Consider the following 142,902-nt stretch of genomic DNA (forward strand, 5'->3'; position numbering starts at 1 on the left):
CACATTCCCATAAGACAAGCCTCCATTCTGTCCTCCTCCCCTTCTGATATTCTTCATAGCATCACATGGTTAGATACATTGACATATGAAGACAAGCCTGACCTCTCCCTGGAGAAGAGAGAGGAAAATGCAACTGCCAACAGTATTATCCAAAAGAAGACATTCTAATCACATCTCACATAAGCACTATGTAAATAAAACATCTTATTTATCAATGTTACCTAACTAATTCTGATTCTGCTACGACACAGCCTATTGTGTCGCACTCGCAAATGATTCACAATGTATCTCTTTGTAAGCTATAGCCTTGAAATAGTATCGCCTAAATAATTCATTTTTGGCTCCCTTAGTTGCGGGTTGGCAAAACCTCTGCTCATATGCCCTGGTATGGGAGGATGCAGAGCGCTTAAAATCTCCTAAATTTTAAATGTACTTCGACTTGACCTCTAACACAAACAGGAAATGGCATCACCAAAACTAGTTTTTATGCTAGCAAGCTACATCTGTTTACATCATACCCAGCGTAGCAGCGTGAGCATCTAGTGATAGCAATCCAGTGAACAACTATCCCAGAATGAAAATATTTAACACGAATAACAAGTAACACAAATCAATTCAGTACCTGTTAATGAATCAAGCTGACACTGACCAGAATAATTTTACATAGGGTCCTCTCGCATATTGCTTGGTCTGCTGCTACGTCGGTGTATAAGGGCACAAGGCGAGACCCAGATACAGACATAGGAGGCAGATGGTTAGAATCCAAGATGTTTATTAACAATCCAAAAGGGGTAGGCAAGAGAATGGTCGTGGACAGGCAAAAGGTCAAAACCAGTTCAGAGTCCCAGAGGTACAGAATGGCAGGCAGGCTCGAGGTCATGGCAGGCAGAATGGTCAGGCAGGCGGGAATGGAGTCCAGAAAACAGGCAAAGGTCAAAACCGGAAGGAATAGAAAAGCAGGAGCATGGGAAAAACCACACTGGTTGACTTGAACATACATTGGGGCAAAAAGGTATTTAGTCAGCCACTAATTGTGCAAGTTCTCCCACTTAAAAATATGAGAGAAGAATGTTATTTTCATCATAGGTACACAATTCCAGAAAATCACATTGTAGGATTTTTTTATGAATTTATTTGCAAATTATGTTGGAAAATTTGTATTTGGTCAATAACAAAAGTTTATCTCAATACTTTGTTATATACCCTTTGTTGGCAACGACAGAGGTCAAACGTTTTCTGTAAGTCTTCACAAGGTTTTCACACACTGTTGCTGGTATTTTGGCCCATTCCTCCATGCAGATCTCCTCTAGAGCAGTGATATTTTGGGGCTGTTGCTGGGCAACATGGACTTTCAACTCCCTCTAAAGATTTTCTATGGGGTTGAGATCTGGAGACTGGCTAGGCCACTCCAGGACCTTGAAATGCCACTCCTTCGTTGCCCGGGCGGTGTGTTTGGGATCATTGTCATGCTGAAAGACCCAGCCACGTTTCATCTTCAATGCCCTTGCTGATGGAAGGAGGTTTTCACTCAAAATCTCACGATACATGGCCCCATTCATTCTTTCCTTTACACGGATCAGTCGTCCTGGTCCCTTTGCAGAAAAACAGCCCCAAAGCATGATGTTTCCACCCCCATGCTTCACAGTAGGTATGGTGTTCTTTGGATGCAACTCAGCATTCTTAGTCCTCCAAACACGACGAGTTGAGTTTTTACCAAAAAGTTATATTTTGGTTTCATCTGACCATATGACATTCTCTCAATCTTCTTCTGGATCATCCAAATGCTCTCTAGCAAACTTCAGACGGGCCTGGACATGTACTGGCTTAAGCAGGGGGACACGTCTGGCACTGCAGGATTTGAGTCCCTGGCGGCGTAGTGTGTTACTGATGGTAGGCTTTGTTACTTTGGTCCCAGCTCTCTGCAGGTCATTCACTAGGTCCCCCCATGTGGTTCTGGGATTTTTGCTCACCGTTCTTGTGATCATTTCGATCCCACAAGGTGAGATCTTGCGTGGAGCCCCAGATCGAGGGAGATTATCAGTGGTCTTGTATGTCTTCCATTTCCTAATAATTGCTCCCACAGTTGATTTCTTCAAACCAAGCTGCTTACCTATTGCAGATTGTCTTCCCAGCCTGGTGCAGGTCTACAATTTTGTTTCTGGTGTCCTTTGACAGCTCTTTGGTCTTGGCCATTGTGGAGTTTGGAGCGTGACTGTTTGAGGTTGTGGACAGGTGTCTTTTATACTGATAACAAGTTCAAACAGGTGCCATTAATACAGGTAACGAGTGGAGGACAGAGGAGCCTATTAAAGAAGAAGTTACAGGTCTGTGAGAGCCAGAAATCTTGCTTGTTTGTAGGTGACCAAATACTTATTTTCCACCATAATTTGCTAATAAATTCATTAAACATCCTACAATGTGATTTTCTGGATTTTTTTCTCATTTTGTATGTCATAGTTGAAGTGTACTTATGATGAAAATTAAAGGCCTCTTTTTTGCCCCACTGTACAAGACAAACTGGCACAGAGAGACAGGGATAAATACACCAGGGGAAATAAGTGACACCTGGAGGTTGTGGAAACAATCACATGGACAGGTGAAACAGATCAGGGTGTGACAGTTGTGGACGTTTCACGGGTAAGCTAAACAACCATTTTTGAGTTTAAGAACGACAAATAGCCAGAATAGTGGTGTTTCACTGTGAAGCTAATATTGTATTGCATTAGGACTGCTGGTGTGTTATTTCAATGAGCAGGCTTGCATTGTGATAAATAACACCCATGCTCTTACACCCATGCATATTATTAAATGACACTGATGTTAAAGACAGATTTTATATTCACCTTATGCATTGATAACTAATTGGTAAGTGATATGATGCATTACTAGATTAGAAAGCCTAGACTATTTCATCCTAATGTAACCTAAATGCATTGAATACAAAATAAACACTGGCATATTATAAAGGAGAACATGTCTAATTTCATATTATGCATGCATATCAAACAGGAATATATATTAAATTAAATGAATACACCATTGAAATATTATTACTGCTTTTCACTCCTTGCAGGGGATTAGACAAATGAAATGCAGTCCCCAGATGCCTAAGCCTCAAAACCGTGGGGAGACAACACTTGTCATTTAAAAACAATATGGACCCTTTAATTGGTTTTCCTGTATCTGTGTATGAATTCTTACAACACAGTCCAGTGTACAAAAGAAGTCAAATTTCAAGTTTCATTAGTCCTATGTACAGGATACACATGGTCCAATGAAATGCTTACTTGCAGGTTCCTTCGACTATAAAACAACAATAAATAATAAAAGATAATACGAACATAAAGTAAATGGCTCAGTAGAATAGAATAAACCTTTTAGCATCCCCAAGTGAGGCACATCAAGGAGATTAACATTCAAAAGCTTGTTCAGTACACGAGGGCACATTTTGTCATAAAAGCCACAGGTTTTTTATACACAGGACAGGAGTTTACAGGTTTTTGTTCCAGCCTTTCACAAACACCCCATTCAACTTACTGTGGTCTAAATTGTAGACAATAAATAATTTAACATGATTGCTGGGCAGGAATAAAAATGCACACACGGTGCAGTACCCTGGGGCAGAAATCACTCGTCTGTATTTTAGAATGAGCTTCATGTTACAATGAGCTGACAATTCTGCATGATAGAGAATAACGTGTGGATCTACTTTTAACATGGTGAGGTTTCAAGTTCGGGAAAGAGGTTTGCAAGTTCTTTACATCTGTCTGGCTGATGGGGTGGGATGTGCTTACACCTGAGGAGAACAGAGCAGGAACATAATGCCAAAGGAGGAGAAATTAACCTTGCTGCTCAAATTTCAGTGCTGGTTCCAGTTGCTGAAAACCACAACTCCCTTGTCAATGTGCAATGATTTTGTAAACAGTTTTACATATTCATAGGCTTGATCAAGTTGTCATTAATTTACTTTTACTTTATCATTTAAAACATTTTCTTTATATGCAATGGTTAAATGCGAGGGGAGGGGAAAGTAACAAGAAAGTTAGCGAACGTCAGGTGAACAGACTGCATGCATGTATTGACTGATCATGTATGAATGCACAAATAACTTGGCTGGCTAGCAAGCCTAGATTGAACAGGACACAGCTAGCTGCATTTCCTATGTTTTTAATCAAATGTTGTTAAAATGTCTTGCCTCCAAACCAGTCGGGCACAAATATTTTGTCCTGCCATGGAGTGAAATGAACGCATCAGTTGCCATCTGTCCCTGAAAACAAAACAAAAACAACAAAAAACGATTTGCCTCATGTTTAATTAGCTGGCTTGCAAGTTCACGAATTCAGGATTTTAAAAAATGTCCGGGTCTTCAGAATTGACACTGATCATTTTATAATTAGCTTGTTTAGCTAATAATCAGGACGAGATCTCCTGCTAGCTAGCCATCGCGTCCTACGAGCTAACTTAGCTTGGCTAGCGGGCTGCTAAACAGCGGTGACTTAACATCTGAATTCAAAATTCATATGAAATTATTTGAAGAAAGAAAAATGGATTGGTAAATAAACATAATACTTACATTGAACAAAGTTATTTATTCCTTACATTTTTTTTTTTTTTTGCTGTGTCGCAAAGTGTTATGTGATAGCTTCCCCGGCAAAGGGATCGAAAAAGTATGCTCCCATGTGTGCTTCGTTTTCCAGACCTCCCAAGTATGCTACTAGAACTTCCGGTATACTTATGTTGTGGAAATTCTTAAACAGGGACACTCGAAGTCAATCTTAAATCAGTCATTGTTTATTGTCAGCGCAATGGTGAGGTTGCAACCAACTCAATGCACCATAGTACACATGTCAATCAGGAGTTCTCCTTGGGCCACCTCAGTAAACAATGGACCTGATCGGACAGCTCAGAGCTTCTACTCTTTTCTGTCCATAAAAAAACAAATGGATTGGTGGAAGAGGCAGGGCAGACCAGGAGCAAGGAAGGAGGGTGTGGTCAAGCAAGGCATCCCCTGAGGCTAAATTCCCTAAGGTTTTTATCAGAACAGACGTAGATTAGTTTCACCTTTTTCTTTTCCCGACATGAGTTTGTGGTGTTTAAAAAAGGAAAAAGAAAGAAGTATATGGCTATACAAAGTTATATTTGCATGATTTAGCATAATTAATTAATCATTACCGTTTTGTTTCATTCATGTGATTGACCAATAACGGTTCATAACATGTGACAGACCAATACCTCACGAGGCTTCTTCTCTCTAAGCTGAGACCTTGAAATTGAGATATATTTCGTTCTCAAAACAAGGTCTGGGTGTACTGCCAAATTGCAGCTACTGATAGTGAGGATTCGTACAGTCAGTCACTTGCATGAACACAGAAAATGGTTATTAGAACAGCACATGAATAGATCACAAAAATGAGTTATAAGAAAAGCACATGTATAAAATATCTATCACACTTTTTTTTTTAAATATATATTTTTTATTGAATATCCGAAACATACAATATACTTGCAGTGAAGCCGCTCAACAACTACATCATACCAGTCATCCAACAGATTCCCATTCAGAGCGACACACAGAAGCATCCAGGGTCAGTGCCCTGCTCAAGGGCACGTTGACAGATCTACCACCAGGCCAAAAAACGTGAACCCGAACCTTCCAAGATCCCCTCTCAGTTCACAAAAGCTGTCCCTCAACCAACTACTGAGAAAGGAAAAGACAGAAGAAAACAGCAAAACAACAATGCAATTTTTTTTAAATAATAATAATAATACATTTAAAACAAAGGATATCAAGGACAACTAAAATCATAACAGCAATGCCAACTGTATATGTTTGTGTGCCTGTCTGGCACAATTACCCTGTATGTGTGTGTTCTTGTATGTGTTTTGAATGAGAGTGTGTGTATATGCATGTGTACAAACACCTGCACGGCATCAGCCTCAGGCAAGCCGGCATTGGTTGTAAAAACACTGCCCCTCAGTGTCATTCAAATGTACTTTTTATGATGTTTTATTTTGACTTTTTATGTTTTTATTAAAAACTTTTATCTTTGACCATCATTCACTCCCACACAGCAACTCCACTCCCACTTGTCTCCAATTCTGTCACACTTAGTACTTGCCTTTTCGCGTTCTTATGTTTGGAATCGCCCTTGAAAAATGACAGTTTACTTCCGGACTCGCTAAACGCTCTAGTCTAGATAGAACACAAGTATGCATTTTGGAACACACCCCTAGTGTGTTCCAGCTAGTTTGAGCTGGCTTTAGGGGACACACAGTAGCTTCTAAAGAGCCCTGTGGTCTCATTAAGCCCAGCTCTACCCCCACCCACCCTCGGCTTTGAAGCTTGAAGGGAAAAATCTCACTATTGATCTGAAAATCAGACTACTCTCAAAACAGCTGACCACTGAGAAAGTACTAGAGCTCAAAGAACACCTAAATGCAAGAGTCAGGAGGATTAGATCATTCAGTTCCGCTGTATATGATGAAGGGCCAAGAAGAGAAGTATCATAACTTATTATTAAACCCTCAAATTATTGTTGACGTCATTTCTCCAATAGCTTGCCTCTTTCACACAGTCACTTGAACTTTTTGGCAATTACCTGATTCTGTAGGAAGACCAGGAACCAAATACATAAACAGGAGTGCGTTATGAAAAACTTTATCAGGCTCGTCACTCACACTGCCCCTCTCTACCATAGTACCCCCCCTACCCTGCCTCCCCATACACCCCAGCACCTTAACTGTCCTGATGGGCAGCTCTCCAAGAACCGTCCCTTATAGGCTTGTGGACAATCCACAGCATTAGGATATCTTAATGCATCTTGGAAATATAGACCTGTAAACACAGAGATACAAAAGCAAACACTGCATTCAAAACTGTTCTCTTTCCAAAATGTTTTTTTTTTTTGCATCAAAATGACACACACGTATCATATGAATACATCTGTCTACCAACCAACAACACACTGATGTGCTCAACACAAAACACTACTATGAATATCCCATAAGTAGGTTACTGCCTTTTGCATTTTCAGTGTTACACTGTAGCCGTGTTACACTGTAGCCATATTTTTAACACTTGTGTTTTGTATGTAACACTTTCCATACCCAACAGGAGAAAACCAGGAAAAACATTCAGTTAATAAAGACAGAGACTTCATGGAACTTCCACATATCAGGAGGCCATTCAACAGCCAAAATGCCATCTGACCAAAAGTATGTGGAGACCTGAGGTCAGGATTCTGTGCTTCAAGGATTCTCAAGTCCTTCCAACCCGATCTCAACAAACCATTTCTGTATGGACCTCGCTTTGTGCACGGGGGCATTGTTATGCTGTTGCCACACAGTTGGAAGCACAGAATCGTCTAGAATGTCATTGTATGATTTAGTGTTAAAATTTCCCTTCACTTAAACTAAGGGGCCTAACCCGAACCATGAAATATGGCCCTAGACCATTATTCCTCCTCCACCAAATTTTACAGTTGGTACTATGCATTCGGACAGGTAGCATTTTCCTGGCGTCCTCCAAACCCAGATTCATCCGTCGGATAGCCAGATGGTGAAGCGTGATTCATCACTGCAGAGAATATGTTTCTACTACTAGTCAAATGGCGGCGAGCTTTACACCACTCCAGCCGATGCTTGTCATCGCACATGGTGATCTTATGCTTGTGCAGCTGCTCGGCCATGGAAACCCATTTCAGCTCCCGACGAACAGTTCTTGTGCTGACGTTGCTTCCAGAGGCAGTTTGGAACTCGGTAGTGTGTGTTGGAACTGAGGACAGACTATTTTTTACGCACTACGTGCTTCAGCACTCGGCAGTCCCATTCTGTGTGTGGCCTACCACTTTGCGGCTAACTAGTAATTTAACTACATTTTGCAGTAGCTTCATTGTAGTTGAACTTAATTCAAATCTAGGTATTGTTTTCTGTACATCATTACTATTTTGCTATGTAGTTACCTACTGGAACTACAGTACTCTTTTTTTGCCTTGTCACTTGTCACTTATTCTACATCTGATTATCAGGCTGGTCACTCAGTCCCTCCCCTACCCAGCACTCCCTTACTCCACTTACTTCACTTCTGAAATATTGAGACCTGAAGATCTTTCAAATACTTTGACCGTTTTCTCACGCCAGCCTGGAGTGCCAGGGTTCAGTTTTAACACTATTCTATTGGTTCCATTGTGCAAGGCAAGCTCAAATAGTATTTGAACCCAGGTCTGGTACTGTTTATCCAGCAGTTTTCTTCCGATGGGTCAGTCAGTTGGCTGTTGGGTGGAGGGAGGGAGGATGAGGATCAATAGAAGGGCTGCATTATCCGGCCTCATCAGAGACGCAGGACGCTAATGAGCCGGGAGAAAGAACAGCTGACTACTCACTTTTGTCCCTTACACACCCCTGGTCTTCTCCAGAGAATCATGCACATCTACTGGCCAAACATCAAACACCAACCTCCTTAGACAAACAAAGCAGGAAGCCATGGATGCCATACTCAAGAGACCCTGCTGGATTGGACAGGTCCTGAGAAAGAGTGCAGACTCCATCCCAAGAATAGCTGTCCATTGGACTCCAGAAGGCATACGTACAAATTAAATCAAATTAAATCGAATACTTCAGAAAGTATTCATACCCTTGATTTATTCCATATTTTGTTGAATTCAAAATGGATTACATGTCTTTTTTTTCTCAACCATCTAAACACAATACTCCATAATGACCAAGTGAAAACATGTTTTTAGAAAGTTTTGCAAATTGCTTGAAAATGAAATATAGAAATATATAATTTACATAAGTATTCACACACCTGAGACACCAATACATGTTAGAATCACCTTTGGCAGCAATTACAGCTTAGTCTTTCTGGGTAAATATCTAAGAGCTTTACACACCTGGATTACACAATATTTGCATATTATTCTTTTTTTTACATTATTCAAGCTCTGTCAAGTCGGTTGTTGATCATTGCTGGACAGCCATTTTCAAGTCTTGCTATAGATTCTCAAGACGATTTAAGTCGAAACTGTGTCTAGGCCAATCAGGAACATTCAATGTCATCTTGGTAAGCAATTTGTGTATATTTTAGGTTAATGTCCTGCTGAAGGTGAATTTGTCTCCCAGTGTCTGTTGGAAAGCAGACTGAACCAGGTTTTCCTCTAGGATTTGCCTGTGCTTAGCTCTATTCCGTTTATTTGTATCCTAAAAAACTCCCTAGTCCTTGCCGATGACGAGCATACCCATAACATGATGCAGCCACCACTATGCTTAAAAATATGAAGAGCCGTACAGTGATGCATTGGATTTGCACCAAACATAACACATTGTATTCAGTTAGTTCATAAAGTTAATTTCTTGCCCACATTTTATTCTGTTTTAATTTAGTGCCTTATTGCAAACAGGATGCATGTTTTGAAATATTTTTATTCTGTGCAGGCTTCCTCCTTTACTCTGTCAATTAGGTTTGTGTTGTGGAGTAACTACAATGTTGTTGATTCATCCTCAGTTGTCTCCTACCAAAGCCATTAAACTCTGTAACTGTTTTAAAGTCACCATTTGCCTCATGTTGAAATCCCTGAGCGGCTTCCTTCCTCGCTGGCAAATTAGTTAGGAAGGACGCATGTATGTTTGTAGTTACTGGGTGTATTGATACACCATCGAAAGTGTAATTAATAACTTCACCATGCTAAAAGGGATATTCAATGTGTGTGTTTTGTTTTTTTTACCCATCTACCTATAGGCACCCTTCTTTGCGAGTCATTGGAAAACCTCCCTGGTCTTTGTGGTTGACTCTGTGGTTGAAATTCACTGCTCAAATGAGTGACCTTACAGATCATTGTATGTAGGGGTACAGAGATGAGGTAGTCATTCAGAAATCATGTTAAACACTATTATTAGACCTACGTGACTTAATCCCATTTTTACTCCTGAACTTATTTAGGCTTGCCATAACGATGGCGTTGAATACTTTTTGACTCAAGACATTTTAGCTTTTAATTTAAAAAAAAGTCTAAAAACATGGTCAACTTTGACATTATAGGGTATTGTAAATTAATCCATGTTAAATTCAGGCTATAACACAACAACATGTGGATAAAGTAAATGGGTGCAAATACTTTTTGAAGGCACTAAGAGGTGGAAGCCCAAGACAATGTGGTGGAGAACAATCAAGACCGAGGTCCAACAACATCAGCAGAGCTGGGGAACGGTGGAGAAGATGGGCAGAAACAGACAAAAATGGAATGCCTTTATTGCTGCCCAATGCACAAGCCGGCGTGAAGGGGATGAGTGGGCAATGGAGGAGAAACAAAGTTAGAGTTATATTAAAGGAGTCTTGTTTAGATATATTGTATTACATACATGGCAACACAGTATATGGTTTCAACAAGAACAACTCAGAGCAAAGGGTTAGGGGAAACATCTGCCTGGCTACAGCGATTCAGGAGGAGATCTTGGGGACACAGCTGGACCTCACTATCCACTAGCAGGCCTACTAAACAACCTTGATCCTTGCACTGACCCCAAATCAAAAGTAAATATTCTATACAGTTAAAAGATAACGAACAACATTGCAATTGATTATGTGGACGCCTGTGTGGCACAGCAAACCAGTTCCTGGTTTGATTCCAGGCTGTATCACATCCGGCCGTGATTGGTAGTCCCATAGGGCGGTGCACAATTGGTCTAGGTAGGCCGTCATTGTAAATAAGAATTTGTTCTGAGCAGACTTGCCTAGTTAAATGTTACTTTTTTTTTAAATAACCAAAAGATTCTAGCATTCAGTTTGTCCACGTGTACTCAATGGCTGCATTTACACAGAGAGCACAATTCTGATCTTTCCCAGTTATTGGCATGAGCCGAACCTATTGTTCCAAAGATCAATTAGTGGAAAGAAATCTGAATTGCGCTACCTGTGTAAACGCAGCCAGTGAGTCAGCAACAGAAAATCACTGAGGCCCTACTGACACCAAGTGGACTTCACAAGTACTGTGTCTCTGGTATAACTAGAACGAAGGACTGGACGGCACAAAACATCTATAAAATCTAAACGTCTCAACTTTCTGGGAATTTACATTTGAGACATTGTTAATGCCTTTTGCATTCAGTGTGATTTGTACAGTTGAACTACATTTGTATGCAGTCACACTACCCAATAACCTTGCATTAATACTTCCATTTATATGCCAGTTATGAAGAGGGTGGTCAGTCATCTACAAACTTAAATTGTCCATCTGTACATTTAGTACTGGACTCATTCAAATCGCTTTATCTAATATAACTAGCAATAGCATTTGAGAAACACATTGCTCTTTGCCTGCACCATGTTCAAATAGGACTACCTTCCATCAAGTCACTTGGCAGACAGCGGTATGAAGCCTGGAACTATGGCAATGAATGACATTACAGATTGAATGTCTGTCTGGAACACCATCATCCATATATCAATGTAAAAATAAAGTCCTAGTCGGTCAGAGGGTCTATCCATGAATTCTATGAAACATGTTTCATCAGTTTTCGTCTAAAAACGTCCTAAAGCGACACTCCGAAATACATGGAGTGAGGAGTTCAGCATCCTAATTTGCATGTGGCATTTAATGAAACAGGCTGTACAAAAATACCTTGGAGCACTGACATGGAACCATTTCAGACAAGTCAGTCAAGTAATCATGTTTTTTTTTATTCAATATGCTTAGGTTTCATTTGGACAAAAAAAATATTAACATCACTTTCCAAAACAAGTGTCTTCAACAATGCATAGCTAGACATTGTGCATGGTCAGACTGGCTTTATATGGATCAAAAAGCTGTCGGTTACAAGTGTTCAACATTATACAACTGAAAATGCACAATTACTACCAACACTGGATTCAGAGAATACACCCAGTATACAACCCACCCTATTCTCATTGCTCCTATGCTTTAGAACAAGTAAAGACATTTATGGGAGAGAAAATGTAAACTTGATGCATCAATTACAGTAAAAGCAGACAATAGAAAAGTCTAATAAAATAAAAATCGAGGTAAAAGAAGTCCAGAAACCAGAGCAGCAAGACCATGTCAAAACTGACTGGTGACTAGAGAAAAAGCTTGATGATTAAAAACCCACATTATTCGAAAAAAATACACTGAGGCAGTTTAGCTTCCCTCTTCTGGTGAATTGCATTTAAGGAAATCCACAACCTTTCAGTTACAAAAATGTATTTATCAAAAGTAGAAACAAAACTAAGCATGACATGACAGCAGAACTCACTCAACTTTAACGCCTCTTTTCCTTCCTATCCGACTTGCGATCCCTGTCGCCGCGAGAGGACCTCTTCCCTGACCGGCTGCCTTCAGAGGTGGTCCTCTTCCTGTCAGACTTGGAGCTCTTATCTTTGGAACCTTTGGATTCACGACCACTGCCCTTGGATGACTTGTGGCTCCTCTCAACTACTGCCTTCTTCCTCTCCCTGTCCCTCTCAGATGGCCTCCTCCTACGTTTCTTGTCCTTCCTCCCTCGGCTGCGGCTCCTGCTAGAAGAGCTGGAGGAGCTGCCACTGGAGGAGCTGCTCCTGCTGGAGGAGCCACTAGAGGAGGAGCCAGAGCTCCCACTGGACGAGGAGCCGGAGGAGCTGCTAGATGAGCTACTGCTGCTTCTGCCACCACCTCCCTTCTTGTCCTTTGACTTCTTACGTCCCCTGCTGGCTTCCTTGCTCGGGAGCACCAGCTCCTTGGGAGCCGCAGCATCATCCTGGGCCTGGGCAGGCTGGGCATTAGTGGTCTGCTTTATGGCACCTTGATCAGCCTCATGGCTCTGCTCGGTTGTGAGCGGCTCTGGATCCGTTCCAGTCTCCAGTAGGGGGATCTGAACCTCAGGAGCCATAGATGTTACATCAGAGACTTCCACACGAGGGTTGCACTCTGAGAGCAGGGGTGTGGCCACTTCTATACGTGGCTCTTCATCTTCGTTTGGTTGCATTTCAATGCTCTTCTCCTGGCCGTCTGACACAGCTGTGAGGTCCTGACCGTGAAGGGGCTCCTTTTCTGCCTTAACCGGTTGCTGCTCTTCTACTCCTTTCTCATTACCTACCTTCACTGGACTATCCTCCATCTTCTGATCCCCGTCCCTGGCCTGCCCTTCAGCCTCCCTCACTAGTGCAGTACCCTCCATCTGCTCTACCACATCTCTAAACTCCACTATTCTAGTGTCTTGACTGTCTTCCTCAACCTCCTCCATCTCATCTGCTTTAGTCCCCCCCTTCTTAGACTCCTGCTCCCCGACTTTCTCTACTGGCTTTTTCTTTCTGTCCTCCTTACGTTTTACACCCTCACCCCCCTGTTCCTCCTCTATTGTTGCCTCATCTTCCTCCTCCATCTCCACATCAAACCTGTTACCTGTCACTTTGACTACCTGACCCGTGGGCTTACCCTCCTCTCGATCTTCTTTCTTCAGGTCCTTACCCAGAGCGGTGTCCCTCTGAGACTGGCGCCGAGGGCGAGCCTCCATCTTATTCAGATGTTCAGCAAATGCCTCGCGTCTCTCCTCAAACATAACTGAAAACAGGGATTTTTTATTTATTTTTAAAACAGATTCAGTGACACCACAATCCACACCAAGGATAGGGAGTGTATTATGGCTACTTGTTGGAGGGCAGAATAACTTGGCTAATTGCACAATTGCTTACCATTCATTTTTTTCTGAGACTCATCTAAGAGCTTCTGAGTGGCTGAGCACATCCTCCCAGGCAGAAAGAAGATGGGTGGCTTGGTCTTTGTGCGGATGTACTTGACAATTTTTGTGTTGTGCACATTCCACTCCTCTTGCTAGAATACAAAAAGGTTAATGAGCATTCAACCATCCCACCTACATATGGGGAAATCTGTCACACACACAAAGGTTTCATTTCACCTTAATGTAATGTTATTACAGATTAAAAAAAATTATTTTTTGGCACCAGCACAACCAATGAGGTTGAATATTGCTTTCAAGCTTCAAGAAAAGTCTTTACCAACTGAGCAAGCTCCACTTTCTGCTCCAACAGTCTCAGCTCTGTCTGCTTGGCACGCCTCTCCTCAAAGAGCTCTCGTCTTTCTCCCTCTACTTTTTTGCGCTCTTGTTCAGCTTGAACTTCCAATTTTTGTTCAATCTCAATGCGTTTCTTTTGCTGAGAAGAGATAGATCAAAATTATATATAAATTCACACATACAATTTCCCCATTGGCAAATATTCCAAACTATATCCTAACAGCTGGAATAATTTTCACCAAGCTAGCTTGAAGGCTAATTCTGAAGGTCACTTTCATGCATTTACTGTATTAGAGTACTAGCTCACCAGTGTTAAGAGTAAACAAAATTCCTACCCTATCCGTTGCCACATTAGATTCCTGCTTGAATTTCTGTAATGTTCCCATCAACAGGCCAAACATGCGTCGATTCCTATAGGGAAAAAGGACAAAACAAAGAACATTTACATGATTTCTTGGAGATACACAAACTAAAGACCATTATTTCCCTAAGCATGTACAATGACGTTACCTTTGTTTTCCCCTCTCATCCATGGTCTGATCCTGGATCAGGTCTCGACGTGTACGCTCCTTGGAGGTAGCTACTACTGATGACTGCAACACTGGCTGTGTTTGGACAAAGGCAAGTGGAGAGTTGGACTTTTAAAACATAAAAGTAAAAGAGTCAGACAGTGAGTGTATAATGATAGTCTACCTTTTTGACATCGTCATCATCTTCAGCGTCGCTGTCATGGCGTGAATCTCTCCTCCCTCTCTGGTCACCGGCCAGCCTATACAACAAAGACACGAGCAACACAAATGTGTGATTAACAGGCCACATCAAATAGAAACCACCAGGTGTAGGGCAATACCTTTTTAGGAGTGCCCACTGCCGATTAATTGACACCATATGGAAGTGACTGCAATAATCATGCAACAAGGAATGACAGCCTACTAAGTGAAAGTTGGGTTCTTGCACAAGATAAGTCTCCCTCTGGCTATCTGCCTTGTCAATATCCTCAGTGTCTATTAGCTTCACTTGTCTGTGCATCCATCCTGTGTACGGTAACTAGCGGATTTGCACTGGTTTTAGAATCTTTTTGTTAACTACTCAACCAGGCATTAGAAAATGAGGGAAGCTAAAATGACTTAATCTTCAAAGTTCTTAATCTCTTTAGAGGACATGTATGAGATCTGTAAATTTTATTTTGCTGGATTAATCCCTAAAACATCCTAACACACTGCGAGCCAGTACCAGTTGATCAATTGTTGCAACCGAGAGAGCAAGCTCAAGACAGAGTGGACAGGCAGAGTAAGGAGATTATGCAATTGAAAGACAACTTGAACCAACCTCCCTGCATACCCAGTGTGATTTATAGAGGATATTTACTTTTAATAATAACATGTACTGACAACGCAATGTTTTAAAGTTGTCTAATTTATAAAACATTTTCCCACGCGCTGCAGATGGCTGTATCGATCCACTAATACAGCAGTAGTAAAGGCCCAGCGCACTAACATTACATTTGTCAAAGAAAAATCCCTGAGCTGCAGACTGCTATATCAGTCAGTTATTATTAATAATAACAATAACTACTTTTTAAATGTAACCTTTATTTAACTAGGCAAGTCAGTAATAAGAACAAATTCTTATTAAGAATGACGGCCTATAAATGCCAAAACCGGACAATGCTGGGTCAATTGTGCGCCGCTCTATGGGACTCCCTACAGCCTGGACCCCTAATACAAGAAGGCCCATTGAGAATTGTTTTTAATATACATTTTTATTACGATTTTTTTTTATTACGATCTACAGATTACTCTTACCTCAGGAGGGCCCCTTCAATATCCCTCTGTTTCACTGGGGGTCCTCCTGGTCCACCGCTGATGTCGGAGAGTCCACGCCTGCAGACAAATACAACATAAAGCTCAATGAAATAATCACACATACTTTTGGAGATAAAGCCTAAATATGAAATATGTTTTACCTCAACAAGTTGATTCCTCGCCCCCTACCTCCTCCAACACCTGGGATGGTTGGCCTTCTAACTTGGCCGGGTCTGTAAGGAAAGCAGAGAAATTACATAACGTTACATTTAACATAAATGACCAGAGCTAGCTGTAAATATCATTGTTTTTAGAAAAACGTAGCCAACGCTACATAGGGGGCAGGGTTGGGGGGGGAGCAGGGTTGGGGGTATAGAATAAAACAGAAATGGACTAACTACTGGACTAACTACTGTTACTTCAAGTAACGTTAGTTACTCTGACTAGTCTGGAAATTAAACTGAATCGAAACTAGCCAGCCAAAGGACACTAGCGAGCAACAACCGAGTAGCTAGCCAACTGGCTAACTTTACCAGTTGAACAATATTTTATTTTATTTTACCTTTATTTTACTAGGCAAGTCAGTTAAGAACAAATTCTTATTTTCAATGACGGCCTAGGAACAGTGGGTTAACTGCCTGTTCAGGGGCAGAACGACAGATTTTGTACCTTGTCAGCTCGGGGATTTTGAACTTGCAACCTTTCGGTTATTAGTCCAATGCTCTAACCACTAGGCTACACTGCCTAGTGTGGACATAATGTTAGCGAAGTAAAAAAAAAACAGTAACGCTAGTTACCTAACTATAGTAATTGCATAAGTATTTGTACTTGTAGCTAGCTAGCCAATTAGCACACGGCCGATTCCATTCGACAGCACAGACACGCAACCAAGCGGCTAGCTGGTTATGCACGAGAATGGGAGATGCCATTTTTGTCGTGGGATTGGCATTTGTTGCTAGCTATTCAGCATAGTTAGCTAGAGGACGAACGAATGCTGAAAAGGTTATTACAATTTAAGTTTTCAAATGCATTTTTGTCATACCTCAATTCATTAGGATCCCGACCAGTTAATTTACGAATATTATCGTCTACATTTTTCAAACTCTCTTTCGCTTTCTCAAGCTGGGCTTGCAAAGATCCCACTGCCACCGCCATCTTAGCTACAGTAACTGCCTTTCCTCGCGGGCACGCCAGCGAAGTGTTGGTCGCTCGTCGCAAAGCATCACTGGGTGATAAGCGCGTTTCACTAGCTTGATTGACAACTCAAAAGCCCAATCGGCAACTTCGTAATCTAAACGCACACGGCCATAAATTGTAATCTTTCTCCAGTCAACAACGTCCATTAGTTTGTTGATCAATGAATGATTTTGATAATGACAAATAATTTGTAATTTGGTTGTTTTGGTCCTAGAGATACACCACAGAACAGTGGAGCCTAAAACATCTGGTAACAGTCACTCATTCAGAATAAAAGGATGTCCAATGTCTTTATGGCATTCAGTTTTTCTTGATGGTACAGCGCAGTGGTGGGCTTGTAGAGATGCAAGTGTAACCGGTGTGAAATGGCTAGCGAGTTAGTGGTGGTGCGCGCTAATAGCGTTTTAATCGGTGACGTCACTCACTCTGAGACCTTGAAGTAGCGGTTCCCCTTGCTCTGCAAGAGCCCCGTTAGTGACTGTAGTTGATGTGTGCAGAGGGTCCCTGGTTTGAGCCCAGATTGGGGCGAGGAGAGGGACGGAAGCTACACTGGTGCTGTTGACCCAAATCACTGGTTGCTGTGGAAAAGGGGGGTGAGTGTAACCAATGTGAAATGGCTAGCTAGTTAGCGGTGGTGCGTGCTACTAGTGTTTCAATCAGTGACATCACTCTCTTTGAGACCTTGAAGTAGTGGTTCCCCTTGCAGTGGAGCACTAGGTAACAATGTTTCGAGGGTGACTGTTGATGTGTGCAGAGGGTCCCTGGTTCAAGCCCAGATTGGGGTGAGGAAAGGGAAGGAAGCTGTACTGTTACACAAGCCACAACAATGGTGAAAGCAAACATTTTATTTAACTCCAGCAATAGCAGAAAGTGAACACAGACTGTAATAGAAAAAAATAAACTGTCTAATTGCACCAGTTAGCCTAGCAATTAAGAGCATTGGACCAGTAACCAAAAGTCACTGGTTTGAATGCTGAGCAGACTAAGTTAAAAATATGCTGATGTGCCCTTAAGTAAGGTACTTACCCTAATTGCTTCTGTAAGTCACTCTGGATAAGAGTGTTTGCTAAATGCCAAATCTATTGGGTCAAATGTTCTCCATAAGACTTAATATTTGCTTTATCTAAAGGCTTCAAATTGCCACAGATCCTAAATCGGAGCATGGTGATGGGTTCATAGAGCTACAGCTCATGGGGTGATGAGTTCCAGCCTGGTCGTGGATTCCATCAACCCGTTTAGTCCTCCTTATCGGCCAAGTCGTTTTGATCAAAGTACCTATGTAAAAAATAAATAAAAAACATAAGCAATCAAATGACACTATTTCCTGGCTATGAGTTTGTGAAGTCAAATAAACTTACCTAGCAACAAGGCAGATCATCAAGTTGAGAGGAGACAACCTTTCATCTTCTTGGTGTTCCTGTAATGGGAAAGAAAGAAACAAAATAATTACTATAATATACTCTGTTCATCATTATCAAATATTATCATGCAAACATTTGAGCATCTAACATTAATGTAGTTACATTTTAATTCTCCATAAGGAAGTTGGTTTGCAACATTTCATCTCAACATTAATACAAGGCACTATATCACCCTACCAGATTGGTCCGCACTTCAGAGCTCCGTCTGGCCAGCTGTCTTATTAGAGAATGTGCTTCAGGGAGGAGAGGTTTCTCAAGGCAAGCCAGCAGTGCATACTGCCATCGTCCCTAGAGAAGTTGAGCACATATTAGCCACGAAAGCATTAAAAAAGGCACAAACTCTGTATTGATAATATTAAAGAAACTGAACTCACTAACTGTGGGACAAACTCTCTCTCTTCAAACCAGTTTATCAAGTACTCCAAAACTGCAGAGACTGTGGCCTAGAAGGGAATAATAATTTAGAGAGTGTCAAACACAAGTATTGTCATTTAGGTAATGAAAAAAGGCATCAATTGATGAGAAATTAGTGTAGTAAGTATCGTATCATGCCATGCTGCGAAAACATTCACCTGATTTAACCTGCTTACTATGCTAAGGAAAGGTGGAAAACCAACCTGGTGAAACAGGTGGGTAAATGTCAAACATGATTCATGTCCATTTTTACACAGAAATCTTGCAAGATGCATCACTTAAATATTTCCTCTGTGGTCTATATACAGTTACCTTCACATAATCAAGGCCTGGATCTTCAGTAACATGGTCAGTTGGAGGAGAGTTCAGATAAACATTTTCACCCAGGCAGAACTTTTTCCATTGTTCCTCTGCATCCTGTTTTGGCTAGATACAGAACACGTACTGTAAGGTTGCTGTATTTTACAATTCACTTTTCCAACAACAACAAAAATCATCCTCATACTTACCATTAACACATTGTCATCTAAAGCTTGACCACTCCAGTGTAGTCTGTGCTTACTGATACTCTGCAAGTAGTAAAACATTATCAGAATAAGTCACTTCAAAACAAAGCGACACAACTCTGAAGGGTAGTCAAATCTATAGTTACCCGTCTTATTTCTGAGAAGTTGCTGACTTGCTGTCGCTGCCATTTTAAACTCGGTGAAAATCCTTGTGGGGCAGCTTGGCAACCCATGAGCTACCAAATAGAAGATTTGACAGGAAATTATACAGACAGACTCTCTCGCTCTCTCTCCCCTCTCTCCCACATTTTTTTATTTATTTATTTTATTGGGCAAGTCAGATAAGAACATTCTTATTTACAATGATGTCCTACACCGGCTAAACCTGAACGATGCTGGGCCAATTGTGCACCTCCCTATGGGACACAGCCTGGATTCGAATCAGGGTGTCTGTAGTGACGGCTCTAGCACTGAGATGCAGTGCCTTAGACCGCAGTGCCCCTCGGGAGCCCAAAAAATATCTGCATTGGCTGGGAAAAATCATGACCGTAGGCTACATTTAATTTGTGTCAGTGTGGTGAAACTTACCGACACATTCACTGTCTGTTTCTTTCTCAATTTCTTTGGATCAATCTTAGCCACCACAACATCTGGACAGAGAGACGCCTCTAATCTGAAAATGAGAAAGGCAGTGTTGTTTTTACTTACGTGAATACGTGTTTCCTGATCATATGCGTGAAAAAATATCAAAAGACAGAGCTGAGGGACTTACTGAACCTGCCTCAGATATTCCTGGGGATTTCTTGGAGGCTCGTTAAGATTGACGTCTTCCCCCGTTTCAATGCCGCATGTTTCCACAGGCAGAAGCCTTGGCATCAGTTCCTCCGCGTCAGATTTCATGATGATGCTGCAAACTATATGGTCAGTGTCAGACTGATACAATGTTAAATTAACCAATGACCTTTGCACTTACTATTGTACTTCTTAAAATATCACTTTATAAAGGTTGTTATGTTGGATAACGACACAAGTCTCACGTCAAAACAAACCTTGTCGCCATCTTGTTCGACTTCCGAATCAATCATGACGCATACAGAACGCGCCCGTTGCCATGGTGATTTAAAGAAGATGCTGCGCGTGTATTTTGCATTCTAAGTTCCACCGGTCAAAGTCGAAAATAGAATGTTCCACATATTTTTTTCTAACAAAATCTACTACGCCATAATGACTATACAAATAGTTTAAATCACTTGAAGGGAGATAGTTATACAATCATTGGTTGTTTGTGTTTCTTAATGATCAGCTCTTAATACAATTAAATTGGAATCTTGTTACAAATTAATCATTACCCCTCGGTTACATTGTATCTTGAATCCCTCATTTAGCTATTGAAACGTCCATACATACTTGTTGAGATGTGACATCAACAGCTTGAAGGCACTGTCAATTTGACACTATGGAATTCAATGCAACCTGACTGTTCATCTCAAGGACTGCTTTAGTCAGGTTTTACATTACTGGACTTTCCAACATCAATATGGCTATTTCAACGATATACATTTGGACATTTACTATTTGCATTTTTCCAACTCTAACTTGGGGATTATGAAAGTAAGTGCAGCCGTGGCCAAAAGTTTTGAGAATGACACAATATACATTTTCTCAAAGTTTGCTGCTTCAGTGTCTTTATATATTTTTGTCAGATGTTACTATGGAATACTGAAGTATAATTTCAAGCATTTCATAAGTGTCAAAGGCTTTCATTGACAATTACATGACGTTGATGCAAAGAGTCAATATTTGCAGTGTTGATCCTTCTTTTTCAAGACTTCTGCAATCCGACCCGGCATGCTGTCAATTAACTTCTGGGCCACATCCTGACTGATGGCAGCCCATTCTTGCATAATCAATGCTTGGAGTTTGTCAGAATTTGTGGGTTTCTGTTTGTCCACCTGCCTCTTGACCACAAGATCTCAATGGGATTAAGGTCTGGGGAGTTTCCTGGCCATGGACACAAAATATCAATGTTTTGTTCCCCGAGTGACTTTGCTATCACTTTTACCTTATGGCAAGGTGCTCCATCATTCAGGAAAAGGCATTGTTCGTCAACAAACTGTTCCTGGATGGTTGGGAGAAGTTGCTCTTGGAGGATGTGTTGGTACCAATCTTTATTCATGTCTATTTTCTTAGGCAAGATTGTGAGTGAGCCCACTCCCTTGGCTGAGAAGCAACGCCACACATGAATGGTCTCAGGATGCTTTACTGTTTGGCAGGACACAGGACTGATTGTAGCTCTCACCTTGTCTTGTCTTGTCACCTTGTCACCTCACCTCTCACCTTCTACGGACAAGCTTTTTTCTGGATGCCCCAAACAATCGGAAAGGGGATATATCAGAGAAAATGACTTTACCCCAGTCCTCAGCAGTCCAATCTCTGTACCTTTCTGTACTGGTGCTTCCCCGATCCCGCAGCTGAATCAACTTTAGGAGACGGTCCTGGCGCTTGCTGGACTTTCTTGGGCACTCTGAAGCTTTCTTCACAACAATTGAACCGCTCTCCTTGAAGTTCTTGATGATCTGATAAATGGTTGATTTAGGTGCAATCTTACTGGCAGCAATATCCTTGCCTGTGAAGCCCTTTTTGTGTAAAGCAATGATGACGGCACGTGATTCCTTGCAGGTAACCATGGTTGCCAAAGGAATAACAATGATTCCAAGCACCACTCTCCTTTTGAATCTTCCAGTCTGTTATTCAAACTCAATCTGCATGACAGAGTGATCTTCAGCCTTGTCCTCGTCAACACTCACACCTGTGTTAACGAGAGAATCACTGACATGATGTCAGCTGGTCCTTTTGTGGCAGGGCTGAAATGCAGTGGAAATGTTTTTGGGGGATTCAGTTCATTTGCATGGCAAAGACGGACTTTGCAATTAATTGCAATTCATCTGATCACTCTTCATAACATTCTGGAGTATATGCAAATTGCCATCATACAAACGGAGGCAGCAGACTTTGTGAAAATTAATATTTGTGTCATTCTCAAAACTTTTGGCCACGACTATACACAACAAGAGAAGAAAGAAATATGTATCTCATATAACAAATACATTTTTTCTATCCCTTCCTGTAAAGTAAAAATTCCTATGATTTTGTATTTATTTATTTTTATTTAACCTTTATTTAACCAGGTAGGTTAGTTGAGAACAAGTTCTCATTTGCAACTGCGACCTGGCCAAGATAAAGCATAGCAATTCGACACATACATCAACACAGAGTTACACATGGAATAAACAAAACAGTCAATAATACAGTAGAACAAAAGAAAACAAAAAGTCAATATACAGTGAGGGCAAATGAGGTAAGATAAGGGAGTTAAGGCAAGAAATAGGCCATGGTGGAGAAGTAATTACAACTAAAATTACGATCAATTACATATATTTTGTTGAATGTGAAATATGCAATGTTTGTACGCTAAACTGTATTTCAGATTGATAGACGATATTGGTATTTTGTAAAACATGCTGTGAAAATTTAGGAAATGTATGCAAATCACAGAGAAAGAAGTAGCCACACAGGTCATCTTTGCAGTGCTCTATGCATTTCTGTTTTGGGCCTGTATATGTGTACTGAAAGTATGTAAATTAAAGGGTGAATAATCGGTGCTTTAAACCTTTCTATTAAAGACATTCTGTTAAAGCTCTTCTGTTCCTTCCAGAAACATGACTTCTTCTGCATTGATGAGTATGGCACATTCATTGATAATGACCCCAGTGAGTGGGACAATGAAGTTTATATCGGTTCAGAATTTCAAGAGACCACCAATAATGCTCCAGAATCTAAAACTTCCAAAGATGTCTTTGTGTCCAAACATTCGTCACAGATTAGTGATGAAACAAGAACAAAGATGCCATTCAGGTCAGAATGGAAGACTGACTAGTCTTGGACTGACTAGATGGACTGACTAGTGTCTTCGGTTTTGATGAAAAAGCTCCAGAGGAAAGGAAATGGAAGAGCAACCCCCAACTTCTAACTCCTGGTTGAATATTGGCAATAGAGATGTCTTATATTTTGTCAGTCTTATCAGGATAGAGTTGAAGAGAGAGTACCAGCAGCAGGCAGAGAGGAAAACATTGATCCAGATTAAATGATATAACAGACCCACAGGACCTTGACTAAAGTCAGTCTCATCATGATGCTACAGTGGAGCAAATTAAATAAACAGAGCACCACAGAGATGATGACACTGGTAAGGAGACAGAGAGAACAGACACAAACCCCTCAAAACCTGTTGGGGATTATGACGACGGTCAAGAAGACCGTCAGGAAGAAATGGTGGTGAATTTAGAAAAGAGGAAGATGCAGGGTGGTATGGCAGAATCTATAATAATATTGCAGGCCTTTATGGGGAACAGGATAATGAAGAGGAGGAGGATATAGTTATAGACATGGATAAAGAGTATAAAGATATCAGCCTTCAGTCAGAAGTCTCAGTCTGTGTTCTCATCCATGTTTGACACTCTGGCATCACTGTTTCAGGCAGATACCAATTATAAAAATGCTCAAATTGATGAGGTAACAGATATAAAACCGACAGCCGCAGATGCCAATAGAGAGATCTCCGCTACTCCTCAGATGGCTATCCAAAAATGATGGTAATGACAGCAATGAGGCTCCACATCCCCCTCCATTAGATATACAGTGGGGAGAACAAGTATTTGATACACTGCCGATTTTGCAGATTTTCCTACTTACAAAGCATGTAGAGGTCTGTAATTTTCATCATAGGTACGTACACTTCAACTCGAGACGGAATCTAAAACAAAAATCCAGAAAATCATATTGTATGATTTTTAAGTAATTAATTAGCATTTTATTGCATGACATAAGTATTTGATCACCTACCAACCAGTAAGAATTCCGGCTCTCACAGACCTGTTAGTTTTTCTTTAAGAAGCCTTCCTTGTTCTCCACTCATTACCTGTATTAACTGCACCTGTTTGAACTTGTTACCTGTATAAAAGACACCTGTCCACACACTCAATCAAACAGACTCCAACCTCTCCACAATGACCAAGACCAGAGAGCTGTGTAAGGACATAAGGGATAAAATTGTAGACCTGCACAAGGCTGGGATGGGCTAAAGGACAATAGGCAAGCAGCTTGGTGAGAAGGCAACAACTGTTGGCGCAATTATTGGAAAATGGAAGAAGTTCAAGATGACGGTCAATCACCCTCAGTCTGGGGCTCCATGCAAGATCTCACCTCATGGGGCATCAATGATCATGAGGAAGGTGAGCGATCAGCCCAGAACTACACGGCAGGACCTGGTCAATGACCTGAAGAGAGCTGGGACCACAGTCTCAAAGAAGACCATTAGTAACACACTACGCCGCCATGTATTAAAATCCTGCAGCACACGCAAGGTCCCCCTGCTCAAGCCAGCGCATGTCCAGGCCCATCTGAAGTTTGCCAATGGCCATCTGGATGATCCAGAGGAGGAATGGGAGAAGGTCATGTGGTGTGATGAGACAAAAATAGAGCTTTTTTGTCTAAACTCCACTCGCTGTGTTTGGAGGAAGAAGAAGGATGAGTACAACCCCAAGAACACCATCCCAACCGTGAAGCATGTAGGTGGAAACATCATTCTTTGGGGATGCTTTTCTGCAAAGGGGACAGGACGACTGCACCGTATTGCGGGGAGGATGGATGGGGCCATGTATCACGAGATCTTGGCCAACAACCTTCTTCCCTCAGTAAGAGCATTGAAGTTGGGTCGTGGCTGGGTCTTCCAGCATGACAACGACCCGAAACACACAGTCAGGGCAACTAAGGAGTGGCTCCGTAAGAAGCATATCAAGGTCCTGGAGTGGCCTAGCCAGTCTCCAGACCTGAACCCAATAGAAAATATTTGGAGGGAGCTGAAAGTCCATATTGCCAAGCGACAGCCCCGAAACCTGAAGGATCTGGAGAAGGTCAGTATGGAGGAGTGGGCCAAAATCCCTGCTGCAGTGTGTGCAAACTTGGTCAAGAACTACAGGAAACGTATGATCTCTGTAATTGCAAACAAAGGTTTCTGTACCAAATATTAAGTTCAGCTTTTCTGATGTATCAAATACTTATGTCATGCAATAAAATGCAAATTAATTACTTAATCATACAATGTGATTTTCTGGATTTTTGTTTTAGATTCTGTCTCTCACAGTTGAAGTGTACCTATGATACAAAATTACAGACCTCTACATGCTTTGTAAGTAGGAAAACCTGCAAAATCGACAGTGCATCAAATACTTGTTCTCTCCACTGTAGGTAAGGTTCAGAGTGCTAATGAAATACAGGAGGCATTCAAAAAGCTCTTGACACTAGCAAGAATATGTAATTGTCCCATGACCCTCAATTAAAGAACACAACTGGCATACTGAATCTTGAAGTTGATACAGCTATCGCTGAGATCAGTGAAAATGATGAGCATAACTCTGCAGGTAGATTAGAGTTAGATGATGTTACCACCACTAATGAACCTTTCAGTTCTCGTGGAGATGTAGAGCCAAACCAATTTGTGTTGGACAATGAGGATGTGCGAAAATCAACTGTGCTCCTCAATGGGCTTATGCATTCAAGTGATGAAGATGTCTCTAATCACCATCAAGAGAGTCCTGCTGCTGACCTCTGAAAATAGCCTGGATGATGGTGAGCCTGATCATTCAGTTGGTCGGAACGTTTTAGAAGGCTCAGGGACTTCAAATCTATCTGATTTTACTCTTATTCAGACAAAATCAGAAATATTAACAGAGGAGCTACCTGATGTATCAAAGGACACGTCTGTAATGCATGCTGACGTGGAGGACATTGACACTACAGGCATTAAAGTGGTCTCATCCAATCAGACCGGAGAGGATAGTATTCTAGTGTCTCAGTGCCCGGCAGAAGAGGACAGTGATAATCAGACAAACACGCCAGCTACTGATGATGCTTCAGTGCTGGAGGAAATCGCACAGACACCTGACCCCTATCTGCATAATGCTGATATAGCTGAATCTATTCTGAATCTATCCCTAGCTGAACCTGTCACTGAAAATGTCTCAGGACAGGAAGGACATCATTTGATTACCTCAAGTGAGGAGGTGGATAAGTAAGGACTAGAATGAGAATACATTCAAGGCACCAGATAAGAATGTTCATGTTGAAAAAATCGACAAAGATTCAGTTTCTCTGAAAGACTCGTTCTCTTCTAAACTATGAGGGAAGTAATTCCAATGTAATGTAAGTTGTTGATCAAGAAGAATTTCTCTCCTCTGATCATTCCAAGGAGTGGCACGAGGCTGATCCCATAGTTAAAGTAGGGTTGATAAACATAACCCATGACCCAACGTTAGACTCAACTATTCTAAATGATGACACTACAAGTAACAAACTTTTATCTGATAAAGCCAATGATGGTAGGGAAAGTAATATAGTGGGCAAAGCATCTGAGATAGTTGGAAGAGTGTTCACATATTGAAGTTACTGAGACAGAGTGGATAGAACCAGGGAAAATAGTTGAAGTTGAGCGAGACAATGTCTTTGAGAATGATGAAACACAGCCGTTCCAGATATGATACTAAAATCAAAAGTTATCCTGATAGCTCAGAGCTAGTTCCCCCTGAGACAGTAACAGGAAATTAAGAAAGACAGACAGCAATCCTTGAGGAGGCAGATACAGAAAACTTGTCAATGGAAGATTTCATGCATGACCACGGGAAGTCAATGAATCTAAAAAAAGACAGTGACGAGGAAAACATCCGGAAGGATAGATCCAGGATGATGAATGACCAGACGACAGCAATTGAGGACAAAAATCTGCCACAAGAAAACAGGAATCAGATGGATGACAGTAATCACATCTAAGAGTCAGTAGCAAGGAAATACTTTCAAAAAGGACCAAAGGATTGCATAATAAGATCAGTCTTGAGAAGGAGAGAGCACAGGAATTAGGCCAACAGGATAGCGAAACCGATGATGGGCGAATTAGCTTATGATAATTTACGTGCAGTCAATCAGCTTTCCCCCACTGATGAAGCTAATGATGTCATTACTCTGTCAGAGAGAACAGTAGACCATGATACATTGTATTCAGGTGAGAATTTCCTTTCAGATAGTTGTTCTAATTATCAAGAATTATCAGAACTAAAGGGATGAGAAGAAGAATAACAAGAACCCCTACCTGTTATTCCTGACTTGGACCTCCATGAACCAGAACCATAGTCTCAGTCACCTTCAGTAGAGGACTCTGACAGAGCGACAACATTTTTGAAAGAATACAAGAATATCCAAAAGTACCTAAGTGCAGGTGAGAACTACTTTGTTGGACTTGTTTGGGAAGCACTTACTAATGTGGCTTGACTACAACGTAAGACGCTCAGAGACTTTGAATGAGGGCCAAGATGGTGATAAGGACCTTGCTATAATATCAGGCTTTGAGAGGCTCCTGCAGTATTACATGGATTGGACAAAAACTCCATCTGGTGGATTTCTGGAGGATGAAGACAAATCCACAAAACGTGTGTCACTACAAAACTAGAAATACTCCTGTCAAACATAACAAAAAGATTCCTACCAGTGTTTACATGTCTCTTGCATATCAATATTGGAAAGGTTAGCATATTTTGTCAAAGTTTTTGCAATTCGGTCATTGTTAGAAATGTTCTAAATCTGACCACCATTTATTGACAATGTCTTCATGTTTTAAGAATGAATTGGTGTCATAATACAACATGTTCTCCTGCAGATACAGACAAGACAAACTGCATCAATGATGATTGTTTTACTCGTAAGGAAAACGAAGACATAACCAACCTGAAAAGAAAATATATCTACTGAGGGGGGCATTCAGACTGGCAGATGGATGGGCAAACCAGGGAGGGAGTTAAAGATAAGCAGGGGTGGAATATCTTTCGACTTCTGCACGTCAAGTCACTGGTGATACTATTGCTCATATGCTGATGGTTAAGGTGCTTCTGAAATGGCTCACTGTACAAGTAAGAATGCTTAAATGACTGTTTTAAATATACCCCTGTGTCATCTATTGAGATGTAATGAGATCTAATTTAAAAGGATCTGACTGCACAATGCATGTGTCAATATGAATGTCCCCTCTTCGTCATCATTATAATAGAATAGCTTAATTCTTCCAAGAGGGAACTTTGGTTGTGGCATTTGAATTAGACATAACAGCCCAATACACTATTAATTGACCCGATAGCCGAAGAAGCTGGTCCTTTAAAACCTTTGGTATGTTTCTCTGGTATGCAATAAATCATCCATCACAGTCATCATCCAACACTTTGAGGAGTTGGCTTTGGTGACTAGGCTATTCACTGCACTGTGGTAGTGCAATAACATGAGCATTTTAAATAGAGAATAGAGATGGAGGTTCAGGATGTTGACCAGGTGAGTGAGAGGTAGTGTTTTGGACATGCACTGAGAAGTTAGCTGAAAGGTAAACACCCAACCAACAACAACGTCTGGGCCTACTCTGAAAGGACAGGGCAGGTGACAGCAGAGGGACTTTAGTAACAGTTGGTCTCAGCTGGAGGGAAAGGTCACTTATTCCATGTTTATAGATTATTTGAGAATGGGTATAGATGTTGAATATGTGCTGTTTTCAAAACATTTTGTAGAGTACTACAATTTGCATTTGTTTCATCCAGGTTTCATCAGTTTGAGTGTAGGCAAGGATTGTCTATTATATTGACAAGATTGTAAAGTGACCCGCTCTAACAATGGAAAAACATGTCCTCAAAGATAGAAGTGGGCGAGATCAGGTGGGACCATTTTAGCCAATGATAAGGTAGATATGCATGTGAACAAAAGTCTATAGAGATAGAGGACTCATCTTTTATCTGTGCCACTATAGCATCTGTGACAGCATGGGCAGGCTCCATTTGAAAGTATTCAATGTTCTTCTTCTTCATTGGCTAATTGCTCCCAATTCATAGGAATCCCCATTCAGTTGACTACTTTAAAATGATGGAACCCTCAATGGGAGCATTGGGCCAGTAACCGAAAGGTTGCTAGATCGAATCCCCGAGCTGACAAGGTAAAAATCTGACATTCTGCCCTTGAGCAAGGCAGTTAACACACAGTACCCCGGGTGATGATGTGGATGTATATCAAGGCAGCCCCGGCACCTCTCTGATTCAGAGGTTGGGTTAAATGCAGAATTGTATAACTGACGAGGTATCCCCCTTTCCCCAATCTAAAAGGGGTTATGTCTATGCTAAAACTGATTTCATCCAGCACCTACAATAACATCTGCAAAATGTGTATGACCAATAACATTTTATATGACGGGTCCTCTATCTCTATGACAACACCGACAACTCTGATAGTCTTTTTTTTCCAAAGATGCCGAAATGCCACGTGCCTTCAATTATAACAGTGCATTCACGTATAACAGTGCATTTGTAACAAACTAACCATTACGAAATTTATAGTCAATCAAATAAGACTCACATAGCAAATTAGCAATTCGATTTTGTTATTCACCAAATTAGACACTGATTGACCTCCATACAATAATTCCTCACTTCGTGGACAGATTTTGGGCTATTTGGAATCCTTTGGACGTCCCTAAACGAAATATTAACCCGAACCTTAACCTCTACTCTAACCCAACTCTAATTTTAAGCATTTTAAATGGCAACGTCGTGGGTTAGGGGTGTCCCAATGAAGCAAGATAGCGTGGATAGTTCTACAATTGGTGACGTTGAGAATATACCAACTCAACATTAAAGCAGGAAGTGGGGGCGCTGAAACACTTACCAATACTCCTTTTGGATGAAAAGTCAAATTAACACATTATTGTGTAGGGTTAGAATTATACAAATCAACCAATATTCGTTTTAGGAAAATATAAACGAAAATGAGTCGTTTGAGCGAGTTCTGGGTGCATAAAATAGCATCAACCTGCGCATGTTTGAGCGTCATACGTGTCCCAACTCTCTAGTTTCATGTTGCCAACGATACTTCAAGATGACAGCTGGGCATTTGTTTTTTCAATGTTAATATAATCATGGAAATAATATTTCAATGAAATATTCGACAAATGGAAGATCAAACAAGTGGTGAGGCAGTTGCTACCCAATTGGCTGATTTTAAAATGACAGCAAGGACCTATTACACTCTAGCCGTGGAGAAAGTGAGAGATGTGAGTGTCAAATCCAGTTAGCATGCTAGATGGCTAGCTTGGACTAGTAAATGCGAAAAACATCAAATGGTGTAGCTAGCGTTACCCAACTTTGTAATTTCTGTGAATTCAATGATTCATTGTGTAGGACTGTCAAATGTGGCTTATCTACATTGTTTAGTTAACTAGCTAGCTAGTGTCTTGTCTTGTTGTCCACGAGAACACGGTTTCCTGGTAAGATATCGTAACGTAAACGAATGACATGTTAGCTCATTTAGCCAGCTAACTAACGTTAGCTATCTGTTGCATCCTAATGTAAGTGTGTTCAGACTTGACTTTGTCCCTTTCAGTCAATTTGTGTGAACTCATTGCGGTTCGCTTAATTATTTAAGCGAAGAGCCCCCGAAGCGAACCGATATCCTCTCGAGAGGTACGGTTCGCTTGAATTCAGAGGTACGGTTCCCTTTTTAGGGTATTGTGAACACAAAACTCCCCAGGTTCGCTTGTAATTATTCCTGTACCACACACACTAGACTACTGCAACACCTGTCCCCCTACCATAAACCCTCACATTGGTGCAACAAAAGAGAGAAGATGATGTGCAGATTCGCAGGGGAAAAGCGTGCTGTTTTTAGATATTGATTAAGGATTTTCAAGGATGCGAGGAAATTCAAAAATAGTGTGTGTGGTGCGGGTATACTGACAAGCGAACCTGGGAAGCTTTCTGTTCACATTGCCCTAAAAAAAAGTGAACCGGAGCGCAGAATTCATGCAAACCGATCTCAAAACTAAAAAATAATCCAACCGCACTGAGTTCACAAAAATTTACTGAAATTGACCAAGTGTTAAAACACCCTAAGTAGCTAGATTGCTGCCTAGTTAGTTTCACGTTTGAAGTTTAATGTCACATAAACAAGTATAATGAAAAATAGTTCTTGCAAACTCAAAATCCAACAATGCAATAATCAATAACAATGTAATATAAAAATATGTATTACAAATAAACACCCAATAAATATGACCAACACAATAAGTAAGTAAGCATACTATGTACAGGGTCAGTTACAATACCGTATTTACAATGTGCAGAGATACTGGAGTGATGGTAGATATGTATATGGGAAAGGTGTCTAGGCATCAGGATATAAGATAAACAGAGTAGTAGCTATTTATCAGTCTTACTTTTTGGGGATAGAAGCTGTTCAAGAGGCTGTTGGTGCCAGACTTAATGCACCAGTATCACTTGCTGTGCAGAAGCAGAGTGAATAGTCTATGGCTAGAGAGGTTGGAGTCTTCAACGATTGTCCGGGCCTTCCTACCACACTGCCTGATATAAATGTCCTGGATGCCAGGGAGCTCTGGCCCAGTGAAGTACTGGGCTGTCCACACCACCGTCTTTATCGCCATGTGATTGAGGGCAGTACTTTTGCCATACCAGGCAGTGATGCAGCCAGTCAAAATACTCTCAATGGTACAGCTGTAGAACTTTTTGAGGGCCCATGCTATCGCAGCTTCTTCATGACTGTGTGCGTGTGTTTGGACCATATTAAGTCTTTCGTGATTTGGACCCCAAGGAACTTGAAGCTCTTGAACTGCTCCACTGCGTCCCCATCGATGTGGATGGGGGCATGCTCACTCCTCCTGTTTCCTGTAGTCCACGATCGGCTCCTTGGTCTTACTGACGTTGAGGGATGGGTTGTTGTTCTGGCGCCACACTGCCAGGTCACTGATCGCCTCCCTGTAGGGTGACTCATTGTTGCCGGGGATCCGGCCTACCATCGTTGTGTTGTCAGCAAACTTGATGATTGTGTTGGAGTTGTGCGTGGCCACTCATTTGTGGTTGAACAGCGAGTACAGGAGGGGACTAAGCACACAACCCTGTGTTGAGGGTCAGCGTGACCGAGGTAATGTTGCCTACCCTCACCACCTGGGGTCGGCCCGTCGTGAAGTCCAGGATCCAGTTGCAGAGGGATGTGTTCAGACCCAGAGTCCTAAGCTTGGTGACGCACTTGGAGTAGACAATGGTGTTCAATGCGAGCTTGTTGTGGCTCCTTTTTGCAATCACTTTACTTTTCAATCACTCACAACAACTAGCTGTGTGTCTGTGTTTAGAGGAAGTTGGACATCTGCATTTTGGCTTATGTACCCACAATCCAGGGCCTGAAACCTGAATAAAAATACTATAGCAAGTCTGTTGATTGTAAGCAATTTGTCTGATTTTCTACCCAGGTTGTGTCATCCCTTCCTGATGACGTAAGGCCAGGTCCTGACCTGTATGGACTTCCATGGGAAGCTGTCATAATCACTATGTTACTGGGGTTGGGCACCCTCCTATTGTTCACCTGCAGGTTCTACCAATGTGTAAGTTGACTGTCTGATATTTATACCAGCATGCAAGTATAGAGATGAACAACAGCATTCTTTCTTTTGATCGGGGAGTGACCAAGTTCACAAAATTGTTCTTGTTTCCAGATAAAGAGCAGACTATATTCTGGCAAAGAGAGGCGGATGGGCCTGAAGGTGGCTCAACTATTAGATGAAAAGTGCAAAGTACTTAAGACTTTGAGTGAGGTTCAACAAAAAGTGAGTCCTATGTCAAAGAATGCAGTGTGTGTGTGTTTCTGACTGACTGGATTCGCAAACTATTCAATGCAATGCCCTCGGAAATTACATGTTTTGTATAGACCTGTGTGTTATGAATGCCTTTGCTACTGTTTGTTTATGTTTATTTATGTACCTTTTTTAGTATGAAAAACTGGAATCTGCCCTGCGGAATAGTGGCGTTTTGGCTCACGCCGCAGAGAGGGAGAATCTGGAGGTAAGACACAGAAATTACACAGTATAATTGTTCTCAATACTGAATAAAGATTCTCATATTTCACCTCTAAATACACTGGCAAATGGTATAAAAGGACTTGGTATGCGTGTGACTTTCAAGTCCGAGGAAACCTATAATGGTCTCCTCTTCAGGTGATGTTCCAGAGGCTGAAACAGTCAAATACACAGCTTGGAGATGATATAGAAAGGTTAAAGGAGGACCTACATATCCAGAGAGCGAGGAGGTTGCAGCAGGAGAAGACGGTGAGTTTGACTTCGGACTGGACATTTTTCACCTTTTCCTGTGTTTTGATGTTTATGCGTTACATCTTTTATTTTTTCAGTTTCACTATTTGCTCTCATATTTCACAGTTCGTTTATTTTTGAGATGTGGTGATTTGTGTGATTTTACAGATTGCAGATATGCAGGAAACCTTGAAGACTGTAGAAGAAGAAACCAGGGACCTCAAGTCCCAGACAGAACAGGTAAAGTTTTACACTGACACTGGTCCACATTACAGTGTTATATATCATGAACAACACGTTAATGGTAATTCCTTCCTGTTCGGCATGTTAATCATGACGGGGCGGCAGGTAGCCTAGTGGTTAGAGCCTAGTGTTGGACTAGTACGAAAGGTTGCAAGATAGAATCCCCGAGCTGACCAGGTAAAAATCTGTCGTTCTGCACCTGAACAAGACGGTTAACCCACTGTTCCTAGGCCGTCATTGAAAATAAGAATTTGTTCTTAACTGACTTGCCTAGTTAAATAAAGGTAAAATTTTAAAAAATGTCCACACACTTAGAGCCAGGATAGATGTAACACATTTTGCTCTTTTCAGGCACAGACAACCCTAAAAATATATGACATGAACAGTGAGAGGAATCAGAATAATCTGGAGGCAGCAAAAGAAGAGAAGGCCTTGCTCCAGGAGAAAAATGCACAGGTATGTAACCTGACATATAAGATGTCCATTTACAGCGCCCATGAATCAGAGCCATTGATATCTGTATGTATGGCTCTGTCACTTATTGTGTTTTATACTCCAGTTCCATATCAGGCCTGGTTGCCGTTTATACAAAGAACCTGCATGGGTTGTACTGAAGAGAAAGCAGAAAGCGTCCTATATTCTGGTGGGGTCCTCACCCTCTCCCCCTCTTCCCACAGCTGGTCCAGGAAGCAGAGGACTGGGGGGAGCGGATGAGTGAACTGGAGGAGGAGATGAGGATGTGTGAGAGCTCCTACACTGGAATGGTGCAGGATGCTGCCACCAAAGACGAGAGCATCAAGGTTTGCATTCATATTACTGCACTGGCAAAAACCACATGCAGCTAAATGTGTGCCTATAACAAACATTTGCATATTCTTCCCTGTACTGGGAAAAAGCAATCACCACACACTTTGAATATTACTGAGGGTGTCAACTAGGACTGTTGCGGTGACCGTATTACCGCCACATCGGCAGTCAAATTCCAGATGACTGTTTAGTCATGGTAATTAAGCTTCTCCAAGGGCTGCTGCTGGTCATTAGTAGCCTACCAAACTTGTTTACTACCTGGTACTCAGTTCTCTGTTATCCCTCTAATCACTCTGACATCAATGTAAACACTTCATAGGAGCTCATGTTGCGCAACATTTCTATAGGCAATTGCGGGAGAAAACCGAGTGATGGCCGCTAATAAAAAGAGGAGGATCCCATCAGCTTTTTATAGTTATTTCTCAACTTTCCTAATATTAAGCACATTGCTTATATTTACAACAGGAGTAGAGCCTACCTGGCTGGCATGAAAATAAACCACAGGGAAAAGCATCCTCTGTTTGCAGGTGCATGATAATGGTCCATTCGAAATCAAAACAAATGTCACACATATAGTATTTAGTATATGTAAAGACCAGATGAAATCAAAGAATAGTCTGATCAGTGACAATATTAGCCTATCACTTGTGAATTATATATTATCATTTGTGAATGATGCCCATCATAAGAAACGATGCCTTTTCTTTTTGCGACTTGTTCGAATCATAGTCGTACACCTTATGTAGCCTAGCCCATAGGTCTATATGGTTTGTATCACAACTAAAGTGGCAAAATAACTTCTTAAAATTTAAGCACATTGATCAGCTTTACAAGGGGTGTAGACCCGAACTGGCATATATAAGCAGCGAGTGAGTTTCAAGATTGGGGAAGTTCATTTTCATCATAAAATGCACCTTTATAATAAAAGCATTACATGCATAATTGCATTTACGGTCATTTTTGATAATGGTGTTTTGAAACATTCGGGCCTATAGCATTTAACCATGTGCGCATTGCTGTGCTTATAATGTGAAGAAATAGCCTAATAGTTTATCAACATTTTTAAGCTAAATGTTCTGATCTGTTGCGTCAGCCACATTGCATAAAAAACGTTTGCATCATTTGGGATCTATCACATCCCACAACTGTCCCAGATTGTTTGGAATATTTATTTCTCGCAGAGTAGACTAGATCGACTTTTGCAATGTGGGGGATAGTAGATTGACATAGGCTAGTGCTTTTGTTGTTTGCTAGGCCACCACATCTTGACTGACAATATCTTCAATATGCACCTCTGAATTGGATAAGGGCGCAGTTGCGTCTGATGTTTCTGTCTTAACTTGTTGCCTGTGAGGAAGACCGATCTCAAAACAATAAAAAGATCATGTGATGGAAAGCAGTGTGAGTGAGAGACACTTCGGATTGCACAGCACACACCGGGAGAAGGGCTCAATGCAGCACTCTGGCCGCAAAAGGCATGGATTTTTTAGGGGGCGCGTTATGGCCGCAAAGTGGTTGCCGCCATGAAATTTGAGGAATTATCAAGTGCTTGTCAAATTTGTGAATGAGACTATTTGTGTGTACAGCCTTGCGCAAAACAAACAGACTTCATTCAAATCATCATTCATCTCATCATGCAGCATTACAATGTTTTATAAATCAAAACATATAGCCCAACATTTGTAGAACTTAAGTTACATTTATAACTCTAAATTAAGCATATAGGAGTACCTATTTCTTTGTTAACCGCTCAACACAGAATAGCCTCGTGTGCACTCACGCAAATTATTTGGAGAAAATATTTATATTTGCTCAGCATTGTTCATTTGTATTCTTCGTACTATAACATAAAATAAGGCCAGGGAATTATAAGCAAATCTTGTCTGCTAAATTAACTAGTGTAGCCCACAGCCATTTGGCACAGCCACATCAGGACCTAAAATAAGGACATCTGAGTTCTATTCTTTTCTTCTGAAATAGACTACATGTTCTTCATATCATGCTTCTTTAGACCTGTCTAAAATAATGGATTTATTGTGAAGGTGTAGGCTATATTACATGGATTTATTAGACTTTTTAAAATGGCTTTTAGGCGGCAGGTAGCCTATTGTTTAGAGTGTTGGATGAGTAACCGAAAGGTTGCTAGATCGAATCTCACGCTTTCTCTCGCTCTCTCTCTCTCCATTAGTCCCTGACAGACTGCCTGTTGAAGATAAAGGACTGGGACTCAGTGCTGGAGGACGGAGCCAACGGAGAGGAGAGAAATGGGACACGAGGGCTGGAAAATAGAGAGGGGCCAGGTGAGGTTCCGGTAGATAAGACTATAACCGGCAGTAGGTAAGATCAACTGGCTTTCGCTCACCATCTCTTCGTATTATTATGCAAGATCATCGGATGGGATTAAAAAAACAAACATTTGTGTCAGGATATTGAGGAAGTGGGATATCTGTGTCTTCCCAGATTTAACTTTTTTTGTTTTTTTTTTATACACAGATAACCATCAACGACAAAGAATACAGAAACTCATTCATGCAGCCAAGGTACGTCTTCACTTAAATAAAATTCTGTTTTACAAACAAAACTCTTGTCAGCAATAGATGGGAAATGAGACTTGTTCTTTATTTTTTCAGATGAATGCAGACTTGAAGTCGGTGGATGAAGACAAGGACAGGGTGTTTGCCAAGCTAGCAGATGAAGTCAAGGCCATGGAGGATCTCCAAGGTAAGCAGAGTATTATGCTGTTCAGTAGTAACTTTTCACTGCGGTGAACAAAACAAGAATATAACAAAGTTAATTTTATAATGTACATAAAATGACTGTCGGTTTATATTGAAATGAGCTTCAGTTGTTCATGATACAACAGACACAATGGGTTGGTTTCCCAGACGCATATTAAGCCTTGTCCTCCTGGACTATAAAGGACATGCGTCAGTGTCCGGGAAACCGGTCTAAACTGCTGTAGACTTCTGACCTTTAACGAAAAACCATGTCTAGTTTTTAACACCAGGTTGACTCTTGGGTTGCAGAGGGGATTAAGAAACTTGAGAATGAGAAGGACTCTCTGCAGACCGAGAGTGAGAAGTACACGGGCCAGGTGCAGAAACTACAACAGAAACTGCAGATCATGACAGAGATGTACCAGGAGAATGAGCTCAAACTACACAGGTACTGTACAGGAGCCACTCTAAGGCTGACCCAAATGCACAGCTTCATCCATGAACATTATGTAATTTTATACAGGCTGATCATAACAAACAAAATAACATTTATGAAGGATTTATAAGCATTTATAATGGCTGTCTTATGAAAGTTTGGTTACACTTCATAATAACTATATTCAATAAGTGGGACTATTGAACTGCTGCATGCCTGGTAATATAATACTATATGTAATTTAGCAGACACTTATGCAAAGCAACTTAGTTCATGCGTGCATACCTTTTTTATGTAAGGGTGTCCCCAATGGGCATCGAACCCACTATCTGTGGCATTGCAAGCGCCATGCTCTAACAACTGAGATGCACTGGACCACACAAGGCCTGGTAATGTTTGTCTGATCATGGCTGTTCCACTCTGTGGTATGCATATAATGGGTGTTCTCCCTGGTGTCAGGATGCTGACGGTGGAGGAGAGGGAGCGTCTGCAGAAGGAGGAAAAGCTGACCAAGGCTGACAGGAGTATCAGCCTGGCCGTGGAGGAGCTCAGCAGCTACAGGTCGGCTACTGGACATACACACACACAAACCATCCCTGACTCCAGATATCACCTGTCTCCAAACCTACCCTGCAAATCTCTTGTTTACTGTGTTTTCATACAGGCCTGAAATTTAAAGGGTTACTTCCAGTACACTTGCTGTCAATCGAATACATCCAATTCATTTTGTGAAACATAGAGTTGCACATGTCCAAAATTTTTCGCAGGGCGTTTTGTATTGCGAGTGCTTGCATCAAGGTGCTGTTTTGTTTCCACACAAAGGCAAAGAGCACAAGACCTGGAAGATGAGCTGGAGAAGACCAACCAGGCCTACAAGATCCAGGTGGGAGATCTGACAGTCTGTCATAAGAGGCGGGAAAACATAAACCACATGCAATTATCTGATGTATGGCCAATAACAAATGTCATTCTCCCTACATTTTTCAGATAACCTCCCAGGAAAAGAAGGCACACAATAACTGGGTAAGTACATAGTAGTAACATACATACACACACTATGGCGCACACCTCAGCTCATAGTCATGTTAAAGAGCAACTGAATGCATTTCTGGTTGAAAACAGCCTATGTGGCATCGATATTAGAAATGTTTATTCCAGTGCCAAAATTGACTAAAGTGTAAGTAGGATCATTTTGGTCATACGGTCAGTATATTCCTAAACTGAGTTTTGTAAGATTTGTGTAACTGAGGTCATCACAATTTACATAAGGGCTGGGTTTGGATTGCAACCATGCCCACTAACACGAGACGGTAACGCCAAAAATCTGCTCTGATTGCGCTCTATCCAATCGCAGAACCTCCAGGCAGTGAGACAAACTTGCCCAAACACTGCACGACAGATGCAAACTCTGGTAATGGATTGTAAAAAAATAAAAAATAATCTGCACCGAAGCGCGCACGTCGCCACTCGCCAGTGACTTGATAAGCTGATTAGCTAACATGGCCTGCCTGCTAGCTACTACTACTACATGGAACTTAGCTAGCTAGTGATGTTTGGGCACTGGTAAACAGAGTGAAGCTTTTGCTTTATTTTAGATTTTTTTGACAGCTTGCTGATGATGTTGTAGACATGTTCCCCTGAAATCAGTCATGAGTGCAGCCAGCAGCAGCTGACTCAGTACACTTGAGAGATACCGCACCAAACACCTTAGCTAGATGTAAAATTGTGTGACTAAGACCTTAGATCAATTCTGACCATTTTTAGAAAGTGATAGTGGCTATGTTGTTGCCATGGTGTCTCAAGAGGGACAAACAACAGTAACTTGCCAGGGTACAATATATACGAACATAACACACCCACATACATGTCTTTTTTTTACTTGAGAAATACTGCACCAAACACCTTAGTCACACAATTTTACATCTAGCTAAGACTTTAGATAAATTCTGACTATTTTGAGGAAGTGATAATGGCTATGTTGCCACAGTGTCTCAAGAGGGACAAACAACAGTAACTACCATGGTACGATTTACAAACATGACACACCCACATCAAGCCACACCCCCAAGACCCACATCAAATTGTTCTTGATGAGCAGCAGAAAGACACATGTGGGATCTGTGCTTATGTAGGATTTCCTCAGCTTGGCGACTCATCTGTAATCTCTATTGTCTGCATTGTAGCTAGCAGCACGAGCTGCTGACCGTGACCTGGCTGACATTAAAAGAGAGAATGCACACCTCAGGCAAAAGTAAGTACTAAAGAAAACAGTCAGTTTCACCAGACACCAGTGTTGTCACGTGTTGCTACAAAATAGTATTTCCCTGCAGTGTGGAAAGTATTCTCCAGCTTGTGGTGTGTCTCCATGCAGATTGACTGATACTCAGTTCAAGCTAGATCTGGTGGAGAAAGACCCCTATGCTCTGGACAACATGGGCAGACCTCCATTCAGAGGTGAGTCTACAATAACCCTCCTATCACCCTAACTATAATCATATCCTCCGCTGAATCCTAACTCGCCCCCTAGCTCCTATTCCCTACATTGAGACGATTAGATAGGTGAAAGCAATATGGCGACAATCCGAAAGTCAAGATGAAGTTGTTATTATTAACAGAACTACTTACAGTATATCCATCCAATCCTCTCAGATCTACAGGAGTGACTATCGTGTAATAGGGACTAGGTGTTGAATAGGTCATTATTCTGAACTTTGTCTCTCCCTGACCTGCAGGTGAAAGGTCACCGTATGGCCCCTCCCCCCTGGGTCACCCTGCCTCCGAGAACAGAACCTTCCTGTCTCCGCCCACCCTGATGGATGGCCCGCCACACCTCTCTCCAAACTTCCCTCCCATGGCACCGGGAGGCAGAGGTGACTTCTCCAGTCCAAACCCCCTCTTCAGTGCAACATGTGGTACTGCACCGCAGCCAAATGTACATGGCTTGAGGCGTGTGTACTTGAAGCATTGCAGAGTATCATGTTCTAATCGTTGGCATGTCATGAGTTTTTATAATTAGGATTCTATTTACGTTTTCTATTTAGTACCAACTGATGTGCCATGACATGGTGAAAATGCCATTAAGAAAGCAGGATAAATAGATTATTTAATTCAGTTTTGATTATTATTTAATCCCTGTCAATTAAATTGAGTAAAGCAATGCTGAAGTCTGTTCTTAATCACCTGATACAAATACATGCTGAATCTTAATTTGCTTGAAAGTTGATGCATCTGTTACAGAGATGCTTATTTTTATAGTCTAAATTGCCTTGGTGGTAAGCATGCACCAGCAAAATGGGGAATGATATGCAGCTGTATAACCTACATAGGGAGCATTGTCTTTGCACATGATGTATTATTCTGGTCTTGTCATCCTTGCTTCATGAACTCATTGACATTATGCTGTCTCTCTCTTTCTTGCTCACCTACCACTCCCACATGTCTCGCTCTCTCATAACCAGTATCCCGAGGCCTAGTAGATCCCACCGGTGGGGTGGACTCTGATCGGAGTGGTGGTCCTCACTCTGACAGTGGCTCGCTATCTCCCACCTGGGAGAGGGATCGCAGGGGCCCACCTATACCCCCTCCAGGTACAGTGATGACCACCCGCTGTCGCCCCCCCCTTATGATCTCAGTAGCCCCTCAAATCACTACAGACAGAAGTTATTCTAATCTTCTAGCCTACTATATTGTGTGTGAAAAATACTCATTCAGTATCAGCCCTAAAGGGTGTGTGTTCGTTATTTATTTATGTCAGTATGATTTACCATCTTTTGCTATGTAAAGATGTCCGTACTTTCTTTTGGGTTGTAGAGAAATATAATTAGTTATAGTGTGAGAGTGAGTTATATTTGTTAATCGACTGTCAGATTATTTCACAGCTAAACAATTCCCCTCAGTTGGTTACTGTTGTGGTCAGCCGGCCCTGTGAGAGGTTTGAGATACTCTTTATTGGTTCAAATCACTGTTGTTATCAGTCTGTGAGGTGCAGACCTAGTCGTGGTCAGTGAGTGTATGACTACTCTATATATACAAAAGTATGTGGACACCCCTTCAAATTAGTGGATTCAGCTATTTCAGCCACACCCTTTGCTGACAGGTGTATAAAATTAAGCACACAGCCTTACTCAGGAGCTCAATGACTTTCAATGTGGCCGCCTTTCCAACAAGTTTGTCAACCATGGGTCAGCCGTGAAGTGGTAGGCCACACAAGCTCACAAAATGGGACCGCCAAGTGCTGTAGTGCATAAAAACTGTCTGTCCTCTGTTGCAACACTCTACCTATTTCCAAACAGCCTCTGGAAGCAACTTCAGCACAATAACTGTTTGTCGGGAGCTTCATGAAATGTTTTTTTTTTTACAACGCTACCTACCCGACTGCGTAGTGCCAACTGTAAAGTTTGGTGGAGGAGGAATAATGGTCTGAGACGGTTTTTCATGGTTTGGGCTAGGCCCCTTAGTTCAAGTGAAGGGTAATCTTAACGCTACAGCATACAATGACATTTTAGACGATTCTGTGCTTCCAACTTTGTGGCAACAGTTTGGGAAAGGCCCTTTCCTGTTTCAGCATGACAATGCCCCTGTGCACAAAGCGAGATCCTTACAGAAATGGTTTGTCGAGATCGGTGTGGAAATTGACTGGCTTGCACAGAGCCCTGACCTCAACCCCATCGAACACCTTCGGGATGAATTGGAACGCCAACTGCGAGCAAGGCCTAATCGCCCAACCTCACTAATGTATTGAGGAGTCAGAGCCTGAGCCGCCACTGGTTTGTGTCGACTCGAACCAGGATCTCTAGTGGCACAGCTAGCGCTGCGATGCAGCGTCTTAGACCACTGCGCCACTCAGGAGGCCCTGGAGCTAGGAACTTTTTAACCATTTAGTTCAGTTATCATGGGGGAGCGATTAGCATGTGGCATCACTGTATTTTGATTAGTCAACGACAATTCCATCATACCCATTCTACTACTGTCACTGTTCTGTGTACTAAGTAAATGCATCATGATTTTATGCTTGTTTGTTTTTGTTTGTTTTTTTGACCTGCAAAGAGGCTTCTGCTTTTGGCTCCAGTCCCCTTTGGACAGCACACTGGTTGTTTTGATTTGGACATTTCTGCTCTGATCCCCATCCTCAGTGCAGCTGGTCTGAATAAGGCTGCTGAAACAGTGCGCTCTCTCTCTCTGCTCATAAAGGGTATATGTATCCAGACCCAGGCCTTCTCTACAGGAGACCCCTGCCTGGAGCCTTTCCCCTTGGGCCTATGGGCCCCCCCCCACCCAGAGGCCCCGGTCCTGTTGAGCCCCACAACTTTGGGCCCCACCCTGGAGATCAATCTGGTGAGAACCCTCCTTTTTGACCTTTTCTCTCTCTGTATTACAGCACCGTATAATTCGTTTTAGTGATTGATACTGTATCTCTGCACCATAGCCACTCTGTCAAATAAACTTCAAAAGGATGTTTAGTGCTTGGAGTATGTAACTGAAGTGATGAAATACATTTCAGGACAGTATCCTTTTAATGCTGACGTGATTCAGACCAAGCTCCTTTGTCAGCAGCACACTGAATTAGGAGGAGTGTACATGATTAGTATACCTCTGAAGAATAATATAATGTTAGCTAGAGAATGAGCAGGATATTTTGCCCAGTGTTGGGTAACTCATTACGTAATCAGATTACTTTTATGAGTAACGGAGTACATTTTAAAAATTGGTTGATATTATAACATACTTTGTCAACTAACGTGTGCGTTACTTTCAGATTCATATCCCTACTGGACGCGTTTCCATGATCCGATCTCGACTTGTTTCCTCATTTGATTCTTGAGCGAGCCATTGATCGCTTCTTTGATAGCAAAAGCCCGTAAAGGGCTTTCCCATCTAGTGGCAAGTGTGCCCTCTATACATCTCTAGGGTCCGTATTACGTGCAATCTATAACCAGAACTGGCGGCTCGAGAGAGATTTTGAATGAAAAGATGGCCAGATATCTGTACAGATTTTCTTAGTGTACAGTTTATTTGGAAAGTATTCAGACCTGTTTTTGCACATTTTACATTACAGCATTATTGTAAAATGTATTAAATTTAAAAAAAAAATCCTCATCAATCTACACACAATACCCCATGACGACAAATGTTTGCTAATTAAAAAAAAAAAAAAAAAACAGAACTGAGATTCTAAATTGAGCTCAGGTGCATCCTGTTTACATTGATCATCCTTGATGTTTCTACAATTTGATTGGAGTCCACCTGTGGTAAATTAAATTGATTGGACATGATTTGGAAAGGCACACACCTGTCTATATAAGGTCCCACAGTTGACAGTGCATGTCAGAGCAGAAACAAATCCATGAGGTCCTTAGGAAGAGAGCTCAAGAACGGTTGTGTCGAGTAACAGATCTGGGGAAGGGTACCAAAAAATGTCTGCAGCATTGAAGTTCCCCAAGAACACAGTGGCATCATTCTTAAATAGAATAAGTTTGGAACCAACAAGACTCTTCCTAGAACTGGTCGCCCGGCTAAACTGCGCAATCGAGGGAGAAGGGCCCTGCTTAGAGGACAACGACCCTACGCACACAGCCAAGACAATGCAGGAGTGGCTTCAGTACAAGTCTCTAAACATCCTTGAGCCATAGCCCAGACTTGAACCCGATCAAACATCTCTGGAGAGACCTGAACATAGCTGTGTAGCAACACTCCCCATTCAACCTGACAGAGCTTGAGAGGATCTGCAGAGAAGGGGAGAAACTCTAAATATAGGTTTGCCAAGCTTGTAGCATCATACCCAAGAAGACTGGAGGCTGTAATCGCTGCGGAAGGTGCCTCAACAAAGTACTGAGTAAAGGGTCTGAAAAATACTAAATATCACATTTCCACAAGTTATTTATTTTTGACAAGCATTTCTAAAAACCTGTTTTTGCTTTATTGTGTGTAGATAAGGGGATAAATATATATTTTTTAGAATAATACTAAGGTAACAATGTGGAAAAAGTCAAGGGGTCTGAATACTTTCTGAATGCAGTGTGTGTAAGCAGCCCATATGATAGTCTACAAAAGCTGTGCTATCACAGGAAAGCAGTGCCATAGATGAAAGGAGAAACTTGTGATCAAACTTGAGTTAGTTAGTAGCCTATCTTTGGTAGAGCATGCGCGGCTCCCTCTGACAGTCAAACAAACTGAGTTTGAGATTTTTTTTCTTTCATGAAAGTAACTCAAAGTAATAACACGTTACTTTCCACACAAAGTAATCCATAAAATGTCATGTATTACTTTTTCAAGCAATACATATTAATCAGAACACTGTTCCCAATGTGGAAACTCCCTTGTTTTGACAGAGTTGAGCTGATAGCATTAAAGAGCATGAATGAACCCTCTTTTCATCAAGTTCTTAAGGCTGGAATGAAATAAACCCACCAAAGACTGAAGTGGATATAGCTAGGTTCTTACTGTGTTTTTTTCTCTTGTGTTCTTGCAGACTCAACATTAATGGAAAACCGCATGGGCCCTGGTGAAAATGAAAGGGATGTAAGTATTCTAACCCTTATATTAACAATACATTGGCTCATTCATGTACTTTCTCTCTGTCCATAGGTGCATATTTAGCTGTCAAACCAATTTCCCATTGGGGATCATAAAATGTTCTACTACAGGGATGGTTAACTTTGACAGGGGTGTGGGATGACAAAAAATCTGAGTTTGCCATCATGGCCGCAGTGGCTCATGGGTCTACGTACCCACATTCAAACCCACACATTCAGTCAGAGCTGGCCCTAGCCTTTTGGGGGCCCCGGATGAAAAATCCCCCCCCCCCCCCAAAAAGAGAAAAACAGCGCTTTGCTGCTATTCTACTTATTTGCCATGGAGTGGAGAGAAATGAGCAGTTTCACAGATTTTCTGCAATTCTACACATTCTACCACATTTTGAAATTGCCCTTTTATTTGACTATTCAGACCCTGACTAACTAAAATGATTAGTATATTTTTTTTTACCCTGAATTTTTTCCTGCAAAAGGGGGATCAAATTAAGATCCTACATCTATATTTAAAATGTTTCCGCAGTCCCACATGTCAGCACCTGGAGATCTGAGGATGGGTCCTCCTCCCTTAGGACCCCCTGGTATGGGTCCCCTCCCCCCATGGACCCTTACTTTGTACGCAGAGGCCCCCCAGGCCCTTACGGACCCCCAGACTTCTTCCCCCCACGAGGTCCAGCAGGGCCACCCATAGGCAGTAAGTATTATTCTCTGTATCCCTTACATATTAAAGGCTCATATGTGCTTTGTACTTAAAAACCTTCAGTTATAAATGCATTATATGTAATTTGGTTCTATTAACAAGCTATGGGTGGGAGATGAGGAATATAATTTTATACCACATTCACTACATCTTGCAGGTTAAATGACTCTGCGTGTATACTGTTAGACTGACTATACGTAAAGCTTTCCCCCTTGTTTTCCCCTGAAGTGCGAGGACCACCTCCCCCGGGAATGTTTGGGCGATTTCCACCTCTGCTGCATATGGGCTATGCTCCCATGAGGCCTCACCCAGACAGTTTTCCCCCTGGACCCCCTCCAAGGCCCTCCCCACCAGGCAGCGAACAGCCTCCTGACCAGTCACCTTCTCCACACGATGTCATCTGAGCCACCTCTCCCCCTCCCTATGAGGGAGAAACTCTCTCCCCGCCTGCTTCCTGTGTGGCACTTCGCTTCCTGTTGTGCTGTAGTGAGCGACTTAGGGTATGCTCAAGGACTGTTTCATGAAGTGTAACCAATTGTCATTTGACTGTCTTTCCCATTTTGAGTGGCTGACAGTGGAATTGTTTCCCCACTGTCTTGCACGCACACACATACACACAAATAGATGAGTGGCTTATTAGGACTGTTGAGAGAATACAATACCACCATGAACTGGAACTACTGAGTAATCAATGTTGCTATGTGTATTTCTGGTGTTGAATGCAGTGTCTTTTTGAAGAAGTTCCATAGTTATGTGAATCTGCTGATGGTGAACTGCCTGTGAGACTGCCTTTTTCTGAGTTGTGACTTGAGCAAATTTGAGAAGGTTGTGTTTTCTTGCAATGTCAAAGCCTTTTTAATTTTACTTTGAAATAAGTCCCTAATTTCTCCCTTGCATTCTTGCCATGTGTATATATTAACATATTGTCAATATTGTGAAAAGGGAAGTGTGTGTATACCACTCTGAGTCAATTGACTTGAAAGATGTTCATTACTTTTTAGCTGGGAGTTCTTGACCGTCCATAGTTTGATCATTAAATGTCAAGAAATTACAGTAGTTCGAGTTGAGGGAATATGAGATATTGTAAAAGTGTAATAAATTATGCTCAAGTGTTTAGTTGTCTTACATTTTCATAGATCAAATGAGTTAGAGGATAAGGATGGAATCACAAATTATAGAATAAATGAATGGCAGCTCACTTTTCTGCTCAAGTCGTCTTTACAAATGGCATGCCATATTGGTCTTCTTCAGGTAGAACTAACCTTTACATGACCTGAAAAGGACCGTATCAGCTGTGCCATGACACAACGTCTAGCTCTGACATGTAGTTGAAGTTTACATCCACCTTGGGCCAAATACATTTTAACTCAATTTTTCACAATTCCTGGTAAAGATTCCCTGTCTTAAGTCAATTAGGATCACCACTTTATTTTAAGAATGTGAAATGTCAGAATAGAGATTTATTTTGGCTTTTATTTCTTATCACATTCCCTGTGGGTCAGAAGTTTTACATACACTCAATTAGTATTTGGGAGCATTGCCTTTCAATTGTTTAACTTGGGTCAAATGTTTCAGGTAGCCTTCCACAAGCTTCCCACAATAAGTTGCGTGAATTTTGGCCCATTCCTCCTGACAGAGTTGGTGTAACTGAGTCAGGTTTGTAGGCCTCCTTGCTCGCACAAGCTTTTTCAGTTCTGCCCACAAATCTTCTATGGGATTGAGGTCAGGGCTTTGATGGCCATTCCAATACCTTGACTTTGTCCGTAAGCCATTTTGCCACAACTTTGAAAGTATGCTTGGGGTCATTGTCCATTTGAAGACCCATTTGCGACCAAGCTTCAACTTCCTGACTTTTTTCAATATATCCACAATTTTCCTTTCTCGTGAAGTGCACCAGTCCCTCCTGCAGCAAAACACCCCCACAACATGCTGCCACCCCCGTGCTTCACAGTTGGGATAGTTTTTTTTCGGGTTGCAAGCATCCCCCTTTTTCCTCAAAACATAATTATGGTCATTATGGCCAAACAGTTCTATTTTTGTTTCGTCAGACCAGAGAACATTTCTCCAAAAAGTACAATCTTTGTCCCCATGTGCGGTTGCAAACCATAGTCTGACTTTTTTATGGTGGTTTTGGAGCCGTGGCTTCTTCCTTGCTGAGCGGCCTTTCAGGTTATGTCGATATAGACACTTTTGTAGCTGTTTCCTCCAGTATCTTCACAAGGTCCTTTGCTGTTGTTCTGGGATTGATTTGCACTTTTCGCACCAAAGTACGTTCATCTCTAGGGGACAGAACACGTTTCCTCCCTGAGCAGTATGACAGCTGTGTGGTACCTTCAGGCGTTTAGAAATTGCTCCCAAGGATGAACCAGACTTGTGGAGATCTACAATCTTGGCTGATTTCTTTTGATGATCCCATGATGTCAAGCAGAGGCACTGAGTTTGAAGGTAGGCCCTGAACTACAGCCACAGCTACACCTCCAATTGACTCAGACCAATTGACATTTATCAGGAGCTTCTAAAGCCATTACAATTCTGAAAATTTCCAAGCTGTTTAAAGGCACAGTCAGCTTAGTGTATGTAAACTTCAGACCCACTAGAATTGTGATACAGTGAATTATAAGTGAAATAATGTCAAACAATATTTGGGAAAATTACTTGTGTCATGTAAAGTTGATGTCCTAACCGAATTGCCGAAACTATAGTTTGTTCATTTATGGAGTGGTTAAAAGAAATTTAGATAAGAGTTAACGACTCCAACCTACGTGTATGTAAACCTTCGAGTTCAACTGTACCTGTACACTGGGTTAATGGGAAGTAAAATTACACCAAAGGTAAAGCACTGCCATAAACTAGGATCAGCACAGGATTATTGTAATTCAAATTAAGCCACCATGAATAACAAAGACCATGTTTGTGTTTAATGCTTTTATTCACTGGTTTAAAAAGAACCATTCAACAGGTTTACACAATGTCACTTAGGCTATTTCCTTCTTTAATCTTGCATCACTTTTTCGAATCAAAATTCTCTACACTTGACATTTTCACACCTGCACCAGTGGAGTTCCCATTTGCAGATGTACCGTACATATCCAATGCTATGCGTTCACTTGAGACAAAGTTGACAGAAAACACCTGTCCAAATATTTCAACATTTAGCAAAAATGGTAAAACCATCTTAAAGCTTACAAATATTCATAAATGTGTTGCATAAGAGTATACATTATGTATTGATATACAAATACGCAGTTATTTTCTTCCCCGAAAGCTTATAAGGACACAGCCTTGGTGTTAGCACTGCTAGTGCCCCATGGTGGCCACTTGTAATGCATGACTTATTTTGCAATAAAATATCCTGATTTTAAACAAATGCACAACATTCATACCACTTAAAACTGGGGCCTGCTGGCCAGTCTCATAGAGACCATGTCTGTAACCCACGGTAGCCTTTGAAACAGAGTTTGGCTTCCAAAGAATCAAGATCTTAAAACAATCACATTGTTATTTCCATTTGTAAGTGACAGAAAAATAAAAGCCACTGGATTATATGCGTTTGACTTGGCTGTAATGCAAGCCAGCCATTAAGAGATGTGACATGTTTAAGTTCACCTCCCTCCTGACCCCCACAACAGTGAACTTGTAATATGATAGTGGTGCTGGTTTTTAATAATGGAATAAAACAAAACAGAATTCTCCTCACTCAGGTCTCTTGACGTCAAGCGTTTACGCTCTTAAGGCTGGTATGTCATTTAGCTGTAGCTTCTGCAGCACAATGAGGTTCTACAGGTAACAGTTAACTCTCAGATGGACCTGCCCTCAAGCAGCTCACTGTCGCTATATAGGTTCCTCCTTTTCAACAAGAGAGATGTGGATTGTGATGACATTTTTTATGCTAAGAAAAAAAAAGGGAACCAACTGATTTGTAAGCTGTAATAACCCAAATGGTATGTTTCTCCAGAGTATAAAAAGAAAAGACCTCCACTGCTAAGCCTTTTAACATGCAGAGTGAGACTGGCCTACACAACCACTTCTATAGGACTTCACACAGCAAACCATTTTTTCATCAAAGACCAATTGTGCATCATTTACTCTAATTTACTCCAATTACCCCTAAAAAAATATTTAAATGTATAAAAAAAAATGTTTTTTTAAATTCAGACATTTGCCCATTTTGTTGGTTTTTAACTCCCCAGTGGAATGTTCCTTACGTCTCATAGCAACATACAGGGCTGAAAGAATCAACCAAATTTGATTTTATCTATACTTAAATGACATTCACTTTTCACAATGAAACTGGTGAGCAAGAGCTCTGTTGTTGAAAACAGAGAGAGAGAGCTCTGTTGTTGATCAAGCCACAGCACAGCTGTGCACCACGTGGTCCATCTTCACCCCATATTCAGTAGGTATATTTCTAGTAGTATTTGTGGAGGAGCAGTCATAGTAGTACATTTTGGCTGATCAACTGTCGTTTCACACAGTTATCTTTGGCAGCCGATGCAGACACGCTGACAGACGTTTTGTTTATTCCAGTGACTTGTTGGAAAAAAGATTCTTCTTAATTTTCTTAATTTATTTTTTAGGCATGGAACACCTCTCCTCAACTGACAGTAACCATGAGAAAGGCTGTTTCCTGCTCACTGGTGAGAAAGGGGTACACCATGCTTTACTTCAAGCACACCATATGGATAATTCTTTGATGTATGCACTTCTGAAACTTTACACACACAAAAAAAAAAAGTGGAAATAAAATATGCTTTAACGGTAGTCAAATGCTGTACTAGACAATGAATGGTGAACTGGAAACGAACACACAAAAACAAAAAACTGAGCGAAAGCTACACTGGATTTAGGCACAGCATTAGGATGTTTTACACATTGTAACAATTGACTGGCATTTGTCATCCTCTAAAAAGGTCTTACACTACCCCTGTTCAGCACAAACAACTCCAAATATAGAATATTATCTACATCCTCTGGTGTGGTACTAAAAACAAAAAAACGTAAGAATCCCTCTGTTAACATGTATATTATTTCAATATTCCTTTATCACTTCTCATGCATCAACGGTCAATAGACTAAGTTTAACCCAAGTGGAACCTTGCATGCAGGCTCATATCTTACTGCCACAACTAAACAGGTTAGTAGTGGATCCCATAGGCTGATCGTTACATTGTTTGTATCATGGATCACACACACACACACACACACACACACACCTTGCCATCCGATGCCAGCTGTTTCTAGGCAAACTTATTTTTTCCTCAATATACAGAACTCTGCATACTGCATTTCTCTTCCTTGACTAAAATGGCTGGCTTTGGTAGTACCAACGAAAGTTATGGGCACGGAGGAACACAACAAATAGTAATAGCCGACCGACAGCTTCACAAATCACACAAGATCAAGAGAAACCTACACTCCTCTTTTCCGGAATGCTCCAACATCTCAGCAGCACAGAACAACCACAGGTCACCTATTCCAAGCCCCACACTACTGCGTTATCAGTCAAGACTGGCTCCCGAAGCTTTACAAGCAACAACAAAAAGATATGCGTATATAAGGGGAATTCTGGATAGCAGACAACTTTACACATTAAGGTTGTTAGCTTCATATTTACATTCTACCACTGAGCAATCAACCACAGATTCCCTCTACTACTGAGCTCTAAAACGACAGAAAACGCCATTAAAAGTATTTTCACAGACGCACATCGAGGATGTTAACCTTTTTAAAAGTTAAGAGGATACGAGAAGGCGCGTCTAGAAAAATAAAACCGCGTAGTGTTGGAAGAGCTCTTTCCACAGTATTAGTATACAGTATTCAGTCACACCACCATGCACACTGGCCCGCAGATCAACAGAAAGCTTTTTATTAAAAGAAAGCCTTCAAATGGACAAATTTACTGAAAGTGAAAAAATCCTGAGATTTGGAACAAGCAAGCAAATGCTTCCCTCCATCCAACGTTCAGCTGGTAAACACTGTGGCCCTGGAGTCAGCGAACATAGCTGTGAACAAGAGAAACATGTGCAAGGAGTAGCTTTTTGCCATTCTTTAAACACCTTAATCTTAAAACAAATGTACGACTAAGTTTGTTTACCCCATGGTAAAAAAGGGGCAGATTGGATGGCAAAAACTACTGATACTAGAAAACAAGGGGTTTTCCAAGGCAAATGTGAAGAAAAGAAAACTGCATTAGACTGAGAGACTAGCTGATTGTTTCATAGTATATACATCCTCATCATCACCATCTTCATAGAATCATGTTTTGCCCACCTGAGACAGAGGATTTTTCTGAGCGCAAACTGCAGCGTATGACTCGCAACGCTAACCCCTGACTTAAGTACTGCAGCAGAACGTAGGAAACTCAGTGTCAGTGTGGAAACCTATCATATCCCACCTCTGGGTTGAGAAGAACCAGCAGGATCTTAGTCCCGTAACATAGCAACAATATCATCTCCAAAACACAAAAGTAAAGAGCAGACAGGATCTTGCTGGGCTGAGGGGGGGGCCTAACCACACACTCCATCAGCACGGTCCCTCCTTCTGCCGGAAGACTACTAGACTAATCTCCCGTAAAAAAAATGTGCACGAACAAGAACACAGGATTCCATCATTGCAAAAAGCCAAGGTGGATTAACTGATAACTCCGCACTTGCTGACAGACAAAACACAAAGCAAAAAATAAAACTTATAATACAATACAACTAAGCTAGCTGTGTAGAAAAGCCCCCTTGCAACACCAACCTCTCATTTAGCTACTAAACAATTATTCGACTATACTCTCCTAATCATAAGCAGGATATATATAGATATATAGAGCTAATACTGATAAACACGGCACAAAGGATGCTAGAGAAGAAAATAAAATATATGTAAATGAGATGATCTAATCACCTTATAGGTCCCAAGACAAACACTGAGCATGTGCAGCAGGCAAGACCAGACCAGGGTTGTGTTCATTAGGTCATTCAATGGAAAACTTTTTGTAACAGAAAATTTGCATTGCTTATTGGTGAAGTGGGGTCCCTCTTGTTTAGGTCTGGTTTTATTTTGTTTGATGCCTAATGAACACGACCCAGATGGCTGCCCGGTCTGGCGGCTGCAGCACTAGCCTACATGCCCAAGCTGAAGCTCTGCATCTCCCTGTGGAAGTGCTGGGTGGGCTCGCTGAGGACCAGGTTGGAGTCCATAGAAGGGCGCCAGACGCGCCCCAGGCCCAGCGACACCTCCTTCACCAGGTTGTGGACGGGGTCACCCTCCATGAAGACCCTCTGGTCCGGGTCGAAGTCAATGCTCTCCTCGGACACAGCCAGGACCTTGAGGCTGGAGCCACGCAGACGGGAGATGGCCACCAGGTTGTGGGACCACACAGTGTAGCCTGTGGTGTTCAGACAGAGGAGAATCACATTGAATGCCACTGTAGAAAGAACATACTGGATACTGAATGTAAAACAATTCCATTTGATTTGTGCTATACATATCAACATGCTGCCAATATGACCTCTACAACACACACACACACACAAGACATTAGGGCTGTTCCCTAAAATGTATTAGTCGACCAAGATACTGTTCTTTCAACCAATCGATAGGTCAGTTTTAAAACATTAATTTTTCCATATACTGACACATCCTATGAGTTTTAATCAAATCAACTATATGCACTGAGCTTGTCGGATGCTTTAAGCAAACCATTTGTTGAAATAATTAAAAGACAAAAGGACTAGAGGGAGTTTGACCGCAATTGATTTGATTGTACCGGACCTGGCTCAGACATGCTGCACTGTGTATTAAAATTAAAAATAAAAAAATATATAAAAAAAAGACAGCGAGTGACTGACTGGCTCCCGTTGTCTCGCTCTCCTCACTGCTGAATCGACACCACAGAACATCAGTGTATCGCGCTGTCCATGTTGCAGAAGCTGCAACATAATTTCTCATTTCTGACTGAAAAATTGTGTTACCGAAATCCCTAATTTGTTTAGGAAAAATATTCCTTATTCCCTCCACCCTTGCTCTCTCTACGTAACCAATACCGCCTGACCTACACCATATCATAACATCAATAAATTGGTTAGAAACTCTGAACACCCTAACAGCAAATCGGATGCAGAGGACTGACAAGTAAACTCGAAATGGGATAATGAATAGTTGCTGCTTACTGGTAAAGGGGAATTTGGATGTGTGGAATAAATGACTACTTGTGGAAAATACTAAAGATCAAGAAAAATGAGGTAAGGAGCAAGTGCTGCGTGCATATTATGTGTGCCAAACAGGTGCTGTTAGATTACAATATAATTTCTCTGACCGTTTGGAACAATGTAAACTACACAAAATAAATTATAAGTGGACCAAAGACTTGATTGAAAATTCTTAACTTAAATGCTTGATTGCATTTCAAATCATGAATGACTGTGATGACATGAATTAATAAATGATTGATTCATGCAGTAGCCTATTTACAGTGCCCTTGACTTTATCCCCCGTTACGTTAGTCGTATTCTAAAACATATTAAATAAAAAAATTTGCTCGGGAATCTACTCACAATACCCCAAAAAGACAAAGCGAAAACAGGTTTTTTGAAATGTTTGCTGCCCCCCTCCCCAAAAACAAAACACCTTATTTACGTAAGTATTCAGACCCTTTGTCATACACCTGTTTATATAAAGGTCCCACAGTTGAAAGCGGAGCTCAATTTCAAGTCTAATTATGTAAATAAGCCATCTGTTTTTTATTTTTAATACATTTGCAAACACTTCTAAAAACCTGTTTTCACTTTTTCATTATGGGGTAGTGTGTAGCTTGATGAGGAAAATGTTATATTGAATCAATTTCAGAATAAGGCTGTAACGTAACAAAATGTGGAAAAAGTCAAGTGGTCTGAAAACTTTCCGAATGCACTGTAAGCACTGAAATATAGGCCCAAGTTATGGTATTTATATTAGACCTACATCTCAATGGTGGTTATACAAGGCTGCTATACTCAGCCGACTAATGAGAATTAAATTACTTATTACCATCATTATAATAATAACAATAAGAAGGAGATCAAGGAAAAAGGGCCAATTGTGCGCTCCCCTATGGGACTCCCGGTCTCAGCCGGTTGTGACACAGCCTGGGATCAAACCTGGGTCTGTAGTGACGCCTCAAGCACAGCAATGCAGTGCCTTAGACCACTGCACCAGTTGGGAGGCTTATGGATGATTCATAAAGTCAGGCACAATTTTCTTGGACACATAAGGCAAAGTCTGTTTTCTCATCTCTCCGAACTTCACTGCTTCCTCCACAGCATTGTTCAACACCATACTGGTTAACTATTACGCACTTAGCAACATGGTCTAGTAAAAGGTACCAATTCAACAGTGTACTGGTGCGTTTCAGAACTGAGGACAGTGACTACTATCCAAAGTGTGAGAGGGCGCAGTTGTTAAAAATGTTTGATTTGTATTGCACCATTGTTCTTACATAAAATAACCATATACATTTTCAGTAGCACATTCACAATGGATCAGTCCACTCAGACAGATGTCTTGTACACCATGATGTTTTTGTTGTTATTGCTACTTGGTCGACCAACAGCCTATCGCCCAAAACAATCAACCAGTCGACTAAATGGGGTCAGCCCTACTAGACAATTTATTTTACCTTTATTTAACTAGGCAAGTCAGTTAAGAACAAATTATTATTTTCAATGACAGCCTAGGAACAGTGGGTTAACTGCCTTGTTCAGGGGCAGAACAACACATTTTTACCTTGTCAGCTCGGGGAATCGATCTAGCAACCTTTCGGTTACTCTCTAACCACCTGCCGCCCCACATAAAACAGTACTCCCAGAAATAACCAGTAATAAATATTTCTATCAGAACATCTTGTAGAACCCATACCACTGGAAATCAATCATTGCCATTCAAATGTTAGGCTACACTAAAAGAGTGGTGAGCTATGTAATGCTAACATCTGGGCCAGGCTCACCGTGGATGACCAATACAGAGAGGTGTACGCAGCGCCAGGCCAGTAGGACCAGTGGGTCCTCGTTTCGGTTGATGCCAAGGTCAGGGAAGCCGGTGTCATCCCTCATCAGGATGAAGTGGCTCAGGGTCTTGTTGTACTGCTGGGCAATGAGCTCCAGGGTTCCATCTGTGACCAAGGTGGAGTAGCTGTCCAGGTGGATCCTCTCCAGGGGCAGGCTTGGTTTTAGCACCCTCAGCAGGTCCTGGCTGCACACATCCAGTGCCATCACGTAAACCCGCAGGTTAGCGCTGCGTTGGACCAGGGCCTTCCAGTCGTCCTCACTGGCGGTGCCATCGAGCGGCTTAGCCTCCAGAGCAGCGCCGTTGAGCATCAGGGAGAGGCGGTGTAGAGGAGCACGGTCTCCTCTAGCCAGTAGGTGGCTCAACTCAGAGGTGAAGTCACAGAAGTCGAGGGCCAGGGAACGCAGGTGGACCAGCCGCTCCAGCTCCACAGGTGAGACCAGGCAAGGCAGCTGGTTATCCAGCAAGCCGAGGTGCTCCAGGGAGCCTGCGCTGGGGTTGGACAGAGAGGCCAGGGAGCATGGGGTCACCACGCCCTGCATGAAGGCGGAGGACAGCCACTTTATCTTCCTGCTGTTAGACAGAACCTCTAGTAACAGCTGTTGGATCCTACCCCGGCCCAAAGGAAAACACAGAAAGTTTGAAAACTTTAGCCATTTTTTCCTCTGTTCCATTTCTGCAAATAAAGACCTACTCACTGACAATTAATAGATTTAAAAAAACTGTATGGGCAGAACAGAGATCCTATTAAATGACCTATTTGTGTTCTATGTAATTATATGAGGCAGAATTTCAACAGAGGACAGTTTGAGTGTATTTTATTTTTACAGGGACAGTGCATATTAATCAACGTTTCAGTAAAAGTGCCAGTTTAAGCCAGCCAGCTAATTTTCAACCGCAGTCCCTGGGCAGGTTATTAAAAACAATTACAATATAGACAATCATTGAGCAGTGAGCACACGCAGTACACCGTACAAGCAAGACATAGCATACAGACAGAGCAAAATAGAACAAAAAGCAGCAAGACAAAATTCATAAAAGCAACAAAGTGTTTCCACACCTCACAAGCTACAGACAACATGGAAAGCGGCAATACACAGCTAGGTATTATGTTCACAAATCTGATTGACATTTAGCCATGTCTTCATGCATTTTGTGAAAGTGTGATATGTGGTGCAGTTGTGTCTCTCTGATGGCAGTGTATTCCAGACATGGGAAGCTCTCACAGAGAAAGCGGATTTACCAAAGGTGCTTTACCTTAAGGGAACTATACTGTTTGTACTGTGATTTTGAATGATTGTGAACCTAAGTATTTTGCTGTGTGACATCGAAGAAAAAAAATCAGGATCCTAGCTTTATTAATTCAAATAATTTTCATTGTGTCTCTAAATGTCTTTATGTGTGACGACATTTTTCAATTTAAGAAAAGTAAGTGTAGAGCCATGCTGTATGCCCTTTTGCTGTATGCCCTTTTGCTGTATGCCCTTTTGCTGTATGCCCTTTTGCTGTATGCCCTTTTGCTGTATGCCCTTTTGCTGTATGCCCTTTTGTCGCCCTGGGCAAGATGTAGCCTTGCCTAAAAGCTACTCACTCTTTGATTTTCTTGCCTCCTGGGTCAACCTGCTGTAGATAGGCACTTTCCAGAATGCCCTCATCCTGAAGAATGCAGGTATCCCCATACAGACTCAGCTTCTGGAGATTTCTGAGAGAAGGAGCCGAGAGAGAGGGGGGGCCGAGAAGAGAGAGATATGAGCTTTAGTCAAAACCAGACACAAATCAGCCATAGTGGAGGTCAGTGAATGTTCTAATTGTGGTCTGCAACAAACACAATCAAACAGCATACATGTCCTCACCAATTTGCCATAAGGCCTCTGACAATAAATACCTTTCAACATCACACACTGGTGTCCACCACAAACCTAGCGGCTAGACACCACAAACATGGCGGACTAAATTCCACTCCATGGTGACTTCTTTCACCATTGAACGGAGTTTGGTTCACTACAACAAACCCAGCTTCCAGCATTTGATTTAGCCACTAAATCTCTCGAACGCTCTTAAACAAGTGTGTTGTAATTGAATGAACGCTGGAATTAATTATCAACAAAGAAATGCCTCAAGACACCTTTATGCCATCTCTGTGGCAGTGGAAGTGTAACTTTTCAGGACACAAATGTCCAAAAGATATTAGCATATTGAAAGTACATGTTTGAAAAGGCAGAGTTGCATATCACCAGGGTTGGGGAGTAACGGATAACATGTAGTCAGTTACATGAAAGTGATTACAAAAAAAACGAACTGTCATCAGTTTCTAGCAAAAATATTGTAATCTGGTTACAGACACTTTTGAAAAACTAGATTACTTTAATGATTACTTTTAAATTCAGAAAGGATGTTTGCGGGAAAACAAAATCTTTGACACTTCTGTTCATTGAAATGAGTGCACGATTAAATGTATTCAACGTGTGTGAGTCTGGCCGTAAGTCAGAGACCACTATGATGACAAACCCAAATGTGCTTGATGGATCGTGGGAAAACAGCAGGAATATACTTTTGTAGGCTGCAGTCCAAGCTATGCCATCCAATGGTGTGACTGCTGTCAGCATCTAAAGATTATCCAACTTGAATACATGCATGGAGGTGAGGATGACAGCAGAGGTGTAGTGTATGATGATACGGATATCACTTATTAATAAATACATAGCAGCAGTGTGATTCACAATCACACTTGTGAGGCTTCTGAAAAACAGACAAGTACATTAGTGGGTCTAGTTTGTGAAACAGACGCCCCCACAAGTCTCCAACTGACAGCTTCATTAAATAATACCGGCAAAACACCAGTCTCACTGTCAACAGTGAAGAGGTGACTCCGGGATGCTGGCCTTCTAGGCAGAGTTCTTCTGTCCAGTGTGCGTTCTTTTGCCCATCTTAATCTTTTATTTTTATTGGCTAGTCTAAAATATGGCTTTTCCTAGGCAACTCTGCCTACAAGGCCAGCATCCTGGAGTCACCTCTTCACTGTTGATGTTGAGACTGGTGTTTTGCAGGGTACTATTGAATGAAGTTGCCAGTTGAGGACTTGAGGCGTCTGTCTAGTTTGAGAAACATGCTAATGTACTTGTCCTCTTGCTCAGTTGTGCACCGGGGCCACCCACTCTTTCTATTCTGGTTAGAGCCAGTTTGCGCTGTTCTGTGAAGGGAGTAGTACACAGCGTTGTATGAGATCTTCAGTTTCTTGGCAATACCTCGCATGAAATAGCTTTCATTTCTCAGAACAAGAATAGACTGACGAGTTTCAGAAGAAAGTTAATTGTTTCTGGCCATTTTGAGCCTGTAATCGAACCCACAAATGCTGATGCTCCAGATACTCAACTAGTCTAAAGGCCAGCTTTATTGCTTCTTTAATCAGAACAACAGTTTCAGCTGTGCTAACATAATTGCAAAATGATAATGATCAATTAGCCTTTTAAAATTATAAACTTGGATTTGCTAACACAACATGCCATTGGAACACAGGAGTGATGGTTGCTGATAATGGGCCTCTTTACGCCTATCAGCCGTTTCCAGCTACAATAGTCATTTACAACATTAACAATGTCTACACTGTATTTCTGATCAATTTGATGTTATTTTAATGGACAACATTTTTGCTTTTCTTTCAAAAACAAGGACATTTCTAAGTGACCCCAAACTTTTGAATGGTAGTGTGTGTGTACGTCAAAAGTTGAACACCCCCTCATTTAAGGGTTTTTCTTTATTTTTACTATAAAAACTATGAAATAACACATATGGAATCATGTATTAACTAGGGATGCACCAATATGACATTTTTGTCCCGATACCGATATTTTCCTTGCCAAAACACCCGATACTGATAAACGATATTGAACATTTGGGTGGCATTTTAAACATTCTTGTACAGTTAAATAGTTGAAAACACACACAAAGAAGTTATTTTGTTGGCATTTACGTATGTCCCAATTACCAGTAAAACATAATCAAAACTAGAGGTCGGACGATTAATCAGAATGGCCGATTAATTAGGGCCGATTAAGTTTTTATAACAAATCGGAAATTTTTGGGCGCCGATTTGCCATTTTTTTTATACCTTTATTTAACTAGGCAAGTCAGTTAAAGAACACATTCTTATTTTCAATGACGGCCTAGGAACGGTGGGTTAAAACCTTTTGTAACTAGGGGGCAGAATTTTCATTTTTGGATAAAAAAAAACGTTCCCGTTTTAAAACGAGATATTTTGTCACGACAAGATGCTCGACTATGCATATAATTGACAACTTTGGATAGAAAACACTGATGTTTCCAAAACTGCAAAGATGGTCTGTGAGTGCAACAGAACTGATGTTACAGGCGAAACCCAGATAAAAATCCAACCAGGAAGTGCCCCATATTTTGAAAGCCCTGCATGCCAATGACACCTTATATGGCTGTGAATGGGCTAAGAATGAGCTTACGCTTTCTACGTATTCCCCAAGGTGTCTACAGCATTGTGACGTCTTTTTACGCATTTATGTTGAAGAATAGCCGTAAAGGACCACATCAAGTGGTCACATGATGGCTCCCGCAGAAAATCTTGCGTAAAGTACTGAGGTAGCCATTATTCCAATCGCTTCTAATGAGAAACCAATTGTCCCGGCGGATATATTATTGAATAGATGTGAAAAACACCTTGAGGATTGATTCTAAACAACGTTTGCCATGTTTCTGTCGATATTATGGAGCTAATTTGGAAAACAGTTTGGCGTTTGTAGTGACCATTTTCCGGTCGATTTCTCAGCCAAACGTGAAGAACAAACGGAGCTATTTTGCCTACAAAAATAATCTTTTTGGAAAAAAGGAACATTTGCTTTCTAACTGGGAGTCTCCTAAGTGAAAACATCCAAAGTTCTTCAAAGGTAAATTATTTAATTTGATTGCTTTTCTTATTTTCGTGAAAATGTTGCCTGCTGCTAGCAGAGCCTAGCATAGCATTATGGCCCTCGCTACATATTCGTCGCCAGACCCACTGGCTCCAGGTCTACAAGTCCATGCTAGGTAAAGCTCCGCCTTATCTCAGTTCACTGGTCACGATGGCAACACCCACCCGTAGCACACGCTCCAGCAGGTGTATCTCAGTGATCATCCCTAAAGCCAACACCTCATTTGGCCGCCTTTTGTTCCAGTTCTCTGCTGCCTGTGACTGGAACGAATTGCAAAAATCACTTTTATCTCCCTCACCAACTTTAAACATCTGCTATCTGAGCAGCTAACCGATCGCTGCAGCTGTAAATAGTTTATCGGTAAATAGCCCGCCCAATTTACCTACCTCATCCCCATACTGTTTATATTTATTTACTTTTCTGCTCATTTGCACACCAGTATCTCTACCTGTACATGACCATCTGATCATTTATCACTCCAGTGTTAATCTGCAAAATTGTAATTATTCGCCTACCTCCTCATGCCTTTTGCACACAATGTATATAGACTCTTTTTTTCTACTGTGTTATTGACTTGTTAATTGTTTACTCCATGAGTAACTGTTGTTGTCTGTTCACACTGCTATGCTTTATCTTGGCCAGGTCGCAGTTGTAAATGAGAACTTGTTCTCAACTAGCCTACTTGGTTAAATAAAGTTGAAAAAAATAATAATTGCATTATTTAAACCAAATTGAACATGTTTCATTATTTACTTTAGGCTAAATTGATTTTATTGATGTATTATATTAAGGTAAAATAAGTTCATTCAATATTGTTGTATTTGTCATCATTACAAAAATATATATAAAAAAAATAATAAAATAGGCCGATTAATCGGTATCGGCTTTTTTGGTCCTCCAATAATCGGGATCAGCGTTGAAAAATCATAATCGGTCGACCTCTAATCTAAACCTATTTATTTCATTTATTGCTGGGCCATTTCGTTGTTCATTTGTTCAGTCGTTTTATTCTCCAGGATTTCATCATACATGTCAAGCAATGAAGTTTCAGCTCCGTCTGTCCGTGGCCTCTCTTTCTCGGTGCGCACTGTCACCACGTCCGTTTCCATCTTGTCCAGCTGTGTAACATTTCACGTAAACCCTGTTTCTTGTCTGCATTGAAGTAGCGGTCCTTTTACCTAGCATCGAGAAGGGTGTGACACAGTAAAGAGGCTCAGAGAGACTGCCACCGAAGAGCTTGTTCACAGCCTCTAGTAGAGTACTTTAGCAAGTTTTAACCCCACGGTCTGTGTTGGCAGTTTTGTTGAGCAGGCATTTCAATGCCATGACAGAGGGTATCACGTCTGCTGCAGATGCAGTTGATGAGCTTATGTCTTGAGTCAGTTGTTTAAATGGCGCTAGGAGTGTGTTCATGTTTCCAAGTTTCAAACATGTTCTCAAATGCCATTGAAATGGCAGCAGCGGAATGAGAACCAGCATATTCTTGAGCATGCAATGCAGCTTTCCTCAGTACGAAATCCTTGTCGACCCACTGTGCTGTCAGACTGAGCGCGCTCATGGGGCTGACATAGCTGGTCCAACTGTCCGTCGTCGAAGCTAATAGCAGTGACGCCCATAGCAAGTAGCTCATGGATGTGCGTTTCAACAAAACTATCTCCAGTAGGGCAACATCTGAAAAATAGCGCCTACTTGGTAGTGTGCACTGGGGCTCGAAGTGCTCGACCAGTCGGTGAATGCAAACATAATCTACGACAGAGAGCGATTGATTGTCAAGGGCAATGAATTCCATCATCTTGGCGTTAATGGATTTTGGCTTTGAGTTGTCTCGCTGAAATGTTCTTACTCTTTCAAATGACTGCTGGACTTGAACTTGTTTAGTTGTTAGAAGTGTTGGTTAGTTTTTTTCTGCTTTTGTTCTAAGTAACTGCTGAATGTCTGTGGGTGATGCACTTTCAAATGACTAATTAGGTTTGTGGTATTGAATGATTTCACTTTCTCCCGTCCTCGGGAAATAATAGCAGCACAAACGTTGCATATGGCCTTTCTGTTATCTTCCTTTGAAACTTCAAAATAAATCCACACAGCAGACATTGTGTGCTAGGTTAGGAATGCTGTGTTGCACGTGTAACGCTGTATTTTTCGTGGCATCATTCCACCTATGTTATATAGGTATGCACGCCAGCGTTGACATCGGTTTTGCACATTGGCGTTAAACTAGACATTGGGCCATTGCCGATGTTGGCATTTTTAGCTAATGTCGGCCGATTTCCGATATGCTTACCAATATATTGTGCATCCCTAGTAGAAACCAGAAGAGTGTTAACCAAATCAAAATATATTTTATATTTGAGATTATTCAAAGTTGCCACCCTTTACCTTGACAGCTTTGCATTCTCTCAAACAACTTCATAAGGAAGTCAACCTGGACTGCATTTCAATTAACAGGTGTGCCTTCTTAAAAGTTTTTTCCTTCTTAATGCGTTGTGACACAGTATGGGGGGTTATACAGAAGATAGCCCTATTTGGTAAAAGACCAAGTCCATATTATGGAGTCAAGTCCATATTAACAGCTCAAATAAGCAGAGCGAAACGACAGTCCATCATTAATTTAAGACATGAAGGTCTGTCAATACGGAACATTTCAGGAACTTTGAAAGTTTCTTCAAGTGCAGTCGCAAAAACCATCCAGCACTTTGATGGTTCTACAGCTGCACCATCAAGAGCATCCTGACTAAGAAGAGACTTGTTTGGGCCAAGAAACACACGCAATGGACATTAGACTGGTGGAAATTTGTCCTTTGCTCTGAAGTCCAAATTGGAGATTGTTGGTTCTAACTGCCGTGTCTTTGTGAGATGCAGTGTGGTTGAACAGATGATCTCTGCATGTGTATTTCCCAATGTAAAGCATGGAGGAAGTGGTGTGATGGTGTGGGGGTGTTTGCTGGTGATACTGTCAATGTTTTATGTAGAATTCAAGGCACACTTAACCAGCATGGATACCACAGCATTCTGTAGCGATACGCCATCCCATCTGGTTTGGGCTTAGTGGGACTATCATTTGTTTTTCAACAGGACAATGACCCAACATACCTCCAGGCTGTGTAAGGGCTAAATAGGAGGCTCAAGGAGCAGAGTGATTTAGTGCTGCATCAGATGACCTGGCTTCCACAATCCCCCAACCTCAACCAAATTGAGATGGTTTGGGATGAGTTGGACCGCAGAGTGAAGGAAAATCAGCCAACAAGTTCTCAGCATATGTGGGAACTCCTTCAAGACTGTTGTAAAAACATTCCAGTTGAAGCTGGTTGAGAGAATGCCAAGAGTATGCAAAGCTGTCATCAAGGCTAAGGGTGGCTGCTTTGAAGAATCTCAAATATATTTAGATTTGTTTAACACTTTTGGTTACTACATGATTCCATATGTGTTATTTCATAGTTTAGATGTCTTCACTATTATTCTACAATATAGAACATAGTAAAAAATAAAAAAACCTTGAATGAGTAGGTGTTAACTTTTTACCAGTAGTGTATATCCATTGATTATTGAAGAATATAACTTCAAATGTCATTTAAAAAAACTCCTTGCAACATTCTTTGCGAAACAAGCAGAAAAACAGATTTCAAACTGACATGCCTTCTCCAAGTAGTTAGATTGTATCTAAAACAGACTGAAAACCACACAAGCAGTATAACGTTAAGCAGAAATCGGTAGAGTAACGACATGACCTGATTACGTAATGATAGTTTGATTATAGCTAGGCTAGCTACTTAACGTTAGCTGACTACGACCCAACAAACACTCAAATTGACACGTATGGAGTTGCTGACTCCATTTACAATAAACATGTATTGAATAATTGTAGTAACTATCCAACTACCTGTTGTTTCGAATACATCTGAGCACACACAACACCTGTTCCAAATAGGTGATCCTTGCGTCTTTCCAGCGATCGAGCAATTGAGGGTCGCGTTCTACAGGTTCTATCCTGCCCTCCACTCCGTTCAGTGGGCTTAGATATCCGTCCACAGGGGCAACCTCGAGATGTAGCTCGCGCACGAAGGCGCCAAACTTCCTCATTAGAAATTCTAATCTTGGGGTCTGTTCGGAGCCAGAACCGCCCCAGTTTGCACCACCTCCGACACGCAACTTCAGCTCCGTCCAAAGCGATGGGTAAAACAGACACTCCCTCCAGCGAGAGCACACGGACGAGGCCCGAAGCTTGTCACGGTCGGACAAGAATGAAAATATATGGACGATAAGCTCGCTAGGTAAAGCCATGGCTCCGACACACCCGTACAAAGCCATGGCGCAGACCACTAAACGACTGTATTAATCGCGGACAGAAAGTGTACATATAACCGTTGTAGGATTGTGCGACAACAGTCCAGTTCCGGTACTCGCTCTCCGTAAAACTAAACATCCAGCAGATTTGCGTTCAATACTATTGGATCATACCATTTATGACTACGTTGGGATGAAAACAATCCTCCGCAACGTTCCACTTTTTGAAAACAGGCCGACATCATTTATGTTTAAGTTACATATTCATATGTTTGATCATAATTTATGTTTAACTTATATATGCATATGTTTGATATACTTTCATTTTCTGTAGAATATGTTGTTCATTTAATTGTCATCTGCAAATATAGTTATTATATTAAACCATTTGCAGTAGTGGTTTGGACCAATTACTTATTTTTGCCATACCTCTCAAGTGCGCAAGGGGGGGAACTTTTACTGCAGTTGAGTCCCCCACATAAGGGGACATTTTGTTGAATTCTCTGCCAACGACAAGACCACCTCGTTTTCTCTTTGCACACTCTCTTTACCGTTATAGTGTAGGATACCATATTATTGACCTAACTAGCACAGCCAATGCTGTAGAAATGTAAAAGGAATTATTTTTCAAGAGCAATATCCAATAGCAGATACCTTCATCACATTCAGGGGTATTTGATTGAATGCCATATACACATATTTGGTTGCATCCAACAATTTCTTATCTGTAAACTGATGGAATGGGAAAAAATAACCAATCAAGTCGAGGCAGGAATCATGGTGTTATTGAATGCCGAGTTTGAAATGAGAAGTGCATCATGTAGAGAAGGAGAGAGAAAAATGGCATTTTTGGGCTGGATTGCCTGTGAGATAGAGGACTGGACAACAAAAAAAAAATGAGGAAAGTGGAACATATGAGTAAATATGGAGTGGGGGATTGCACAAGCCTGCAAGAGCTGATGAGGGAGAAAATGGTGGACAAGGAAAAAAGGAGAAATGTGGAACATGTTTTGAGTGAATATGGAAAAGAGGAAGGTGAAAGTAACTCAACAGTGATTTATTGTGTTTCTTCCATCCAGAGGGAGAGGGCGCTCCGGACCATGCGATTAGGGACAAGAACTGTCTTGCTTTGCTCTTCGGAGCAGGGCGCTGTTGAAAGCCGTGATAATGGGGGTAGCATTAAGTATTGCGGAAGATCAGCTGAAATGGAAGATTCCTGGTGCCTGTGAGGCCCGCCGTTTGGTGCGATGCAGACCCAGTGGAGAGCATGGTGAAATGGAGAAGACATTGGCTGTTCTGCTGAATTTTGATGCAGTCTTTTCACAAGATCAAGTTAGGATGTGTTAGTTATCCCGTGAGAGTTTTTGTTCCTGAAAATACTACAGTGTTATAGGTGCCAAGCTTATGGTTGCTGCAGTGTGTAGGAGGGAGATTCCTAGATGTTAAGAAGTGTGCAGGAGGGCATGAGATTAAGGAATGTGTAGTATCGGTGGAAAAAGTTGTGTGTGTAAACTGTGGGGGTGCCCATGGTGCTGGAGATCGGAGGTGTCCGGTGAGAGAAAGGCAGGTTGAGGTTTCCAGGCGTCAGAGTAGTACAGAAAGTGTCATATGCTGAAGCAGTGAAGAAAGTTGTAGAGAAAGATGGGTGCAGGGTGAGAGATCCTGAGGGGTTTCCTGTGAGTAGGCAGAGACCAATAGAAAGGGATGGATGGGAATAACATGTGCTTCAGTAAGGTGGGTTTCTTAGCATTCATAGCCATGGTTGTCAACTGTACTGTAGAAATGGAACATAAGTCACATAAAATAAAGGTGGTGATGGCAGCTGCAGAGAAGTACTTAGGATTGTGAGGTTGTACTGCAGAAGATTTGCAGGGGGTGTTGAGTGGTACTGTTCTGTCCTCCCAGACCATTGGCCTAGAGTATGATTAAATATTGGAATGGGGTGGTGAGTTTTTTAGTGAGGGTTAATATTTGGCAGGGTAATGTTCCTTTTTCCCCAATTTTGTATTACCGGAAGTTAATGTAGGTAGGCCGTGACTGGCCTCACACACCAGTACAGTAGGTGGCAGTGTATTCCGGTAAAAGTTGGTTGCGATCCGCCAACCCAATACCGAAGAAGAATGGACAAAAGTAATGGTGAAGAATGGAATGAAAAAATAAGTGTCGATAATTGAAGGGGATGATAGTATATCAGACAAGGATTCGTTTCTTGTTGGGATGTGATTTTTTGAAAAGGGTGATTATCTGGGAAATCAGTTTGGCGTCTCGAAGACGGTAAATCGTAGCCTGTTAGGAAAAGTTCAATCAAATCAGTGACCTCCGTTGTGCTTGTCCCTGATTATGTCTTAGGAACAGGGCAGTGGGCCTCACAAGAATCGAGTCACCCGAAGTATCATGCTTCAAACACTGGAGTAGGGGTAGGGCACCTGTTTTTAAGGGAGTTATCTCTGGGTTGTCAATGGAAATTGAGGAAAACCTTGCGAAAGGAATCCTTTGCGACAAGAATCCCAGGTGTAGTTTGGGTGCCCTGGTTCATCTGGTGTGCGAGGTAGTGCCCGTCACTTGACCCGCATGGTGGATGGAAGAAAATTTGTCGGTTCTATTTTTTTGGAATGATGTCACCTTTTACGTTACAGCTTATTCTAAACATTTTTTTTTCTTCTCATCTATCTACACACAATACCGCATAATGACAAAGCAAAAACCTAAATACCTTATTTACACACTAATTATTCAGGCGCTTCGCAGCGGTGTCTGCTCAGTTTGGCAGCTGCGCGAGAGGTAGAGGGAGATGCCCGTTTGCTTCGCGGTTTACCAGATATTTTTCTGCTGTGTTGAAGATAACTGCAACCCACACGCTGCAGCGCTGTCGTTCAAGCCACTGACTTGTTATTCCCACTCGCCATCACGAAATGGACTCATGCAAGCCACAAGTTCTGACTGAGCTCAATCGTCATGAAACGAAAATAGTGATTAATTTGTCTCTTTCATACAAACTTTGAGAAATAACGAGGAGCGCCCACAATGTATTTTGTGTGGGGAAGTGCTTAGAAATGAGTCTCTCATAACGAACAAGTTAATAAAACGACACGACGGTAAACCCAGTGAGTTCTTTCAGAACTGGGCAGAATGCTTCAGGAAACAGTGCATCGAAAGTGGAAAGGAAGTCAACTAGCAAGGCATTGTTGTCATTTTATAACAGGTGATGATATGCAGAAATAAGGGAGTACTATCTCATAGTAGAAGATGTGAGTTTCTTTCAAACAATCCCCTGGCCTTGTAACTTTACACAGCTAATAGCTAACGTTAGCCAAAGCAAGCTAACTAGCGACTGCAACCCAAAGAAACGGTACAGATGAAGATTTTTTTTTAAATCAGACATACTGTACATTTTACTGTATAAATAATTGTTGGAAACAAGTAGATTGGAACTGTTGCAGTTAAAATACAAGTAATACCTTTTATTCTGAACTGGAATAAACTGATTGAAGCAATATGCTTTTTGAGGCAAACACTCATAACATTTCTGGGTTGCTCATCTGCAGCAGGTAGCAGTCTCCTGCCTGACTGAGAAAGCAGTAGATGTTCTGATCCAGTTTGGCACCACATACCTATGCAAGTCAGGGTTCTCAAGTACTGAAACTGTCAATGCTGAGCATGACCTCAGTGTTGCACTATCAAAAACTGAGCCCAGAATAGACCTGCTTGTTGAAAACTTCAACCAGCCACACACCTCTCATTAGGATTGTGTTTTTTCTGATCTACATCTGTGTGATGTGATCAATCAATTTATTCCAGTTCAGAATAAAACATATGTATTCTAACAGCAACAGTTCCAACCTAGACTTATCAACAATAATTTATACAGTAAGATGTACAGTAGGCCAGAATGTTTCCATCTGTGCTGTTACTTAGGGATGCACGATCAAAACGCCTGTGTGTGTGTGTTCTGTTATACATCTGTGGGATGTGATCAATCTGTTTATTCCATTTCAGAATTAAATTATTTCTTGTATTTTAACAGCAACAGTTTCAACCTAGATGGGTACATACGTGTTTTTAATGGGGGTAAATAAACATGAATATTATTTTTTTGTCTATATTGCATTTTTTGTCAAATAGGAAAAAAAATGCAGCTATACATAACTAAGCTTGTGTCACAGGAAAACACAGAATTTCTAATTTGGGTCCCAGGCTAACAAAGTTTAAAAACCCTTGAATTACAGTGATCTGTCTGAGCCCGCAAATGCGTCATCACATTCCCTAATCTGATTGGTCGAATAGGCGAGCCTTCTGATTTTGTGGCAACTCCTGATAGCCCCGCAGAGGAGAGAAGCAGTGAAGTGTAATCTCTGAGCTAATAATGGTGCGTTCAAAATAACTGGGATCTCGAAAAAAAATACGAGGATATATCATGACATCTGTGATCTTCAGGTCGGAAAGTGGGAGCTCTAGGAAGAGGCACGATTCCACATGTGAATTTAGAGTTGGATTACCGTTCAAAATATGTTTTCCACTCGGAGTTCGTTTTTTTCCTAGTTCAGTTGTCTTGAACAAACGGATGTTGGAAGTAGGACACTACCGAGTTGATTTGAACGCGGCATAAGAACGGCGTCGCTGTATCTCTCTAATGTCATCATCTCTTTGGGGCAAGCTATGGACACTGAAAAGGTGTGATTATTCAAATGGTATACCTGTTCTCGTGAGCTTAGCCAACAAAAAAACTATTGTGTGTGTGTTTTATTTTAGCTAGCTATCTACTTCGTTGTACTGTAACGTTAGCTACTAGCCAGCTGCTGAGGCTATCTAGCTAGTAGCAAGCTGTCTCGAACAGGAATTCGTTCATAATTGTATATTTATACGACATGCGTAGCGAGCTACCATAGTAACAACCACTAGCACTCTGTCATTTGCTGCGGTACGAATTAAACACTCACAGAAACTGCTTGAATAAAAATGCTGCGTTGGAATGTTTTCATTCAAATGTGTGACAAATGTCAACAACCATAATGTAGCTGCTATTATTTCTAATAGTTAAATTATGATGGTAAAATTCTGTTTCTACCAGCTGTATGTAACCAAACACGTCTGGAGAATGAACTGTTATGATGATTGACAGAGCTCCAATATGGTGAAGGAGTTTGAGAGTGTGGAGCTGGGAGACATGCGGATGAAAAAGCAGAAGGTGCCCCGTAGAACGATTTACTTTGCCAGTGGCGAGACCATGGAGGAATACAGCACAGATGAAGATGAGGAAGTGCAAGTTTCTATCGCTGTTAAGACCTCAGCTGACCCGGTTGGTTTCTCTGGACTTTACTCCATGACATGCACTTGAATATAATATAACTTTTTTCTTATTGTGTCATGTTTTTGATACAGAGCAAGTTGAATTGGGGTCCATACTTTTGGTTTTACATGTGGAGAGTGGCAACCTCCACTATTTCAGGTAAATGTGGGATTTTGTATACTACACTCTAAAGATAAACATGTATTGAATATTCTGTTTGTTAGTAATACTGTGCCTTGTGCTTTTTACTTTCAGTTTGTGACTATCTTGGGGAGAGAATGGCCTCATTGTTCGGAATTACCTCACCCAAGTACCAGTATGCTATTGACGAGTACTACAGAATGAAAAAGGAGGTACGTTGTTGTCTTGTCTTTGTGGAAAGCATCTATTTACAGACCTTGGAATGCTTCATTACTCCTTTGTTACATCCTTGCTTCTCATTCATGTTGTGACTGACAGGAGGAGGAGGAGGAGGAGGAGAACCGGCTGTCTGAGGAGGCAGAACGTAATTTTGAAGAGGAGCACAACCAGGAGATCCAGCAGCCAGCCATGGAGCAGCCGGAGGGCAAAGCCTCCTTTGTCAATGTCAGCTTCGAGCTGGATCAAGATCCCACACCTGATGCCAACAGATTTCCTGCCCCCATCCCCACCTAACAGTTCAATTAAATAGGTGTTTCCATTTCTCATTTCACGATGTAGGCTCCTCAGACTTTTTTTTGTTGCTATAGCATAGAATTCTTATTTTTATCATGTTGATTTAATGTATCCTCATCATTTTTATTTTCTGTAGTGTAGTTTTCTTATCTTTGCCTAAATGATCATGTTCTATGTAAGTCAGATAAAAAAAAGTATATATATATATATATAGTTCCTGCTTTGTAAATATGCATGAACTTTTGTGTGCAATGAACATTGCTGTGCTGTGTGTCAGTGACAATGAATGAGCACACGGATGATATCTGATGCTGTTTAGCTATTTCCAGGTTTAAGAAATGTCTTTTGATTTATTTTTTCAGGTACATAATAACATTGTTATACAATAAGTTATTTTCAGCCAGTTGGCAGCAAGATAAGTTACCTTTTTCTAAAACCATTCCAGATGTGCACAATGTTATGGAATAGTAAAGATTTATTTGAATGGAAAATTATTTATATTCATGGCCAGCCTTTAATGTAATAACTTCACACGTTGCTCATTGGCATCTGAGCAAAGACTTTAGACATTACTGTTGTCCAGGGCTATATATTTAGAAATACAGTGAGCTCCAAAAGTATTGGGACAGTGGCCATTTGTTGTTTTGGCTCTACTCCAGCACTTTGAATCTTAAATGATACAATGACTGACTTTTTGTACATGGTCCCCTAAAATGGTGGAACTAAAAGTACTGGAACAAATTCAGGGCAAGGTGACTGGTAACATGACTGAATACAAACAGTGCAGCTATTCCCTCCGCAAGGCTATCAATCAAGCTAAGCGTCAGTATAGACAAAGTAGAATCTCAATTCAACGGCTCAGACACAAGAGGTATGTGGCAGGGTCTACAGTCAATTACGGACTACAAAAAGAAAACCAGCCCAGTCACGGACCACGATGTCTTGCTCCCAGGCAGACTAAATAACTTTTTTGCCCGCTTTGAGGACAATACAGTGCCACTGACACGGCCTGCAACGAAAACATGCAGACTCTCCTTCACTGCAGCCGAGGTGAGTAAAACATTTAAACGTGTTAACCCTCGCAAGGCTGCAGGCCAAGACGGCATCCCCAGCCGCGCCCTCAGAGCATGCGCAGACCAGCTGGCTGGTGTGTTTACGGACATATTCAATCAATCCCTATACCAGTCTGCTGTTCCCACATGCTTCAAGAGGGCCACCATTGTTCCTGTTCCCAAGAAAGCTAAGGTAACTGAGCTAAACGACTACCGCCCCGTAGCACTCACTTCCATCATCATGAAGTGCTTTGAGAGTCTAGTCAAGGACCATATCACCTCCACCCTACCTGACACCCTAGACCCACTCCAATTTGCTTACCGCCCAAATAGGTCCACAGACGATGCAATCTCAACCACACTGCCCTAACCCATCTGGACAAAAGGAATACCTATGTGAGAATGCTGTTCATCGACTACAGCTCAGCATTTAACGCCATAGTACCCTTCAAGCTCGAGACCCTGGGTCTCGACCCCGCCCTGTGCAACTGGGTACTGGACTTCCTGACGGGCCGCCCCCAGGTGGTGAGGGTAGGCAACAACATCTCCACCCCGCTGATCCTCAACACTGGGGCCCCACAAGGGTGCGTTCTGAGCCCTCTCCTGTACTCCCTGTTCACCCACGACTGCGTGGCCACGCACGCCTCCAACTCAATCATCAAGTTTGCGGACGACACAACAGTGGTAGGCTTGATTACCAACAACGACGAGACGGCCTACAGGAGGAGGTGAGGGCCCTCGGAGTGTGGTGTCAGGAAAATAACCTCACACTCAACGTCAACAAAACTAAGGAGATGATTGGTCCACTCACACAGACAGCATCGTGAAGACCTCAGGAGGCTGAAGAAATTCGGCTTGTCACCAAAAGCACTCACAAACTTCTACAGATGCACAAACGAGAGCATCCTGGCGGGCTGTATCACTGCCTGGTACGGCAACTGCTCCGCCCACAACCGTAAGGCTCTCCAGAGGGTAGTGAGGTCTGCACAACGCATCACCGGGGGCAAACTACCTGCCCTCCAGGACACCTACACCACCCGATATTACAGGAAGGCCATAAAGATCATCAAGGATAACAACCACCCGAGCCACTGCCTGTTCACCCCGCTATCATCCAGAAGGCGAGGTCAGTACAGGTGCATCAAAGCTGGGACCGAGAGACTGAAAATCAGCTTCTATCTCAAGGCCATCAGACTGTTAAACAGCCACCACTAACATTGAGTGGCTGCTGCCAACACACTCACTCAACTCCAGCCACTTTAATAATGGGAATTGTTGGGAAATTATGTAAAATATATCACTAGCCACTTTAAACAATGCTACCTAATATAATGTTTACATACCCTACATTATTCATCTCATATGTATACGTATATACTGTACTCTATCATCTACTGCATCCTTATGTAATACATGTATCACTTGCCACTTTAACTATGCCACTTTGTTTACATACTCATCTCATATGTATATACTGTACTCGATACCATCTACTGTATCTTGCATATGCTGCTCTGTACCATCACTCATTCATATATCTTTATGTACATATTCTTTATCCCCTTACACTTGTGTATAAGACAGTAGTTTTGGAATTTAGATTACTTGTTGGTTAACTTGGACAACTTGGATTCAAGTGAATTTGTCACAATACTTTTGGGCCCCTAAAATGGGGGGGGGGGAAGAGACCATCTACAAAAAGTGCTGTCATTTCTAAACTGCTCATATGGATGAAAATACCTTCAAATTAAAGCTGACAGTCTGCATCAAAAGTGCTGGAGTACATGGCTTCCATCTGGCCACTCTACCATAAAGGCCAGATTGGTTGAGTGCTGCAGAGATGGTTGTCCTTCTGGAAGGTTCTCCCATCTCCACAGAGGATCTCTGAAGCTCTGTCAGTGTGGCCATTGGGTTCTTGATCACCTCTCTGACCAAGGCCCTTCTCCCCCAATTGCTCAGTTTGGCCAGGCGGCCTGCTCTAGGAAGAGTCTTGGTGGTTCCAAACTTCTTCCACTTAAGAATGTTGGAGGGCAACGTGTTCTTGGGGAGCTTCAATGCTATAGAAATGTACCCTTCCTCAGATCTGTGCCTCGGCACAATCCTGTCTCAGCTCTACGGACAATTCCTTTGACCTCATGGCTTGGTTTTTGCTCTGACATACATGGTCCACTGTAGAACTTTATAGACAGGTGTGTGCCTTTCCAAATCATGTCCAATCAATTGAATTTACCACAGGTGGACTCTAATCAAGTAGTAGAAACAGCTCAAGGATGATCAGTAGAAACAGGATGCACCTGAGCTAAAAAAAATATTGTGTGTAGATTGATGAAACATGTTTGTTTAATACATTTTAGAATAAGGCTGTAACGTAACAAAACGTGGAAAAAGCAAGGGGTAGGAATACTTTCCAAATGCATTGTACATCCTTTTAATGTTGCTCTTGCAGTCCTTCCCAGTTTGACAGAAGATTCGTGTATTTTCAAGGTCAGCGTTGTCGCTGTCATTAGCATCCAGAACTTTTCTGTTTTCAAAAGTCCAGAAGCCATTGAAATCAATGAGGATGCTGGTTTCTGTGTCTCATTGGCTGCTGTTCACTAGATCCTGCACGGATCCTTTGGCTTCACCATGTCAAAGATATCATCCTGAAGGCACAACATTGCAAATTGTTTTAAAATGACTCATTATTGAATTAATTATTCAAATCATTATTAAAAACATTCAAATCCCAACGAGTACAAATGAGAATGCAGGTTGGGTCTGTAAAAAGTTGTCAGGGAACCATAAGATTTAATTGCATGACACATCAGTAGCCATCTTTCCATCCAATTAGCTACAGATTTTCATGGGAATATTCTAAAATCAGCATAAAGAGAATATGCACATTTTCCCACCAGTGGTGTTTTCACCAAACTGACTTGAAGATAAACATGTGTGTGATGATGTAGTGCAAACCCTCCCCCAAAAAAATGTTGCTTAAGTTTTCATGTACCAAATAAAAAACTAAAGTACAATGTGTTTCCATCACATTTTCAGCTCTATCGATAGTTGTCACAAACAAGCAAATATGACTACTCTCATCTTGACACTTGCACTCTAGCCAACAGCTCGCAGAAACTGTGCTGGTAGGCTAGTCTACATGAGACTATTATGGATAAGAGCGAGAATATTTCTATTTGTCAAACATCAGTCAAGCATCAATCATCATGTCACCAGACCATGACCCTCAATATTTATTGGAAATGAGCATCAATATCACTATGCATTTAAAACATGATGAACTTCACAGGGTGGTGAAAGTGCATGGTGAAGAGATGTGATGATCCTTTACAAATATTGTGGGTCTTATTCTGGTGATCATCGATGCTTGGCTGCTGTTTGAAAAATGCTAATATTTTTGTCCATAATAATATCATCATGTATTAGGCTACCTGCACTGTATCTGAGCTGTTGGCTAGAGCCCACATGCCAAGACCAGAGTGGGCACATCCGCTATACAACGCAATTTTATGTTGTTGACAAAACCATCAGTTGAGTTAAATGCGATGGAAACCCATTTAACTTGTATTTTCTATTTGATACCTGGGAATTTAACCCCAAAATAATTTATGTGCACTGTCATCACACACTGTCTTTTATCTGCAACATGTCAATTTGATGGAAACTCCGGTGGGAAAATGTGCATATTGTTTTTATGCTCATTTAAAAACAATATTTGCATGAAAATCTGTCACCAATTGGATAGCTTCTGGTGGGAAAATGCACATATTGTTTTTATGCGGATGTAGAATAGGCCATTCGCATGAAAATCTGTCGCCAAATGGATGGAAACCTAGCTACGTTTTCATCCACAGTAATGGGAGTAAATTCATACAAACTTCACAGGGTGGTGAAAGTGAACAGTGATGACCTTGATGTAGAGGTCTGCACGAGACTGATTTCTTCAATCCTCACCCACTTGCTTGCTGTCCAACTCCCACCCACTACCGCAAGAACTGGTTCCGAACCCAACCGTGGTAATTGTGAGTATTTCTGTCTGTAATAATGCCCTTTTGTGGCGAAAATCTCATTCTAATTGGCCCAAGTGGGTGGATCTATGCCTTCCCAGGCCCACCCATGGCTGTGCCCCTGCCCAGTCATGTGAAATCCATAGATTAGAGCCTAATGAATTTAAGTCAATTAACTGACTTCCTTATATGAACTGTAACTCTGTAAAATCGTTTAAAGTTACATTTATATTTTTGTTCAGTGTAGCTAGCTTTTAGCTACTTGAAAACCGAAGCACGTGTCTCAGTATGGAAAATGCGGCCTAGACATTCGGCAAAAAAAAAATGCATATGAATCTGGTGGACATCTGGCATTAATGGGCTATATCAGCCAATAGGCTAGATGCAGTTTGAAGAGAGCAGAGTTTGGAGCGAGAGCAGACACTTGCACTTTCTCTTGAGCTATGTTTGATAGCCTGCTTTTTAAGAGTGAGACGATTTTCAGACAAACAAATATGGGTGATCAATATGTATTTCTAGGCAATGTTGTAAACTATATCCCATTCATATTTAAGTGGTTAATTTCATTGGAAAGATAACTGCCCCATGCTTCTCCGCCCATGCATAGACTAGCCTACTATTTTAACCACACACGCACCTGATCTTGCACCTATCTACCGAACTTGAAGCAGCAAGAATGATGAGAATGAACACTTGATCTTTCTCTTGAGCAACAGTCGTTTTGCATATGGGATATAGCCTACCTTTTAGGAGGACAATTAAAATGGGTAATCAATATTTATTGAAAATAAAAAAAGGTGCAATGCACGCTCACCATGGTAGCCAATAACTGCGTTGACCTTTTCAATAGCGACCAAATTTTTTGATTGCACCTCGACTCAAGTTAGTTGAGCGCCCTCCACTTCTTTCCATTATCAATATTAATTTACAGACACTGAAGTAATCTATAGCCTATTAATATTTAAGTGAATTTACTTATTTCATAGAGCCCCACAGTGGAGGTGTCATAATACCCATAAAACCTTGCAGTCAAACAGAGAAATGTTTCCAATCATTTTTCCACCATTCACTTTTCCCATTGGGTATTTTAGAAAGACTTAAGTTAAGGGCTGTGTTTTGTGTAGGCTAACTCTGGTGTGAAGTTTTGATAACCGTGTAACTCTCTCTCAATACAATAAAATATATTAGGCTCTATTTAATCTCAGATTTGAAAATGCTAATTAGCATCAAAGTGGACATCATGCAAGACCACAAATCCCTGCAAGCTCCAGTATGTTATCTCAAGCTGTCACCTTTGCTAATAGGTAGTGTCAATTTTAAACTTGCACAAGACAGTTCACAGAATTGTAAATTTCAAAGACATTTTGAAAATGTATTCATTACTACATTAAGCTAGCATTAGATAGTTAATCCAGAGATTCTTACTTTTGCCTCTATTCGTCAGTCTCATCCAGATCATCATGGAATTTGTAGTTCTTTATGATAGCCACATTAGCAGCTAATTCACATTTCATTGTTGGGGGGGTAAATACAGGTGAATATATTGATAAAAGTCACCTTGTCCTAGAGAGATTTACAGTTATCAAAACGTCACGACATGAAACACAGCCCTTATTTCAAGAATTTCTAAAATCCCCTATGGGAAAATGAATGATGGAAAAACAATTGATCTCACACACCCAACTAGGAGAGGATAGGTAGGCTACTGAAATGTAAGCGGCAAATTCTGTGTGTGAATAATGCCGCAGAGGTGCTTTTAATACAATAGGTAGGATAATGCCTACAAAGCAGACAGTTTCCAAATAATTTGCAGGACCAAAACAATATCCTCATCCCAAAGTTGTCTGAATGACCATGTGCTTCCTCCCGCAGCATTAAAAATGCCGACACACACAGTCTACCGACACTGTGTCTGCGAGCTTTTGACTAGAGCGCATGTGCCAAGACCAGAGTAGGCACATTTGATACAATTTCTGTAACAATACTCTTGGTAGAGTTGAAAGTGCGATGGAAACACGTTTAACTTTAGATTTGTATTCAGTACATGAAAATTTACACAAAAAGTAAATGTTGTGTACTCTATCTCATGCACTGAAGTCTGTTTGGTGGAAACACACCACCGGTTGGAAAATAAAAAATTTCTTTATGCACATTTTTGTATATTCGCATGAAAATCTGTCACCAATTGGAGGGAAACCTAGCTAGCATTAAATATTGTATCAGCAAACTCAGATTAGATCTTGGGGAAACAAAAGTAGCAGCACTGAACACCTACTGAGCACCATGGCTTATGGTTAACTCCATACAAATCCTTGACAACCACAACCTAATCCCTCCCCAACATTTCTGGATGAGACTTATTTCCGGATACTTCCAGCTGATTTTACAGTAACCAGTAGTACACTTCAGTTACTTCATCCATGGTGAATATGGTAACAGGGGGCAAAGTCTATTCACCTTGACATCCTGGAAGAATATCGTCTCCTGCCCATGGATTTTCATCAACTCCTGAATGGCCTGGTGGATTTTTTTATGTTTTACATAATAGATGACAACACTTTTCATACAGTGAGCAGGATAGCAAGGTCCCACTGTCTGCCGTCTCCATTGACTTCTATTATCTCTGGCCCAATGTGGCATGTGTCCATCTCACCCTGAAGAAGTAATTGAGAGCGAAGACATTGAGGTAGATCTTGTTCCCCATGTCCAGCAGCTTGAGGATGTACTGTAGCGCTGCAGGCTTCTTCCTGTTCTCCAGAGCCAGAACAAAGTCCACGTACGTCTTATAGTCCCGGAAGAGATACACACTAAGTCAAGACCAGATTTAATATTAATGACTAATATGCAGAGTACTCACTTGCACTTTACTCCTGCTTTGTCTTCAAACTTCAGAAAACAGTCATAGCTTGTCATTGCCTCCTCTCCTGTCATGGGTGACACTTGGTGTTTGTCGAGCAGAAACCACATGATCTATATAACAGAAAGAAGATTTAGGTAAAATAATTAGGTTTGATTACTTGAATAGACTTATGCACTTTTCCGGTGCTTGTAAAGCTTTCTATGTTAATAAACATTTGTTTGATTCTGCCAGATGTTAGTCTCACCTGTAACTCCTCATTTGTTCAGAAGCTCCAAGCTCTTCCTCTGCAGAAAGATGGCTCTGGACTCCTCTCGCAGTTTCTGCAGAACTTCATCCTCTGCAGGAAGCTATATGGGTCACAAGATAAAAGACTTAATTAAACATGATCCTTTCAGCCCCTCAAAAAAGTAAAACAGAAGCAGGCTTATGATACAAAAGTGCATCCGTTGAAACGTCAATAATATCATAATTATTGTAGGCTATAAAACTGTTAAAAATGGTTGATGAGTTAAAATGTTAGGTTAATGTTAGGTTAGAATGTTAAGAGATTGTCAGAAAATGCAATTGCTTGCTCTGTAGTAGAAGAGTTGCTGCTTCCTCCCCTCTACTCTGTGTAGTAGTATTTAGTGAAAAGTATTGTCTCGTCTACTTTCTTTTCCTCAGTCCTCTCATGTGAACAGAAATATATAAGTCAACGTAACATGTTGACACAATAAGGCTGTGTGAATGTTCAATCATTGAAATACTGGCTAGTGTGGCTACCGGTAGTTAGTTATCTAGCTGGATAGCTACTACACGGGTTTCTATGAAATGTGCCTAGCTAGCTAGTTAAATAGTTAAATAAACACAACCAATATATGGATGCAGCAAACCATTAATGGAGGATGCCAATCTTCTTTTCAAAAGCTCTTTCCAGTGCACAACCTTATCGTTTGACATTTTACTTCTGTTTATTCGTAATAACATGAAAACTAGCTAACCAAAGTTATGATAACTTCTAACTCCAGCGTCTAAAATTTCGAAATAATCGTAGCTCGCTTGGGATTGGTCGGCTTCGACGTGACCTCTGAACTCCAATGTCACACGATTGTGGCGTCATCATATGCGACTTTCTGATCACAGACATGCCTTCTTCTGCAGGTGAATACTTCGTAAAGTGTTATTTAGCCACATTTACTTAGCCAAATTATAATCCAAAACAAGTGTATGTAGATATTGGGTCTCCTGACTCTTTATCAAAATAATAAAACTGGCATGCTGGTTGTTTGTTTCTAGGCAATGTCCATTAAAGTCTCTAGCTAGCTAATTAGTTTGAACCTAATTTCTTAAAGTATCCCTGACTTCACTTGACTGTTTTTTTTGTTTAACACAGACATGAGACATCACATCTGACAGTGTACAGTAGTAGTATATTGTTAGTAACTATGAGCTCCCTCCTGATATTAAAAACAAGAATATGTCTGAAATACATTAGCCCACTCTTTAATCCAAGCACTGCTGGCTTTACTCCCCTGAATAATGTGATTAACAAGCTATCAGTTAGTTCCAGGATTTTATGCACTAAAGGAGGGAGTAGACATGCAGGTAACAACAGGAAAGAGGACAGACAGAGAGAATTCAATATCAGAGAGAGGCTCCCTTTTCCCAAGTCAGTATTTGCTTCTGGGACAGCCAAGAGAACTGCTGAATACCAAAAGAAGAGGGCTGAGGAGGAACCAGACTTCCCCAGAAAGAACAAGAGAGTGAAACCCCCAGACCACCCTCTCACTGCCTCAGAATGGAAGAGCCTAAAATTGACTTCACAGAATCCTGATCGCTTTGACGTCCGGATGATGTCATCAATGCTGGCCGATGGGACAGACATCAACGTGGCCAAGTCCCTGCTGGCCTATGTTGCCATGGATACCGGGACACTGTCTTACGAGCTGCTACTGCGGTACCTCACCCTGTGTGTCGGCAGCGGCCATCACTCTGAGGTGTTTGACATGTATGATATCATGAGGAGCCGGTTCAGGACATTAGACACTGGAGCCTCCAGCCTGTTCATAAAGGGCTTCAGCAGGACAGAACGCTGGAAGGAGGCGCTGACCATCCTGGAGAACATCAAGAGGGCCATCACGCCATCACCGCGTAACTACGGTGATACCATCGCTGGGGCGGTGCTGCATGGTGATGGTGACACTGCCTGGGCCCTGTATGCTGAGCTGATGGAGAAGGGCCTCATTCCCAACCAGGAGACATGGCAGGCCCTGTTCCAGTGTGGTCTCTCTCATCAGGGCCACGAGGACGGGCTGCAATCCATCCTGCTCCATATGAGGGACAACCAAATCTATCCAGAGGAGACTCTGGCTAAAGATATCAAAGCTTGGTTTGAGAGGTAAGTCCTGAATATAGGTTACTGAATAGGCCTACAATCACACAATGTTATTGGGACAAGCATGGGCTGTGCCTATTTTGGTTTGATTATGATATCTTCTCCTGCCAGTCTTCCAGAACAGAAATGGATTGGAAGCTGGTCCACCGTAGAACCCAGGTAACAACATAAACATTATTTTAATTTTCTTCATTAAACCATTAGACCTAATGAACTCAGAGTTTGAATCAGCACTTCGTACACTACTTCTTCTATACTTCTTCTACTTCTATTCAAAACCTAGATGGCTGGAAAATGGAAATTCTTTATTAACCTCTGACCCTGTTACCTTTGCCTTTTTAACCAGGGGAGTGTGTCGGAGCTGCCAGGCAGAGCTGGAGTCCATCCAGCTGAGTCGGGAGGAGTACGCCCAGCTCAAAGACAGGGTGATGGGGGACGTGATCCAAGGCAGAGACGTCTTCAATAAGACCACTCCAGAGGTTTGGGAACCTCTTTTTCTTAGTTTGTCTCCCTCTTGTCCTCAATCTCTGTATTGATAGGGTCCACACACATTATGCAAATTGTCTACACTACAGGTCAGCTTTATGTAATTGGTCAGCCAATCCTTTTGAGTACAGTTGGTTGTAATATATACGCAACATGCAGCAATTTCAAAGATTTTACTGAGTTACAGTTCATATAAGGAAATCAGTCAATTGAAATAAATTTGGCCCGAATCTATGGATTTGACTGGGAATACAGATATGCATCTGTTGGTCACAGCTACCTTAAAAAAAGGTGACGGTGTGGATCAGATAACCAGTCAGTATCTGGTGTGACCTCCATTTGCCTCATGCAGTGCAACATATCTCCTTCACATAGAGTTGATCAGGCTGTTGATTGTGGCCTGTGGAATGTTGTCCCACTCCTCCTCAATGGCTGTGCGAAACTATTGAGTCGTGCATTATCATGCTGAAACATGAGGTGATGGCTAGGAATGAATGGCATGAAAATGGGCCTCAGGATCTCGTCACGGTATCTCTGAATTCAAATTGCCATCGATAAAATGCAATTGTGTTCGTTGTCCATAGTTCATATCTGCCCATACCATAACCCCACCATCACCATGGACACTCTGCTGACACAACTTTGACATCAGCAAACCGCTTGCCCACACGATACCGTACACACGGTCTGCGGTTGTGAAGCCAGTTGGACATACTGCCAAATTCTCTAAAATGATGTTGGAGGCGGCTTATGGTAGAGAAATTAACAATCAGTTATCTGGCAACAGCTCAGGTGGACATTCCTGCAATCAGCATGCCAATTTCACGCTCCCTCAAAACTTGAGACATATGTGGCATTGTGTTGCGTGACAAAACTGCACATTTTAGAGTGGCCTTTTATTGTCCCCAGCACAAAATACACCTGTGTAATGATTGTGCCATTTAATGAGCTTCTTGATATGCCACACTTGCAGTGGTGTAAAGTACTTAAGGAAAAATACTTTAAAGTACTACTTAAGTAGTTTTCTGGGATATCTGTATTTGACTTCACTATTCATATTTTTGACGAATTTTACTTCACTACATTCCTAAACAAAATGATGTACTTTTTACGCCATACATTTTCCCTGACACCCAAAAGTACTTGTTACATTTTGAATGCTTAGCAGCACAGAAAAATTGTGAAATTCACACACTTATCAAGAGAACATCCCTGGTCATCCATACTGCCTTTGATCTGGAGGACTCATTAAACACAAATGCTTTGTTTGTAAATTATGTCCGACTGTTGGAGTGTGCCCCTGTCTATCCATACATTTTAAAAACTAGAAAATTGTGCAGTCTGGTTTCCTTAATTTAAGGAATTTGAAAGGATTTACACTTGTATGTTTACTTTAGTATATTTTTAGTATATTTTTGCAATATCATTTACTTCTGTTATTTAAGTATATTTAAAACCAGATACTTTTAGACTTTTACTCGAGTAGTATTTTACTGGGTGACTTTTTCACTTTTACTTGAGTCATTTTCTATTAAGGTATCTTTACTTTTACTCAAGTATGACAATTTGGTACTTTTTCCACCACTGCACACTTGTCAGGTGGGTGGATTATCTTGGCAAATGAGAAATGCTCAATAACAGGGATGTTAACAAATTTGTGAACAAAATTTGAGATAAATAAGCTTTTTGTGCTTATGGAACATTTCTGGGATCTTTTATTTCAGCTCATGAAACATGGGACCGACACTTTACATGTTGTATTTATATTTGTGAAGTTGTGTAGTTCGACAGCAGAAAATAGTTGCGTACAATGGCCACTAGACAGTGCTAGTGTCGTATCAAACCAAATCTGCACATGTGAATTCAACGACAAGCACTGCAGGTTTCTCCACATGCACACATTGAGAATTGCACAAGAAATGTGAAAAACCTATAAGTTTTATTTTGGATTTAACTATTCCTTTGGTACTGGATGTTTTGGGGCTACATTTTTTAAGTATTGTTCAAACTTTTCAGCCATTAAATGCAGTGTTTCATGATTCAGTGTTGTTCAGGGCTGATCTTGCTTTACTCTTAGGGTTTGCTGTTGTTCAGGGGTTTATCTCCTGAATTAAACAAGATATTTTGCTGCATGAGGGCCAGTGGTATGAGCTTGGGGGTCTACTGATTAAAATAGCAAGTCGTCCTCCAAGGGATCAGGCCTGTCCCACAATTAGATGAGATGATGGGGATTTCCAGTTGCAGAACATGTATCTCCCTGTCTCTCTCTCTGCATCTGCACTGAACCCGCTCTTAGAGTCAGTCAACACAGCCACACATTTCAAACATTGGTAAAGGCTGGTCAATATGTAAGTGACAAAATACATTTGACCCTTTACTGGCGAAGACCCGTTTCACCTCATTGTAAGGGTATTTGATGATAGCTGCTTGTAGGCTCTTCTCAGGTCAAAATAAGTGTACTGTAACTAGCTTACCTCCATTTGTCATTGTCCTATATGTGGTAATTTATGTTTCATCAATAACTCTTCAGATGCATGGTAGGAAACATACAAGTATTTGTTTATTTGAATCCCCATTAGCATTTGCAGAGGCAGCAGCTATTCTTCCTGGGGTCCACAAAAAACAGGAAACATAACAAGTAACAAAGGACAGTCACATAAATGTAAAATACAGCTATATACAAACAATACAACAACAACAAAATGTGTGTGTGCATGTATTTGTTTGTGTGTGAGTGTGTGTCCCCTCACAGTCCCTGCCGTTCCATGAGATGTTGTTAAAATAAAAAGTGTTTGCTTGAGTAATTGGAGATGGAAGGGAGTTTCATGCGATCTTGGCTCTGTATAATACTGTGCGTTGCTGTGAATTTGTTTTGGACTTGTGGACTGTGAAGAGACCTCTGGTGGCATGTCTTATTGGGTATGGGTGTTTGAGCTGAATGTTATTTAATTATGCAGACAATCAGGAATTTTCATTATGGTAATACTTCTCATAAAAACTAGAAGAGAAGCAGTTTATCTCTCAACAAGCCTCAACCAGGAAAGGCCAGCATGCATGTTGTTGATGTTAGTTCTGTATGTGCAGTTAAGGGCAAGACATGCTGCTCTATTTTGAGCCAGCTGCTGCTTTGCTAGGTCTTTCTGCACTTGACCATATTACCAGACAATGATCTAGATGGGACAAGACCAGAGCCTGAACAACTAGTACAGTTGATTTGTATGTAAAAAAAATAAAAAAATAAAAAATAACAGACATACCCCTCTACATCTTCACAACTTTTTCAGTATGACTTGACCATTGTAATTGACCATCCAATGTTATACCGAGGAGCTTCCTCAACTTGCTCAATGGTCATACCCAATGGTCACACCCTTTCTACACAACTCCAGTTGAGGTTTAGGTCTTCGAGAATGTTTTGAACCAAATCTATGGAGCGACTTCAGTGCCAACATAAATTCTATTTGAATTCCATCATTTTAAATTTTTATTAGGATATAGCATTTTTTTGTATTTGTAATGCACAAATTGAATCATTGTATTCATAAATTGAACTTGTATTTCATGATTTGAAACACAATTGAGTGAGTATTGCATTCAGTTATTATAATTCAATTTAATTTAATATTCAAATGCAATATTTATATGGTTATTTTCAATATGGTAGATATTGCATTCATTGTGGATCAAGTTTACAAACTATAATTTCAAGTTGATCAAAGTTTTGTATATTCGACTTCTCAAATGCATTCAGATTCAGTTTTCAGATTCAAAAACAGAGACAACATCCTGGCACTTTGCCAGCCAGGAAAGGTAGAGGAGAACAGATAGAATCAAACGCTCACTGTGGTCAACAGAAGTTTCTGGTGGTTTCTAAAGCCAACGTGGTATGTTCAATGCATTTTCTTTCTATGAATTTGGCTCTAGCATTTGAACCGTTTTGGCTCTAAGCTATTATGACCCATTCCTGAAAGTTAAGACTTTCTGAAACGTGGACGTGCCTTCTGTTTCCTGCTATGATGATCACAGGCTGTGTTAGGGGTGTCAACAATTTGGCCCACATTAGAATATAGTTGAATAGCCCTGTCATAGCCCTTCTAAGGATAGCTGTTCCACTCCCTATTTAATCTTGTTCTTGTGACTGACTGGGTTTGAACCAGGGCTCTTGCATGTCACAAGACTTTGTTAGTAGAGCTGGGACACCGTCCATATCTTTCACTTATTGCATGCATTTAGCTGATATCGTTCATTACTGTAAGTAGCCTATACCATAGAAATGTAAAGTTTGAAATTATATAAGTTTGCTGATATGGTTGATTCTTAATGGGACAATTGATGGCCACAACCATCAAACAAGTAGTAGTAGTTTAAAGGATAATAACAAACAAAACAGTTGCACATTGTTATGAACATATTGTTCTATTTACCGTTATTGCATCAATTCAGGCAGTTTATCACAATATGGATTTATACCCATATTACCCTGCTCTATGTGTTAGCCCACTTAGCTAAACCCTATAGGCATCCGTTCAGGAGTTTAATGTAAAGGATGACACATTGCTTGCCTAACGAGTACTGCATCCCCCTGATTCAGCTCATACTGAGACTCGAACACAGGACGTCTGCCTTTGCAAACATACTTGACCGCCCCCCTGAAGTGTTCCTACCCACCAAGATATTTAAAAAGGCCTTCTTCAATTGCACAAGGGGTGACATTTCAGGCTTATGAGTGTGTTTCACAGATCCCGATCTGCTACATTCACCCCCTAAACTCACTCCACAGCGACCCCAGTTGTTGAACCAGTGCATCTGTAGATCCAAGTCCAGTGGCACCATTGTAAAGGACATCACATTGACTGCTTAGAGAGTACTGCTTCCCCCTGATTCAGCTCATATGGAGAGGCCTTCTTTAATTGCGCAGACTGAGGAGTGAGTTTCACAGATCCCTATCTGCTACACTAGATCCAGCAAGGTTACTCATCAAAAGAGCGTGGTTTGGTGATCCATGCTTATTTTGATGAGAACCTTGCCCTGAGACCTGAAGACGTGTTAGTTTGACATGTGTTAGCTTGTGTTAGACGTGTACGTTTTAAGTCTCTGGCAAGGGTAGTCATGATAAGGTTAACATGTTTCTGCTCATCACATGCATGGATCACCAAACCACCTCTGTTGCACTGGGGTGCAGAGATCCTTCTGCTTCTGTTTGCCACAGAAAGTGTTGTTGTTGTTGTGCAGTACTTTTAGACTTTTCCTCAAGTAGTATTTTACTGGGTGACTCACTTCTACTTGAGTCATTTTCTATTGAGATATCTTTACTTTTGCTCAAGTATGACAATTGGGTACTTTTTCTACCACTGAGAACTACTGTGTTAAATTGGGTACTTTTTTTGGCTTAAAAGGATACTTTGGGATTTTGGCAATGTGGTTCTGTATCTACTTTCCCTGAGTCAAATAAACTCGTGGATTAATGTTTTGTGTCTCTGTCGAGTAGGAAGGAAGTTAGAGGTAGTTTCACAAGCCAATGCTAACTAGTGTTAGCACAATGGGAACTATCCTTTATAGATACTGTTTCATGGGAAATATAATTTTTGCAAAGATGTACAAAGCATTAGGAACACCTTCCTAATATTGAGTTGCACCCCCTTTTGCCCTCAGAACATATTTACTTTGTCGGGGCATGGACTCTACAAGGTGTCAAGTGTTCCACAGGGATGATGGCCCATGTTGACTCTAATACGTCCCACAGTTGTGTCAAGTTGGCTGGATGTCCCTTTGGATAGTGGACCATTCTTGATGCAGACAGGAAACTGTTGAGTGTGAAAAACCCAGCAGCACCTGGCACCTACTACCCCGTTCAAAGACACTTAAATCTTTTGTCTTGTCCATTCACCGTCTGAATGGAACACACACAATCCATGTCTCGAGGCTTAAAAATCCTTCTTTAATCTGTCTGCCCCCTTCATCTACACTGATTGAAGTGGATTTAACAAGTGACATCAATAAGGGATCATATAGCTTTCCTCTGGATTCACCTGGTCAGTACGTCATGGAAAGGGCAGGTGTTCCTAATGTTTTGTACACTCAGTGTATATTGTATAATAAAGTGATAGGCTATTTCATGGCAGTTTATTTGGGAAATTGAATTTTCTTTTGATTACTCGATTGCATGTCAGGATGAACTGTAATACATTAAGTTCCTGTTCTGAGCTGTAATCCCTCTTTGTTGCTTTAGGTAACATTAGTTTTGTTTATATCTGGGCATAGCTTGGACATTTTTTTGGCCTGCTGCAGTCATATAAGCTGCACAAAAGAGTTTCACATTTCAACCCTCAACAGGCTCTCACATGAGTGACCCTGGAAAGTCCCTAAGTGTGTATGTGCGTTTGTGTGTGTATGTGTGTGTATGTGTGTGTGTATGTGTGTTTGTGTGTGCTTGCGCGGACTCTAACCCCCCATGGTTACATGAGTGAGTAGTTTATGATGTGAAACCAGTGTGAGGCACTGAAAACTAACGCCCTCAGTCCTGGGGCTGGAGCTTTGCTCCTATGCAGCATTGGTGTTTTCTTTACAAGGTTCAACTTCATTGTAAAGTCTATCACATGAAAGAGTGCAAGAAAAATGCATTTAAAATAAATTGAAAAGCAACGGTACCATTTTTTAATTCAATCATTTTGTCTATGATTCACAGATTAAAATTAGATCCCACTTGTTATGGTTTGCCCGCGGTGCAGCACTGCTTTATATTAGCCTATTTCTCTGTCTGTACCAATTAATACTTTCAGAGGTGAATTCCTAGAATAAGCATAACATAGTCTTGCACTGAGAAGTAAGATATTTTTGTTGTTCTGTAACTAACCAGGATATAAAGGGCAACACTTTGCAGCAGGTTGACAGGGAACTCCCTGGCTTGCAGGGTTTTAGAATATAGAACCAGCCATAGAACATAACAACCTGTTCCTCGCGCTTTAGACTAGAGGGAGATGACAGACCGGTGGAACAGCCACATATATTTTTATCTACAATTTTTGTTTTGGGAGGTTGGATTGAATACAGTTATGTGGAATGTCACTGTATAGCCTAATGCTATTAAGATATCAATGCAAATGTTATTGGCCACCTGCTACATACAACGGGTATAGAATTTACCATGAAATTATTGCTTGTATGAGGTATTTCAGATAGATACAGTGCATTCGGAAGTATTCAGACCCCTTCCCCTTTTCCACATTTTGTTACGTTATAACCTTGTTCTAAAATTGATTAAATACCGTTTTTCCTCATCAATCTACACACAATACCACATAATGACAAAGCGAAAACACGTTTTTAAAACAGTGCATGTCAGAGCAAAAACCAAGCCATGAGATCGAAGGAATTGTCCTTAGCGCTCCGAGACAGGTTTGTGTTGAGGAACAGATCTGGGGAAGGGTACTTAAACATTTCTGCAGCATTGAAGGTCCCCAAGAACCTTCCAGAAGGACAATCATCTCTGCAGCACTCCACCAATCAGGCCTTTTTGATAGAGTGGCCAGCCTGAAGCCTCTCCTCAGTAAAAGGAACATGACAGCCTGCTTGGAGTTTGCCAAAGGGCACCTAAAGGACTCTCAGACCATGAAAAACAAGATTCTCTGGTCTGATGAAACCAAGATTGAACTCTTGTATGTGTATGTTTGTGTGTTTGTTATGTGTCGGTTTGTGTGCTTATGTAGTGTATGTGTTTGCGTTTTGTATGAAAGTGTCAGTGTAGTGTGTGTATATAGTGTGTGTATATATATATATAGTCTTGTGAGTTTGCTTAGAGACAGTAGGGTCCGGGCAGATAGTCCGGGTAACTATTTGATGAACTATTTAGCAGTCTTATGGCATGGGGTAGAAGCTGACCACATTTAAAATACCCAAATGCGGGAAAACAGGATGATTTTGCTGGACAATGTAGTATGTCTGTGTGACCCCCCTCAACCTTTTTTTTCTAAATTAGTAGTGTTTGAATTTGTTGATTAAATGTGGGACATGATTGTTTGGTTGTGGGACACGGGACCAAGGACGAAAATGTAAGACTGTCCTGCACAATCTGGGACATGTGGTCACCCTACTGTGCAGGTGTGAGTGGGCCATGTTATGTCCTTAATGATGTGGAAGCCAAGGAACGTGAAGCTCACGACCTGCTCCACTACAGCCCAATCGATGTGGATGGGGGCGTGCTCTCCCCTTTTTCTCCTGTAGACCTCGATCAGCTCCTTGGTCTTACTAGCATTGAGGGAGAGGTTGGTGTCCTGGCACCACACTGCTATGTCTCTGACCTCCCTGTAGGCTGTCTCATCGCCGTCGGTGATCAGGCCGCCCACCGTTGTGTTGCCAGCAAATTTGATGATGTTGTAGTTGTGCGTGGCCACACAGTCTTGGGTGAACAGGGAGTACAGGAGTGGACTAAGCACACACCCCTGAGGGCCCCACATGTTGAGAGTCAACGTGGCAGAAGTGTTGTTGCCTACTCTCACCACCTTGGGCCGGCCCGTTAGGCAGTCCATGACCCAGTTGCCGAGGAAGGTGTTCAGTCCCAAGGTCCCCAACTTGGTGATGAGTTTGGAGGGGACTATGGTGTTAAACGCTGAGCTGTCATCTGAACAACATTCTCACATAGTTTTTTCCCCTCTTGTCCAGGTGGGAGAGGGCAGTGTGAATTGACATTTTGCGTCATCTGTCAATCTATAGGGGTGGTATGCGAATTGGACTGGGTCCATGGTGCCTGGGATGATGGTGTTGATGTGCGTCATGACTAGCGTTTCAAAGCACTTCATAATTACAGATGTGAGTGCCAGGATGATTACAGTATTTTAGGCAGGTTACCTTGGAATTCTTGGGAACTGGGACAATGGTGATCAGTTTGAAGCATGTTGAGATTACAGACTAGGACAAGGAGAGATTGAAAATGTCTGTGAAGTCACAGTACTGAGGCGACACTACAGCCTGGGGTTGGATCCCGTGACCGGGAGCCCCATAAAAAATCAGCCGTTTCCAGCTACAATAGTCATTTACAACATCAACAATGTCTACACTGTATTTCTGATCAATTTGATGTTGTTTTAATATGCAAAAAATAGCTTTCTTTCAAAAACAAGGACATTTCTAAGTGACCCCAAACTTTTGAATGGTAGTGTAGGTTCCTTGGTGATTTAGACATTTTATTGGTTCCAGACAGTATTGCAGATACGCAGTTGATAAAATTGTTTCTCAGCATTGTCTCCTTTTTCTATGTGGAAAACTCAGTTATGCAAAAACAATGAAGAAGAGCCATCAAATGTGAAATATTCTCTCCTTACCAGGGAGAAACTCTGGATTGATGCAAAGGTGCCTCCTATCAAGTGTAACTGGGTGGTTGCCATGCTATGCTCAGCTAAACCCATTCCCTCCACAATGGAACTAGAGTGGAGATCCATTGTCTCTGACTCCATCAAAAATGACATCTAGGCACAAGTCACGTGACCCTACAACCTCTGGGAATTCCCAGTTCTTCCAGTCCCAACTCGCCATGACAACTGCTAGTGCTGCAGGGGAGCAGATAGCAACACAACAAGCTGTGTTAATAAGGTAGAGGTGAAGTAAAGGGGAAAGCAAGCTCTTCCCCAGGCTATTGGTTAACGAGATGTTAAAATCCTGTCTTTATCCCAGAGGCCTAATGATGTATTAGAATGTTTATGGCCTGAAACAGGGCCTGAATGTCTCTTCAATACTTAATGTCCTTTAGTTGCAGAACTCGTTCTCCCTTCTGCACCACAGGGATTCCCCAAATATTATTCCTCTTTCCGTCCCATATAGATGTCTCATTGTGATGCTGTTGCTTACAAAGTCAAAAGCTTTAGCTAAATTTGCTACAGTTGTTGTATTATTCTTCTCAGAGGTATACAGTACTTTACTGTTGTTCTGGTGCACTTTAGGATTGTATTGGGGGTGTGTCAGGGGATTTTTCAGGCTCTTTGCTAGCAGAGACAAAGAAGTGAAAGTACTGGCCTGTTCCATGGGCTACAGTATTGTATAATGGACACTTATACCACATTATGTGTTGGTTTGCTGGCTGTAGTTGGTCTGTCTTGTTGCATTCTCAGGAAACATGGTGAATATATTAGCATCTATATGTGATGAAATTAATAAAAAATACATTATATATTTTTATTCATCACAAAAAGATGCTAATATATACACCATGTTTCCTGAGAATGCAACAAGATTGACCATGTATGTCGCAATCTAAAAAAAATGTATTTCCAAACTCATAACGTTCATGTGTCAGTGGATCTCTATTTCCTATGTACTAAGCAGCAGTGACAGCAACATGAGAGACCTATGCATACATGCAGTGTAGAATGTACATGATAGACAGACAGACAGACAGACAGACAGACAGACAGACAGACAGACAGACAGACAGACAGGTGGAGGTGTGGCCTGGGTTGACATGTGGCCTATCCAGAAATTCTGCGCTGTACTGTGTACTGACAGATTTATATCTGAGGCCAGTCCAGGTTCCCATTGAAACGGAAACAATGAAAGAAAAACAAGAGCGAGAGGGAAGTCCTGGCTGTCAAGTTAAATCAAAAATGGCATGGTCAATATTTACTTATCTTGCCCTGCTACTGAAGTTCATCCTTGTTGTGTACAGACCAGCATGCATCATGTCTTTTTTTTGTGAATAAGTATGTGAATTTCCCACCCCCTCATAGATCACCTGATAGCTGTGAGACATTTCATTTAAAAAAATATTAAATAAAATATGGACATGACATGCACAAACATTTGAAATGGAAGCATAAAACATTTAACCACATATGTAAACCTGAAGCTTGGGTAACCAAGTGTTTCTCCCTCTCCTAGGAGCTGGAGAGCTTCAAGAACTTTGTCAAGCGGAAGCCGGCCTTTGACGTGGTCATAGATGGACTCAATGTGGCCAACATTGGCATCAAAGGGAACCAGTCGCAGACGGTGAGTTCTCTGCGAATGTGAGTCCAGAACAACAATCACAGGGTATGAAATGTTCTGAGTTGGCACCATTCATCTGACATTTAAGGATGTGGTGTTGTGCTATTGATTAGTGATGGGGAGGGACTATAGTTACATTTTGGGATAATATTTTATTTATTTTTACCCCTTTTTCTCCCCAATTTCATGGTATCCAGTTGGTAGTTAGTCTTGTCAGATTGCTGAAATACGACCCAACCCAGCCGCACTGCTTCTTGACAAAATGCCCGCTTAAGCAAGCCACACCAATGTGTTGGAGGAAACACCGTAAACCTGGCGACCGTGTCAGCGTGCATGCGCCTGGCTCGCCGCAGGAGTCGCTAGAGCGCGGTGGGACAAGGACATCTCTGCTAGTCAAACCCTCCCGGACGACGCTGGGCCAATTGTGTGCCGCCCCATGGGCCTCCCGGTCGTGGCCTGCTCCGGATATTATTTTTGACGATATATTGTACTGTTCTGACAATATCGCAATATAATTTTAGTGGAAGTTGGCTGTATCTGCACCAAAACTCCAGTATTTTTCCTTCGTAGCTTATTTTCCATCTTCTTTTTAAATAGGGAGCCAATTCGTTTTCAGCACTTTTATTTTATTGACTGATCAAAATTCCGTTTATCATGGCTCTCTATTGTCCCTCTGCAGCAGACATATGGTGAGCAATATGTTTTGAACGTCAAATCACAATAAAATCACTGTCCCAAATCACTATCTATCTATATATATATATACACACAGTACATCACAAAAGTGAGTACACCCCTCACATTTTTGTAAAAATTTGAGTATATCTTTTCATGTGACAACACTGAAGAAATGACACTTTGCTACAATGTAAAGTAGTGAGTGTACAGCTTGTATAACAGTGTAAATTTGCTGTCCCCTCAAAATAACTAAACATACAGCCATTCATGTCTAAACCGCTGGCAACAAAAATGAGCACACCCCTAAGTGAAAATGTCCAAATTGGGCCCAAAGTGTCAATATTTTTTGTGGCCACCATCATTTTCCAGCACTGCCTTAACCCTCATCAGAGCTTCACAGGTTGCCACTGGAGTCCTCTTCCACTCCTCCATGACGACATCACGGAGCTGGTGGATGTTAGAAACCTTGCACTCCTCCACCTTCCGTTTGAGGATGCCCCACAGATGCTCAATAGGGTTTAGGTCTGGAGACATGCTTGGCCAGTCCATCACCTTTACCCTCAGCTTCTTTAGCAAGACAGTGGTCGTCTTGGGGGTGTATTTGGGGTCGTTATCATGTTGGAATACTGCCCTGCGGCCCAGTCTCCGAAGGGAGGGGATCATGCTCTGCTTCAGTATGTCACAGTACATGTTGGCATTCATGGTTCCCTCAATGAACTGTAGCTCTCCAGTGCCGGCAGCACTCATGCAGCCCCAGACCATGACACTCCCACCACCATGCTTGACTGTAGGCAAGACACACTTGTCTTTGTACTCCTCACCTGGTTGCCGCCACACACGCTTGACACCATCTGAACCAAATAAGTTTATCTTGGTCTCATCAGACCACAAGACATGGTTCCAGTAATCCATGTCCTTAGTCTGCTTGTCTTCAGCAAACTGTTTGTGGGCTTTCTTGTGCATTATCCTTAGAAGAGGCTTCCTTCTGGGACGACAGCCATGCAGACCAATTTGATGCAGTGTATGGCGTATGGTCTGAGCACTGACAGGCTGACCCCCCACCCCTTCAACCTCTGCAGCAATGCTGGCAGCACTCATACGTCTATTTCCGAAAGACAACCTCTGGATATGACGCTGAGCACGTGCACTCAACTTCTTTGGTCGACCATGGCGAGGCCTGTTCTGAGTGGAACCTGTCCAGTTAAACCGTTGTATGGTCTTGGCCACCGTGCTGCAGCTCAGTTTCAGGGTCTTGGCAATCTTCTTATAGCCCAGGCCATCTTTATGAAGAGCAACATTTCTTTTTTTCAGATCCTCAGATAGTTCTTTGCCATGAGGTGCCATGTTGAACTTCTAGTAACCAGTCAGTATAAGGGAGTGTGAGAGCGATGACACCAAATTTAACACACCTGCTCCCCATTCAAACCTGAGACCTTGTAACACTAACGAGTCACATGACACCGGGGAGGGAAATGGCTAATTGGGCCCAATTTGGACATTTTCACTTAGGGGTGTACTCACTTTTGTTGTCAGCGGATTAGACATTAATGGCTGTGTGTTGAGTATTTTGAGGGGACAGCAAATTTACACTGTTATACAAGCTATACACTCACTACTTTACATTGTAGCAAAGTGTCATTTCTTCAGTGTTGTCACATGAAAAGATATACTCAAATATTTACAAAAATGTGAGGGGTGTACTGTACTCACTTTTGTGATATACTGATATATATATCAGAAGAAGAAAAAAACGTCCCTTTTTCAGGACCCTGTCCTTCAAAGATAATTCGTAAAAATCCAAATAACTTCACAGATCTTCATTGTGAAGGGTTTAAACACCGTTTCCTGTGCTTGTTCAGTGAACCATAAACAATGAATGAACATGTACCTGTGGAACAGACGTCAAGATACTTACAGCTTACAGACGGTAGGCAATTAAGGTCAGAGTTATGGAAACTTAGGACACTAAAGAGGCCTTTCTACTGACTCTGAAAAACACCAAAAGAAAGACGCCCAGGGTCCCTGCTAATCTGCGTGAACGTGCCTTAGGCATGCTGCAAGGAGGCATGAGGACTGCAGATATGGCCAGGGCAATACATTTTAATGTCCATACTCTGAGATGCCTAAGACAGCGCTACAGGGAGACAGGACGAACAGCTGATCGTCCTTGCAGTGGCAGACCACGTGTAACAACACCTGCACAGGATCGGTACATCCAAACATCACACCTGCAGGACAGGTACTGGATGGCAACAACAACTGCCCGAGTTACACCAGGAACACACAATCCCTCCATCAGTGCTCAGACTGTCCTCAATAGGCTGAGAGAGGCTGGATTGAGGGCTTGTAGGCCTGTTGTAAGGCAGATCCTCACCAGACATCACCGGCAACAACGTCGCCTATGGGCACAAACCCACCATCGCTGGACCAGACAGGACTGGCAAAAAGTTATCTTCACTGATGAGTCGCGGTTTTGTCTCACCAGGGATGATGGTCGGATTTGCTTTTATCGTCGAAGGAATGAGCGTTACATCGAGGCCTGTACTCTGGAGCGGGATCAATTTGGAGGTGAAGGGTCCGTCATGTTCTGGGGCAGTGTTTCACAGCATCATCAGACTGAGCTTGTTGTCATTGTAGGCAATCTCAACCCTGTGTGTTACAGGGAACACATCCTCCTCCCTCATGTGGTACCCTTCTTGCAGGCTCTTCTTGACATGACTCTCCAGCATGACAATGCCACCAGCCATACTGCTCGTTCTGTGTGTGGTTTCCTGCAAGACAGGAATGTCAGTGTTCTATCATGGCCAGCAAAGAGCCCGGATCTCAATCCCATTGAGCACGTCTGAGACCTGTTGGATCGGAGGGTGAGGGCTAGGGCCATTCCCCCAAGAAATGCCCAGGAACTTGCCGGTGCCTTGGTGGAAGAGTGGGGTAACATCTCACAGCAAGAACTGTCAAATCTGGTGCAGTCCATGAGGAGGAGATGCACTGCAATACTTAATGCAGCTGGTGGCCACACCAGATACTGACTGTTACTTTTGAATTTAACCCCCCCCCCCTTTGTTCAGGGACACATTATTCAATTTATGTCAGTCACATGTCTGTGGAACTTGTTCAGTTTATGTCTCAGTTGTTGAATCTTATGTTCATACAAATATTTACACATGTTAAGTTTGCTGAAAATTAATGTAGTTGACAGTGAGAGGACGTTTCTTTTTTTGCTGAGTTTATATAGCATTGTGAGAATCCCAATACATATCGTATCGGCATGTAAGTAAATTGATAATATCGTGAGGTCACTGGCAATTTCCCAGTACTACTAGTGATGTGCCTTCTGCAGTGCAATTAGACTGCAACCTATATACAGTAGATATTAGAACATAGTGCACATGCACAGCTGGTGTTACCACTTCCATTTCAGTGTGTTTAGGTTCATACTGACTCACTGTTAGTCTTACTCAGTCTTCCACACTAACCAAACCACAGTCAGCGTCAATCAAAAGCAATATTCCAATGCAGGGGATGTTTCCGAAATCTGAACTTTTTACTACTTGAGTGGTCGAGCATCAGTCATCATCATGAAAGCAAATACTCTCGAACATCTCAGACTTGGGTTGAATCAGTGGGAGAAAATTACTTTTTCCCCCACTGATGACTAAGGCTGGAATCACTGTCAATATTACGAATTCCTAGTAACGGAATATAAAGGGTGCCTATCTTGTATTTGTAACTCAGTACAATTAAGTCATTCTGGACAGGATGTACGGTATGTCTGCTCCCTCTCTCCGGTTGCTACTAGGGGTTGATATAGTGCACAGGACAGCCACGCCAGCATGTATAGACCCCTCGGAAAGAGCCAAATACAAATATCCGTCTTGAATTCCAATGAAATTAATAAGTTGTAATGCCAGCCCACATAAGTTACCCATGTGCTTCCCCCACTTGAGACACAGAGGAGATGGCATTGTCACGGCTGCATGGGGCTATGGGAGGCTGTTAATAAATGACAACACTTTTTCATGTGGGAAAGATGGGTATATTTTTAGTGCTGTGTATATTTATTTAACCATGGGCTCATAGCCAAAGAAACCCATAGAGTATGATATCTGTGCTCTGTAAGCAGAACCCTCAGTCACCACAGTCTGGCCAGCAGTCTGCCATGCATACACAAACACACACACAGTGTGAATAATCCCTCCACCTCCCCACAGCTGTTTAGCCTCTTGTTTCTCTGACAGGTGAGCTGAGCATTAGTGAGGAGCAGGGGGGACTGTGGACTCTTGGCACTTACTGCATAGAGTAGATATGAATAACCTGCTCCCAGGTTTCAAATACAGCAGTTCTGTATTTCTATAAATGCAGCACATGTAGCTTTGTTTCAGCACACCTACAGACTCTGATGCCTTATTGAGGGGATTTCTCTTCCATTGTAATATGACTAAAATCAGTATTTGTGTATTTGTGGTGCTGACTTCTGTCCTAGTTATCAGCTAAAGGTCACATCTCCCCAACCCACTCGTCTGCATTCTCAACCACATTAGACAGACATACAAACGGACATGTCAGAGTTTTTGCATGTGTGTGAAACTATTATTATACTGAACAAAAATATAAATGCAACATGCAAAAATGTCAAAGATTTTACTGAGGTACAGTTTAAGGAATCAGTATTTCACATGACTGCGAATACAGATATGCATCATTGGCCACAGATACCTTAAAAAAAGGAAAGGGCTGTCTGGGATGACCAAGCAGGCAACGAGAGACAACTTATTAGGGTGCAAACAATATTAGGGTCAGTAGCGGTGTGTGGGTAAATTCACTGGGGAAGCCAGAAAAAATGGCATATTATAACATATGTGTTGTGATAATTGCGTTGTTTGCTCTATAACCTGTTAATTAATATGCCTAAAGGCAGACAATAAGAAGACACAGTGGCAGAATAAATTCAACCATACCTTTTATTTTGTCACAAAACCGGAAAGCAACCTCTGTCTGGTTTAGTCCTCAAAGCATATTGCATGTAACAGACCGTTACATGACCTACAGCTTGGTCAAGCAAGTTAATGTTTCCGACATTTTTGGACCACTAAACAACTATTGACAGCTAGTGAGGGAGATGAGTCTCCAGCTTCAGAGATTTTTGCAATTCGTTCCAGTCATGAGCATCAGAGAACTGGAAGGAAAGACGACAAAAGGAAGAATTGGCTTTGGGGGTGACCAGTGAGATATACCTGCTGTAGCGCGTGCTACGAGTGGGTGCTGCTATGGTGACCAGGGAGCTGAGACAAGGCGGGGCTTTACCTAGCAGAGACTTGTAGATAACCTGTAGCCAGTGGGTTTGGCGACGAGTATGAAGCGAGGGCCAACCAACGAGAGCGTACAGGTCGCAATGGTGGGTAGTGTATGGGGCTTTGGTGACAAAACGGATGGCACTGTGATAGACTGCATCCAGTTTGCTGAGTAGAGTGTTGGAGGCTATTTTATAGATGACATTACCGAAGTCGAGGATCGGTAGGATGGTCAGTTTTACGAGGGTATGTTTGGCAGCATGAGTGAAGGATGCTTTTTTGCGATATAGGAAGCCGATACTAGATTTAATTTTGGACTGGAGATGCTTAATGTGAGTCTGGAAGGAGAGTTTACAGTCTAACCAGACACCCAGGTATTTGTAGTTGTCCACGTATTCTAAGTCAGAGCCGTCCAGAGTAGTGATGCTGGACGGGCGAGCAGGTGCGGGCAGTGATCGATTGAATAGCATGCATTTAGTTTTACTTGCATTTAAGAGCAGTTGGGAGGCCACAGAAGGAGAGTTGTATGGCATTGAAGCTCGTCTGGAGGTTAGTTAACACAGTGTTCAAGGAGGGGCCAGAAGTATACAGAATGGTGTCGTCTGCGTAGAGGTGGATCAGAGAATCACCAGCAGCAAGAGCAACATCATTGATGTATACAGAAAAGAGTGTCGGCCCGAGAATTGAACCCTGTGGCACACCCATAGACTGTCAGAGGTCCCGACAACAGGCCTTCCGATTTGACACACTGAACTCTATCAGAGAAGTAGTTGGTAAACCAGGCGAGGCAATCATTTGAGAAACAAAGGCTGTTGAGTCTGCCAATAAGAATGTTGTGATTGACAGTCGAAAGCCTCGGCCAGGTCGATGAATATGGCTGCACAGTAATGTCTCTTATCGATGGCGGTTATGATGTCGTTTAGAACCTTGAGCGTGGCTGAGGTGCACCCATGACCAGCTCTGAAACCAGATTGCATAGCGGAGAAGGTATGGTGGGATTCGAAATGGTCAGTAATCTGTTTGTTAACTTGGCTTTCGAAGACCTTAGAAAGACAGGGAAGGATAGATATAGGTCTGTAGCAGTTTGGGTCTAGAGTGTCACCCCTTTGAAGAGGGGGTTGACCGCGGCAGCTTTCCAATCTTTGGGAATCTCAGACAATACGAAAGAGAGGTTGAACAGGCTAGTCATAGGGGTTGAAACAATTTCGGTAGATAATATATATATAATATATTATATGTATTGCCATATACAGTATATAGTGCAAACTGAGTACATAAAATGAAAGGGATATTTCTTAGGCAGGGGTTTTTATTGTGTGGCTCGTGGTGCGGCTGCCACAGGGGCGTGGATCAGAAACCTGTCAATATCTGGTGTGGATGTCGATTTAAGGCAGACCCCGCACTTCTCTGATTCAGAGGGGTTGTGTTAAATGCGGAAGACATTTCATTTTGAAGGCATTCAGTTGTACAACTGACTAGGTATCACCCTTTCCCTTTTAATGGCTGTACGATGTTGCTGGATATTGGATATTGTCGGGAACTGGAACACGCTGTCGTACACGTCGATCAAAAGCATCCCATATGCAGGCAATGGAAGAACTGAGACATTTTCAGCTTCCAGGAATTGTGTACAGATCCTTGCGACATGTGGCTGTGCATTATCATGCTGAAACATGAGGTGATGGGGCGGATGATTGGCACGACAATGGGCCTCAGGATCTTGTTGTGGTATCTTTGAATTCAAATTGACATCAATAAAATGCAATTGTGTTTGTTGTCCGTAGCTTATGCCTTCCCATACCATAACCCCACTGCCACCATGGGGCACTGTTCATAACGTTGAAGGCAGCAAACTGCTCACCAATATGACGCCATATACAGAGCCTTCGGAAAGTATTCAGACACCTTGACCTTTTTCCACATTTTCTTACGTTATAGCCTTATTCTAAAATGGATTAAATTGCTTTTGTCCCTCATTAATCTACACACAATATTCCATAATGACAAAGCAAAAAGTGTTATGAAATTTGAGCAAATGTATATAAAATATCACATTTACTTAAGTATTCAGACCCTTTACTCAGTACTTTGTTGAAGCACCTTTGGCAGTGATTACAGCCTTGATTCTTCTTGGGTATGACGCTACAAGCTTGGCACACACAGTTGGGGAGTTTCTCCCCTTCTCTGCAGATCCTCTCAAGCTCTGTCAGGTTGGATGGGGAGCATTGTTGCACAGCTATTTTCAGGTCTCTCCAGAGATGTTCGATTGGGTTCAAGGGATCTGGCTGGGCCACTCAAGGACTTTCAGAGACTTGTCCCGAAGCCACTCCTGTGTTGTCTTCTCTGTGTGCTTAGGGTCATTGTCCTTTTTGGAAGGTGAACCTTGCCCCAGTCTGAGGTCCTGAGCACTCTAGAGCAGGTTTTCATCAAGGATCTCTCTGTTCTTTACTCTGTTCATCTTTACCTCAATCTTGACAGGTCTCCCAGTCCTTGCCACTGAAAAACATCCCCACATTATGATGCTGCCACCACCACTGTAGGGATGGTGCCAGGTTTCAGGCCATCTTGGTTTCATCAGTCCAGATAAACTTGTTTCTCATGGTCTGAGAGTCTTTAGGTGCCTTTTGCCAAACTCCAAGCGGGTTGTCATGTGCCTTGTACTGAGGAGTGGCTTCCGTCTGGCCACTCTACCGTGAAGGCCTGATTGGTGGAGTGCTGCAGAGATGGTTGTCCTGCTCGTCCTTGCTGGTTCCAAACTTCTTCCATTTAAGAATTATGGAGGCCACTGTGTTCTTGGGGACCTGCAGTAATGTTTTGGTACCCTTCCCCAGATCTGTACCTCGACACAATCATGTCTCGGAGCTCTACGGACATTTCCTTTGACCTCATGGCTTGATTTTTGCTCTGACACACTGTCAACTGTGGGACCTTATATAGACAGGTGTGTGCCTTTTCATGTCCTATCAATTGAATTTACCACAGGTGGATTCAAATTAAGGTGTAGAAACATCCTCAAGGATGATCAATGGAAACAGGATGCACCTGAGCTATTTTTCAAGTGTAATCGCAAAGGGTCTGAATACTTATGTAAGTAAGGTATTTCTATATTTTAGTTTTAATGCATTTTCGAAAATGTCTAAAAACCTGTTTTCAATTTTTCATTATGGAGTATTGTGTGTAGATTGATTAGGGGGAAAAATCTATTTAATTCATTTTAGAAAAAAGGCTGTAACGTAACAAAATGTGGATAAAGTCAAGGAATCTGAATACTTTCCAAATGCACTGTATGTGATGATGACTAATCGTGTTGGTGTTTCTATGCAGCTCCTGGAGGTGGTGTCGGAGCTTGAGCGCCAGGGCCTGGTCATCCTGGTCCTGGGGAGGAAGCATATGCAGCGGCCCTCACGCAGCTGGGACAGACATGACATGAGCTTGGTCCAGCAGAAGGCCCACTGCTTCTTCACTGACAACATGTGAGTACAGCCCTATGTGTCTTGCAAACCATAGCTTTCTGGTAGATCATTCATATCCATATTATAAGAGTACAGGTCACTCTTGCAAAAGAGAGTTTATCTCATTGAGAATAACTAAAGGCTGAAAGAAAATATATGTTTTTGTGCAATACATTGGGTAAAGTAATCAATGTGTATTCTTTGGGTTTGTTTGGATGTTGACACCTCTGGTTGTTTGTCAGTTCTGAGGATGACCCTTTCCTGCTGTATGCAACACTGCACTCTGGGAACCACTGCAACTTTGTTAGCCGGGACCTGATGAGGGACCACAAGGCCTGTCTGCCAGATGGTGCCACCCGACGCCTCTTCTTCAAGTGGCAGAGAGGCCACCAGCTGGTGCTGAGCAGCTACACCCCGGGAAAGAGAGTACGATTCCAGGTGAGAGTAACAGGGAGATAGAGCTTGCTTATTTATTACACATCAATGCATAGTATCTGTTGTCTACATGAGGACCTAAAAGGCACATTGATAAAAAAAAAATATGGCCTGTGTATGTTTATTACAATTCTTGTGTTCTGTACATTTTTTCCAGAGGATATTAAGTTATGACACCATTGTCCAGACAAATGGAGGCTCCTGGCACATCCCCTATGATGAGAATGGGGCAGAGAGATGCACTTATGAAGTTCCACAGAAGTGGCTGTGTCTCACCAAGGCAAAATAAGGACCCACTTAGAACTGGTTGATCTTCACAAACCTGTCAATACAGTGTTTGTCAATGAAACTATAGCATGTGAAAAATAAAAAAAGACTGAAAAAAAGCTTTGTACTTTTCTTGTAGTCCTAGAATATGTTTTTTTCAAAATGCATTCAGTAAAACAAAGAGGTGTCTTAAAACAACGTTTGTTGGATTGACACGGACATCAACTACTGTTCCTAAACCAATTCCGGGGTCATTATCTTACATGTTTTTTTTCCTCAGCAGTTCTGTTTTCGGTTTACAACTTTATACAAATTTACTTGTCTGCCAACACAATGCCCCGAGGGTCGAGTGCGGGATTTGACCGATATATTACCATCTTCTTTCCGGAGAGCAGACTAACAAAGTCGGTTAGTATGGGATAGTTCTGAAGAAATTAAAATACCAACTTGCCCAGTCGTTGATGTAGCCAACTATAGTAGGTAGCCAACGTTAATGTTATCTAACCTGGCCATAGCGAACGTTAGCTCAGTTAAAAAAAATATTAACGCTAACTAGCTGCTTTATAATGTCAGTGAATGGATAAAGTATGTTAATATTGTCCGATTTCTAACAGCTAGTTTATTGATTATGTTTGCTAACTGCAGCAGTTAAGCAATTAACCAAGTTGGATAGTTAACCTAGCTAACTTTGCAAGCTGATCAAATTAAAATCTGCCAGTCTTCATGCTGAGTTTGAAACAGTTACTATAGTAAGCTAACTTTTACAACTAGCAATTCCTGTCGAGTTATGTGACAGAAGTAGACCGTTACACCATGGCCATAGCAGGCTAACTTAGTAGCAACTAGCTGTCCAGTAATGAGTTGTCATTCGTTGAGTGTCTTGGCACAGATGCGTTCATGGTCTGAGCCCGTCAATGTGGTGAATAGCCTTCATCATGACATGCAGTGACAGCTTTGAAGCTGTTGATCTCTCACCTTAACAAAAGTCTGGAGTGATGCATAATTTTCCCCTGTTCTGTTTATTTTCCCAGAATATGCATTCAAGGCTATCAACCAAGGTGGCCTTACCATAGTAGCTATCAGAGGACAAGACTGCAGTTGTCATCACACAGAATTCCAGTAAGAACACCCTTTATGACTATTTCAGTACTCAGTTATCAATATGCCTATGTGATGTTATATGCAGTCATCAGATGTACTCTTCAATCTCTCCCATAGGACAAGCTTGTTGATGCCATCCACAGTCCACTTATTCAGAATCACAGAAAACATTGGCTGTGTCATTTTGGAATGACGGGTAAGAAACGTGTTAATGTTGAAATATCCACTGCACACTAAATATGAACCTTATGAAAGGCATTAGTTAATGTATGTAATAATGACTGTAATCGTGACCGATTCATTTGTGTTCAGCTGACAGCAAGTCCAGAGGGCTCGTTACGAGGCAGCCAACTGCAAGTACGGTTATGAGATCCCAGTGGATATGCTGTGTAAGAGGATGGCTTACATCTCTCAGGTGTACACACAGAATGCTGAGATGAGACCTCTTGGTTTCTGTAAGTGTTACACAATTGTCAAAAAAACACCAGTGGAGCTGAGAAGTTTCAAGATATACAGTACATGTCAGAAGTTTGGACACACCCACTCATTCCAGGGTTTTTCTTTATTTTTACTATTTTCTACATTGTAGAATAATAGCGAAGACATCAAAACTATATGGAATCATGTAGTAATTGTTAAACAAATCAAAATATATTTTGGATTCTTCAAAGTAGTCACCTTTTGCCTTGATGACAGCTCTGCACACTCTTGGCATTCTCTCAACCAGCTTCACCTGGAATGCTTTAACAACAGTCTTAAAGGAGTCCTCACATATCCTGAGCACTTGTTGGCTGCTTTTCCTTAATTCTGGGGACCGACTCATCCCAAACCATCTCAATTGGGTTGAGGTCAGATGATTGTGGAGGACAGTTCATCTGATGCAGCACGCCATCACGCTCCTTGGTCATATAACCCTTACACAACCTGAAGGTGTGTTGGGTCATTGTACTGTTGAGAAATAAATTATTGTTCTACTAAGTGCAAACCAGATGGGATGGCGTTTTGCTGCAGAGTTCTGTGCTATACATGCTGGTTGTGTGCCTTGAATTCTAAATAAATCACTGACAGTGTCACCAACAAAGCACCATCACACCTCCTCCTCCATGCTTCATGGTGGGAACTACATATGCGGAGATCATCCATATACCTAATCTAAATCTCACAAAGGCACAGCAGATGAAACCAAAAATCTCACATTTGGACAGATTTCCACCGGTCTAATGTCCGTTGCTCGTGTTTCTTGGCAAGTCTCTTTTTATTGGTGTCGGTGAACTCGGTGAAGCATTTATTTGGGCTGCAATTTCTGAGGCTGGTAACTAATGAACTTTTCCTCTGCAGCAGAGGTAACTCTGGGTCTTCCTTTCCTGTGGTGGTCCTCATGAGAGACAGTTTCATCATAGCGCTTGATGGTTTTTGCGACTGCGCTTGAAGGACCTTTCAAAGTTCTTGAAATGTTCCTTATTGACTGACCTTCATGTCTTAAAGTAATGATGGACTGTCGTTCAGGCAAAGGGTGGCTACTTTGAAAAAAGTAAAATATAAAATATATTTTGATTTATTTAAACACTTATTTTTGTTTACTACATGATTCCATTTGTGTTATTTCATAGTTTTGATTTATTCACTATTTTTTCAATAATGTAGAAAATAGTAGAAATAAAGTAAAACCCTTCAATGAGTAGGTGTGTCCAAACTTTTGACTGGTACTGTATATATTTAAGAAAAGTTGTGTGTTACGGGGAAGACATCCTCCTCCCTTCCTGCAGGCTCATTACCCTCCAGCATGACAATGCTACCAGCCATACTGCTCATTCTGTGCTTGATTTCCTGCAAGACGGTCTGTGTTCTACCATGGCCAGCGCAGAGGCCGGATCTCAATCCCATTGAGCACGTCTTGGACCTGTTGGATCGGAGGGTGAGTGCTAGGGCCATTCCCCCCCAGAACTTGCAGGTGCCTTGGTAGGAGAGTGGGGTAACATCTCACAGCAATAACTGGCAAATCTGGTGCAGTCCATGAGGAGGAGATGCACTGCAATACTTAATGCAGCTGGTGGCCACACCAGATACTGACTGTTACTTTTGATTTTGACCCCCCCTTTGTTCAGTGACATATTGTTCAGTTTGTGTCTGTTGTTGAATCTTATGTTTATACAAATATTTACACATGTTCAGTTTGCTGAAAATAAACACCGTTGACAGTGAGAAGTTTATTTTTTTGCTGAGTTATATATATATATATATATATCTTTGCAGGATCCTGACAGAGACTGAAATTGATGTCCACCTTGTGTCCCAGTCAGAGCGAGATGGAGTGTTTCCTTGTGTTCCAAACTAGAGGGGAGACTACCCTAGAGAAATGAGCACTACCACAGATCTTCAGAACAAAAGCTCTGACTTGCTGTACATTTACGCTGTTCAGTTCATGTTTTTGAGATTATTTTCCCATATAGATATGGTGCATATATCCAAAGCCTAATGCTGACTATAGAAATCTCTGAAACTCCTCTGTTACTTACATACACTCCAGAGTGGCGCAGCTGTCTAAGGCACTGCATCTCAGTGCTAGAGGCTTCACTCCAGACCCTGGTTCAATACAATTGGCTCAGCGTCGGGTTTGGCCAGGGCAGGCCGTCATTGTAAATAAGAATTTGTTCTTATCTGACTTGCCTAGTTAAATAAAGGTTCAATTAACCTTACTAACTGACATAAGTGGTTTCAGCTCTTCAGGAATAAATTGTGGGCCACTAGTATTAAGCATGAGAGATACTCACCAGCTCAATACATTAGTGATGCAACAGCACAAGAATATTATAATTAATTGATTGCTACTAGCTCCTATCAGTACAGCAAAAATGTCAAACAAGTACACAAATAATAAATCAAATGTCAGAACGAGTCCAGTTAACCCAAATAACACTTTCAGTAATCCAAATGCAATCTATTCGTATGTACTGTTGAAGTCGGAAGTTAACATACACCTTAAACTGAGTTTAAATGCATTTGGTTTTCACAGTTCCTGACATTTAATCAGAGTAAAAATGATCTTAAGTCAGTTAGGATCACCACTTTATTTTAAGAATGTGAAATGTTAGAATAATAGTTGAGAGTGATTTATTTCAGCTTTTATTTCTTTCATCACATTCCCAGTGGGTCAGAAGTTTATATACACTCAATTAGTATTTGGTAACATTGCCTTTAAATTGTTTAACTTGGGTCAAACATTTCGTGTAAACTTCCACAAGCTTCCCACAATAAGTTGGGTGAATTTTGGCCCATTCCTCCTGACAGAGCTGGTGTAACTGAGTCAGTTTTCTAGGCCTCCTTGCCCGCACAAGCTTTTTCAGTTCTGCCCACAAATTTTCTATAGGATTGAGGTCAGGGCTTTGTGATGGCCACTCCAATACCTTGACTTTGTTGGCCTTAAGCCATTTTGCCACAACTTTGGAAGTATGCTTGGGGTAATTGTCCATTTGGAAGACCCATTTGCAACCAAGCTTCAACTTCCTGACTGATGTCTTGAGATGTTTCTTCAATATATCCACATAATTTTCCTACCTCATAATGCCATCTATTTTGTGAAGTGCACCAGTCCCTCCTGCAGCAAAGCACCCCCACAACATGATGCTGCCACCCCCGTGCTTTACGGTTGGTATGGGGTTCTTCGAGTTGCAAGCCTCCCCCTTTTTCCTCCAAACATAATAATGGTCATTATGGCCAAACAGTTCTATTTTTGTTTCATCAGACCAGAGGACATTTCTCCAAAAAGTACGATCTTTGTCCCCATGTGCAGTTGCAAACCGTAATCTTGATTTTTTTTTATGGAAGTTTTGGAGCAGTGGCTTCTTCCTTGCTGAGTGGCCTTTCAGGTTATGTCGATATAGGACTCGATTTACTGTGTATATAAATAATTTTGTACCCGTTTTTCCCAGCATCTTCACAATGTCCTTTGCTGTTGTTCTGCGATTGATTTTCACTTTTCGCACCAAAGTACGTTCATCTCTCGGAGACAGAACGTGCCTCCTTCCTGATTGGTATGACGGCCGCATGGTCCCATGGTGTTTATAGTTGAATACTATTGTTTGTACAGATGAACGTGGTACCTTTAGGCGTTTAGAAATTGCTGCCAAGGATGAACCAGACTTGTGGAGGTCTACAATTATTTTTTTCTGAGGTCTTGGCTGATTTCTTTTGATTTTCCCATGATGTCAAGCAAAGAGGCACTGAATTTGAATGTAGGCATTGCAATACATCCACAGTTACACCTCCAATTGACTCAAAGTATGTCAATTAGCCTATCAGAAGCTTCTAAAGCCATGACATTTTTTTTTTCCCAAGCTGTTTAAAGACACAGTCAACTAACTGTATGTAAACTTCTGACCCACTGGAATTGTGATACAGTTAATTATAAGTGAAATAATCTGCAAAGAATTGTTGGAAAAATTACTTGTGTCATGCATAAAGTAGATGTCCTAACCGACTTGCCAAAACTAAAATGTGTGGAGTGGTTGAAAAACGAGTTTTAATGACTCCAACCTTAGTGTATGTAAATCTCCGACTTCAACTGTAGATGGGAGGGATTGAGGGTAGCTGAAGGATGTGACTGGATGGTCTTCAGATATAGATGGGATGCATTGAGGGTAGCTGAAGGCTGGCACGAAAGACCAACAAAAGATAACTAATGTAAGATACAGTGCATTCGGAAAGTATTCAGAACTCTTTACTTTTTCCACATTTTGTTACGTTACAGCCTTATTCTAAAATGTATTCAATAGTCCCCCCCCCCTCAATCTACACACAATACCCCATAATGACAATTTCAAAAACAGGTTTAGAATTTTTTGCAAATGTATTATGAAAACCAACTACAATATCACATTTACGTATGTATTCAGACCCTTCACTCAGTACTTTGTTGCAGCGATTACAGCCTTGAGTCTTATTGGGTGTGATGCTACAAGTTTAGCACACCTGTATTTGTTTATCCCATTCTTCTCTGCAGATCAAGCTCTGTCAGGTTGGATGGGTCTCTCCAAAGATGTTCGATTGGGTTCTAGTCCAGGTTTGGGCTGGGCCACTCAAGGACATTGAGACTGTCAGAGTGACCATCGGGTTCCTGGTCACCTCCCTGACTAAGGCTCTTCTCCCCCGATTGCTCAGTTTGGCTGGGCAGCCAGCTCTAGGAAGAGTCTGGGTGGTTCCAAACTTCTTCCACTTAAGAATGATGGAGACCACTCTGTTCTTGGGGACCTTCAATGCTGCAGACATTTTTGGTACCCTTCCCCAGATCTGTGCCTCGATGCAATCCCGTCTCTGAGCTCTACGGACAATTCGTTTGACCTCATCGCTTGGATTTTGCTCAGACATGCACGGTCAACTCTAGGATCTTATGTAGACAGGTGTGTGCCTTTCTAAATCATGTCCAATCAATTGGATTTACCACAGGTGGACTCCAATCAAGTTGTAGAAACATCTCAAGGATGATCAATGGAATAAGGATGCACCTGAGCTCAATATCTTTTCTCTGTAGACATCAATGATGTCACTCTTGCTTCTGGGGATTCTCTGATCCACCTCTACGCAGACGATACCATTCTGTATACTTCTGGCCCTTCTTTGGACACTGTGTTAACAAACCTCCAGGCGAGCTTCAATGCCATACAACACTCGTTCCGTGGCCTCCAAATGCTCTTAAATGCAAGTAAAACTAAATGCATGTTCTTCAACCGATCGCTGCCCGACCCCGTCCGCCCATCTAGCATCACTACTCTGGATGGTTCTGACTTAGAATATGTGGACAACTACAAATACCAAGGTGTCTGGTTAGACTGTAAACTCTCCTTCCAGGTTCACATTAAGCATCTCCTATCCAAAATTAAATCTAGAATCAGCTTCATATTTCTCAACAAAGCCTCTTTCACTCACGTTGCCAAACATACCCTCGTAAAACTGACTATCCTACCGATCCTTAACTTTGGTGATGTCATTTACAAAATAGCCTCCAGCACTCTACTCAGCAAATTGGATGTAGTCTATCACGGTGCCATCCGTTTTGTCACCAAAGCCCCATATACCACCCACCACTGCGACCTGTATGCTCTCGTTGGCTGGCGCTCGCTTCATATTCATCGCCAAACCCACTGGCTCCAGGTCATCTATAAGTCTTTGCTAGACAAAAGCCCCGCCTTATCTCAGCTCACTGGTAACCATAGCAGCACCCACCCGTAGCACGCCCTCCAGCAGGTATATTTCACTGGTCATCCCCAAAGCCAACTCCTCGTTTGGCTGCCATTCCTTCCAGTTCTCTGCTGCCAATGACTGGAACGAATTGCAAAAATCACTGAAGCTTGAGTCTTATATCTCCCTCACTAACTTTAAGCATCAGCTGTCTCAGCAGCTTACCGATCAGTACACAGCCCATCTGTTAATAGCCCACCCAACTACCTCATACTCATATTATTATTATTTTTTGCTCCTTTGCACCCCAGTATCTCTACTTGCACATTCATCCTCTGCACATCTATCACAGTGTTTAATTGCCAAAATGTAATTATTTTTCCACTATGGCCTATTTATTGCCTTACCCCCCTAATCGTACTACATTTGCACCGCACCCACTGTATATAGATTTTTCTATTGTGTTTTTAACTGTACATTTGTTTATCCCATGTGTAACTCTGTCACACTGCTTTGCTTTATCTTGGCCAGGTTGCAGTTGTTCTCAACTGGCCTAACTGGTTAAATAAAGGGGAAATAAAATAAATAATTGAGTCTCATAGCAAAGGGTTTGAATAGTTATGTAAAAAAGGTATTTTATTTTTAATACATTTGCAAACATTTCTAACAACTTGTTCTATCTTTGTGATTATGGGGTATTGTGTGTAGATTGAGGGAAAACATTTTAAACATTTTAGGCTGTAACAAAATGTTGAAAAAGTGGAAGGGGTCTGAATACTGTATATTCCCCTTCATGAAGACAGTCCTGATTTTCCATCCGAAGGCTTTGTCATTTCTCCTTGTCATGCTGAGTCATATGAGTCCCTCTTAACCCCCATTGGGGCGCTTTTCTGAATTGCCTGACTGCCCCTCTGTGTTTCCTGCTCACTTAGGGCTTTGAGGGAGTATGCTATGACTAAATAATTTGCCTTTACTTGCAGAGGTTTCTTTGAGAATATACCACTCAAAAGTAGAGCGACGGGGGCAAAATTACTCATCTTTGTAGTATAAACACTAGTAGCTCTATGGTAGAATCCCGTGAGAATTTTAGCTGTGTACAACCACACTGGCACTAGTATCAGATTTCTAGCAGTTTGTTCAAACCCGCAGTTATGCTGTATCTTCCTCATCACGTGACCATAATTACATTGGAGAATCCCTTCTGACTAATTGTAAGAGAGGAATTCCGTGAAGTTCCTCATGTCTGGAATACCGTGTCTGGGAACTGACTCACCAGCGGAATTTTCAACGTTGCCCATCTCAGCCCTTACAGGAAATTCCATTGTACTCCGATATAATAATAATATAGATACAGACCTCTACAAGTCTATGAATATGTGTTACGGCTCTTCCTGCCTGCGACTCATTCTGAAGCCTGATCACCAGCATCCTTACACTTCAGTCCCTTATTCTGTTCAGGCATTTGTGGTTTGCCATTATATCTTCATAATAATGTGTGTCTTGAACACTGACCTTTCAGGATCTGTTTGATATATTTAACATAATTAAATAATTCAGTCTCAGATGGGCACATTCCAAATAGTCAATTTGGCATGTTGCCTGCACTTTCAAGTACTGGAAAAATAAAAAAGCTATTTTTTTTTTCATCACTATCTCCCACACTGATGGAAAAACACCAGAAATCAAGGCGAAGTTAAATGTCATGTTTTAATTTACTGGAGTTTGTGGTTTGCTTTACCTTTCCACACGCAATGGATAACATTTACAGTAATGTCAAACTTTATACATTTACAGTTATAAAAAAAAATATGTATTTGTATTCACAGCCATTTACAATATAATACATGCTGATGCTATTACATCATTGGTTTGATGTAAGCTTTGTGATAATGAGTATCTATCAGAGAGCCATAAAGACCATTATTTATTGGCATCCATTGAGTTTATTTGGCATCTTCTCATTGGTTCACACTGTCCATCATCACTATGTCAGTCCTAGGGTGTACCCCAGCCTTCTGCCATCCTCAACCTCTGAGGTTGGCACCACTGCTGGGCATGCCACTGTACCATAAGCTAGAGCCTGTGGGCAGCAGAGCTTCTCCCTGTCTGTACTACTGTTCTCTACAGGTTCTTTGGTCGACTTCCTACTTGTGCATATTCCATTGAATGTCATCATACCAACATGTTACCTGCGAAAGGAAAGAAGGTGGATTAGAGCCAAAGTTTATGACTATCTAAAACATGCAATCTGCTCGGTTCACTCATGACGTACAGGTAGATATGCTGAACCGTTTTCACAGCCGTTTCACCAGAGAATATGGAAAAACCCTACGCTGCATAAAGCAATCACACACAGTAGAGATGCCTCACACACACACCTACAGTCCACATACTCACATCAGTTCAGTCACACTCACCTCTTCCTCATCAGACTGCCCCTCTTCCTCACTGTCCTCAGACTCACTGTCTGGCAGTTCTCTCAACTCCTGAGCCGTCAGCTCATACAGTTCCCTTTGGATGGCGGCGTTCTGGCGACCGTAGGTCAAGTGGTAAGGCGTGTGACCTCCATAGGTCAGGCTGTTGACTTTAGCCCCGTTACTGACCAGGAGCCGTACCAAGTCCAGGTTCTGTAGGTCCACAGCCAGGTGGAGAGGGCTGCGGCCATTACACTGCTCCTGGAATGCCAAACAAGGGCCAAATAAGTTAATGGGAAATTTGGGTGCTTTTTTAGGAAATGTGAATGACATAATCAAATGGACTATTGTGAGGGTGGGGTTGAAAAAAGGCTAACTTGCTGCATAGCCTACCTGTGCATCGATGTCAGCTCCGAGAGCAACAAGGCTCTCCACAAGCGAGAGAAAGCCATGGATAGAGACCAGGTGCAAACAGTTCTGACCTGAAACAGAGAAAGACCAATGGTCAGAGAACAGGGTAATACTTTACATTAAGTTGTTCTTATACCTGTGTAATTACTACAGCAACATTGTTGTTAAACATTTTTGTAATTGTTTAGTTCCAGTAATGGCCACAGGTTCCCCACAAGCTGAAATAAGTAACAGAAAATAAACTGTTTTTCAGTGTCTTACCACTGTAGTTTGGTGTGGCCATGATGGCTGGGAGCTGGGTAGAGCAGCCCAGGGTCTGGGTGAGGACACTGAAGCAGGTGAGAGAGCCCTTCCTACAGGCGATGTGGAGGGCTGTATTGCCACTGTCGTCCACTAGCATTGGGTCACAGCCAGCCCTCAGCAGACGCTCCACTATCTCAGCCTGCTCTGTGATCACAGCCAGATGGAGCGGAGTCTGTATAGGGGAGCAGGACGGGTATGGTTAGGAACTGGAAGTACGAGTCTCTCGCTGCCCGCTCTCGATCTCTCTCTCACACACACCTTTTACTGTATTTGTGCATCTACTTCATTCTCTCTCATAAACACACCTTGTATTCTATCTAAGCATTTACTGTACTTGTGCAGGTCTTAACTGTATCTACCTGTCTCTGGTAGTTCTGTTGATTAAGGAAAGGCTCATTGCACGACAGCTCTATCAACTTCCTTGCACAGTCCTTGGCTTCATGGATAATGGCAAGGTGGAGAAGCCTGATTAGAAGAAAATGGGGAATTATTAACTGCTCAGACTACTCAAAAATAAGTGAACATGATTCATGAATACGACATAAGGTTAAAACTTAGAATGAAAAACAGGCAGCACTTCATAGTCGTCACACCTTTCCCTCAAGCTATTTCTACTAGTGGTGGCTTGAGGCACTGGCGCACGTTGCAGCGTATCTGGTTTCTGGCACGAGGCCCGGGACTTTCCAGACCAGCAGAGTGTGAGCGCCGCCTTCTTTGACCCCCAGCCATAGTACATTCCGTTCTGAAAGGTTTGTTTACGTAAAGCCCACAATGGCCATAATCACTATCCCCCAATACCTTCCTTGTGCATTGTTTAGATTGCAAATGCAACTTTTGCACACAGGAAGACAACCGTAATTGCGCTATAATTAGTCGACTACAAAAATGAGCTTATTATGTAACCGAGAAATAAGTCGATTTAACTCGAAACAAAACTTGAATGTCTTGATTTGATTAAAGTATCTCAACATACGTGTCTCCATCCTCTAAAACGTGTTCCTTCCAGGGTTCATTGCCGCATTCGTCTCTCTGCGGTGAGGAACAATCCACACGAAGACTCTCGAGCTCACTGGCGACAACTTCATATTCCTCGTCTTTGAGAGAGTCAAGGCCGCTGTCCAGCCGCTCTTCGTTGATAGATTGCACTTTCTTATCCTTAGAATGTCGACCATCAGTGTTATAATCCATGTGGTTGAGGATACTAGCTCGATGAAGGTCCATTGTTGACACTGGCTGCAGTGCTGGTAGTAATTCGGATCTTGACATACACCAGCGTTAAATTCTCAGTAGTGCCGGAGGGGGAGGAGTCAACACAGGGTGGGGGATTTCCAGGCGGTACGCAGGACTCCAAACTGTCTCCATGGGGAAATTTGGGCCCCACATATTTCAATTCTGCATTTTCATACTTGTGGCCTCAACAGATTAGGTTTATGTTAGAACACTGCAAAGGGGTTTGGATATTTTTGCATAATCCTACATAAAAGCAAATAATAGCCTACGTGAAAAACAAAAAAAATACATTTAAATTGTGTCAAGAATACAAAATATGATTTTGTGCATGGAAATTATAGGCTATGATCTATTCTGCTAGTAGCCTACTGGCTGAGTAGACCTATCAAATGTTTTTTAAATTTTATATTTTGTCCCTTTGCAATGATATGTCTAATGACACACATATACACACACATACATATACATATATATACATATACATATATATACATATATACACATATATATATACACATATATACACATATATATATACACATATATATATATACATACATACATACATACATACATACATATACATACACATATATACACATACACTGCTCAAAAAATAAAGGGAACACTTAAACAACACAATGTAACTCCAAGTCAATCATACTTCTGTGAAATCAAACTGTCCACTTAGGAAGCAACACTGATTGACAAATTTCACCTGCTGTTGTGCAAATGGAATAGGCAACAGGTGGAAATTATAGGCAATTAGCAAGACACCCCCAATAAAGGAGTGGTTCTGCAGGTTGTGACCACAGACCACTTCTCAGTTCCTATGCTTCCTGGCTGATGTTTTGGTCACTTTTGAATGCTGGCGGTGCTTTCACTCTAGTGGTAGCATGAGGCGGAGTCTACAACCCACACAAGTGGCTCAGGTAGTGCAGCTCATCCAGGATAGAACATCAATGCGAGCTGTGGCAAGAAGGTTTGCTGTGTCTGTCAGTGTAGTGTCCAGAGCATGGAGGCGCTACCAGGAGACAGGCCAGTACATCAGGAGACGTGGAGGAGGCCGTAGGAGGGCAACAACCCAGCAGCAGGACCACTACCTCCGCCTTTGTGCAAGGAGGAGCAGGAGGAGCCCTGCAAAATGACCTCCAGCAGGCCACAAATGTGCATGTGTCTGCTCAAATGGTCAGAAACAGACTCCATGAGGGTGGTATGAGGGCCCGACGTCCACAGGTGGGGGTTGTGCTTACAGCTTAAACCAAGATTGGCAAATTCGCCACTGGCACCCTGTGCTCTTCACAGATGAAAGCAGGTTCACACTGAGCACATGTGACAGACGTGACAGAGTCTGGAGACGCCATGCAACATCCTCCAGCATGACCGGTTTGGCGGTGGGTCAGTCATGGTGTGGCATTTCTTTGGGGGGGGCCGCACAGCCCTCCATGTGCTCGCCAGAGGTAGCCTGACTGCCATGCAGTACCGAGATGAGATCCTCAGACCCCTTGTGAGACCATATCCTGGTGCGGTTGGCCCTGGATTCCTCCTAATGCAAGACAATGTTAGACCTCATGTGGCTGGAGTGTCAGCAGTTCCTGCAAGAGGAAGGCATTGATGCTATGGACTGGTCCGCCCGTTCCCCAGACCTGAATCCAATTGAGCACATCATGTCTCGCTCCACCCGCCAACGCCACGTTGCACCACAGACTGTCCAGGAGTTGGCGGATGCTTTAGTCCAGGTCTGGGAGGAAATCCCTCGGGAGACCATCCGCCACCTCATCAGGAGCATGCCCAGGCATTGTAGGGAGGTCATACAGGCATGTGGAGGCCACACACACTACTGAGCCTCATTTTGTCTTGTTTTAAGGACATTACATCAAAGTTGGATCAGTCTGTAGTGTGGTTTTCCACTTTAATTTTGAGTGTGACTCCAAATCCAGACCTCCATGGGTTGATACATTTGATTTCCATTGATCATTTGCGTGATTTTGTTGTCAGCACATTCAACTATGTAAAGAAAAAAGTATTTAATAAGAATATTTCATTCATTCAGATCTAGGATGTGTTATTTTAGTGTTCCCTTTATTTTTTTGAGCAGTGTATAATATTTCCTAATTGTAATGCAGTTCGAAGGGAAAGTCCTGTATTTGCTTATTTATCCTGGGTGCCAATTTACTTTACTGTTCAAATTGTGCGGTTCTGAACACAGGGTATTCTAGGGGTTTTTCTATTTGCATAACACAGGGGATGAAACAATCACACACATCAAGGTACATTTCTCCTCAAAGCAACAATCTCCATGTTACCAGACCACACTGGCAGGAACATACGCACTCTAGTGGTAACCACTGTTCATCTGACTTCATAGACTGACAAAACATGACTCATACCTCTGATAGGACCCAACTGAACTGGGGGGGGGGGTATACCTGTGTATACCTGGTGCTAACATGGGTCCTGATCTACTTTACATTCTGATTGCGCCCACATTTCCAGAAATGTGTCTACATATGGTATTAAAATGTGTCTTATCTACTGGGTCTGCATTGTGACCCGATTTCCTGGTTCATTCCTTTATGCAAATTATTTCACAACTATTCTTGCTTAATCCTATTTATTGTAAGACGCATTTATGTTATCAATCAGTGGTGCCACCTGTCAATGATTTTAGAGAACCGAATAATGATGATTTAAATGTTCTCTGTTCAGTTCTGTCTACACTTGTAAGATATCCAGACACAATGAGTGTCTGACTACTGTACCTCGGGAGGTGGGAAAGATTAACATTTCACCATCAGATCACAATGTTCCTTTTGATTGTCTACACCTGTCTAAAAATGTGGGCACAATCAGAATGTCGACAAGATCAGGACAAAAGACACAACCAGGTATAAATGGTGCTTTTGAGTCTGTCTGTTTGACTATGGTTGAACCATGATTTGATCAATAACCAGTATAACAAAACAACTCATCATTTGACAAGGCAGGTGGCAGAAAAATACCTGATTTGCAATAAAGGAAATAAGTCACGTTTACTTCCCTGTGACACAAGACTGTGTTAAATCTGACTTTAAAGTCTAGGTACGGGAGGCCATCACGTTTTTGATCTCCTATTATGAGAGGCCTTGTATGGAATGTTCTCTTGGGATATTCTATTGAGACACATGACTGGGTGGACCAGACGTGGCAGGAAACTCCCGGGACATAGAGTACTTTTTGAGAAACAACAAGAATGTCTGTCTCTTGCTAACTGCGTGTAAACAACAAGGGGGATGGGAGACTCTCTTGTTACACTAATGAGTGCGCACACACACACACACACACACACACACACAGACACACTATAAGAAATGCAGTACATTCATTTTCAAGAGAAAATGTCTCACCTGACATTGTAATAGAAACACTTAACAACAAGCGTTGCTGCAGGGATAATGTGTGATGGGGTGGATGGGAGTTTCCAAGGAAAAACTCAACCTTGTAAAAAACAATGACATAAAATACACTTAATATACCAAGGAAGGAGACAGAACGCGTCTCCTTCCTGAGCGGTATGGCGGCTGCGTGGTCCCACGGTGTTTATACTTGCGTACTATTGTTTGTACAGATGAATGTGGTACCTTCCGGCATTTGGAAATTGCTCCCAAGGATGAACCAGACTTGTGGAGGTCTACAATATTTTCTTGGTCGATTTCTTTTGATTTTTCCATGATGTCAAGCAAAGAGGCACTGAGTTTGAAGGTAGGCCTTGAAATACATCCACAGGTACACCTCCAATTGACTCAAATGATGTCAATTAGCCTATCAGAAGCTTCTAAAACCATGACATAATTTTCTGGAATTTTCCAAGCTGTTTCAAGGCAGTCAACTTAGTGTATGTAAACTTCTGACCCACAATTGTGATACAGTGAATTATAAATGAAATGATCTGTCTGAGAGCAATTGTTGGAAACATTACTTGTGTCATGCACAAAGTAGATGTCCTAACCAACTTGCCAAAACTATAGTTTGTTAACAAGAAATGTGTGGAGTGGTTGAAAAACAAGTTTTAATGACTCCAACCTAAGTGTATGTAAACTTCTGACTTCAACTGTACCTCTGCTGCAGAGGACAAGTTAATTAGAGTTAACTGCACCTCAGATTGCAGCCCAAATAAATGCTTTACAGAGTTCAAGTAACAGACACATCTCAACATCAACTGTTGAGGAGAGGGCCTCCTGAGTGGTGCAGTGGCCAGCCGCGACCGGGAGACCCATGGGATGGCGCACAATTGACTCAGCATTGTCTGGGTTAGGGGAGGGTTTGGCCAGCAGGGATATTCTTGTAGTGACTCCTGTGGTGGGCCGGGCACAATGCACACTGACACAGTGTTTCCTCAGACACATTGGGATGGCTGGCTACTGGGTTAAGCAGCATTGTGTCAAGAAGCAATGCAGCTTGGCTGGGTTGTGTTTCAGAGGATGCATGCCTCTTCCGAGTCCGTATGGGAGTTGCATCGATGAGACAAGACTGTAACTACCAATTTGATACCACAAAATTTCTGAGAAAAATGGGTAAAAGTAAAAAATAAATACAAATACACACTGTTCAGGGGAGATTGTCTGAATCAGGCCTTCATGGTCGAATTGCTGCAAAGAAACCACTACTAAAGGATGGCAATAATAAGAAGAGACTTGTTTGGGCCAAGAAACACAAGCAATTAGACCAGTTGAAATCTGTCCTTTAGTCTGATGATTCCAAATTTGAGATTTGTGGTTTCAACCGCCATGTCTTTGTGAGATGCAGAGTAGGTGAACGGATGATCTTAGCATGTGTGGTTCCCACTGTGAAGCAAGGAGGAGGAGGTGAGATCGTGTGGGGTTGCTTTGCTGGACATTGTTGGTGATTTATTTAGAATTCAAGGCACATTTAACCAGCATAGCTACCACAGCATTCTGCAGCGATACGACATTCCATCTGGTTTGCGCTTAGTGGGACAATCATTTGTTTTTCAAAACACACCTCCAGGCTGTGCAATTGGCTATTTGACCAAGAAGGAGAGTGATTGTGCTGTATCAGATCACCTGACCTCAACCCAATTGAGATGGTTTGGAATGAGTTGGACAACAGAGTGAAGGAAAAGCAGCCATCAAGTGCTCAGCATATGTGGGAACTCCTTCAAGACTGTTGGAAAAGCATTCCTCGTGAAGCTGGTTGAGAGAATGCCAAGAGTGTACAAAGTGGCATCAAGGCAAAGGGTGACTACTTTGAAGAATCTAAAATAGTTGTGATGTCTTCACTATTATTCTACAATGTAGAAAATAGTAAAAATAAAGAAAAACTCTTGAATGAGTAGGTGTGTCCAAACGTTTGACTGGTAATGTAAGTATGGCAATTAATAGTGTAGAAAATGTACTTTTTTGGTCTATCTTGAGACAGACCGCTCTGAACTCCTGACAGCATGTGGTACTGTGTAACCATAGCAATGCATGTAAGCAAATGTCCATGTATGCTATTCTAGTTTACAAAATGATAGCCAATTGGTGATATTATTAAGCCTGGATGAAGTGGTGATACACAACAACGGAACTGTTCGTATGGATTTTGTAATAGTCCTTTCACAACTGTTGGAACAAATAGTGCATTGGCAATGAATGTACTGTAGTTAACGTTAGCAGCAAACTCGCATGAAATTATGTATACAAAAAGGCCATCAGTGAAGTAAGTGTTTTTTACAGTCTGAGTGAACAGTTTATTGTATTAAGAGTCATTTATTGATCTTAACTAATGCAATTCATGTTTTACTGGCTTCACGGGGGAGTAACAATATGGATCTTAAATTGGTCAGCAATATTAAAAACATATTATTTTGGTATAATGCATCAACTTCTCCAGCTGTACATGACAGTAATCTACATTGTGTTGCTTTGTAGTGTATAGAGATGAGCTACATGTTTTCGTTTCAACAGCTACAGGTTTTGGAAGATGAATACGTTGTTTTGTTTTTAAATTCATTACAGACACTGTAACACGCATTTCTTAAACAATACATAGTACTGTATGAACTGAATAGAAGCCAATATTGTATGAGCTGAATAGAAGCCAATCCTTTCTCAAAAGAAAATAGTTTTATTTTTATAGAGTTCTTATGTTGCAGTCCAAACTAGATCAAAAGAAATGCATGTATTTTTGTCCTTGAAACATTACGTTGAAATACTGTAAAATCCCATAAAACCTATGGAGGTTGTTCCTTATGAAGAGTTTCGTAATGGTGGGTGGCGTCTTCGAACAGCGCCCCCTGTCAGTCATCTATCGAGTGAATACATATCATTGGTAAGAACATATAATCTGCATCTCACTGGTAGAGGAGGAAAATGATGGGGGTGGGCATTGATGGAAATACCTAAAACTCCGCAGGACAAGAGTTTCTGAAACACTGAGCAAAGGCTGAGAGCAGACAAGAATGGTGACTCATAGTTAATACTAGTGAATTACTGAATCAAAATACAAAGCAAATTGTACAGTTGTGATGAGTGTGCTGCCTTGTCAAACATTAACCCAATACAACCCAATGCAAAACAATAAAGTGTGTTAATGAAATGGATGACTGTGTATTTTGGGTGAACTTTGTCTTTACAGATTGCATTGCTTTCTGATATAATTGTGGCATGTTAACAACCGTGACCAAACATTTTCATACCATCAGCTCTCAAGTCGGACATGGAATAAGTGGAAATGCTTCATTTTCTTAATTAAACATTGTTTTAACAGGGAGGACATATTGAGACCTAGGTCTCTTTATCAAATGTTTCCTGTATAATACAACATACATATGCACATAATAACCAAAATATATACAGTGCCTTCAGAATGTATTCACACCCCTTGACTTTGTCCACATTTTGTGTTACAAAGTGGGATGATAATGGATTTCATTTTCATTTTTTTGTCAATGATCTATGTACAATACTCTAATAAGTCAAAGTGGGAGAGAAATTCTAATGTAAAAAATTGATGAATAATAAACCACTAATATATCTTGATTACATACAGTGGGGCAAAAAAGTATTTAGTCAGCCACCAATTGTGCATGTTCTCCCACTTAAAAAGATGAGAGAGGCCTGTAACTTTCATCATAGGTACACTTCAACAATGACAGACAAAATGAGGGGGAAAAACCCAGAAAATCACATTGTAGGATTTTTAATGAATTTATTTGCAAATTATGGTGGAAAATAAATATTTGGTCACCTACAAACAAGCAAGATTTCTGGCTCTCACAGACTTGTAACTTCTTCTTTAAGAGGCTCTGGTCTGATGAAACAAAAATAGAACTGTTTGGCCATAATGACCATTATTATGTTTGGAGGAAAAAGGGGGAGGCTTGCAACTCGAAGAACCCCATACCAACCGTGAAGCACGGGGGTGGCAGCATCATGTTGTGAGGGTGCTTTGCTGCAGGAGGGACTGGTGCACTTGACAAAATAGATGGCATCATGAGAAAGGAAAATGATGTGGATATATTGAAGCAATATCTCAAGACAAAATGGCTTAAGGCCAACAAAGTCAAGGTATTATAGTGGCCATCACAAAGCCCTGACCTCAATCCAACAGCCCCAAAACATCACTTTTGTTATTGACCAAATACTTGTGGGAGAACTTGCACAATTGGTGGCTGACTAAATACTATTCAACTCCCTAAATCACATTTAGCGACCATTACAGCTGAGTCTTTCTGGGTAAGTCTCTAAGCTTTCCACACCTGGATTGTGCAAAGTTTTCCCATTACTCTTTAAGCCCTGTCAAATTGGTTGTTCATCATTGCTGAAGAAACATTTTCAGGTCTTCAAATAGATTTTCAAGCAGATTTGAGTCAAATCTGTAACTCGGCCATTTAGGAACATTCACGGTCTTCTTGGTAAGCAACTCCAGTGTAGATTTGCTGAAAGGTGAATTAATCTTGCAGTGTCTGGTGGAAAGCAGACTAAACCAGGTTTTCCTCTAGGATATTGCCTGTGCTTAGCTCCATTCTGTTTATTTGTTTTATTCTGAAAAACTCCGCAGTCCTTAATGATTACAAGCATACCCATAACATGATGTAGCCACCACTATGGTCAAAAATATGGAGAGTGGTACTCAGTAATGTGTTGTATTGGATTTGCTCCAAACATAACACTTTGCATTAAGGAGAAAAAGTGAATTGCTTTACCACATTTTTTTTATTGCAAACATGATGCATGTTTTGGAATATTTGTATTCTGTACAGGCTTCCTTCTTTTCACTCTGTCAATTAGGTTAGAATTGTGGCGCAACTGAAATGTTGTTGATCCATCCTCAGTTTAATGGCTACGATAGGAGAAAACTATGTAACTGTTTAAAAGTCACAAATGGGCTCATGGTGAAAACCCTGAGTGGTTTCCTTACTCTCCGGCAACTGAGTTAGGAAGGACACCTGTACAGTTGAAGTCGGAAGTTTACATACACCTTAGCCAAATACATTTAAACTCAGTTTTTCAGAAGTTTACATACACTAAGTTGACTGTGCCTTTAAACAGCTTGGAAATTCCAGAAAATGATGTCATGGCTTTATAAGCTTCTGATAGGCTAATTAACATAATTTGAGTCAATTGGAGGTGTACCTGTGGATGTATTTCAAGGCCTACCTTCAAACTCAGTGTCTCTTTGCATGACATAATGGGAAAATCAAAAGAAATCAGCCAAGACCACCATTTCTCACATAATTAGTTGTGTCGACACAAAATGGTCCCACCATGTCAAGTTAACAAATGATCTATCTGCATATATAAACTCCTACCAAAATGTTATTTATTTTTTAAATGCTTTTTTTAAATCACAGTTGTCATCATTTTTTTTTTTACAGGTATGACTGTACTCGCATAAAAAAACCTGTGGATGGAAACATGGTTTAAGTCTCAGCTTGGCAACCCTTTAAGCACAATGATGCGTTTTTACAACACTTACCTCTCTAGCTGTAGCTCAGAATGTTTGTTTCTCCATCTCTTCAGCCATCTCTTTAAGTCATGTACTTGGCATGGATGGCTTACAACATATGCTTGTGTAGGGGACCAATGTGGTGTCAGACAAGTGGACAGGTTCTAATGTTTCAGAGGCTACTGATGCCACAATAATCATATTGACACACAACAAATATTACTAAGAGATACATCTGGGTCAGAAGAGATGCACTATGTAATGTTTGACATCATTTTTTAGTTTAGGACCTGTACGGAATGCAGTTTAGGACAAATGCAACCGTGGGTCACACAGGGTTAAAGGCAGTCTGAAAACACCTGATTTGGATACATGTGATGTATTGGGTTGAAACGATATCACTAGCTACACAACAGCAACATCTCAGTTCAAGCATAGCACAAGAAACATAAGAATCTGACATTCTGAAATAAAGTGAAAAATGTAACCTACATGCTCAAATTTGAGCACGAACTAATCACAAGACACCAGAAGATGGCGACAGAGGACAGACATATTCCTTTAGTTCTTGAAGAAGAAAAGAAGCCTATGCATGTTCTGAAGACTTTGATTTACCAGTCGACCTTTACAGCAGTAGGCCTATGTTATTCTAGCTAGGTAGGACTACATGTAGACAGAGAGAAATAATGTAATCATGAAAAAAAAGAAAGAACGAAAGATGTTTCTGTTTAAGTCATAAACAAGGTTGTCCATGTCTTCTTTCTATCGGGCTGGGCAGAACATGAGTGCTAATTAAGAACAATCAAAAATGTAATTACTGAGCAATCTGTCGGTCAGGGAGCTGCCAAATCTTGCAGGGCTGGAGCTGAGGCTGGAGCTGTCCGTCTCCCGCGGTGCTGAAACACCACCGCACCACGCACTGACAAGAGAGCCGACCCTGAATCCAACACACACACTTAAACATCATATAATGCTTAGTAGCACGAGGTCCCCAACATCGATTAAATAAAAACAAAGAGCATAAGAAAAAATGCATATTATTATAAGGACTAAGCGATTATAGGCCACAGTGACCACATGCCAGGCTGTAGTCCCGGCTGTAGTCCAGTAATACTTTAAAACGGATGAAAAAGAAAAATCAATAAATTCATTTTCAGCAGTCTGTGGGATTAGAGGAAGGCATTGATCACACAGATGACATCTCAATAATCTGACATCGGGGCTAATCTTGTCAAAGCCGTAAATCTATCTCGCAAGAAGAAACGTTCAAAAATCCCGCCAAGGTCGAAACAAATTTTGTTCACATTTTGACAATGAAAAATATTTCAAAAGTTCAATTTCTGAACGAAGTAGCATAGGCCTATGAGTGCCATGAACAAATAGTGTTGTAAATGTTTCCCTAATGTTGATTAGATTTATTTCATTAAAAAAAGGCGTAGGCTATGCATGACATAGCCTGCTAAAATAGTCTAGAATAAATAATGCAAGCGTAGGCCCACAATTAAAATATATTAGATGTTTTTAATACTACTTGGTGCAAAGCCTAATTGTGATTTCCACTGAATTCGCATTGGATGTTATAACACTCTGTACAGAGACACCTCTTAATTCCCAGGTGGCCCTTGTCAAGCGCACGTCAAAAGGAAGTGCCGGTTCTCACGCTCATCCGCTTTGATTAATTTCCAGGGACGCCCCCTAACCACGAACCCAACTCGGCACAACATATTGTAAACCACCAGGGCCAGAGCGATACACTCCCCCGGGATAAAAATATATTTGCTTCTCTGATCTCTTATCTGCGTTCCCAGCTTCGCAAGGAGGGCAGGAGAAACGTAAATGCCCTCTTTCCCGCTGGCAGGTTATCGGTGGGTTGGGTCTCCGCCACCAATTATCTTCTCTTGTCAGTGCCGTGGGCATCACTAACCTTCTGCAGCGGAGATAGCGCGTTGGTCTCACTAGGGAGATATTCTGTTAGATATTCCCATCGATAACGCAACAAAGAGAGAACAGATAGGGTGCTACGTCCCTAATGAAAAAAGCAATGGCACATCTAATTATCTTATGACCTTAACTGATAAAATAGCCTACAGGTTTATATAGGCTGGTTCTGAATGCTGACAAATTAGGATGGTCATCTGTAAAAGCACAGTAGACCTAAAGGCTGAATAAATGAACATGAAGGACAGGCCTATCGATGAACGTAGGTATACTTACCATCTTAGGCACTACCTAGGCTATATCATTCTGATAAGGGGATCTGTTTGAATCAAAACCATCTGCATTCAGGCGACAGATTAAAAGGTGTGGAGAGATAACATCTGTGTTTTATTGTTGATAGGTCTAATTGGTCTCCTCCAATCCGTGTCACTGTACCCAGTTTTAATGACAGTTGGTAAAATCACGCACACATGTAAAACAAGAAGATGTCTGTCAAGGAGACGTATATAAGCTACTCAAGGGGAGCATTCGTAAGTCTAATGGATGTTTCTGTAACATTGTTGGCATAGGTTAGGTCCTACTAATGGGTGTTGAAAGATTGCATCTGGAAGAGCTGCCTCTCAAATTAAACGGCTTAATCGCGCGGTTACATTCGTTACTGCGCGCACAGCTTGCAGCCCCACAAAACAAATGAGAAAGCAGGTAAAGTGCATCAAATGGGCAGATTAAGACAACAGACTTTTCATAAATGCTATAAATTACGCGGCATGCCAACAGAACAGAAAACCAAAACAATCATGTCATCTTAATTGCTAGTCGCTTATCAACAGCAGGATAATTCAAATCCGAATAAAGAATTCCCAGAAAGGTTAGGCGCGTGAGGAAGCAAATCATTCATTCATTACGCACTTTGCTTGGAGAGAGGGAGTCACTCTATTATAATCAACATGATTTAGAAAATAACGACCTATCCTTGTTGTATTTGTGGCATAATATTAACATTAGTCATATGCAATGACATTATTAGGATTAAACAAAAATGTTATGGGCTATTTTTTATTTTGTCATTTTCAACAATATTTGATCAAATTCTGGAGGTCAGTCTGCTTTTTCTTGCATTTGGCTAGTTTATTAAACACATGCTGTCCCTAACGGACATTAATTAATGTATTTGCAGAAATTTGACTGTCTACGAGATAGTATATAGTATTACGCATCTCGGTATCACAGAGAAAACATTGAAAAATCCCAAAACATATCGTAATTGCATGATCTGTTTTTTTTTTATTGTTATACATTACTAATGTCAATGTAATGTGGATAGCGTAACATTTAAGGTTTTAGGACATCTTCTGATTCGATCTTGCAAATCGTGAATCACTAGACAAGTTGTAACGTTATTGATGGGTTATTAAGAAGAACATGGAAAACCAATGGGATGATACAATGTTAAGTGTTTAACTGATTTATAATAATCCACTCCACATTAGTAATGCCTTTGTAACTGGATAGTCTCTTAAACGCTCGAGCGTCGCCCACTCCACTGTCCGTGCTGATTGGACAGGGCTTGGCCACAAACGGTGACTTCACAAAAAAACAGAAGGCGACCCCAATGATAAAAAACAAGCCACGCTCATCGATGTGGCAGTGTCCTCCGTCCCTTCCACCTGTCAGTAGTCACCTCGCCCGCGCGCCTATCAGAAAGCGACCGCGAGCGCTCCTTCACGAGTAACGCCACTTCAAAGTTGACCCAGGAACCTTTCCGTTCCGGCGTTAAGATGCCCAGAGGATTTTTAGTGAAGAGGAGTAAACGCGGCTCAGCGGCTTCTTACAGAACTCGTAATGACAACGAACTGCCAAAAGTGGACATGCCTGTGCATGCACCGGAGGAGCGAACTGGGGTGCCAAGTGCGTGCCCAATTGTGCCGTTATCCGAGGATGGTACATTTGGAGAGCCATGGACCAGCGACCCGGCTGAAGCGGATCAGGTTCAGCTGCCGGAGAGCGCAGGCAAGGTGGAGATCAGGGAGGACTTTGGGAAATACCCCCTACACTATCCCCTCACTGAACCGGACCATGACGGGTCTCCTGGCCGGGCTGACCTCTCCTATAGCCCGATAAAACCAGTTGGCACCGAGCTGGAAAAATCTTTCTTCGACCGGTGTATGAGTTCACCAACCGTGACAGAGACGTTCCCGATGAGCACGCCCGTGTCCTCAATAGAGAGACTTCTACTAAATCACGCGCCCTTTGGACACTCTGATATGAAATTCGACCCACCTGTGCACCTCTACCCATCTCTCCATCATGCTATGAAACGCACGTACATGGAGCCGGAGCGAAAGACCAAGCCAACATCCAAAAAGCCTAAAGTGATCAGGAAGCTCAGTTTAGAGGATGAAATCTCCACCTCACCAGTGCTTGGGCTGAGAATTAAGAAGGAGACCCCTGAATTTAAAGCAGCAACAGCATCTTCTGGTAATAAGAAACCGCTGGGAGAATTCATCTGCCAGCTCTGCAAAGAGGAATATCCTGACCCTTTCTCCCTCGCGCAACACAAGTGCTCCAGGATTGTGCGCATAGAGTACCGCTGTCCCGAGTGCGACAAAGTTTTCAGCTGTCCTGCCAACCTGGCCTCTCATCGCAGGTGGCATAAGCCTCGTCCGGTTGCCAACGGAGAGGCACAGAACGCAAAAAAATCACAACCAGAGGCACAGTTGCACGAGAGGACATCCGTGGAAGGGAAAGAGAATGCGAGCGAGTTGAGAGTTAACAATCAGCACCACGTCTCTCCGGACAGCTCCGTTTGTCAGCGGTCCATCACGGTGGACAGCTCCCACAGACAAGAGCAGCTACTCAGAAGGGCACAGGAGAGCCCACCGCCCTTCGATCCGCGCTACCGGGTCACAGAGAAAAGCATTGACCTGCACATCAGAGCGGGTGACAGCTCAAGCACAATGCATTGTCCGGAGACTGACGTTGCCTCTCCCTTCTTACAGAACTCCGGGACAGTTGAGGAGATTTACGAATGTCGCTATTGCAGCAAGAAGTTCCGAAGACAAGCGTATCTAAGGAAACATCTTGCGGCGCACGAGACAATCAAAGTCTCGCCCTATAACCAGATAGAGAGTGGGCAAATCACGTTTCCCTGTCACTTGTGCGGTGCCCATTTCCCATCCGCTGAAATTCGGGACAAGCACAGAGTTTGGCATGCAATGAGAGACGACATTCTAATGAATCCAGGGAAGAGTGCGGGTAGACCAGAATTAATAAGACCAGACCTCACACAGGGAGATCAACAGATATTCACCTGTAAGCACTGCCCCTCGACCTTCTTCAGTTCTCCTGGGCTGACGAGGCATATCAACAAGTCTCACCCTACAGAGAACCGGCAGGTGATGCTGCTACAGATGGCAGTCCGGCCCGGCTGCTAGTAGCCTAGTCTACTGTAACACTGTAACCCATGAGCAACAAGTGGATTCATTCATTACTACATATGAAAGTATGAATGTGTTTTCTTTGTACTACATGTGACTGTATTGTAACTTATTATACTACCTGATCAGGTCAAAAACATTAGCCTATTTTCATCACAAGATAGTATTTTTTTGTTTGTTGCAATGCCGGATGAGCCTACAGCCCACTAGGTCCACATTGTAACACTTGCTTTTGGCCTATATTCACTAATGTACATTGATTGATTTACAGTGTAATGATTGTTGAAACATTTAACAGTGAAAATGGGTATATAAAATGTTTTAAATAGTCAAGAGCTGTCATTTTAAGCATGTAATGAAAATAAGAGGTTGATCCTGTGAATGGGCCATCTGAAGAGTACCAGACCTCACCACCTTTATGTTAATGTAGTTCCTATGGAAATTGAATGTGCTTGTTCAGTATAGTTGTGGAATTGATTTCTAAACCAACAAGGCAATCAAAGATGTATTTTCCTACAGAAAATCAAGCTTACCTGTTAGACTATAAAACTGTTTTAGTGAGTTTAAAAGTGTATTTATTCTATAAAATGTAATTGCTCAATAAATTCCTTCATGACCACGATGGTTACAGTTACATTGTATTTTGATATGTAGCCTAGTGAACATGAAAAAAAAACTTTGATTGTCAATAAACACAAGTCTGTGTGTATACTAATGATGGCTACTATACAGTATTTGATGAGATTTTCACAAGAGCTATTCCAATAACAAGCAGGTAGTAAGAATACTTTTTATTGTCAAATTCCATTGCACACCCACTCTCTTTCTGGACAGCCATTACAAACGTATAGATACAAGTATGCCAATACCATTTCATTTTGTGTGAGTGTGTGTGTGTGTAGATGTTATACCAACACATGCAGTTAGTAGGCTTACTGGCATCATGCAGTATTTGGTCAGTAGTAACATACAGTATAACTCCATAAATGAGCAAGTCATTTTTTAAAAACTTTACAGTATGTACACGTTTCAGTCCCGTCTGAGTGTAGGGAGAGAGCAAACCAATCTTATCCAATCTCCTCAGCTTTAAGTAAGGATGCAGCATGATTTCCTCACTCTCTCTGGCAAGTTTTTAGTTCTCATCCTTGGTCATCTTATAATAATAATAACTATCGGAAAGGACTTCAAGCTCATATATTCAAACGTAACACAAAAATAACATGGATTTGACCTTAGACATGGCAGCAGTTTTTAAAAGATATTACAACCAAAAAGGTCCAAAAATGGTATTTACAATCCCTTTCCTCTCTAGCAGAGAACCTATAGCTGAAAGCAAATAACGATAAAGTATAACAAAAAATAATAGCAGAATTCAAAGATAAAAATGCAGTGTTTTCTCTGTTAGTGTGTCGTAAAGTTGGACACAGTTGGCAACTGGAGTGACAAAGGGGTGGGTCGTTCTTGAATTGCAGTGGGATTTGCCTCCCTTGCCTTCGCAACCACGAAACACACTTTAAAATGACAAAAAGTAACACATCATACATGTTTTTGTTTATAGGGAACAGTTCATCAATACTAAAACATAATGTAAGTCCTTTATACTGCCAAACATTATGTTTCTGCATTGTTTAAAGTACTAAGGATAAGCAAATGGGCTTTTTCCAGTAGTGCTGTATAGTTGTATTGACATGTTTTGGGGATTTAGTGATCAATTATTTTGAATACTAGATAGTGAACAAAAGTATTTAATAGATTGTATAGATCAGTGATAGGCAACTCCAGGCCTCGGGGCTGGAGTGCTGTCACACTTTTCCCCCATCCCTATATCTAACATCTGATTAAACTAATTGCATTCTGAACTGAAGATCATGATTCTTTGATTAATGGCGTTAGGGGTGGGGGCAAAAGTGTAACACCAATCAGGCCCCCGAGGACTGGAGTTGCCCATCCCGGGTATAGATCAATAAAAACAGGCTATTTAAAAAGAAACTGTCCATCAGTTTTATGTCATTGGTGTTACCGCCTTGAAAATCACTCATTGCAAAGACATACAAAGACCTTGAGCATTCTTAAGTGGCAAACTTATCAGGGAGGGGTCCATATTAAAGAAAATGTTTAACTAATCACACCCTTTAAGTATGTCATACATTTGAGGATTTCATTGATAGTTTGGTGTTTAAATCCAACAGGTGTTACTCAATTTAAATTAAGGGAAATTACATTGTGAGCAAAATTATTAATCATATCACTTTAGTCAATTATTTATAATGACTTTACAAGAAAATCCTCAACCTAAAATGTCTCATCAGTGTTACTACTCCTATGGGTGGCACAATGCTATCATAATGGTAAACATGATTTAAAGTCATTAAGCTGCCATATTAGCCAATTTAGACAGGAAGATGTACCCAAATACATGTAAATAAAAAATATAAAATATTATTCCCCCCCCAAAATGCCATTGGAACTCAAGAACGACCCAGGTACAGGTGTTGTTGGAGAGGCAGGCCAGGGTGGAAGACCACGATGAAGACCTGCTTCAATACATGAAGGGGACAGTAGAGAAGCGTTCTCGACAAATAGCACATTAGCTTGCTGTGAAGCCCACCTGCAGAGAGCCTAGCTGGAGTTTCAGAAGAAGCCAAATAAATAACAGTGGTGTCAAACTCATTTTGCCCCAGGGACGGCATTCGGTCTTCAACGAGGTCCAGAGGGCCACACTGAAAATGTTTTATATTCCCTCGAAGTCCAAATTTGCAAAAAATAGACAACAGTCTTGCTAATTGTTTTGATACTTCCTGACTGTCTAGATTTAATTTAGGTGATTATTGGCGAGCTGGACAGTGAAGAAACGGTATACGGTTGTTTAAGCTCCTATACAGTACATACTGTGTTAATACCAATACTTTACAGGAGGGAATGTCTCCATATCACAGGAGATGGTCCTCTTTCCATCCTCATTTGTGTTGTTGCACAGACAGACACACGAACCTTAACAGCAATGAGCTTTTTCTAGCTGTGGACAAAGCTACAGTACAGTGTTGTATTGGCCAACTTCAGCAGGCAAGCTTTGTGATGACGTCCAAGGCAGAAGACCTCTTATATGAAACACAAGCAGAAGATCTGAAACCACATCCAACCGTTGGTCTACGTATCTTAAAGTTAATAGATGTCAAGTTTTTTTTTTGGCAGCTATATTCAAATCTGTACACAGACCAGATATGGTCATCAACACTATACACCTTAAATATGTATTCTCATATATATAATATAGTCATCATAAGTGAAAAAAGGGCTGGTTCAATACAACATATTGTATATGAACAAAACTAAATCATCAGTAACATTCTTTATCAGGTGAAAAACAATTTTACAATCTCGATTAAAAAAAAATACATGTGACCCTCAAAAGAACAACAGTAGTGTGAACTCAGAAAGTCAAACTCAGTCGCACGTTTAGCGTGAAAACCAAAACCAAAATGTAAGTGCTTCACTTTAACCAAACAATTTCCATCTCAGAATTCTAGAAACAAACTTTTCCAACTTCAAAACGTTCATCTCATCTTTGAACACTGGCTGACATTGCTTCAGTCCAAGCATAAAGAAAGTGACAACTCCTGTATATACAGAATATAGTACAAATATATATATAAATTTGTCTCACGGTGGACACAGTGACCAAATATGACAAATTAGCTTTTCTTACTTTGTGTTTCTTTGTTCTTTCTTACAAACTCTTACAATCCATTTCCTAGTGGGTGCAGAGTCAGGTGCCCAGAGAGCAGGGAGGACAGGATATTAGCCACTCTGCTCAGCTACAACAGCAGAGAAAGACCACACAATAGTTCATCATCTCAGTCTAATATCAAGTGATTTCAACCATCAACAATGCTACTTACAATGAACACACATCTCTCATGTTGCCTTTATGCTTTCTGTACAAAACCAAACCGATGCTGCTTCTTTTATATATCTAAGTATATTATATTCTGTGTGAAGTTTGAGGTGGTAGTGAGCATAGTTAGCGAACCTTGCCCAGGGGACTTGTTTAATCTGTTGGAGGCCCTGATACCACAAGCTGAGTCCTGGGGGCCCCTGGGCTGGCCCCTCTGGGTCTGGCTCTGTTGAAGGCCTTATCCTGTATCTTGGAAGGGTGGTGCAGTAGGGTTGACGCTGATTCTGACCCTGCAGGGCAGGCGTGTCCATGTCCATATAGTGGGGGTACATAACATGCGATGCAGCGCTGTTAGCAGGTAAAGGCTGGTAGTTGCAGTGCAGTCCTAGCTATACAGTACAGAGAGTCAGTCGGTTTGTCTGAAGGCTGTGACCTCATGCAAGGTGTTGCATGGAGGACGATCAGCAGAGGGAAAGTCCAATCAGGTCTTATTGGCCGAGCCGGAGGAGCGTCGGAGCTTCATGGACATGCGGCTCTTGCTAGTACGAGGGGACATTGGCGAGGCTAACTGGTCGGCCCCGTCTAGCTGCACTGCTGCTGGACTTTCTCCCTCCTGACTCTCGAGGCATGAGCCTGTGGAAGGAGAGAGAGGGAGGGATGAAGGATAGGGGAAGAAACAGAGGGAGGGAAGGAGAACACAGGTATTAGAGTCCCCCCGTACCTGCCCAGCCAACCCACTACATTCAATAATAAAACAGCAATGCTGAAGGGCCCCCCCCCCAATACTACTGGATCTTACTCCACCAGTCTACACCCTGCCTTTCTGAGGTTAGTCCCCAGCTCATATTAGCCTTAGTCTCAGGAAAGCGAGGGGAAAGTCAGTACATGCACTTCAATTTCTACTATAGTGGTAGAGGTGTTACATCTCTTTGAAAATCATTGTTTAGACTTGTGTTTTAGTGACTGTATTATACAGAGAATACAGTTAGCTCTTTTTTAACCGTGATGAATCAAAGCATCAATGTGCATGAAATGAATCCAAACAACTATGGTGGTAATATTAAAACACAGGGATATGACACCTAGACCGTCAGAGAACAATGCACAGGACACTAAAGAAGAAGGAAACAGGGTAAGAAGGAACAAGAAAAAAGGTACTTTGCCGTGTTCATGTTTCAGCGTACCATTCACAGCTAGCATGAAAGACCTTCCGTTTCAAGCCTTTGCCCTTTACCTTGCCGAGCCCAATGTTTTCTAGTGGAGTTTTGGGAAGGAGCAGAAATATCAAGCTCTCTTTGGTGGGGAAGATGAAGAGAAGCCACAAAGCCACAGGGGAGAGAGAGAGGAAGAGAAGAAAGTAGAAGAGGAGACAACAGGACAATGGAGGTCAGTAGAGGTGAATTGGAAAATGGGTAAGGAGAGGAAAAGGGAAGAGGAAGTAATGAAGCAGTTTGAAGGAGTAGGCAGGGAAGGAGCGGTACAGCGGGGTAGAGCAAGCAAGGAAAGGGTTGGAAAAACGCAAAAAGAAGAAGACAAAGACCACAGGAGAGAGAAAAGATAAGAGGTGTGAGCAGACGGGGAATCAATAGAAGGTGCACAGAGAACAAAGACAGCAGAAGCACCACCTAAACATCATCACACACACACACACGTTTGACTGGCGCATTAATGCAATGATTACACTTACTTACCAACGTTTATGCTGTTTAAATATTGATCTTCAGGGCCAGCCATCTTCAATGGCTACATAACGTGTGTGCGTCTGTCAGTCCATGAGTAAAGAGAGCAACTGTACTGTGCTCTGACTGGGCTCATAAAACAGACTTGACTGCCTAACATTTACTGTAAAGAAGTAAAGAAGCAGAGCTCCAGTAAATTCATGCGCAGGAACACACAGAGGAAGATGGTGGTTAGAATGAAACACAGGATTCAGAGTGGGGGTGATGAGGAACAGAGGACAACACGAGAAAAGGCCTGTTATGGTGGAAGCATGCAAGGTCTGAGGTTCAACGTTAAAGTTAAGACACTCATCTGACAACATGATGGAGAAGAAACAAGAAACGGGGATCGATTGAAATCAGCAGATTTGGTCAGTGGAGAGAGAGAGAGAGACAGATCGGTATGGGTGCTCATAACATTGTTAGACGTGAACCAGAAGGGAGCGGGGGTTTCCAGGAGTCTTACCTTTAGATATACACAAGTGATAGATTATGATCTAAAGGGGGAAACAAAGGAAAATAAAACAAAAAAATAAAAATGGAAAAAAGGGAGAAAAAAAATAAAAAACAAAGAAACAAAACAGAAATATGATCATTTGGGGTTAAGAGGAACAGAGTCCATCGTGGACTGGTGTTATCAACACAAAGGCAAGAATTAAGGCAAGGTTTTAGGGCTGAAAGATACTCATCACATTCTGTACTAGGAGGCTAATGTTTTCTGAAGCACAGGTCAATGACATAATTACATTACCATAATATTATTGGGGTATTTTTCAGCCACAAAACATGCTTATGTTTCTCACTGTGCGGAACAAAAACCATGTACAATACACATGCATCTTTAAAAAAAATGAAAGGGTCACAAATTCAAACTGTCAAAAAGCAACGTCATGGACAGATTGAAAATCTTTAGGGATTTTTGAATAAAATTCTAGATTGTATTTATTTTACTCTCTTAATGTAAGCTACTGCTTTTAATAAGCATACACCTTCTAACATCTGTGACTAACATTAGAAAGAAGAGGACAGAGAGAACTGCTCTGTGTCACAGTAGAATGCTCTCCTTTAAGATTGGATATAAGGACAAGTCTTCCGGGTGACTGACCCTTTCATTTCCGGCATGCATGTGATGTAGCCTGTCGCAACAGAGCAGAGACAATGAAGCTGGAGAGAGAATCAATATGATGTAGCCTGTCGCCACAGAGCAGAGACAATGGAGCTGGAGAGAGAATCAATGTGATGTAGCCTGTCGCCACAGAGCAGAGACAATGAAGCTGGAGAGAGAATCAATGTGATGTAGCCTGTCGCCACAGAGCAGAGACAATGAAGCTGGAGAGAGAATCAATGTGATGTTGGACCATGAGACCAGGTGTGTCAGCCAAACAAGCCCAGGTCCTGGCCGAGAACTTATCACTCCATGAGGGGCCCTAATTGGGGAGGGAGAGAGGGCACTACGCTATGGAGGGGAGTGTGAGACGTGGCTAACTGCTCCATATGCGTGTGTGTGGGGGGGGGGTCTATCCAGGGGAAACACAGTGTGCATTGTTACAAGAATACAGAAAGAAACGACAGGTGCATCGACAGAAGTAGCGCGGTTAAGGTTATTGCAGTAAGTGAAGGAGGTTTTCAACGCCAATACCTCTTAACTCGTAACTACACAGAAGAATTTGCGGATAATTTCTCAAAACAGGCCAAACTTCTCTACTGCTAACTGACACTACAAGAGTACTTAAGTAAAAACACTTTAGTATGTATATTTTTCACAACTTTTACTTCACTACATTCCTAAAAAAAAATCATGTACTTTTTACTCCATACATTTTCCCTGACACCCAAAAAGTACTCGTTACATTTTGAATGCTAAGCAGGACAGGAAAATGGTACAATTCACACACTTGTAAATGTCTGAGTGTTGCGAGTCCCTGGCTATCCGTAAAATATACAAAAAAAACACGGAAATTATGCCGTCTGGTTCGCTTAATATACGTAAATCAGAAATTATTTATACTTTCACTTTTGATGCTTAAGCATATTCAAAACCAAATACTTTAAGACTTTTATTCAAGTAGTATTTTACTGGGTGACTCACTTTTACTTCAGTCATTTTCTATTAAGGTATCTTTACTTTTTCCACCACTGGTTGCAGTATATGAAAGATGGACTGTGATGGGCTACAGACCGAGTAGAGAGAGTGTCATACCGGGGTCTGAGAGGTGGTGGTGGTAGGGGGCGGGGCAGAAGACCCTCGCTGCGTAGTCCTCGAAGGTGGTTGGCTCCAGGTGGTGCTGGACGATGGTCTCCAGGTAACGGGCTCTCTCCTCGTAGCTGGTCCACAGGTCAAGGGTGAAATGTCATTCAGTATGGAAGACATTAGGGCACAGGACCTCTCTCTCAAAAGGGAGGTACAATCTTATTGAAAATGTGAAACTGACCAGGAGGAAAAAATAAGGAGGTTGGCAATAATGCCCTTCGGGACTGCATTACCTGTGCAGCATTGTACCCACATACTTATTCGACAGAGCTGTGATCAAATCTTCCCCTCTCTTCCCATGTGTGTGAACCAAATAAGTCTCCCTAATCAGAGACTCTCTGGTCATAATGACAACCATCCACTGCCATTAGAAGCTCCTAGGTAAAAAGAGACGAAAGACAACCATCTCCGTCCAACACAAATTATCAAAAGTGTGTTAGGAACCCAACATCGGCTTTTCAATATCATGACATTTGGCAACAGTGGCCTTTTTACTGTCTCTATTATCCAGTTAGGTAAAAATGATGATATTCTGTTAATGGATAGGATTGGATTAGTTAGGATGTTGCATATGGCTTTCCCACATGAATATGGCAGGCAGAGGGGCTAGAGAGAAGTGGAGAGAGAGGGAGGTAAAGACAACCAGAGAGAAAGAGAGAACATGGGAGAGAGAGAGAGCATGTGACAGAGAGAGACAGAAAGGGTGAGGACCCTCTCCTGCTGGAGTGAGGAAGGGGAGAGGATATTTTGGGTGCAGCCGAGTGTTTCACTGCGCAGGGTGAGGAGCCACCTGGCAAACGCTGACACAAGGAACAGCAGCAAAACATTGTTAAACGGTAACACACACACACAGTTTGAGGTCTAACATGGTAAAGTGTGATAGGCTGCACAGCAGGGGGAGGACAGCACTCCAGTGGATCTGCCACCTGCCTTTTCCCAGCACCCCACTTCCTGCTCACAGTTAAAGCTATCAAAGATGCCGCTCAGGGCTGTGAGAAGGCCTTGGAGCAGGGTGTGTGTTCTGTGTGAGTGCATGTGTGTGTGTGTGTGTCACAATAATAATGAAGGAACAAGTTAATGCAGCCAGCAGCCACCAGATGACACGTCAACACCTCACCTCTTCATGCCACTTAAGAGAGAAAGACGCCCCACACGGCTCCAACACAACACGTCACTCTGACACCAGGGCACACGAACACTGGGAGGAAAACAACACAACCAATCACCACTCTGGATGGATGTCTGAGATGGAGGGAAAAGGCAGATTCTGCAACACAGTGCTTCATCCAGTCAACAGGTTTTCTACAGTTTACCCGCTCCAATGAAATGAAAAACATAGTGTGTGTATGTCAATTGGGTCTTGACATCAGTGCATCATCTTGATTCATTCAACGACACCCAGGCAGGTTACTGTATGAAGTACGTTCCAACCCAGTAGCAGAGCCTGTGTTTCTTAGAACACATGCCTGTCTGAGTGTATAGTATCAGTACTGTACATAACCCTCATTCACTGCACACACGTTACAGTGTGAAGTGCTGCGTTGGGGGACCTGTATGTAGGTAGCCCAACATGCATTGTCGGACAACAGTAGCTGTGGCTGACCTCAGTTTTGAGAGGAGGAGCGAGCCATAGAAGCGCCACTGCTGCGTTATTTAATGGTAATCATTTCAGCCTCCTTGTCTCCTCTTCGCCTGTCCCTGCTCTGCGTGTGTCCGCCAACTCACCCTGGTGTTGCGTCACTAATGCCACCCTGTCACCACGACAACTAATCCTCTGCACTGTTGACTTGGAGATGCTCTTTTGTGTCTTCAAAAAAAAAAAAAAAAAAAAAAAAAACAACGAGGTGAAGAGAAAAACAGATTTTTGCATTACACATCTTTCAACCATCAAACATGCCCTGGCCGGCTCCAAATATACTGTAATTGAATTTGATGGGCATTAGTTTTAACAGCTTGTTAAAGAAGAAAAGTGTCTTTAGAGAATGTGCATGGTTCTCTCTCCAGCCTTCCAGTCTCTCGAGAGGGGAGTGGAGCAGGAGAGGAGAGAGGGGGAAAAGAAAGGGGGCTTTTGTGTATCACCAGAAACTCATTTTCCCTGTGGATGAAAGGCAACAAGGGAAAAATGCACCTGGCCGCCCCCTCTACCGAGCTTGTCATTGTCACCGCGCTCAACTCCCGGCTCTCGGAGGAAAGAGGACAAATTGCCAGTGAAGAGACACCAGAAGCGAGCTTGTTAGCACATTATCAGTGGTGGAGAGTGTGTGTGTGTGTGTGTGTGCGCGCGTGGAGGAGGCTCTGTGTGTGTGTGTGTGTGTGTGTGTGTGTGGGGGGGGGCGTGGTGGGCTACAGGAACAGTTCCCTGGCGTTGTGTTAATTCAGCACACAGAACATGCTGCTGCTGATAGCCTCCAAATTGATCACTTTTTGTTGTTGTTGTGCCCTGCCTCCCTCCCCCTTTGTTATGAAGGAGTGAGTGTGCCAGGAGGAGAGAGCTGCCAGCCTCCCCAGAGCACTGTGTTGCTCTAAACAAGCCACTGCTCTCCTCTCCGCTCCATTTAGAGATTCAGGGCCAAGAGTGTTGGTCTCTCCACTGAGCAGAGCAGCACTCCAATCACTGACCTGCTACAACAGAGAGAACGCAGGCCCATCACTGACCTGCTACGCAAGAGAACTCAGGCCCATCACTGACCTGCTACACAGAGAGAACGCAGGCCCATCACTGACCTGCTACGCAGAGAGAACTCAGGCCCATCACTGACCTGCTACGCAGAGAGAACTCAGGCCCATCACTGACCTGCTACGCAGAGAGAACTCAGGCCCATCACTGACCTGCTACGCAGAGAGAACTCAGGCCCATCACTGACCTGCTACACAGAGAGAACTCAGGCCCATCACTGACCTGCTACACAGAGAGAACAGGCTCATCACTGACCTGCTACACAGAGAGAACTCAGGCCCATCACTGACCTGCTACAAACCTCAGAGCTCACACACAATGACAATTGAACATGAAAAAAAAAAGAATAAGAATCCAAAACACACACTTTATCTCTAAAAAGAAGAGGAGAAGGGAGAATTGACCCATCGGTTAATGCAGATAATACGCATGAGCTGTACAGAGGGCACATAGACTTTCGTGCCCAATGAGTCAAATAGCTAACATTGAATTGTTTTAACGCAGCACTATTCCAAACCGTATGGACCCGAGAGGGGAGAGGTGTACGCCTAGCTAGGGGACCGAACTGACACCTACAGGGTGTCAGACACACACCAGCTGAGAGAGGATTTTTAAAATTGTACACTTGCTCATTCCTCCTCTCACAACACATCTAGCTCTATTATTTTAACATAGCAGTTCTCAGTGGGGTGTTGCACTGCTGGCATCTTCAGAAAGAAAATGAATGCAGAATGTGGAGAGCCCACTGCTCTATTGTGAGACGAGATCATAGCTACAGAGAGAGAGAGGACACATTTCCCAATGTCTCAGTGACTGTCCCTCTACACTGCCTCAATACAGCTCTGCAATGTGCCAGCCAGGCCACTGGGGCCCCACTAGAATAGAAGAGAGACAATATGGACATGATCATCAACCCAGTTTAGAACGCTACATTACATTCAACATCGACTGACAATTAAGCTCATTGACTGAAGCATCCCGAACAGTAAAACGGCCCAACAATAGGGTTTTGGTGAAGGTCGGGGTTAATGACACTACATTTCCTCTGGGCTCTGGTCAAAAGTAGTGTACTATATAGGGTATGCCATTTTGGACATAGCTCCGGTACTTTGAAATAACCACAGACACCTGTGTGACTAGCGTTAGTCATCGGACCAGCGACTACAAGAATCCTAGGACTCCACTGCTTATCTCACAGCACGAGAATTATCAAATTGAATGATGCTAAAAAATAATAATATGGGGTAGCAGAAATGGGCCCGACATCAGTGATTCTGACTGGCAGCGTTCGATTAGCTACCTGCTTTATTCTGCGCCACAGGGCAATGGTAGAGAGAACAGAGCAGAAAGAGAGAAAGAAAAAACATCACATAAATAATTTAATTTAAGGACTTTTACAGACTATGATTACAGAAATCTGTGTGTGCCCTGAAGTGCAGGGTAATCGGTTTATTCCCCCATCTGATGGCTGTGATATCGAAGCCCTAACAGTGATTTTATTACTGGGAGGAGGACGGAGGGAGCTGCGGCTGGCTGCCATAGCCCTCCTTGTCATTACAGCCAATGCACCCCTCGCTCCATCCCCAGCCACCAGATGAGAGGAGAGATAGCCCAGCTAATGCTTCTCCGCCTGGGGCCACACAGACATAGATCTGGGGCCCTCTGGAGTCAGATCCACTCCTATTAATCTCCTACCAAACCCAATTGGAGGCCTGGCCTGCCTGTGAAATATTGCTCGCGGACCTGCAGCCCTGATTTATCGGTCGCCCGTTCTGCCCCTTTCTCTCCACCCCGTCCGATGGTGAGACGGTGCTCACTGCTCGCGCCGTGTGCCTGCTGACGCAACTTCAACGATTATGTAACATTTAAGGGCACAGAGGGAGTGTTAATATTATTCCGGGCATGAACAAATGCATATATACACACGTACCTGGAAATTATGATTCATGAATTGCAGAAAGCGGGGCAGTTTACATGCTTTTCTGTCAATTGTTTTCCCCCCTGGACTGTGCTCTGTATGTAGGAGACTCAAATCGTTTTATACAGCCAATACATGTATGTATTCTATTAATTTGAACTGTACAGCCATAGATCTGATGATACATTTCGTTATTATAGTGCAGTTCTCTATTGGTTTAAAAACACATTCCTAAAGGATGCAACAGTGAGGACTCAACGCAGTCACATTAACTTTTTGAATTATTTTTGTTGTTGAGGATTGAAAGCAACTAAGAGGAGATGTGTGCTCTTAAAAAGCCAGTCTTTATAATGATCTAGGACAGTCAGCTCTATAGTAGCAACAACAGCTCTGGGTGAAGGCTGGTTCTGTTCTGATGTGGTTCTAGTGTGTTTATCCAGGCAGCTGGTGGTCTTGGGCCTAGATGGGTCACAGGTAGTTTGCATTGATTCAGGCTGTGGGCTACCAGTCAGACAGCTCATCTACGAGCATACAGCATGCAACTGACCCGTGGCCAACACACACACCTCATCTCGGCGCCTGTAGCCAACCTGCGGCGAATCCTAAACACCTTGTCAGAGAGCCCGCTCTCCACATCCGTGCCTCCCAGCCCCCTGAGGGGTTAGCTTGTTTACCCACTTTCCCCAACAAGGAGGGGGGCTGAAAGAACAAACCTTCTTATAAAAACAATCCCCATTATGCCTCTAGCTTATGTGTGAGCACAGTTCTGATGCTGAGGCACGAAAGAGACAACACAACAACAAAGCTGGAAAACCAGAAAATGATTAACTAGGAGATAAAACAACCAGGTTGAAGACGCTCCATAAACACTGACTGATATCAACTGTATAAATAGTACGGCATTAAGAAAATAATTATGCATAGGAAAAGAATAATGTGCTCATGGATGCATCTTGATATATAATTTCACATTAGAATGCAATTAGATCAATAACCAGATCTACTTCTTATCTAAATTCAATTGGCTGACAATGTACGAGAGAGCACGGTCGTCGAGAGATATATCTGAATTAGTGTACAGATTATGTTGTCTGTGCTAAATTAATAAATAAGTTGATTTCCATGCAGCCAGAGTCATCATCAGCATCACAGAGGTCAGGAGGACAGAGCAGCTAGGGTCAAAGCCAGTCAGAAAATAAACAAAATCGGAGAAGAGGAGTGGGAGAAAGAAATTAGTTGTGACCCCGTCTATGTTTCTTTATTTACTCCCCCCTTTTATTCTTCGACAGGAAACAATTAGCGAGTAGCTAACCCCCTCCCCCCATCACACACACAGTCCAGCAGGCCGCAGTGCTACTGGGACACAATGGGGCCCATTGTGGGAGCTAGCTGTGTGTGGCTGCGCTGCTCGTTAGGCGTTTGGCTGGGCCTGGTTGTGTGTGG

General features: G+C 41.9%; 10 protein-coding genes and 1 long non-coding RNA gene across 33 annotated transcripts in view; 5 read left to right on the forward strand and 6 right to left on the reverse strand.

The window, feature by feature from the left end:
• Positions 1-11,653: 11,653 nt before the first annotated feature.
• LOC135508017 (pinin-like) lies at positions 11,654-16,995 on the reverse strand. The gene is made up of 9 exons (XM_064927896.1): positions 16,849-16,995; positions 15,968-16,039; positions 15,807-15,884; positions 14,695-14,770; positions 14,512-14,606; positions 14,337-14,412; positions 13,985-14,140; positions 13,661-13,799; positions 11,654-13,529 (listed from the first exon to the last, which is right to left on the reverse strand). Exons 1-9 carry the CDS (start codon positions 16,959-16,961, stop codon positions 12,253-12,255), a joined length of 2,082 nt encoding a protein of 693 aa, XP_064783968.1. The 5' UTR covers positions 16,962-16,995; the 3' UTR covers positions 11,654-12,252.
• Positions 16,996-17,833: 838 nt separating this feature from the next.
• LOC135508018 (gem-associated protein 2-like) lies at positions 17,834-20,438 on the reverse strand. 6 transcript variants are annotated; one of them, XM_064927898.1, is made up of 11 exons: positions 20,394-20,438; positions 20,126-20,251; positions 19,933-20,017; positions 19,491-19,580; positions 19,348-19,407; positions 19,151-19,264; positions 18,997-19,041; positions 18,799-18,867; positions 18,602-18,712; positions 18,362-18,420; positions 17,834-18,278 (listed from the first exon to the last, which is right to left on the reverse strand). In XM_064927898.1, exons 1-11 carry the CDS (start codon positions 20,402-20,404, stop codon positions 18,239-18,241), a joined length of 810 nt encoding a protein of 269 aa, XP_064783970.1. In that variant the 5' UTR covers positions 20,405-20,438; the 3' UTR covers positions 17,834-18,238. The 6 variants fall into 6 exon arrangements, with proteins under 6 accessions (XP_064783970.1, XP_064783969.1, XP_064783972.1 ...); XM_064927897.1 differs by having other exon boundaries at positions 20,117-20,251; XM_064927900.1 differs by having other exon boundaries at positions 20,117-20,258; positions 20,394-20,429.
• Positions 20,439-30,143: 9,705 nt separating this feature from the next.
• LOC135507468 (melanoma inhibitory activity protein 2-like) lies at positions 30,144-46,407 on the forward strand. Its single transcript, XM_064927001.1, is given in 24 exon segments — positions 30,144-30,529; positions 32,738-32,869; positions 32,981-33,091; positions 33,255-33,326; positions 33,479-33,589; positions 33,740-33,811; positions 34,166-34,270; positions 34,492-34,614; positions 36,810-36,921; positions 37,115-37,161; positions 37,252-37,342; positions 37,648-37,786; positions 38,234-38,335; positions 38,597-38,657; positions 38,762-38,797; positions 39,958-40,025; positions 40,146-40,228; positions 40,507-40,644; positions 41,233-41,361; positions 42,965-43,108; positions 45,243-45,292; positions 45,827-45,890; positions 45,893-45,997; positions 46,232-46,407. Coding segments are annotated over 24 exon segments (2,373 nt in total). The 5' UTR covers positions 30,144-30,427.
• Positions 46,408-48,913: 2,506 nt separating this feature from the next.
• On the reverse strand, positions 48,914-65,404 carry LOC135508020 (F-box only protein 33-like). Its single transcript, XM_064927903.1, has 4 exons — positions 64,847-65,404; positions 57,624-57,734; positions 55,974-56,641; positions 48,914-53,378 (listed from the first exon to the last, which is right to left on the reverse strand). The coding sequence occupies exons 1-4, from the start codon at positions 65,272-65,274 to the stop codon at positions 53,113-53,115; spliced, it is 1,473 nt and encodes a 490-aa protein (XP_064783975.1). The 5' UTR covers positions 65,275-65,404; the 3' UTR covers positions 48,914-53,112.
• Positions 65,405-69,541: 4,137 nt separating this feature from the next.
• On the forward strand, positions 69,542-71,231 carry LOC135508021 (protein FAM177A1-like). 2 transcript variants are annotated; one of them, XM_064927905.1, is made up of 5 exons: positions 69,542-69,921; positions 70,319-70,546; positions 70,630-70,696; positions 70,793-70,890; positions 70,997-71,231. In XM_064927905.1, the coding sequence occupies exons 2-5, from the start codon at positions 70,379-70,381 to the stop codon at positions 71,189-71,191; spliced, it is 528 nt and encodes a 175-aa protein (XP_064783977.1). In that variant the 5' UTR covers positions 69,542-69,921; positions 70,319-70,378; the 3' UTR covers positions 71,192-71,231. The 2 variants fall into 2 exon arrangements, with proteins under 2 accessions (XP_064783977.1, XP_064783976.1); XM_064927904.1 differs by having other exon boundaries at positions 69,543-69,921; positions 70,370-70,546.
• Positions 71,232-74,565: 3,334 nt separating this feature from the next.
• LOC135508023 (serine/threonine-protein phosphatase 2A regulatory subunit B'' subunit gamma-like) lies at positions 74,566-80,138 on the reverse strand. Of its 5 annotated transcripts, none has more exons than XR_010450739.1 (5): positions 79,980-80,138; positions 79,352-79,454; positions 79,105-79,217; positions 78,705-79,029; positions 74,566-74,885 (listed from the first exon to the last, which is right to left on the reverse strand). XR_010450739.1 is itself a non-coding variant. In XM_064927907.1 (5 exons), exons 3-5 carry the CDS (start codon positions 79,212-79,214, stop codon positions 74,838-74,840), a joined length of 252 nt encoding a protein of 83 aa, XP_064783979.1. In that variant the 5' UTR covers positions 79,215-79,217; positions 79,352-79,454; positions 79,980-80,138; the 3' UTR covers positions 74,566-74,837. The 5 variants fall into 5 exon arrangements, 2 of the variants coding, with proteins under 2 accessions (XP_064783979.1, XP_064783978.1); XM_064927907.1 differs by having other exon boundaries at positions 78,901-78,994; XM_064927906.1 differs by having other exon boundaries at positions 78,901-79,054.
• Positions 80,139-80,210: 72 nt separating this feature from the next.
• On the forward strand, positions 80,211-103,165 carry LOC135508024 (mitochondrial ribonuclease P catalytic subunit-like). 3 transcript variants are annotated; one of them, XM_064927910.1, is made up of 8 exons: positions 80,217-80,247; positions 80,480-81,484; positions 81,593-81,640; positions 81,828-81,960; positions 92,834-92,941; positions 102,232-102,380; positions 102,602-102,797; positions 102,952-103,165. In XM_064927910.1, the coding sequence occupies exons 2-8, from the start codon at positions 80,532-80,534 to the stop codon at positions 103,081-103,083; spliced, it is 1,719 nt and encodes a 572-aa protein (XP_064783982.1). In that variant the 5' UTR covers positions 80,217-80,247; positions 80,480-80,531; the 3' UTR covers positions 103,084-103,165. The 3 variants fall into 3 exon arrangements, with proteins under 3 accessions (XP_064783981.1, XP_064783983.1, XP_064783982.1); XM_064927909.1 differs by having other exon boundaries at positions 80,211-81,484; XM_064927911.1 differs by lacking the exon at positions 92,834-92,941 and having other exon boundaries at positions 80,211-81,484.
• Positions 103,166-103,308: 143 nt separating this feature from the next.
• LOC135508035 (uncharacterized) lies at positions 103,309-107,746 on the forward strand. 2 transcript variants are annotated; one of them, XR_010450743.1, is made up of 5 exons: positions 103,309-103,469; positions 104,093-104,180; positions 104,280-104,358; positions 104,475-106,077; positions 106,416-107,746. It is a non-coding gene; the product is annotated as an uncharacterized LOC135508035 (long non-coding RNA). The 2 variants fall into 2 exon arrangements; XR_010450742.1 differs by lacking the exon at positions 106,416-107,746 and having other exon boundaries at positions 104,475-106,361.
• Positions 107,747-112,024: 4,278 nt separating this feature from the next.
• On the reverse strand, positions 112,025-114,768 carry LOC135508034 (NF-kappa-B inhibitor alpha-like). 2 transcript variants are annotated; one of them, XM_064927931.1, is made up of 6 exons: positions 114,438-114,768; positions 113,824-113,929; positions 113,423-113,636; positions 113,144-113,232; positions 112,754-113,011; positions 112,025-112,525 (listed from the first exon to the last, which is right to left on the reverse strand). In XM_064927931.1, exons 1-6 carry the CDS (start codon positions 114,728-114,730, stop codon positions 112,481-112,483), a joined length of 1,005 nt encoding a protein of 334 aa, XP_064784003.1. In that variant the 5' UTR covers positions 114,731-114,768; the 3' UTR covers positions 112,025-112,480. The 2 variants fall into 2 exon arrangements, with proteins under 2 accessions (XP_064784003.1, XP_064784004.1); XM_064927932.1 differs by lacking the exon at positions 114,438-114,768 and adding an exon at positions 114,058-114,431.
• A 12,463-nt stretch (positions 114,769-127,231) lies between these two features.
• Positions 127,232-129,624, forward strand: LOC135508027 (insulinoma-associated protein 2-like). The gene has a single exon (XM_064927921.1). It carries the CDS (start codon positions 127,342-127,344, stop codon positions 128,995-128,997), a length of 1,656 nt encoding a protein of 551 aa, XP_064783993.1. The 5' UTR covers positions 127,232-127,341; the 3' UTR covers positions 128,998-129,624.
• Positions 129,625-129,776: 152 nt separating this feature from the next.
• Positions 129,777-142,902, reverse strand: part of LOC135508025 (ral GTPase-activating protein subunit alpha-1-like) — a 79,274-nt gene continuing 66,148 nt past the window's right edge. For 6 of the 9 annotated variants that reach the window (XM_064927913.1, XM_064927916.1, XM_064927912.1 and 3 more), the window contains 2 exons: positions 136,814-136,938; positions 129,777-133,528 (listed from right to left, as the gene is read on the reverse strand). In XM_064927913.1, coding sequence (XP_064783985.1) covers positions 133,377-133,528; positions 136,814-136,938 — 277 coding nt within the window. In that variant the 3' untranslated portion in view covers positions 129,777-133,376. Of the gene's footprint in view, positions 133,529-134,079; positions 134,189-135,079; positions 135,111-136,813; positions 136,939-142,902 lie in introns of those variants that run through there. The other 3 variants (XM_064927915.1, XM_064927919.1, XM_064927920.1) reach the window with 2 other exon arrangements.

This window comes from Oncorhynchus masou, chromosome 21 (assembly GCF_036934945.1).
Source record: "Oncorhynchus masou masou isolate Uvic2021 chromosome 21, UVic_Omas_1.1, whole genome shotgun sequence".
Taxonomy (NCBI): domain Eukaryota; kingdom Metazoa; phylum Chordata; class Actinopteri; order Salmoniformes; family Salmonidae; genus Oncorhynchus; species Oncorhynchus masou.

Coding starts and splice junctions, on each gene's coding strand:
- LOC135508020 (XM_064927903.1), bottom strand. CDS start 65,274: ATGGCTTTGTACGGGTGTGTCGGAGCCATGGCTTTACCTAGCGAGCTT. Junction 56,642..57,623: donor GGAGGCAAGAAAATCAAAGA/GTGAGTAGCTTT, acceptor GGGCCGGGGTAG/GATCCAACAGCTGTTACTAG. Junction 53,379..55,973: donor CTCTGTATTGGTCATCCACG/GTGAGCCTGGCC, acceptor TGAACACCACAG/GCTACACTGTGTGGTCCCAC.
- LOC135508024 (XM_064927909.1), top strand. CDS start 80,532: ATGAGCTCCCTCCTGATATTAAAAACAAGAATATGTCTGAAATACATT. Junction 81,485..81,592: donor ATCAAAGCTTGGTTTGAGAG/GTAAGTCCTGAA, acceptor TTCTCCTGCCAG/TCTTCCAGAACAGAAATGGA. Junction 81,641..81,827: donor TGGTCCACCGTAGAACCCAG/GTAACAACATAA, acceptor CTTTTTAACCAG/GGGAGTGTGTCGGAGCTGCC.
- LOC135508018 (XM_064927897.1), bottom strand. Junction 19,408..19,490: donor ACTTCTCAGAAATAAGACGG/GTAACTATAGAT, acceptor TACTACTTGCAG/AGTATCAGTAAGCACAGACT. Junction 18,421..18,601: donor CTGAAGTGCGGACCAATCTG/GTAGGGTGATAT, acceptor TTCCCATTACAG/GAACACCAAGAAGATGAAAG.
- LOC135508017 (XM_064927896.1), bottom strand. CDS start 16,961: ATGGCGGTGGCAGTGGGATCTTTGCAAGCCCAGCTTGAGAAAGCGAAA. Junction 16,040..16,848: donor CGGGATCCTAATGAATTGAG/GTATGACAAAAA, acceptor CTTTCCTTACAG/ACCCGGCCAAGTTAGAAGGC. Junction 13,800..13,984: donor AAGTGGAGCTTGCTCAGTTG/GTAAAGACTTTT, acceptor TTTGTATTCTAG/CAAGAGGAGTGGAATGTGCA.
- LOC135508023 (XM_064927906.1), bottom strand. CDS start 79,214: ATGTGGTTTCTGCTCGACAAACACCAAGTGTCACCCATGACAGGAGAG. Junction 79,055..79,104: donor AAAGCAGGAGTAAAGTGCAA/GTGAGTACTCTG, acceptor GTCTTGACTTAG/TGTGTATCTCTTCCGGGACT. Junction 74,886..78,900: donor CTCTCAATTACTTCTTCAGG/GTGAGATGGACA, acceptor TTGTGCCTTCAG/GATGATATCTTTGACATGGT.
- LOC135508034 (XM_064927931.1), bottom strand. CDS start 114,730: ATGTCAAGATCCGAATTACTACCAGCACTGCAGCCAGTGTCAACAATG. Junction 113,233..113,422: donor GGCCACACCAAACTACAGTG/GTAAGACACTGA, acceptor TCTCTGTTTCAG/GTCAGAACTGTTTGCACCTG. Junction 112,526..112,753: donor GGCAGTCTGATGAGGAAGAG/GTGAGTGTGACT, acceptor TTCCTTTCGCAG/GTAACATGTTGGTATGATGA.
- LOC135508021 (XM_064927904.1), top strand. Junction 70,547..70,629: donor TTAAGACCTCAGCTGACCCG/GTTGGTTTCTCT, acceptor TTTTTGATACAG/AGCAAGTTGAATTGGGGTCC. Junction 70,697..70,792: donor GGCAACCTCCACTATTTCAG/GTAAATGTGGGA, acceptor TTTTACTTTCAG/TTTGTGACTATCTTGGGGAG.
- LOC135508027 (XM_064927921.1), top strand. CDS start 127,342: ATGCCCAGAGGATTTTTAGTGAAGAGGAGTAAACGCGGCTCAGCGGCT.